This window comes from Pongo pygmaeus, chromosome 10 (assembly GCF_028885625.2).
Source record: "Pongo pygmaeus isolate AG05252 chromosome 10, NHGRI_mPonPyg2-v2.0_pri, whole genome shotgun sequence".
NCBI lineage: Eukaryota > Metazoa > Chordata > Mammalia > Primates > Hominidae > Pongo > Pongo pygmaeus.
The window spans coordinates 45,412,545-45,523,842 of NC_072383.2; the positions used below are offsets into that span (position 1 = coordinate 45,412,545).

The 111,298-nt window shown below is 47.8% G+C and overlaps 1 protein-coding gene across 3 annotated transcripts; it reads right to left on the reverse strand.

Moving 5' to 3' along the window:
- Positions 1 to 619: 619 nt before the first annotated feature.
- Positions 620 to 63,621, reverse strand: VDR (vitamin D receptor). Of its 3 annotated transcripts, none has more exons than XM_054443072.2 (10): positions 63,522 to 63,621; positions 41,187 to 41,267; positions 37,510 to 37,657; positions 24,079 to 24,209; positions 16,612 to 16,796; positions 16,236 to 16,356; positions 14,748 to 14,919; positions 5,769 to 5,920; positions 5,452 to 5,568; positions 620 to 4,104 (listed from the first exon to the last, which is right to left on the reverse strand). In XM_054443072.2, exons 3-10 carry the CDS (start codon positions 37,653 to 37,655, stop codon positions 3,845 to 3,847), a joined length of 1,284 nt encoding a protein of 427 aa, XP_054299047.1. In that variant the 5' UTR covers positions 37,656 to 37,657; positions 41,187 to 41,267; positions 63,522 to 63,621; the 3' UTR covers positions 620 to 3,844. The 3 variants fall into 3 exon arrangements, with proteins under 3 accessions (XP_054299047.1, XP_054299046.1, XP_054299048.1); XM_054443071.2 differs by having other exon boundaries at positions 63,120 to 63,589; XM_054443073.2 differs by lacking the exons at positions 24,079 to 24,209; positions 37,510 to 37,657; positions 41,187 to 41,267; positions 63,522 to 63,621 and adding an exon at positions 17,727 to 19,868.
- Positions 63,622 to 111,298: the final 47,677 nt, after the last annotated feature.

Consider the following 111,298-nt stretch of genomic DNA (forward strand, 5'->3'; position numbering starts at 1 on the left):
GCCAACTTGTCCTAAATCAATACATTAGCTGGCATGATTTCCTTATTTTCAGATCACAATGCTGTTGGTTATTCTTGTTTACTGTGCCTAGCAACGCTATCCTTCATCATAAACCCCACTTCCTTGGGAAGCAGAGTGGAGTGCATCGGCGTAAGTTGGGCCCCTTAGGAGTCCTGTTTCTGCACAGCAGTGATTTGTAATCCTCCAGGTCACTGGCACAGCCGCCATCTGTAATGGCAGACACAGTTTTGCCAATAGCTGTTTGGTTTTCATTTTTGAGGGTCTCACGTAGGTGTCATATTGACTGCACACTTCCTGGGAGTAGAGCACAGTTTGGTCCAGCACCTCTAACTTTCCCAGCTCAGGGCCTGCTTTAGGAATGGGAACCTCTTTTATCTTCTGTCTGTGAGAGAGCTAGCAAGACCATCAGTCATCTGTCAGGTCCCCCAACTCAATGGGAAGCAGGACAATGTAGCAGTTAATTTGTGGCTTCTGAAGCTAGCTGCCAAAGGTTCAAATCCCATCCCTTGCTAGTGTGGCATTACTCAAGCTATCCCTTCTGTCAAATGGGGGTAATAATGATTCATCTCCCATAAGGTCCTTATAAGGATAAGGCAAATTGGTTTGCATAAAGCATTTATTTACAGCAGTACTTGCAACAAAGTAAGTACTATATAAGTATGAGTCATTTTTATTACCATAAGCAAAGCTTTCTACATTGGTTGACTTGACAAACTTCTGGCAAACTTTTTTTCTCTTTGTAAATCATTCAGCAGGCACTGTTTACATCCTTTCACTGCCATATCTCTAGCTTTCATCAAATCTGCCACACATTCCTGCCTTCTCTGTTGGCCTCACTTGGATTCTCCTACATGCTTCCAGTTAGCCAGCCAGAGGATTTTCCTGTCTCTGGGAATCTTGTGGAAAATCTTGCATTTTGGGGCACCTTCTCCTTCAGTTATAATGATATACCTTAGAAGTTTTACATTTACAAATGTCTATTTTCACACTCTCATTCTAAAGTAGAATCGATGATGACCTTTTCTCCCAGTTCAGCCCCATAAAAACTCATTTTCCCTTCTTTTCTTTTCCTCCCAGCTCCTAGACTTCCTTTGGAGGAGTAGCCTAGGTGGTGGGGCCCAGGGCTGAGTAACTGATATTCCCAGGAGTTCCCTGAAGAAGGCAGGGCCAGAGGGAGAGCTGGGAAGGTGGCGACATTACAAAGACAAATGCATGTTATAGATGAGGCAACAGCATTATACAAGGCTGAGGCGGAGAGCCCAGCAGGCCAGGGCCACGTCGTGGTGGGGCAGGGTCTGATTCGCATTGAGGCAGAGGTGAGTCTCCTTCCTTCTCCTTCTGATGGGTTGGTGGAGTTACAAGCCAGGGAAGGAAGGAAAGGGTCCCAGATCCAGACTTGCTCTGTCTGAAATCCAAGGCTTCCCCCAGGGACTGGGTCAGCCACCTGGGGAATGAGAATGGCGGTCTGAGCTCAAACATGGTGTAGTGAAAAGGACACCGGACCATGACTCCAAAGTCTGGTCCTGTCCTGGTCCACTTCTAAGACAGAGTTTCGCTCTTGTTGCCCAGGCTGGAGACTAATGGCATGATCTCAGCTCACTGCAACCTCCACCTCCTGGGTTCAATTCTTCTGCTTCAGCCTCCTGAGTAGCTGGGATTACAGGCATGCGCCACCATGCCCGGCTATTTTTTTTTGTTTTGTTTTTTTTGTATTTTTAATAGAGACAGGGTTTCTCCATGTTGGTCAGGCTGGTCTCGAACTCCCGACCTCAGGTGATCCACCCGCCTCGACCTCCCAAACTGCTGGGATTACAGGCGTGAGCCACCGCGCCCGGCCTGTCCTGGCCCACTTCTAACTAGTTATATATGCTTGGGTGAGTCAGGCCCTCCTCTGTCAGTTTTCCTTAATGAGGGGATTGACTCGTTTAGCAACTTACAAGTGTTTCTCCCACTGAAGAGCAAGCTGGACCAATAAGTTCTGCAGCTAAAATCAAACAAGGGTCTCTCCCTGGACCCTTGTAAAATAACAACAGCAATAATAATTAATGTACAGAAGTTTCACAATGTAAGTTCTCCCCCCATAAATATCTCCAAATCAGTGGTACCTGCTACCCTGTATATTAAAATATAATACAAATGGAGTCTGAGTCTGAAAACAACTCATATCTAATAAATTTAAGATTAAACGATATATATGCTATTCTGCAGTAAGGAAGGTGGCTTTCAGATGTTTTTCCACCTGAAGCATTCTGAGAGACATTGGGCCAGTGGACACCAAGGCTCTTGCAGTGTGAAGTCTGATTCCTCCCTGGGTTTTCAGGGAACTGCAGATGCAGGTGGAAGGACACAGCTTCCAGGAGTTGGGGCGGTCACGTTCCCACTGACTTTAACATTCCTAGTGACGCAGGGAATGCGGCCGCATTCCGCAAACTCAAAGCACTGATCTGAAGAAGCCTCTGTGATCCACGTCGAAGAACGCCCTTCTGTACCGGTCCCGCACACCTACAGCTCACTCTCACAAGGACCTCACCTTGGAGTAAACAGACAGACGCTTCCCACCAGCTGGGCTGGGCTGGCTGCGGAGGAGAGCATGCACTTGAAGTTGTATCATTCCGCCCCTGCCTCACGGGCCCCTTTTGACTTTTGGATGGTGGAGTGAGAATAAGAAGGCACCCTACCCTACCATCATGGAACCCCCAAACGCTCTCTCTGACTAGCCACCCGAGACTGCCCCGCTCTCCCTTCCCACACTCTGGGGTGCGGCAGCGCTAGCTCTTAGCCCTGTGGGTGAACAGCGGCCTTGAAACCACATTGAGGCGGCAGGGAGATCATTACTCAGCCGCTGGGGTCTGAAAATTCTTCTCCTCCATCCCACCCTGCCAGGTGGAGAAGATGCGGCTCACTGCTTCTCCAGACTGGAAGTGGGGAGGGGGTGGGGGGAGCAGACTCTCGGTTACTCTCGGTGATCCGAGGAGGACAGAGAGGGCTGGCTCTCCTGGGCGGGAGGTAAGGCACTGGCAGGGGGAGGACGAGGTCGGCAGGTGCTTTTCTGCAAACTGGGGACAATTCAGTCCTGCTACATGGATCCGTGGAAGGAGGGCTTCCACCTCAACCAACCCCTTAGATCCAGGGCGAGGAACTGTGGGCTTGGTGACAGGGACAGCTGTGGCCACCATCCATATTCTTCTGTGAGGCTGTTTTTGTCTGTTTTTCCTCCTTGGGTCTCTCAGCAGGTGGGTTCATGCCTGGTGCTCCAGTGATGGGAAGAAAACTCACCTCACCACAGCTACTGCCCGTGAGAATATAACCAGGGCAATGGGATATTGGTGGGCACTGAAGGGGGTGGGGTGGGAGCTGTGGGCCGATTATTCATCGTGAGTAGGCAGGAGAGGGAGACCCCACTAGGCTCTGGACACGGGGGGCCTGCAGTGGGGGGAGGTGCAGGTGTCTCTGTCCCTGAGGAATGGATGCATATCTTCTGCCTGTTCCCTCAACATCAGTCAGCAGCCACTTATGCAGTGGTGGGGGCGTCTCTGGGCAAAACCCTGCCTCCAGCCTCTGCCCTCTGCCCCCACTTGGGTTTCTTTGTCAAACAAACAGCAATTCCTCATGGCTGAGGTCTCAAGGGACTGGGGAAAGGCCTGCAGGAAAGGGGTTAGGTTGGACAGGAGAGAGAATGGGCTGGGTGGACAGGGGAGGTGGCAGAGGAGGGGCTGAACCCCAGATGGGGTGAGGAGGGCTGCTGAGTAGCCGCCAGCCCTGGGCCTGGCACGTGGCCCTGGAGGAGCAGCCCCCACCCAGGCACCGCCACAGGCTGTCCTAGTCAGGAGATCTCATTGCCAAACACTTCGAGCACAAGGGGCGTGAGCTTCATGCTGCACTCAGGCTGGAAGGAGAGGCAGCGGTACTGCTTGGAGTGCTCCTCATTGAGGCTGCGCAGGTCGGCTAGCTTCTGGATCATCTTGGCATAGAGCAGGTGGCTGCCCGGGGGCGGGTGGCGGCAGCGGATGTAGGTCTGCAGTGTGTTGGACAGGCGGTCCTGGATGGCCTCAATCAGTGCGGCGTCCTGCACCCCAGGACGATCTGTGGGCACGGGGGCAGAGGAGAAGGCACAGGAGCTCTGAGCTGGGCCCCTCACTGCTCAATCCCACCACCCCCCACCCACACAGACACTCAACGGCAGCACCCCCTAGGCCACCCCTCTATGACTGCTGACCGGTGATACCACTGCCCGGCCCCAAAGCCCTCCAGTGACTTCTCCATGCATTTAGGATCCAGTCCCAGGTCCTTCCATGGGCCCACCTGGCCCTGTCCCTGCCTGGCCTTGCTCCCGGTCCATGCTCTGTCCATCCCTCAGCGTCCCGATGCGCCGTGTTCTCTGGCCACCAGGATTCACATCTGTGCTCCCTCTGCTTGGAACTCTGCTCTGCTATCTTTGCCAGACTCTTACTGATCCTTTGGATAACAGTTTTAAAGGTCTTCCTCCAAAAGGCCATTCCTGGCAACACTCTACCTCCGTGGCCCAGACCACGTCAGCTTCCCTCCTTCTATTCTACCCTTCTGTAGTATCACTTACTTTATTTTTAAAACTCTTGCCTTGTTAGGAATTAGTCATTAAATAACATTTGTTTCATGTTTCCTCCTAAGCTTCATGGGAGAGGAGCCTGTGTCCCGTTTGCTGCTGAACCCCAGTACCTAGCATAGTGCCTGGTACCTAATAGGTGCTCAATAAATTGTTGCTAAGTGGATGAATGAACGAGGGAAGGCTGGCTGGGCAGGGGTAGAGGAGCCCACCTCCATTCCTTGAGCCTCCAGTCCAGGAAAGCATCCCTGGGCAGAGGCCACTAGCTTGTTCCCTAAACACAGCACAGGCTGAGGCAGGGCCGCCCCTCTTTGGACCTCATCACCGACATCATGTCCCCAAGGTCACAATAACTTCCTCTTCGGCCTTTTCTCCCTCTTCTCACCTCTACCCAGCAGAAGAGGTCAAGGGTCACAGCACGCTGCCTCCAAAATCAATCAGGTAAACTATATAGGCAGAACCATCTCTTAGACTCCAAGGTTTTGTACCCTGCCCGCAAGAAACCTCAAATAACAGGAATGTTGAGCCCAGTTCACACAAGAGCAGAGCCTGAGTATTGGGAACGCGCAGGCCTGTGTGTGGCCCGAGGAACCCTGCTTATCTAGTTCCTCAGAATCCCCCCTACGAATCACCTGCAAACTCTGCAAGGCAGAGCCAAGGGCAGTGAGGGGCACCTCAGCGTCCACACACCACTGGGGCTCTGCAAACCAGCAAGGTAGGTATTTCCTTCTCTGCCTCTCCTTTTGCTACATCTCCCTTCAGGTTGCCCAGCTGGCCCTCAGCAGGTCTTTGTCCTTCATACTCCCCGCTCCCCAGGTCCCTGAGCTCCTCCCTGCCTGGCCCCATACCTGGGGAGACGATGCAGATGGCCATGAGCAGGACATGCTCCTCCTCATGCAAGTTCAGCTTCTTCAGTCCCACCTGGAACTTGATGAGGGGCTCAATCAGCTCCAGGCTGTGTCCGGCTGTGAGAGACAATGGCCAGGCACTGTGGGCAGAGCTGAGGAGCCGCCCACCCACCTCCAACCCCATGGGTCTGACCCTCGCCCTTCTCTCCCTGTTGGTGCCTAACTCCCTCCCACGTATCTGATTGAAGCCCAAACCCCAGGACGGGTGGAGCCAGAGTCTGGGAGCTGGAAAAGTTGGAGGTGGAGTCTAGGAATACCTTTGGTCACGTCACTGATGCGGTACTTGTAGTCTTGGTTGCCACAGGTCCAGGACATGTCATCCATGGTGAAGGACTCATTGGAGCGCAACATGATGACCTCAATGGCACTTGACTTCAGCAGTACGATCTGGTCCTCAGAGGTGAGGTCTCTGCAGGGGAGGGAGGGAGGGAGGTCAGGTTACCAGTCAACGCCTTCAAGCCACACAAATCAGTTTAGTGTTTTGACAGGTATACACCTGCTGGGCACCAACATGCACCCTGGGTCTTTCATCGAGGAGCTCGCAGCCTGGCTGGAAGGGACAAGAGTGTTCCTTGAGAGAGAACAGTTCAACACTGTGATCATGTGCCAAGGCCAGAAGTGAAGTAGCTCAGTTACTAAGACAAGAAAAACTCGGAGACCAAGCAGCCAGAGGTATGGGGCACAGGAAACGGAGCGCAGGGAAGCTCCCAGCGTTGAGGCATGAATATGGTGGTCTGCAAAAGGTAGGGCCATGGTATCTTCAACAACACCCAAGTTTTCTCCTCCTCTCCCTTCTCCTGTCCTCCAGTCCTTCTCAGTAGTAAATTCAGCCAACTCTGTCTCCAGGATGTCTCTCGAGCCCGTGATCTTATTCCCACTCCTACCAGGAGTGCTCTGGTTCAGAGCTCCAGGGTCTTTTCCAATAGCCTCTTACAGGAATCCCAGACTTGTGTCTCTCCAGTCTCTCATTCATCTTTCTTACCACTGCTGCAGGTTAATGTCCTCTTTCACTCAGAAATCTTCACTGACTCTCAAACATCCTAGGATCAGGCCCACACTCCCTAACTTGGCTCCAATCTCTCATTCCAACTCCCTTTCCCATGGTAGACTCCACCAACCTTCCATTCTAGCAGCATCATGCCACTCCACATTCAGATGCTGTGTGTTCTCACTGTGCCTTTTTTTTTTTCTTGTGACAGGATCTCACTCTGTTGCTGAGGCTGGAGTGCAGTGTTATGATCATAGCATGCTATAGCCTCAAACTCCTGGGCTCAAGTGAGTCTCCCACCTCAGCCTTCCGAATAGCTAAGACTACAAGCATGCGCCACCATGCTCAGCTAATTTTCTTTTATTAGTATTTTTAGAGACAGTGTCCTGTTCTGTCACACAAGCTGGAGTGCAACAGAATGATTATGGCTTACTGCAGCCTCAAACTCCTGGGCTTGAGCAATCCTCCTGCCTCAGCCTCCTAAGTAGCTGGGACTACAGGTGCACACCACCATGCCTAGCTAATTTTTTTGGAGACGGAGTCTCACTTTGTCGCCCAGGCTGGAGTGCAGTGGCGCGATCTCGGCTCACTGCAAGCTCCGCCTCCTGGGTTCACGCCATTCTCCTGCCTCAGCCTCCCGAGTAGCTGGGACTACAGGTGCCTGCCACCATGCTCGGCTAATTTTTTTTGTATTTTTAGTAGAGACGAGGTTTCACAGTGTTAGCCAGGATGGTCTCAATCTCCTGACCTTGTGATCCGCCTGCCTAGGCCTCCCAAAGTGCTGGGATTGCAGGTGTATGCCTAGCTAACTTTTAAATTTTTTTGTAGAGATGGTGTCTCGCTATGTGGCCCAGGCTGGTCTCAAATTCCTGGCCTCAAGTGATCCTCTCATCTTGGCCTCTCAAAGGACCAGGGTTACAGGTGTGAGCCACTGCACCCAGCCATCACCACGCCTTTGAGCATACTACAGCTCCAGCCAGGAATACCCTTCTAATTCTCCATTTTGTTTTTCTGGTCCTGAATCCACTGTGTTTTCCGTTGGAGCCCCGCACCTTTTGACTCTTCAGCACAGTTAGGGCCATGTCGTTGTGACGCCTTGAACATTGCTGGTGCTCTTATTTTGCCCTTCTCCTCCAGTTCTGCTCTTTACGTGCTTGTTTTCTACTCCTTTTTTTTTTTTTTTTTTTGAGACAGAGTCTTGCTCTGTTGCCCAGACTGGAGTGCAGTGGTGAGATCTTGGCTCACTGCAACCTCCACCTCCCAGGTTCAAGCAATTCTCCTACCTCAGCCTCCTGAGTAGCTGGGATTACAGGCACCCGCCACCACACTCAGCTAATTTTTGTATTTTTAGTAGAGACGGGGTTTTGCCATGTTGGCCAGGCTGGTCTCAAACTCCTGACCTCAGATGATCTGCCTGCCTCAGCCTCCCAAGGAGCTGGGATTATAGCGTGAGCCACTGCGCCCAGCCACTTGTTTTCTACTCTTGTTTGTAAGTTACTTGGGGGCCAGCACCTCCTCTTAATCGCCTTACTGTTGCCCACACACTGACCATTGAGCTGTCAGCACAAGATGATCAATAGAGATGCGTTGATGATTTGAGAGGCCAATGACTAGTTCCACTATTCTGAGTCACGAATGGGCTTGTCTGAACAATGGCGAGGAAAAGGCAGGGCTCACAAATCAGCTTGCTTCTGGCTTTTACTCCCTTTCTCTTCCTGACTGTCTGCTTCCTCCTGGATATCCTGTAGATAGGCTGTCATCCCCTCAAAGGCTGCATGTTTATATAGAAAGACAGGAAGCTGATATTAACTGATGAGAGTGTTGTATCAGTGGGTGACAGATGGTGGGGAATGAGAAGGCTTGCATGATCAGGATGGCCAGCAAAGGATCTGTATTGAAAAAAATCACAACGTGCCAGAGTTGGAGGGCCCCTCTTAGGAACTCTTAGAGATGGCTCCTACATAACCTCTGCAGGACTCTCCTAGGGTCAGGGAGCTCAGGGCCTCTGGACACAGCCATGGGGTTGTTATCGCCGAGATTAATGACGTCTTCTATTGAGCTACAACCCACGTGATGGTACACTCATTTGTGGTTTATAGTTTGTGCTCAATAAACCCAGAACCAGATTTCTCCACTAGCCATGGGACTTCCTTTGAACCATAGCTAATGGAGTTTTTTAAAAAGGAAAACTACCGTGTCCTCCTTCAGATAGTCTAATGACACAATGTCTAAACATCTCACCATCCTTGTCACTTTTCTCTAGATGCTCAATCCACATTTAAAAAACAAAAATGAACACCATTCCCATTTTTGTTTTGACTCATTATACAAGTAAAACATACTCATTATCAAATCTTTGGAAAATACATAAAAATGTAAAAACATTAAATTTGCTCATAACCACACTTCACATTTTGGTGTATTTTCTTCCTGTCTTTTTTTCTTATTTATTTATTTATTTATTTATTTTTGAGACAGTCTTGCTCTGTCACCCAGGCTGGAGTGCAGTGGTGCAATCTCGGCTCACTGCAATCTCTGCTTCCCGGGTTCAGGCAATTCTCCTGTCTCAGCCTGTGGAGAAGCTGGGACTACAGGCATGTGCCACCACATCCGGCTAATTTTTGTACTTTTAGTAGATATGGGGTTTCACCATGTTGGCCAGGCTGCTCTTGAACTCCTGACCTCAAGTGAGTCCTGCCCGCCTTGGCCTCCCAAAGTTCTGGGATTATAGGTGTGAGCCACTGTGCCTGGCACCTTCCTGTCTTTTTTCTGTGCAAATATATATATACCCACAAATATACATAGAGAGAAGGAGTATATGTTTAACATACTGGAGCTTATACTAATTCTTTATCCTACTTCCTATATCACTCAAAATTATTTAGCCCAGTTCTTAGAGGGTTGCATGATGTTACATCATAACAGTATACTCTAAGTTATTGAGCCAGTCTTCCATTTATCTATTTTTGAACATTTTGATTGCTTCCAATTTTTGCTATCATAGGTAATTCTGGGAGGAATATCTTTATACATAGCCTTTTGTTGAGTGCCCCACTCAAACAGATGACCAGCAGTGAACACACCTTCCATGGATGCGGGTCAGAGAGACTTCAGTGGGATCACTGCTTTTGTGATCCAGACATCCTGCTGCTAGGAACACAAACCCAAAACGACCCCAAATGACTGCCCACAGCCTGGAAATACAGGGCCTTTCTAAATACAGCTCACAGCCGGGACCAGGGATGGTGGCGGGGTGTGAGTAGAGGTGGAGTTACAGGGGAAGCCATAAGAGAGCTTGTTCCATGATGATAGGCATCGGCACAGCTCCATTCCCCCTCCCTCACCTGTGTGACATTTGCACCCTCCTCTGTCTTCACGCCTGCAGCCCCTTCTGGGCACCCGAGATGTGCCTGGAATTGTGTTGCTGTTTCATCTTTCCCACCCTCAGAGGCAGAGCCCGGCCCCTCCCCTCCCGCATTCCCACGGTACCTCCAGCAGGCTTGTAGCAGGGCTCTTATCTCCTTGCAGCAATTGTTTACATGTCTATCTCTTTCATCAGACACCAAATCCCTGGATGCCAGGGACTGTCTTCTCAACAACTTTTGTCCCTCACAGTTTATGTAAGAAAGCTATTTGTTGGATGGATGAAGAAATGAATGTGGAGAAAAGGCACAGCACGAAGGAAGCATGATAACCCCCAGGGCTCTTCCCTAGGTATGGAAATGGCAATGAAGGTGAAGGCATTTAGCAGAAGAGGGCAGGGCTGCAGCTTATGAGGCCTGGTCTCTTGTGTACTTTACTTGTCAGTGAAGCCTGGGGGTCCTAAGTCCTCGGATCTAAGGCTGCTCTTGGCCATTTAGATGCTGCTGCTGATGCCGCCTCCTCCATGCATTTCATTTGCAGTGCCAGCAGGGAGGCAGATTTGTGGGGTGAGACTGAGAGGCTAAGGGAGGAGAGATGGGAGGAGAGAGCAGGCCAAGGCCACACTGTAGCGCAGTTCACACCCAGAACAGCCCATCCAGCCCCGCCCCACGTTGGTCTCATGCCCACAATGGAGACTCATCCTGTGCCCCCACACACCCACACAGAAGTCTCATCCTGCCTTCCCCACACCCTCCGCCCCTGCCTGCAGGCAGCAAGATCAAAGCCACCAGGGATGCAGCCACTGTTCTTCTATGTCTTGGAACAATAGAACCCCTAGGTGTGGAAAGCAGCAGAACCAGAGAGCTACTGGGCTGGCCCACCCTGGGCCCAGTTGGAGCCTAGGTTTGGGCTCCAGTCCAGGCTCAGCATTACCTCTGTCCAGTCACAGAGAATGTCCATACCAGTGTCCTTGCAAGCTCTCTTAGCAAGGCCTGCTCCATTTTCGTTGGCATACCTTCTGCTCTGGGACTTCTCAAGTCATACTGAAGACAGAGAAGCCAACCCTAGCATGTTCAGGATCAGTTTAACCCATTTTGCATCAATGGCTGGGCAGCTCCTGTACCTGCCCATATGTACCTCACTTTAGCCATGAGTTGCAAGGACAGACTAGCGGACAGAGGGGAACATGATGAAAGGAAGAGGGCAAACTTCAACTTAACCTCAGGAAGAGAAACTGAGAGTAGTGCTATTTGTGTCAGGGTACATGTGGGAGGGCAATGGATAGGGGCCTTGAGCATGGGAGAAATTGGAGGCTGGGGTTCCTTAGTGAAGGGGGCAGCATTGGAGTAATCTGATTTAATGAGTAACTTTCTTTTTAGGACAGCTTTCCCGTGTGTGCAATCTCAGCCACCATTGGAATCACTGAACCTGGAATCACTGTATCTGGAAAGGGCCGCGGGGGCCCTCTGTCCTACTCCCCACTAGAGCAGGGAAAGATGAAGCCTGTGTAGACGAGGACTGCTGTCTGACATGAGGATGGAAGTCAAGTGCTTCTGTGTTTTTTCCCTAGCCGTTTACACAAAACAAGACTTTGGAATATGTGGAGTTTGCAAACAGTAACGTGAAGCGTGGAGGAGGGAGTTGGAACTTGTGCTCTACGGAATGTGTTGTCAGTTCCAAGGAAAGCCTCTGAGGGTAAACCCCGGGCTCAGAGCAATGCCGGGCTCACACAAGATCTGTCGCTTGCTCCTGCCTGCCTGCCTGCCAGAGGGGCCCTCGCTCCTATCACTACAACCAAAATGTGCAATGCAGTAGGAGTGTCTCAGCACTGTCTGCCAGTTTTCTCTTCTTCACCATTTTCACATTAGTTGCAGGGGAAGAGCATCAAAAAATTTCTGATATTTGGGTTGGTGAGAGGCATAAAATAACACAGAGCCGGTTTTCTCAGGGCAGAAACAAACTGGAAAGTTCTGGGTTTAGTTCTGTGAATGACCATCATCTCACTGGCAAGGCATTAATTTAGGCAATAACTCATGGCTTTTCTACACAGCTAAGAGGGCCATACATCAATATATGGCACCTCATAATCTGTTTCCATCCAGAGCCAGCAATGTTAACTCATTTTCCAGCTCCCCGTATTCCAGCACTGAATCTGAGCATTAGTATCTAGGAAGCATTTTGCCCCTCCTGCCGGAAATACAGCTATTGCTGCTACTTGAAAGACAATAACATTGCTTGAGATTGATTTACTTCTCTTTCTCAACCATATTGTTTATGTATTTTATGGCAATATACCAAATGAACTTTGGGGAAGAATGAAGATACAAATATACATAAATATAGCCATTTCCCAACACATCTATTAAATGTGTCAATACTCTATTGTTTTAAGAATATTGGCCGGCAGTGGCTCATGCCTGTAATCCCAGCACTTTGAGAGGCCGAGACGGGCAGATCACGAGGTCAGGAGACCAAGACCATCTTGGCTAACACGGTGAAACCCTGTCTCTACTAAAAATACAAAAAAATTAGCCGGGCATAGTGGCGGGCGCCTGTTGTCCCAGCTACTCGGGAGGCTGAGGCAGGAGAATGGCGTGAACCCAGGAGGCGGAGCTTGCAGTGAGCCGAGATCGTGCCACTGCACTCCAGCCTAGGCGACAGTGCGAGACTCTGTCTCAAAAAAAAAAAAAAAAAAAAAAAAAAAAGAATATTGGCTGGGCATGGTGGTTCACGCCTGTAATCCCAGCACTTTGGGAAGCTGAGGCCGGCAGATCACCTGAGGTCAGAAGTTCAAGACCAGCCTGGCCAAGATGGTGAAACCCCATCTCTACTACTAAAAATACAAAACTAGCCAGGCGTGGTGGTGCGTGCCTGTAATTTCAGCTACTCAGGAGGCTGAGGCAGGAGAATTGCTTGAACCCAGGAGGCAGAGGTTGCAGTAAGTTGAGATCGCGTCATTGTACTCTGGCCTGGGCAACAAGAGAGAGACTCTGTCTCAAAAAAAAAAAAAACAAAAAATTAACCAGGCATGGTGGCATGCTCCTGTAGTTCCAGCTACTTGGGAGGCTGAGGCAGGAGAATTGCTTGAACCTGGAAGGCAGAGGTTGCAGTGAGCTGAGATCGCGCCATTGCACTCCAGCCTGGGTGAAAAGAGCGAAACTCCGTCTCAAAAAAGAAAAAAAAAAAAGAATATTAACACTGCATGAGTATTTAAATATAAGTATTATATACAGTATTGTTGTTAAAACAATAAAACATAGGAATAAATGAATGAAATTTATATTAATGAATTGATAAAGGAGGATCCTTTCTCCCGTAGAACTCCTTATACTTATATATTTTGGCAAAAATGTATCAGTATGGTTAGGAAATGGTCTTTATTTTTTTCTTTTTTGAGACAGGGTCTTGCTCTGTTGCCCAGGCTGGAGTGCAGTGGTGCAATCATGGATCGCTGCAGCCTTGACCTCCTGGGCTCAAGTGATCCTCCTGCCTCAGCCTCCCTAGTAGGTGGGACTATAGGCATGCGCAACCACACCTGGCTAATTTATAAATTGTTTTTTTTTGTAGAGAAGAGGTCTCACTGTGTTGCTCAGGCTGGTCTGGAACTCCTGGGCTGAAGCAATCCTCCTACCTCAGTCTCTCAAAGTATTGGGATTATAGGCATGTGCCACCGTGCCCAGCCAGGAAATGGTCTTTAAATGTACATTTTGGTGAAGGATGCCAGGGTCATATATGCCAGTAAACCTATCTCTCTCCAGGATTCCTAGACTGTTTCACAAGTCTACATGGCCAAGCCCTTCTCCTCTCTATTACTTCATTCTGCTCTCCGAGTTGGGGTGTGGAGGAATCATATTGTTGAATTTAAAGAGATAATATGAGGATTCCAGTCAAGCCAGCTGGAGTGAACACAGCAGTGAGCTGGGAGTTCTAGGCCCGGCTCTGACATGCTGGCTCCAACACCTGGAAGGGATCCTGGCTGGCCATTGGACCTCTCTGGGTTTCCACACCATCATCCAGAAAGTGCAGAGATGGACTAGCTCTCCAATGCTGGCCTGCAGAGTAACGCACGACAGGCTGCACTTTCTAAATACAGATTTCTGGGCCTACGCCAGAGATTCTGATTTCGCAGGTCTAAGGCAGGGCCTGAATCTCTATTTTAAAGAAGCAACGGAGGCTGGCTGCCGTAGCTCATGCCCGTAATCCCAGCACTTTGGGAGGCTGAGGTGGGTGGATCACTTGAGGTCAGGTGATTGAGAGCAGCCTGGCCAACATGGCAAAACTCCATCTCTACTAAAAATAAAAAAATTAGGGCAGGGCACGATGGCTCATGCCTGTAATCTCAGCACTTTGGGAGGCTGAGGTGGGTGGATCACTTGAGGTCAGGTGATCGAGAGCAGCCTGGCCGACGTGGTAAAACCCTGTCTCTACTAAAAATACAAAAATTAGCTGGGCTTGGTGGCGCACACCTGTAATCCCAGCTACTTAGGAGGTTGAGGCAGGAGAATCACTTGAACCTGGGAGGCGGAGGTTACAGTGAGCCGAGATAGTGCCACTGCACTCCAGCCTGGGCGTAAGAGCAAGACTCTGTCTGGAATAAATAAATAAATAAATAAATAAATAAATAAATTAGCCGGGCATGGTGTCTGGTGCCTGTAGTCCCAGTTACTTGGGAGGCTGAGGCAGGAGAATCGCTTGAACCTAAGAGGCGGAGGTTGCAGTGAGCCGAGATCGCGCCGCTGCACTCCAGCCTGCGTGACAGAGCGAGACTCCGTTTAAAAAATAAAAAAATAAAAAAAAGAAGTGGTGGATGAGTGATCTCCAACCCTTCTTGTAGCTCAGTCTAGGACTCTGACTCTGTTCCCCAGAGATTGCAGAAGTTTCTTACCTGAATCCTGGGATCATCTTAGCAAAGCCAATGACCTTTTGGATGCTGTAACTGACCAGGTCAGCCAGGTGGGGCAGCATGGAGAGCTGGGACAGCTCTAGGGTCACAGAAGGGTCATCTGAATCTTCTTCACTCAGATCCAGATTGGAGAAGCTGGATGAGTCCATCATGTCTGGGGGAGATGACGGAAGAGAAGGAGCTATTTAAGGATACCTGGACAAGGCCCCCTCCTGCCAGACCCTGCAAAGACTTGGTGTGCCCTGGCAGCAGAGCCAGTTGGGAATCCCACAGTGACTCCACAGGTCACCCTTCAGCCCCAGGCTTCCCTCTGGGACTTTCTCTGCCTCTTTCAGCAGCATAAGGCAGTAAAATCAAAGAGCCAGAGACACTCAGAGCAATGAGACTTCCTCAAGCAGACTGTGTGCTGTTCCTACAGATCTCAATCAAAAAAGAATTTGGGACCCATCAAGCCATGGAAAAAAATGTTCAACCTTGCTAATGATCAAAGAACTGCAGTGTAGAACATCTATACTTTTCACCTACAAACCAGAAACAAAAATGTTTAAATATTGATGCCAGTATTTATAAAGATGCAGGAAATTAGGCAATGCTTATGAGGGCTGGGGTGCTAAAGGAGATGCACATTACTGAAGGTACTCTAGAAAGCTATTTTACATTAGTCAAATAATTGTGTGTACTCTTTGACCAGTAATCACACTTCCTGGAATTCATTGTAAGGGAAAATTTCTGATAAGTGTAAATATTTAGCTACAAGTATACTGTTATCTTATTAAAACACTGAGAAATAATCCAGATATCCAATGGTAGGGGATTAGGTACATTATTGTATTCCAGAATACTATGCAGCCTTTAAAAATTATATTCTGGATGCGTACTAACTGGTATGGAAAAACAATGCAATATAAAAAAAAGCAAGTCTTCAGATTGTATACAGCACAATTTCTTTTCTGAATATACATATGTGTTTTTTTTTAAAAAAAAAGGAAGGAAAGCATGATGCCTCCCAGACTCTCAGCTGAGCTGGAGGGGACAGGTCCTCCAGGGCCAGAGTGGTCCCCAGAGCTCAGGTGGAAGGTGGACCTCAATGGGACCAACACATTCATCTTCCCACTCCAAATTTCACCTTCTGAAAGGCCCAGGATTAAAATATCACTTAAAGGAAGCAGGTCACCTCCAGGGAGGGGGCCATGGGCTGAAGCCTGGCTTAGAGGAAACAGCATGGGCCCGGGAGGCCGATGCTACACAGCTGGAATCCCAGCTTGGCCTCTTCCTCAGTGTGGGCCCTTGGGCAAGTCACCTCCTTCTGTAACAGAGGGGCTGTTGTGAGGACACTGCATAGCGCACAGTATTTATGTAAGTTTCCATTAGGGAGCCTTCCACCTCCTTCCATCCAGCAGCCCCAGGGCAGGTCCGGTGGACTCCTCACCCCCGCTCTCTTACTCTATGGAGGACTGAAGTCCTGCTTACCTGGAGAGGTGATACAGTTATCTGAGCAGGAGGAGGAGGAGTCCCCAGAGAAGCTGGGAGTGTGTCTGGAGTTGGGCCTGGAAGGATGGCTCCCTCCACCATCATTCACACGAACTGGAGGCTGGAAGGGAAAGATGGGGTCTCAGACCCACATTTCGGGGTTGCCTTCCTACCTTGGCCCTGATCTCTGATAGGAATGGCTTTGAGGAAGGTCTATGGGAAGGCGAAGCCTCCCAGTGCCAGGGGGCAGAGCAGCCTCCGTCCCTACCCCAGTTCTGTTCAGGATGTCTCCTGCCCTCTGTCCCTACTCACTGGGCCCTGGCTCCACTAGTGCTTCTCCTCTGGACTGGCTCATCCTCCCAGCAGGCAGACATACCCGGAACTGGCAGAAGTCGGAGTAGGTGGGGTCATAGGTCTTATGGTGGGCGTCCAGCAGTATGGCAATGATGCGCTGCTGCTCCTCAGACAGCTTGGGCCGCAGACTGTCCTTCAAGGCCTCCTCCTCCTTCCGCTTCAGGATCATCTCCCGCTTCCTCTGCACTTCCTCATCTGTCAGGATGACTGTGGGGTGGGAAGGGGAGTCAGGAGGGCCGGCCAGCAGCTCCTCCAGGAAACCTTCCTCCTGCGGTTGGGGGTAAAGGTCCAAGATAGGAGGGGCTTTAACACTCGGGGCTCCCTTGGGGGTCCTCCTGCCACGGAAACTCCCACTCCACTGTGTGAAGAAAAATTGGGTTTGGTATGGTGAAAAGGAAGGCACATGCAAGAACAAGAAAAAGAGGATTTGAGAGGGGGGATGGTCTGGGCTTTAGGGAGTCGGGGTTCTCAAGAGCAAGTTGTGGGACCTTGGGCAAACTCTCTGGGCTTTTGTTCTTTTGTTTATAAAATGAGAGATTTGGACCATATAAGTTCTTCCAAGGTTCCTTTCTTGTACCTTCTTCCATAAAGTGTGTGTGTGTGTCTGTGTTGATATGCAGGTGGCGGAAGTAATAACACCTGCCTCAAAGGATGAACTGATTTGAGAACTGGATGCATGCCTGGCCCAGAGCAGATGCTCACTAAATGTTAGTTCCCTTCTCTCCCCTACCCTGATGTTCCATGATCCTGAAGAAGACATCAGGGTGGAGAGAGGATGCCAGAGCTCTCATAGCACTGGAAGTGAGATGTGGAGAGGACTCCTCTACATGGCTGTCTCCACATTCAGGTTTCCAGACATGGGACTGTGGAATATAGAAAGACTAGACCTCTTTGGTTCTCTGCAAAACCACCCCTCCTCCAGCCTGTACAGCCTTGACATTTCTGTCCATGGAAGTTTTCAAGTCCTCTTGAAGGCCCCAAACAGTGAGGCCTTGCAGCTCTAATCTTAGAAGTTCTCTCCAGCCACTAATCAGGGTGTGGGGCCATACAGAGCCCCACCACCACCTGCAGGCTTCTGCCTGCCTCCCTGTGCTGGGGCAGCTGTGGGGGTGGAGGGGATGCTGGGAGCAAAGGTACCTGGCACGGCGGCTGGGCAAACAGACCTCCTGGCTGTGGCTTGCTGAGCACTGACGGCAGGAGTGGGCACCGGGGCCCTCGGCCTGTAGCTACTTGCTCGGTGCTGCTGCTGCCAGGGCATCTGCCCACAGAACTGGGGAGTTTCACAAGAGCAGAGAAAGGAACCAGAAGCCCAGGGTGAGTGAGTTCCAGGCTTCGAGAAAGGTCCATTGGCCCAGGCCCTCAGGTAGGGGGAGGACGAGAGAAGTAGCTGTGGGGTGAGGAAGAGCCTGTGCTGGGAGGGAGTGGACAGCCAATGCCACAGGCATGGCAGGAAAGCGAGCGCTGCTGCAAGAGATGGCACTTCCCTCCACAGGGAGCGGGGGAGTAGACCACACCTAGGTGACTGACTCACCTGCCCAAACAGCTGCCAACTCTCCTCCCACAGTGGGTGTCTGCACAGACCCTACCAGGTCAGGCAGGGTGGGAGAGGAAGGGGCAGGGAGCATCCAGGGAAGGCAATGGGGGTAAGCCCTCGCTTGGGGAGCCCAAGATTAGGTGTCTTGTCTTTCCTGCTCACCTGGGGACCGGAGTTAGGGAGGCCTGTTTCTGCCAGCCACACCATGGTGTCTACAGGCACGTAGCTCAGCCTGACTGGACTTTGCTAACTTTCCAGTGATCTGTGATGCCATTCTCCTGCCCAGATACTTTTCCCAGCCTCTACTGCTGACCACGTCCAAACTAAAGTTGGCTTCTTCCTAACTTTCAGACTTCATGTCTTAGTGCTTCTGGACACAGCCTCTGTTCTGGGCATGCTGGCGTTGCTGCTGACCTGGGAACATGACCTGCTCATGCTTGCCCCGGCATTTCCAGTTGTGCTGGGTGCCTGTCCAGCTGGGTCTCCTCTCCCCCAAACCTGTAGGAGTTCTATCAGTTCTTCAGTGCCTACATCATAGCCATATTTTTCCATGAAGCATTTCTTGATTGCCCTGATCTGCACCAAGCCTTGTTTTTTTCTGCTGAGCCTCATTTCCTATGCCTACTACATATTTAATCTTTCCCACACACACTGATACCCAATTATCTTCTGCTCTGTAAGACTCATGGTTAGCACAGGTTTCAATTCATTACCTATGGAGGGAGCCCAAGAAGTTCAAGGTCTCTTTCTCTAGATTACAAGTTACTTAAGGGCAGGGTCCATGTCTTACAATTCTTTCTTTTCTCTCCCTTCCTTTTCCTTCCTTCCTTCCTTCCTTCCTTCCTTCCTTCCTTCCTTCCTTCCTTTCTTTCTTTCTTTCTTTCTTTCACAGACTACCACTCTATTACCCAGGCTGGAGTGCAGTGGCACCATCTCGGCTCACTGCAACCTCCACCTCCCGGGTTCTAAGCGATTCTCCTGCCTCAGGCTACAGAGTACCTGGGCTTATAGGCACACGCCACCACTCCTGGCCAATTTTTTTGTATTTTTAGTAGAGACGGGGTTTCACCATGTTGGCCAGGCTGGTCTCAAACTCCTGAACTCAGGTGATCCGCCCGCCTCGGCCTCCCAAAGTGCTGGGATTACAGGTGTGAGCTACCATGCCCGGCCTTTGTCTTACAATTCTTATATTTCCCCCATAAAGGCTAGACCGGAGGGGCTACCTGGCTGTGGTGCTTGCTCAGTAGTCTGACACCAAACATCAAATGCATCCACACACATTACACCAACTGTGTGCAAATCATTTTCCTGGTTCAGCAAAGGCTAGTGAGTACTCTAGTGCTGCTTGTCTCCTGCAATGTAGTGAATGGCACCTGGCGCACCAGAGAGCTGAGAAAGCTGACCTCTTTTATTGAAACAATTGTTATGGAAAGATTTTCAAGACAGAAAACCTTGTAACGGAACACTTTTAACGTCATATAACCTTTCCTTGATGATTCAGAGGTATCGTTCTGAATAATTACTGAACATTGCAGGACAAGGTTATGGCCTCAGAGTTGTCGGAGGCTGTCTGCCCCATGTTGCATGGCTCGGCGTGCTGGGCTTTGGAGTTCTTGGGCTGCTTTTCTTGCTTCTGGTGTCCATCTCTTTGTTAAGCTATGCGTTGTCTTCTTATTGGTGTCTGCCTCTGGAAGTGTGCCTTTCTCCACCTTAAGACTTACTTCTGATCTCTTGGGAGCTAGACGTTCTGGTGATCAAGTTTGATGTAATAAAAAGAAAATATTCTTAATGCTGAATAGCACATAAAGAGTTTTTCTATCTATGAGGCACTATTCTAAGAGCCTTTTGTATATTAACTCATATATTTAGCCCTCATGACAACCCTTTAAGGCAGGTGCTATTGTTATTCCCATTTAGCAGATGAGGGAGCTGAGGCCCAGAGAGGCTTTCTACCTTTCTGAAAGTCACACAGCTAACAGTGGTGAAACCGGTATTTAGTCCTGGGCAGTCTGGTTCTGGAGTGGAAGGTCATAACCACTACCCTCTACTGTGTCTGATTACATCTGGTTGTAAGTGGACCTTGGCTTTCAGCCATGGAGTTTTGACACACATTGTGTTCCAATCCATCTGAAGAGTGTGAAAATAAAATTAAGTCACAAAGCTTGTAAATTACCCACTTTAAAGAGACAAAGAAAGTTCAAGTTTAACCCTATAACATGATTCCTCCCAGTCACTTGCATCAAATAGCAACCACCATCTTCTATGGAGGTAATAGAGGAAGAAATGCTGAGATCTACCAGTTTCAAACAGGCCCAATCAATGAGCCTTCTGCAAGGCAACATTGCTTGAGGACTGAATAAGTCTAAAGTCTTTCACATAAGCAAATGCACTGTGATTTATGAAATAATTTGTTTAAAGAGCTTGTTAATTTCATGGGAAATTTCTTATCATTTTTTCAATGGATTGAACCTAAAAAGTCATTACTATCATATAGGAAGACACTATATGATATATGAAGCCATTGACCTAGAATAAGAGTAAACAGGTTCTGAAAGAGTGTTGGGCTGTCTGGTGATTAGGCATCTAAAGTGCATGAGTTTTGGCATGTGGACTTTATAAAACCTATATGGCTGCTCAGAAGCTTTTTTTGACTTCCTTTTAAGCTCCTTGCTGAGTGTGAAATAATTTTGCGCAAGTTATTCCCATGCAAGACATGTTCTCTCCCTAACGAAGCCAAGATCTGCAACATAAACAATTTGAAAACATTTCAAGATGCCAAGGATGGGCTAAGAACAACCACAGGAAGAGGACATAAAATGTTTCCAAATGAACGGCATAGACATAACCAGGTTTGGGAGAATCTTACTGATCTATAGACCTGTGGAAGATATACAGAGAGAAAGAAGCATAATGAGGAGCTAATATTCATTGATTCCACACATTTATTGAGCACCTACTATGTGCCAGGTACTTTGCTAACACCAGGGAGAAAAGACATACATCTGTAAAAACATCAAGCAAGTTACCACAATGTGTGGTTCTGTGCAGGACAGGTATAGTATAAGCAAAAAGCAAGAACTCAGTTATAAAATTTCTTGGGTTCCCAGGGTATAAAGTCAACTAAGAATGGAAAAGAGAGAATATGAGTCTTTGGTGGGACCAAGCTCTCTTCAGTCCATCTCTTAGAGCATGTGAAAGTGCCTGGAAATGCACAATGGAGTGAGCTCCGGCCCACTGGGGCCACGAGAGGCTGCCTCGGGTGTGGCCCACAAGCCTGACCTTTGGAAGCAGGCAGACCTAGATTAGAATGAATGCTGATACTATCATCTTATTAGCTCAGAGCCATGATATTTTAATTCCTTTGAGCTTCCTCAGCTATTGAAAAAATAAAAGTATTTACATATTTAGGGAGTGTTGTGAGAATTTCAGAAGAAAACGCTTGTGCTTGACGTGCTATCTGACACACAGTAGTTGGTCAATACACAGGGTTTCTGTCCTCATCCTTTCCCTTCCTGTGCCTCTTCTATGGAAGGCCCACCTCCCTGCTTGGACAGCAGGAGCCTGGGCTTTTAGCTTTCTTCCTGTGATTTTACAAATATTGAGACACTCAATTGTCTCTGGGATGCTATGCCTTGGGGACAAAACTCAGCTCAGATAAGAAATGTGCAGCTCTCCCAGGGTTCTGAGGCCGGGGAACTTCACACTGGTGAGGCCTCCTGAAGCTGGACTAACCTGAGGCTGGGAATGTCTCTTCCTGGACGATCTTCCCTTAGGGAAAGTAAATAGCATCAGGACGTTTCTATTTTAACTAGATCCCCACTCCACCAACCCATCTAGAACTGAGTACTGCTCCCTGCACTGGGATGAGGAGGTGGTGTGGCGAGAAGCTGCCTTGGGCATACAGCAGGATGGGGACACAGGACTCCACAGGAGAGAATTAGGCTGGGGTGGGGGTGGCTGAGGCATAGTGCTGATTTAGGGATGGGGTGGACATCGCTTCTGGGCTGCTGGGTTCCCACCATGTGGTAGAGTGCTCCTGGGCAGGGCCCCCTGATTTACCCCAGGCTGGTGCTGCTCTTCACCATGGATGCAGCATTGTTTATGGGGACCAGGAGGCAGGTAGGAGGGGACATGAAGTCTGATTCTAGTCCCAGCTTGGCCACCAACTTGCTTTCTGACCCCAGTCCTGAGGTCTTTACCTCTCTGAGTCTCAGAAGTTCTTTGTAGGACATCCTCTTCCTCCTGAGGTAGAAGAGGGGCCTCTTGGGCATCAGTGAGCTTGGCCCTGAGGGGAACTCCTGTGGCAGTGCCTTACAAACCACAGCAGTGGAACCTCATGCCAGTCTTGGTTAGCTGCAGCTTTAGAAACCGGGTTCCCTGCTTTGCAGAGACTGTCTTCTCTGCGGAGATGGGACTATGCTGAGCACACCTTGTTGGTGCCCACCCTAACGCCTCACCCTGAGCAGGGCCCACTGAGAATGTGTGTGAAGCCCCTTAAGGCACCCGGGCCTCCAGCCTCCACTTCTTATTCTCTCCAGGATAAACACAGGAGCCAGGGCGTGGCAGGGACTAGGGTAGGAGCAATCAGCGTGCCCAGGCCTGCACTCTGTGGTGGTGCGGAGAAACCACAGCCCTGGAAACACCTTTCAGGGCTGCCAGTGTTGGCTGGGGAGCCGTCAGATGAGGAGGGAGGAGTCGTGACCCACAGAAGAGAAGCCTAGGTCAAGGCCCAAAGAGGAGGCCCAGGGTCAGGGCCTCAGCTCTGCCTCTGTGTCCCAACTACAGAGAATTTTTTTTTCCCATTAACGGAGAAATTTGCTATCCTCTAAGCCCTGTTCTGTGACTTTTTCTCTGTCCCTGACACATCTTCCTGTTACCTGACCTCTCCCCATCCCCCACCACTCCAAACGGTCCCATAGCCAGGAGGGTCTGCATCTGAGGAACATCCCCACCCCGACTCCGACTCCGACTCCTCAGACCCACAGCTAGAAGGGCCTGGGTTCTGTCCTAGGGTCGGGTGGGGGTCTGGATGCAGATGGCAGACAGGAGTGAGCAAGAGAAGGAGAAAAAGGAATGAGTGTGCAGAGAGCACCCATGCCCAGCTGGCCTTGCTCCAACCCAGAGAGGGCCAGGCTGTCCCCTCCCAGCATCTGCTGAATTCAGTGGCTATTCTAGTTACCAAATAACTGTCCTAGAGCTCCAATGCAAAGTTCAAGTGTTGTTTTCAGTGGTGGGTCAAAATATCCGTGTAAATATGCCATGTTGGTCTTCTCCAACCCCAGAGAGGGACAGGAAGTCCTATAGAATCACTCCTCTTTCTCCATCTGGATTCAGAGGGTCGTCCTAGAACCCAGCGCTTCCCCTGGCAGGCTCTTTCCTCCTGGTCTTTCCCTGGCACAAGCCCTCAGATCTGCTCAAGGTGCCAGAGAGGCTGGGAGGCTGGGGTGGGACAGAACGTGGATGCCAACTATGCTCTGAATACTAATTCTCCCCATCACTCCTGCCCTTTCCAACCCACAGCAGCCCTCTCTTCCCAAGTCCATAGAACCTGGGGGTCCTTGAACCTCATTCTTCCCTCTAGGTCCAGGTAACAGGGAGCTGTGAAAAAAGAATGATGTCCTGGAGGAAGACCCTGACCCAGGAGTAGAAGGGACCCTTGAAGGCAGTGTCCTGCCTCTCCTTCCTCTCAGGCCCCACTCTGGAGGGACCCTTCCAGGGCCTCTGACACCAACACACAGATCCTCGAGAGGTGCACAGGGCCGCTGAGTGCATCTGACCCTGGACTTCCAGCTGCCCTGTCACCAGCTGCTGGTCCCACTGAGGCCCTGGCCCCAGATGCTGGCAACTACAGAGGAAGGGCAGGCAGACCCTCTGCCCAAACTTGCAGGAGAGTGGCCAAGGCCTTTCCCTGACTCCACTTCAGGCCCAAACCCTGCCCAGCCCCTGGACACTCACACTCCTTCATCATGCCGATGTCCACACAGCGTTTGAGCCGGCAGGCCTGGCAGTGGCGCCGGTTGTCCTTGGTGATGCGGCAGTCCCCGTTGAAGGGGCAGGTGAATAGTGCCTTCCGCTTCATGCTTCGCCTGCCAAGAGAGCACACACCCTGCCCTGGGTCACTGAACTTCTGGCTCCTCGCCCTGTGACCACGGAGACCTGTCTTCTGGGCCCCCTGGTCTCTATTTCTCCAACAAAGGACATGGGGCCCACCCCAGCTGCCAGTCACTCTCACCTCTAGGCTGGGCACCAAACGATTCCTACTTCTCCTTTCATTGCCTGCCCAGCTCCAATCATGGCTTGTACTTACCTTTTCTCTTTTAATTTTTGTTTTTTTGCGGGGGACGGGGTGTTGCTTTGTAGCCCAGGCTGGAATGCAGTGGCATGATCTCAGCTCACTGCAGGCTGGACCTCCTGGGTTCAAGTAATCCTCCTGCTTCAGCCTCCGGTGTAGCTGGGACTACAGGTGCATACCACCACCCCGGCTAATTTTTTGATTTTTTGTAAAGATGGGGTCTTACTATGTTGCCCAGGCTAATCTGGAACTCCTGGGCTGAAGCAATCCTCTCTCCTAGGCCTCCCACAGTGCTGGGATTACAGGTGTGAGCCACTGCACCCCGACTCTTTTTTTTTTTTTTTTTTGAGACGGAGTTTCGCTTTGTCACCCAGGCTGGAGTGCAGTGGCTCACTCAGCTCACTGCAAGCACCACCTCCTGGGTTCACACCATTCTCCTGCCTCAGCCTCCAGAGTAGCTGGGACTACAGGCGCCCGCCACCATGCCCGGCTAATTTTTTTTTGTATTTTTAGTAGAGATGGGGTTTCACCGTGTTAGCCAGGATGGTCTCGATCTCCTGACCTCATGATCCGCCTGCCTCGGCCTCCCAAAGTGCTGGGATTACAGGCGTGAGCCACCACACCCGGCCCTTATACTTACTTTTACAGTACTCTGTTCCCCTTCCCATTTAAAAAAATTACACAGGAAATAACACAAGTACATTTCCCTAGAAAAAAACCCCCTTTTTTTTTTTTTGAGATGGAGTCTCACTCTGTCGCCCAGGCTGGAGTGCAGTGGTGCGATCTCAGCTCACTGCAAGCTCCACCTCCTGGGTTCACGCCATTCTCCTGCCTCAGCCTCCCGAGTAGCTGGGACTACAGGCGCCCACCACCGCGCCCGGCTAATTTTTTGTATTTTCAGTAGAGACGGGGTTTCACTGTGGTCTCGATCTCCTGACCTCGTGATCCGCCTGCCTCGGCCTCCCAAAGTGCTGGGATTACAGGTGTGAGCCACTGCGCCCGGCCAAAAAAAACCTTTTTAAATATTGAAATCTACAGAGTAGCCAGCATAATAACATTTAATGAGCCACTATGAGAAATAAGGATGCTAGTCTCAGCATGAAGTCTTCTAGAGTCTAGAGACCTGTGACTGGAATAGCTCCTGTTCCGGGGATAGATGTGTACATGGAACGGAGAAAAGGCCCAAACCATAGCTCTAGACATCCGAGAACCTGCCCAGAAAGAGAAGGGGCCAGACAAGCAGGTGGAAATCCTGAGGCCTGGCCTTGGGTTTTTTGAAAGGAAGAGGAAGCAGGAGCTCTGTAGGAACAGAAAACTAGAGCTGGGCACGGTGGCTCATGCCTGTAATCCTAGCACTTTGAGAGGCTGAGGTGGGCGGATCATCTGAGGTAAGGAGTTTGAGACCAGCCTGGCCAACATGCCAAAACTCCATCTCTACTAAAAATACAAAAGTTAGTTGGCCATGATGGTGCATGCCTGTAGTCCCAGCTACTCGGGGGCTGGGGCCTGAGGCAGGAGAGTCACTTGAACCCAGGAGGTGGAGGTTGCAGTAGGCCAAGATCATGCCACTGCACTCCAGCCTGGGCAACAGAGCAAGACCCTGTCTCAAAAAACAAAACAAAACAAAACAAAAAAACCCCAGAAAACTACTGAAGTGTTCTTAGCTAGAAAGGTGGCACCCTTGAGGCTAGGCATGGTGGCTCAGGCCTGTAATCCCAGCACTTTGGGAGGCTGAGGTGGATGGATCACGAGGTCAGGAGTTCGAGACCAGCCTGACCAACATAATGAAACCCCATGTCTTCTAAAAATACAAAAATTAGCCGGGCACGGTGGCACATGCCTATAGTCCCCGCTACTCAGGAGGCTGAGGCAGGAGAATCGCTTGAACTTGGGAGACGGCGGTTTCACTGAGCCGAGATTGTGCCACTGCATTCCAGCCTAGGCAACAGAACGAGACTCTGTCTCAAAAAAAAAAAAAAAAAAAGAAAAAAAGAAAAAAAAAACAAAAAAGGAAAAGTGGCACCCTTGTAGCCTATGTAAGTTGTGTGTGTGTGTGCACAAGTGTGCACGTTTAAGGGCTCATTTTCCTAATTCGAACATTCTCTCCCACTGCCAGCCACACCACGTGGACTTTGGGAGGCTGCATAAAGGACATCTCCCTGAGGCACCTCCCTAGAGGCTTTTCATCATCCATGTCCTGAGAGTCCTGTCCTCCTCCCAGCCCCAGCAGGAGTAGGTTCCACTTTTCTGACATAGTTAGATGGGGAAAGATGGTGGTGGAATCACCATCTGCATGAGCAGCAGCATCTTCCAAGGAAATGCTGAGTGTGAAGATGCCCAAGCCTTCCAAGCCGAAGCCCAGCCCCAACCATTTCCTTCCTGGAGATGAGCTACTGACATCATCTGCTCAGGGGCCAGGCATTAGTTAGGATTCTTGGTAAAACATGACTCACTGTTCACATTCACTAGAACATACACAGGGTTGAGGGCACTCGCACTCATCAATTGACAAGCTTGCTCTAGCAAATGGACAGCTGGGGACCACACTGACTCGGACCCTGGGATAGAGAAGAGACCAGAGTAGGGCTCTGCTGGCAGTCCCAGGCAGGCCCAGACTCTTAGATCCACAGAGGGCCCAAGAGACCGTCAGTGTAACTCCCTCTCTTTATACGTGGGACCACTGAGGTTAAGAAACTTACGGGTGAGGATATTCAGCAAGAAGTGCAGGCTCCTAGGTCTGGAAGTCTTAGGGATCTAAGGCTTAGCCTTTAGCTTCCTGGATTGTTTTCAACCACAGAAACTTAAAGTGCTCAGTGAAGTTGACGCCCCAAACAGCCCCAGGTGGCTCAATGCCAAGAATGACCCAACAGTCAAGGAAGCAGCTGCTGTTGGTTTTGGGCCTTAGCTCTGGTACCCTGCTGTGACAACCCTCATCACCCAAGGGGCCTACCGCAGAGCCAGGGTTGTCAGGAGGTGGAGCAGCACCAGGCTATCAGGGGCTCCTTAGCTCCAAGTCTGGCATGCCTCAGGCCCAGTCCTAACCCTGCAGTAGCTAACAAGAGAGAAGCTATATGCCAGGCTTTTTTCCATCTTCGTGGAAACAAAAAGCCTTTTGCCTTTCACCTCTATTTGTTTACTGTCATTTTCTGGAGGGACAAGAGAATATGGAAGCACCTTGGGAACTGTTAGGGTTCCCCAGAAACAAGACACAATCATCCCCACAGGGCACATCTGTATATTCCAGGACATGAGATTGGTGTCCCTCCCACCAACCTTGTGGTTCTTGAGGCTTCATCCGTCACCACAAATGCTCAGGCCTCAGAATGCCCGTAATTCTCTAAACTTACTCAAGGACCAGAAGTTTCTATTTCAGAAGAAACTCTCATTTCCTTTTTTTTTTTTTTTTCAACAACCGGGCATTTCGCTCTGGTTGCTGAGGGGCTGCTCTGTCCTCCCACTGGCTGTCTTGTCTGGCTCAGAGCTCTTCCTGTTAAGCCTGCAAGGCCATGGGCACCAAGAAGACAGCACATCATCAGCCTAGCCCAGCCACCACCTACGGTGATGTGAGTCAAAGCCTCTCACCAGACCGGGCCCAGGGCTGAGAGCTTCTTGAGGCCCCAGGGCCTCTCAGAGGCCCCGTCTGTCCTTCCCCAGGCTCCAGGGAGCCTGCCTTTGACCCTCACTTGGGGGCAGCCCCCCCAGCTGCAGGGTTGCCTGAAAAGAGATTCCACTGCTTCGCCATCTTTCTCTCATCTTTCTCATGTCACTTTAAATATGAAGCTCCATCTCAGATGTCTATACACAGGAGGGTTGGAGATTGCCACTCAGCCCCACTTTGCCTGACAACAGGAATGAGGCTAGGAATAGGAAGAGAAGGCCAGGCGCGGTAGCTCACGCCTGTAATCCCAACACTTTGGGAGGCCGAGATAGGCAGATCGCGAGGTCAGAAGATCGAGACCATTGTGGCTAACAAGGTGAAACCCCGTCTCTACTAAAAATACAAAAAATTAGCCAGGGGTGTTGGCGGGCGCCTGTAGTCCCAGCTACTCGGGAGGCTGAGGCAGGAGAATGGCGTGAACCTGGGAGGCGGAGCTTGCAGTGAGCTGAGATCGTGCCACTGCACTTCAGCCTGGGGGACAGAGCGAGACTCCGTCTCAAAAAAAAAAAAAAAGGAATAGGAAGAGAAAATAGTGCAGAGCTGAATTAAGAGAAAGTACTGGGACTGGATGCAGTGGCCTGAGCATGCCTGTAAGCCCAGCACTTTGGGAGGCTGAGGTGGGCAGATAGCTGAGGCTCAGGAGTTTGAGACCAACCTGGCCAACATGGTGAAACCCTGTATCTACAAAAGATAAAAAAAAAATTAGCCAGGCATGGTGGCATGAGCCTGTGGTCTCAGCTACCTGGGAGGCTAAGGTGGAAGGATCGCTTGAGCTGGTGAGGTCAAGGCTGCAGTGAACCAAGATTGCGCCACTGCACTTCAGTGTGGGTGACAAAGTGAGATCCTGTCTCTAGAAATAAAAAATAAAAGAGAAAGTACTGGGGATAAAAAAAAAAGTTTGGTGCCCTTGCTTCTGCTTAAGAGTTGTCATGTGAAGCCCGAGAACACTGAAAAGGAAGAGAACACCATTACGCTCTGGAGCGTGGGGTCAGTGTTCAGGGTACAGAAAGCTTGCTCGCCAGCTCCAACTGCCAGACCCAGAGGCTCCCTGGAACTCAGATCCCAGAGCTGGCCTTTCAGGTGTGTCTGGCCCAACATATCTGTTTGCTGGGCCACAGATCCTCTTGGCTCAGAGGTCCTGTTCTTCCCTGTTCTCCTGCCTTCCAAGGGCACTTCCACATGTGTGGCTGTCATTTACTCTCTGCCCACGAGGAGTCAGGGCAGCCAGACTGCGCAGCCCTGGCTCTGTGCTTTGTCCTGAAGGTCCACACCCTACGCTGCCTTCCTCCCAATACTAATTGCCTGTGAGCTGGTTTGGATTTGAGAAACAAGGGCTTCAGGTTTCCATGAGAGCCCATTGCCTCAGCTGCTCTCTGAGCTTGGACCCTATCATCCTCTGGTTGGTTGGCATTTATACCCCAGCTCAGGAAGGGGGGTAGGGGTGGGGCAACCAAGCTAAATATAGATGCAGTTTCTAGAAAGCCAGGGGTGAGAGAGGACATTGACCGATTCTCATGCCAGAGACCAGTTTATCAAAACAGAAAGAGACAAAAACCTCACAAAAGCATCAAGAGCCTGGGGCCAGGGCCTCAGGCCTGGTACAGTTGGGCCTTTCTCCAGTGGGTGGCCTCTGCCAGCAGAGACGCACGTTGCATAACTCAGGCGTAGGGTCAACCATCCCCTCTGGGCTCCATCTCCACTGCACTGAGTGTCACAGAGATTCCAGCGCCTGCTCAGGATACAGGAACTAGCGAGAGCTCCTGATCTGAAAGAGCTATGTGAGATGCTGGGAATGCTTACTAGTTTGATTATGGCGATCATTTCACAACGTATATGTATAGCAGAACATTGAGTTGTGCACCTGAAATACAGACCATGTCTGTCAATTATACCCCAGTAAATCTAAAGGAATAAAAAGACCTACATCAAATGATGTAGGGGCCTACATGTATGTGAGAGGCAGCATCAGGGGGTTCTCCTCAGGTGGGTTTAAAAAAACATTAAAGGATGGTTAGCACTGTAGAAAAGAGCACAGACTTTTTTTTTTTGGAGGGCAATTGGCAATGTGAAGCATGTTAAACACACAGACATTTTAACGCAGTAAAGCCACTTCCAGGTATTTATCCTGTGGGTAGATCTGTCCATGGGCCCAATGGTGGTTACTGCAGATCTGTCTGGAGAAGCCAAAGACTGAACCTAAATGCCCATGACAGAGGACTGGTTTCTCTTTCTTTCTTTCTTTCCTTCTGTCTTTCTTTCCTTCTTTTCTCTCTTCTTTTTTTTTTTTTTTGACGGAATTTCACTCTGTCACCTACGCTGGAGTGCAGCAGCACGATCTGGGCTCACTGCAACCTCTGCCTCCCAGGTTCAATCAATTCTTTTGCTTCCGCCTCCTGAGTAGCTGGAATTACAGGCATGTGCCACCACGCCTGGCCAATTTTTTGTATTTTTAATAGAGATGGGGTTTCACCATGTTGGCCAGACTGGTCTCGAACTCCTGACCTCAAGTGATCCACCCACCTCGGCCTCCCAAAGTGCTGGGATTACAGCCATGAGCCACCGCGCCCAGCCAGGCACTGGTTTCTTATCTCATAGAACCTCCATATGGTACTCCGTGACTATGAAAAAGAACGAGGAAGAATGCTGAAATGGGAATGAGCTTGAAGAAGTGTTCTTTAGCAGATAAAACCAAGATGCAGAATGGTGATGTGTGTGCACACACATACACACACACACATATGCACTTTTACATAAAGAATCTGGAAGCGAACACGATGAGCTGGCAACAGTGACAGCTTCCAGGAGGAGGTAGGGAACTAAGAATTGGGTTGAATAGGTGATTTACTTTTCATTTACATATCCTCTTAAACTGCTGGCTTTTTAAAAAGCCATATTATGACGTTACATTTAAAAAATCCACTACCCACTACAACTGCCTAAACATTAAAAATGAAATGCAGTCTTTGGTTAGATCGATATGTTTGAGTTTAAATCTTAAAGCACAACCTTGGGCAAGTTACTTAACCCTCCCATGCTTTAGTTTCCACATCTGTAAAATGGGAGCAACATTTCAGAGAGGGTTGTAAGGACTAAATAAAGGAAAAGGGAACAGGACCTGGACAAAGGAAACCCTAAATAAAGGGAAAGAAGAGAAACTAGCAGAAAGAGGCAGTGGGAGGGAGTGCTGAGAGTGGGTAAAAGTAGATTTTAAAGTAGATTTTAACCATCTCATTAAGAATTTGAGACCCTGGAAGCAGACACCATGTCTTAGGCCTGCTCTCTGGGTGCCTAGCATGGGAGCCTGCAGGCAGCAGAGTTTGAAACCATATTGCTGTTTTATAAGCTGTAGCTCCTGATGTCTAGAGCCACAGCCCCTGTGCTAGTTACAGCAACCACTGTCCAGTTCTGTTGAGCACCAGCCAGTTCTACCCAGCCTTTGACTGACATGAAGCTCTCTCAGAGCCCCTGGCCCAGCCCTTCCCTCTTCATACCTGACATTTAGCTCCTTCCGTTTAGGAACCTCTTTTCAGAGACCACTGCCAACACATCACATAGTTATACTTTCCAAGTTCCATGGTAGAGAAAAGGAAGAAAGGATCATCTGTCCTCAAAACTAAGACACTAAAAGGGATAATGATACTAGCTATCACCATTGGAAGCTTTCTAGGTCAGTATTTTACATACTATCTCCAATGCTCTCGACAACCTTTGGGTAGGTATTATCCCTGTTTTACAAGTGACACAAAAAGGCATGGGAAAGTTAAATAACCTGCTTTAAGTCACAGCTAGCAAGTGTGAAAGCTGGAATTAGAATCAAGAACTGTTTGACTCCAAGGAATCTGATTGATATGGTTTGGCTCTGTGTCCCCACCCAAATCCCATCTCGAACTGTAATCCCCATGTGTCGAAGGAGGGGCCTGGTGGGACATGATTGGATCATGGGGACAGATTTCCCCCTTGCTGTTCTTGTGATACTGAGTGAGTTCTCACAAGATCTGATGTTTTTAAAGTGTGGCCCTTCTCCCTTCACTTGCTCTCTGTCTCTCTTGCTGCCATGTAAGACAGGCCTTGCTTCCCCTTTACCTTCCGCCATGATTGTAAGTTTTTGAGGCCTCCCCATCCATGCAGAACCAGGAGTCAATTAAACCTGTTTTCTTTATAAATTACTCCGTCTTGGGTAGTTCTTTATAGCAGTGTGAATATGCACTAATCCACTGATCTTCATATATACTATAGTCCTCATCAGGAATGTACCATCTCTCAATCCAAGCTAGAGCAGCAGTCAAAAACATGCTTTCCCAAAGTCCAGGAGCGTGAAGCAGAGGCTGTTTGAAGGACTCCTCTAGGACAAATCCCTCTAGGGATTCAGGCAGTCTCTAGAAGGATGCTTTGGAAGTGTGGGGTCACATCCGACCATGCTCTCCACTGGCCCTGTATAACCCAAGCACAGGGAAGATCTCAAGTGTGTGCTGAGTGCAAAGTCATGCAAATGAGCCCTGATTAGAGTGCTGAATTTCAAAAGAAATAAAAGAATGACAAAAAGGTAATGTAAAATCCTGTCCTTGCAGCTGTCTTTCTTGATAGCTTCAGTGACCTTCCCTCTCCAAATATTTTGGCCTCCTCTACCCAAGCTTCTGGACATTACTCTTGGACCATCCACAGATAACCCCACTCATTCTCTTTCATTCACATCCTTGAATATCTGTGAATGGAGGTCAGCTGCCAAAGTGGACCTGGACAAAGTCTCTCCAGCAGCACTGACTTCTTGGTCACTCATTTACTTGTGCCCATAGAATACCCCGTGTGACTGTTCCTCCCTTTTTTCTCTATTTTCTCTCCTTTAAGCAGTTTAGGTTTTAAATTCCTGGACATCTGCCCTATTTCTCTGCTTCCTTTCACATCAGGTTGCTAGAAAAGCTACAGATATCAGTGGGGTGACCTTCCTGAATGCCAGAACATTCCTCATCTTCCTGGATCCTCGCCAGCCTACCTTTTGCCCCCTGCACTCCGCATGACCCATAATTAACAAAGTCCTCAAGAACCTTGGAGCTAGGAAGCGAAAACACACTTCTCTGCACTGTCTTTGTTAGCTCGTAGCTTGTAGCACACAGCTGCACAGCGTCCTTATTAAAGCATCCCAACAGGGAGGAAGAAGACAAGATAAGCAGGCAAATGATGACCTGTTTCTCATCTTGCCTTCCAGGATCAGCTCTTAAACCTCACCATCCACCTTCATTCTCTTCATCAAAGGGGTTCCTCTGATTTTCTTCTCTGTCCATTACACCTTTCCCTTTATATCAGACCCTGGACGAAGCCATCCATGACCATATTCATCCACATGCATATACATATATGGATCATCCACTATATATATCATTTGGAGTAGACCTATTCCAAATGTTTTTCCTCCTCTGGCTCTTACTTATGCTTTAGTTGTTAACATATAGCCAAGAGGTGTCTGGCCATCTACAAGCCTGCCTGTGCCAACCTTATATTCACACTGGAGATATCATCTTTCTATGAGGATGTCCCTGTATTCCAGAATAACAGGAAGCACAAGCAACATGAAATAGCTTGCAGGAGGAATTGACCAGCAATGGCCTCTAATGCCCAATCATAGATCAATAGAACTGTGATCCCTCCCTAACCTTCTAACCATCATCACACTTCAGCTAGATTATGAGTCTTAGACTCATTTTGATGATAACAAGTAGCTCCTAGAGCAGTTTAGTTAACTATCGTAGAAGCCAAACCAAATACTAAATGGTCAAATGGGATTGGATTACTGGTTTCCAGGGCTTGGAAAACAGCTAGTGACCCAATATTCAAGCAATGCTGTTTATCAATAACTATCAGGAAATGGTCAAGCAAGCTCCTTGAGAGCAAGGACTTGGTTCCTGTCATCTCTGTGTTCCCGAGGATGCAAGGATGCAGCGCCCACCACAGAGAAAGTACAGACCACTGACATTGTCCTTGCTTCCTAGGATCAGAGTTTCACAAACAGATATAAGTGACCACAGGGTTCTCAAGCAACTATCTGGACCAGACCAAAATGGAAAACTTCCAGATAAAATTTGGATGAAGCAAAGAAGGAGAAGCAGGCATCAGGGGTGGAAGAAGAGGAGAAATGATGTATGTATAGCTGATTCTCATTATTCACAGTAGTTATGATCTATAGTCACTGTGGACACTGGATCAGTGAATATTGAAACATTGTTCCCGGGGGAAATACAGGGTAAGGTTTCTGGTCACAAAATTTTCATCAACTGATGAACACATAACCTTGTCTTTTGTGAGTTTTCTGTTTAAAGATATCTTATTCAATAGATATTGTTGAGTTATTAACATTGAACAAACAGCCAGCAGCACTGTTGTCTGCAGGAAGCTTGTCTAACACACATAGTTTCCCTGTGAGGCACATCATGGCATTGCACTTAGGAACACCAGACAGCAGTGCTGCACTACGCTTGGGAACTGTTTTAAACAGCAAAGTCACCAACAAAAATCAAAAAAAGGCAAAAAACATAGCACTAAATAGATTGTGAAGACCCTGGCTGGGAAGATAGGTGCCAAGCCATGCGAATTTTTCACTGCTCTGCACATGTTCACAAATGACCACAAAGGGGCTGCAAGTATTGATTTTGGTAAATTTTAGCAAGTGGGCAGATTTGCAAATACAGAATCCATGAATAATGAAGATTGACTGTCTGTGTGTGTGTGTGTGTGTATGCACATGTGTGTTTGTTTATGTACATACCAAACAAAATTCAGAACCTTGCAGCTGTCTTTCTTGACAGCTTCAGTGACCTTCCCTCAAGTTTCTGAACATTACTCTTGAACAATCCATAGATAACCCCACTCATTCTCTTTCATCCACATCCTCAAGCAAATGACAGACATGTTGGCTCTTTAGAATGTAGCAGCCTGGCTTAGTCATCAAGACAGGGACAGTAAAGATCTAAGTAAGGTAGACTGAGGACAGGGTAACAAGACAAAACCAGCCTGCAGCCAATAGTGCCAGGCATTGCAGGCAGTGGTTGTGACCAACAGCCAGCAACAGACTCTAAGGGCTCTTGTCAAGGTGGACTAAGAGTGGGTTAAGGTGGCATCATGTGCCCACAAGCAACACAGCCACTCTGTCAGTCTGCAGTGACACAGATTACAAACATATCATCCTTGTTCATTCTGCCATCTTCCACACTCAGCCTGGGGCGTGACAGGACCTGTCCTCCCTCCACCCAGATGACTCACATGCTCCTGTCCTGAGGATTCCCAGCCTAGTGGTGTGTCCAAGGGCAGCAACCACAGATGCATAGCAGTCAGAGCCACTCCAGTGAGGAACTGGCCTCCAATATGTCACCACCCAACCAGCTGCCACCTAAGATTCTCATTTCCCAGAGCTGGATCTCAGGGGGGAGAAGGCCTAGGAGGAGAGAGTGGATTTGGGGGTAGAGACTCCATAACCAAATGTTTTGGTTGCAGACTGACAAGATATGACCTTTGGTGAGAATCTCCATATTGACAGCTCCTAGCCCAATGCCAGATTATAAATGTGGATTCAAGTCTGGTGACGGAATGAGTGAAAGAAACACAAGGCCAGACATGATGGCTCATGCCTATAATCCTAGAAATTTGGGAGGCCAAGATGGAAGGATCGCTTGAGCCCAGGAGTTTGAGACTAGCCTGGGCAACATAAGGAGGCCCCATCACTACAAAAAAATCACACAAACACACACACACGCACACACGCACGAGGAAAGTAGCTGACTGGCTGGCTGCAAGGCTTTTGTTTATTTTATGAGAGCATGGTTCCATGAAGGGCAGCAGTAGTGGCCCATCAGGGTCAAAAATCTCAGCTTTTTTTCATCAGACTGAAAAACTGTTTTTCAAAGCACTTTTTTACATGTCATCTCATTAATCCTTAGATTAACACTATGTAGCAGAGGGGGTGGATATCAATACATGCATGCCATTAGTTGAGTTAACTAAAACCTAGAGATGTCAAAGACATCCATTCGAGCAAAGACATCCCATAAATTATTGCCATGGCCAGCATCCCAGACCACGCCTTTCTGATGGGTTTCATGGTAGTAAGCAGGATCTGAGGTGTGCGTTAGATTCCCCTCTCATTAGCACTCAAGGCAGCCCCCCAAGTCCCAGGGGACACACAACTGGGGCTCTAGAAGGCCCACCCTGCAGGATGTGTGGACCTCAGGCCCAAGGATTAGCAAATGCAGCAACACGACTTAGAGCCAGCGATGCTGCTTGTCTGGTTCCCCGAGCTGGGGAGTAGGCTGCCGGGAAGCCAAGCGGACAGCCAGTGCCAGGCCAAACAGGCAATTAGCACCCACAGAAACCCCGCTGCCCAGCAATTGCTCAAGGCCATGAAACTCTGGGCCTGCTGATTCCTGAGGCAGAGGGCAGGTGAATCAGGAGCTTGTGTTGACAGAGAGCCCCCAAGTCCTTGAGTAAGAGTCCCACACAAGCGCCTGGACTTGAATTCACTGTGCCCCCAAGGCGAGGAGAGCACTCCGGTTTAGACAACAACCAAGCCGACCTCAGCATCCTCCTCTGGACTTGATTTGTGCTTTCCTCATTTGATAGTTAGAGCCCTGCCATACCCACCTCCAGTCTAGACCGCTAGACAGAAGATCTGTTTTGGCTGCCTTCTTTCAGGCTAGTCTCTCTCTGTCTCCAATACATGCCAAATGCTAATTTCTCATGATTCCCAGTTCCTGCCCCAATTCACCCCTTTCCCACCCTCCCACCCCGGCTTTGAATGGGAACCTCCAGTGCTTTTCCCACACCTTTCACATCTGTAATCCTGGGCTCATGTAAGGGGAGTGTGTTGGTAAAGAAACTGGCCCTGATCAAACAGGAATGCAGGTACATTCCTGACACTGCCTGGGTGTTCCAAGGTTGGCTTTCAGACCAGGACAAACAGTCCTTGGGTGAAGATATGGGTACAGATCGTGATGACCCGACAAGAGGTGCCATTTCCCTTGTTCCAAGAAACAGTTTGGATTGAATGGGAAGGCAAGCTCTGAAGCCAAGTTCTTGGGCTTTCCCCAAAGACATGCCTATCTCTTGGGTGAGGAAGCTGTGATCATCAACAGGGAGGAGGTTCACTCTGGAAGGATGGACACATGGGTTGGTGCAGGAGGCTGTGGGTCACAGGTGTAATGGAAAGATAGAGACCCACACAGCAACCTCAGGAAAACGATTTCCAAGTGAGTCAGAGGAACATTTGGAGCTGAGAGGACGGAAAAGAAGATACCACTCACCGAGACCCTCCTGCTCCTGTGGCTGTGAGCGCCGCATGTTCCATGGATATTGTAAGGAAGGAGATGTGAAAAATGCAAGGGCTTCCTTCATGGAAACACCTTGCTTCTTCTCCCTCCCTTTCCCTTGGGGAGAGCCTGGGAGGAAGGCTCACCTGAAGAAGCCTTTGCAGCCTTCACAGGTCATAGCATTGAAGTGAAAGCCGGTGGCTCGGTCTCCACACACCCCACAGATCCGGGGCACATTCCGGTCAAAGTCTCCAGGGTCAGGCAGGGAAGTGCTGGCTGCCATTGCCTCCATCCCTGTAAGAACAGCAAGCAGGCCACGGTCAGAGCCAGAGTCAGTGACAGGGCCAGCTGGCATCCTTGGTGTCACCCACCCCCAGCCTCATCCCACCACCCCCACCCCTCAACACCAGGGAGCTCAGCAAGTGTGGGCATCTCCCCAGGGCCCAGGCCTGAGCACAGTGCCTTCGGAGCCCTCATACATGATTCTCCCTACACAGCTGGCTCAGAGCATGTCTTGGAATCAGCCACCTGGTTTCAGATGTTGCATCTGTCAGGTTAATTTGGGTTTAGTGGTTCACCTCTGCATGCCCTGGCTGTCTGCATTGGAAGAGGTGTTTTACTTCCAGGGTGTAAGGATCATATGCATGAACCCATGCATACTACTGGCACTAGCTCTGCCTCAGGCACAGACCTGAACCAGGTCAGGGGCTTCTATCCTGCCCAATGCCCCCTCCAAGGGAAAATGAGAGTCCTCCCTCAGCCTCAGCACCTACATGTAGAGAGAAACCCTCAGGTCTCCTCCTCTTGAGGGTGAGGGGAATTGAGGATTTAGGTGCTCTGGTCATTCCAGCCCCAGCTCCTCGCAACCATAAAGCTCAGGGCTAATAGGCTTATGCCCCTGGTGTTCCGGCACCAAAACAATCAACGTTTCAAGATACTTCCCCCCCTTTTTTTGTCAATAATACTTAAAACATTATTTTGAATGTCCTTCTGAGTCATGTGAGTCCTATACAATTAATTGCATTTTCAGAGATGGTTTTTATAAACAGGCGTTATCATCTAGAGATGGATTTCATACTTGAGGAAAAGGAGAAGAGACAGAGGGAAGGAAAGGCCACAGCTTTGGGAAGGCCTTCTCAGGAAGCAGTTGGCTTGACTCTTTCGTTAGCCAAAACTGGGCCCTCAGCTTTGCCTGCTCCATCTGATCCCGTCTACTTTCAGGCTCAGAGATGATTCTGGGATACTTCAGACTGCCCTAAAATGCTTTCAGACCTTACTGCATCCCAGTTCTCCCAATTTTATCTGAATCCTCGAAAGGGTCATTACAGGTTTCAGTGACCCCTTTGACCCTAGGCAAAGGGTCCTTCATGTCAGAAGAAAAATAAGAGAGAAAGCCGGGAAAGAAGAGACAAGAACCCACTCCACCCCAGGGTACCATTTCCTCCTGCCCCTGGGTGACAGAGGCAGATTCTGGGGGCCCTTGGGAGGCTCTGAGCTACTTTTCAATGACTAGGCCCATGATCTCTGATCTAGGGTGTGGAATATCAAAGCTCATTAAGTCTTATTTCACCTTCATACCACTCCATGGTGTAGATGCTATTATCATCACGCCCTTTACAAATGAGGCCCAGAGAGGCCCAAACCTTAAGATATGTCTAGAAACTACTACTGCCAAATGAATAAAACAAATACTTTCTAAAAATTCCCCAAACAGCTTCACACCAAGGGAAAGAAGTGGTGCAGATAAGCAAGAATATGTTATCATCAGTCCCAATGGGACAGAGGGAATCCCGGTCACAGACCTCGGAGATTCCCTAACCTCATTTAGCTTTTCTTTTCCTGGAAACCTTAATGTATTAGGTTGGTGCAAAAGTAATTGTGGTTTTGGCCATCAAAAATAATGGCAAAGATCACAATTACTTTTGAACTATCCTAATAGTAATAGTGACACTATTGCTAATTTCTTTCACAGCTAGATTTATACTTGCTAAACTCTAATGTATATATAATATATACATTAAATATATAAATACATATTTAATGTGTATATTAAAGTTTAGCAACTATATACACATTAAAGTTTAGCAAGTATAAATATATACCTATATGTAAAGAGAGAAGCGCTTTCAGAAAAAGAACAAAGATCATTGCAGCGATAGCAAAGACACGGAATCAACCCAGGTGCCCATCAACTCTGGACTAGATAAAGAAAATACAGTATATGTGTGTGTGTGTGTGTGTGTGTATATATATACACACATATACTGTCCTTTTTACACACATATACTGTCCTTTTTACACACATACACTGTCCTTTTTCCTTTGCAGCAACATGGATACAGCTGGAGACCATTATCCTAAGGAAACAAACCCAGAAACAGAAAACAAAATAGCACATGTTCTCACTTATAAGTGGGAACTAAACATCATGTACATATGGACATAAAGATGAGAACAGTGGACACTTGGAATACAAGCGGACAGGGGCAGGGGCTGAAAAACAACCTATTGGGTACTATGCTCGCTACCTGGGAGACAATTAATTCATACTCAAAACCTCAGTATCATGCAATATACCTTTGTAACAAACCTGCACAGGTACCCCTTGAACCTATAAGACAAGTTTAGAAAAAAAGAACAAAAGAATGATTAACAGAAACCTTTGGAGAGATTAGATCGGGGAGGGGTGTGCATTATATAGTGGCAGTATTCTATTTTTTTGAGTAGTGAGCATATGGTATCTTATTCTTCTTATTATTATCAAAACACTACATCTATGTTTTGTACATCTGTGTTTGCATGCCCTTCTGAATACATAAAACGTTTCAAAATTTAAAAACAATTAAAAATAGAAAAAGTGGTTGTGGGTCTATCAACATTGTCCCCAAAGACCATCCCAAGTCCGAGCTGATGCCTGCAGGTTTTAGAACATAGCACACATTCAAGATGTGGCCAGCATCCCGGAGGCCCAATATCATTGTGGGGTAATAGGGGAAACCATCCAGGATGCTTGTGGCTTAACCCTGGGTCAGCTGAGATGCTGCAGCTCCGAGTCATCGTGGTGTTGCTACAGAGTCTGGGTCATCCAGGCTCCCAAGTATCTGGTGGATTTCGTGGAAAACAGAGAAATAAAATGGGGGGTAGAAAGGAATATCTGTTAAATCAGTCAACACATGTTCAGCATCACATGGGCTCATTTGGAGATGCTATGATGCAAGCGAGTTGGAACAACATACTACCACAGCACAGCAACAGAGCAGTCCTGCAATGGGGTGGGGTGCTGCCCTGACATCAGGAAGTCTCCGTGCTGGGGGTGAAGGCTGGAAAGGCTGGATCGAGCAGCCAGAGGCCCACAGTGAATGAGACCATTTCAGGGGAGCTGACAGAAGACCCAACCCTGCTTGAGGTTATTTGCTGTTATCAAGAAGCCAGCGCCCAGGACCAAAGTCCACATGTGGAGAAGACGTCCAAGCCTCTGCAGCTTGAGAGCTGAAAGTCCCAGGAATGACAGGCAGAGACTAAAGAAGGCAGGAAAGAGAAAGAGGAGATGGAGGCTGGACAGGAAACATCAGACGCACAGGAGAGCCCAGCCAGGTTCGTGGCCGGAGCCAGCAAGCCCCAGCTCCTGAGCCCTTCTCTGAACTCCCACCCGCACCCCACACACTCATGCATCTCAGTTGCAGACTCTGCTGGCCCAGGACCCACCTTGCAAAATCCTGGTGGTATCCCTTCCTTCCCCTGCCCACCACCTTTTTATGCCTCCCCAACCCAACCCTTGAAGACAGAAAGCCAGGGAAGTTCTGGCTGATGAGGAAACACCTACCTGAAGGAGCAGGGGGCAGGTAAGTGGAGCCCAGGGGTGCTCTCCTGTGAGGTCTCACAGACACTTCAGACCCAAAGGCTTCTGAAATGAAGAAGGGGAAACATTTTATCTAAGGCGGAGCACTGACCGCCTCCCCAGTCTCTAAGGAAGTGGGCACAAGAAGCTCTTTCCAGGGACTTTAGTCCCCAGATCAGTAACTGCAAACAGAAGTGGCTTGTTGGGGGCAGGCATGCCATGTCATCACTGGCAGGGGTGTGGGGGTGGAGGCTGGGCAGCAGCCAGGATGGCCCTCCCTTGAGGCAGGGAGTAGCAGGAGCAGTGGGAAGGGGTGGTGGCAACCAGCCCCAGGCAGAAGGGAACAGCCTCCCGCCTAGACACTCCTTCTCCTCTCACAGCCCAGGGTGTCAGGAGGGAGGAAGGGCCTTTTCCTTAGGGAGACCCACACTCTCACTACCCCTCCATCTCCAGATTGTAGGCAGCTCAGGAAGCAGAGCAACTGGGCCACGTGGCCCGCTGCTAAGAGCAGGAAGACGGCTGCCCTGCGGGAAGATGGCTGCCCCAGGCAGGGCAGAGGAGGAGCCGCACAGGAGCTGGGAATGGGGCGGGCTTGGATGGCAGCCCACAGCCTTGGTCTCTTGGGACAGCTTCAAAGGCAGGTGTCTGAGATCTGTCTGTGGAGACCGGGTGTAGGCGGAGCAGGTGCTGCAGGGGTTAAATACAGAAAAGCATTGCTTTCAAACAGGATGTTTTCTGCCACTTTTAGCTCTTCCCCAGACACGCTCAACACCCCCAGCTGCAGTAGGGTTGACTCTGCTGCCCAGACTCTGGATCTTAGCAGCTGGCTGCGAGGGCCAGCAAGGAGGGATGGGCAGAATAGTATCCTTTCCACTTCCACTCACACCCAGCCCTGCTTGTCCACCTGCAGATGTAGACAGACACACATACACACACACACAAACACACACTTCTTTCCTTCTCTGATGCCAACAGGAGGTGACCCTGGCAAAGGCCTTTAAGTCAGACCCCAGATGGGGTACGTCTAGACCCCAGCTTTTGTCTTTCTTTGGAGAACTCTGTCTTCCAGTGGCCTAAGCAGGGAAAGGGGAGAGCTCAAGGGGCTTCCAAGACCTGGGCCCAGTCCTAGAACTGTGAGCCGGCTGAGGCCACTTGCCACCCCCTCCAGCACTGCCAGCTCCCAGGGAGCATCTGAGGAAAACACTAGTGGACAATGAGCCAAGATAACCTAAGCTGGGCTGGCCCATCCCCCCAAGAAGCATGGGCAGTGGGAGGTGTCTGCTGAGGACAGGCATGCTGCCACGTACCCCCAACCCAGGCCCTCCTTTGCCCCCTCTGCTCCTACTTCCCAAGTCCTTCCCAGCTGACCACGCTCTGCAGGGTTCCTCCTTTGGCCTTATTGATTCCTCAGGCTCCTTTCCTGGTGCTCAGGAAGGTGAGGTGGGGACCAGGTGGATGCAGAAAGGAACACTGCTTTCCTATCCTCAATCCCTGTGGTTTTCAGAGGTCAGAGGTGACATTCAGGTAGACCACCACCCTGGAACTTAAAAAAAATGTTTCTGGAGTATCTACTACATGCCAGGCCTGCTAAGCTCTGCATACATTATTTCATTTAGCCCTCACAACAGTTCTGTGAGGCAGGGAGCAGTCCTACTTGTAGCAAAGCCAAATTTCAGAGCACTCTGAGTGACTTGCCCAGGGTCCCACAGCTAGGCAAGTGGTGGTTCCTGGGGCCAAACGAGGACAGGCTGATTGCAGTGCCCAACTGGGTCCTTTTCCAATGATAATCATCAGAGCAGATGCCTACTGCTCCGCACTGGGCCCTGCTCCATGGTTTTCCTGTGTCCTCACTCACTTCACTCTCACAAGAGCCTCCTCCAGTGGGTACTTTATTGTTCCTATCTTAGGGGTGGAAACTGAGGCGCAGGGAGGGTGATTGTCTTTGGAGCTGGATTTGAATCTAGGTAGCTTAGTTCTGAGTCATTTCTGCAACCCTAAGCCCTGGACACCTTTCACTTCCACCAAGTCAGGAGCAATGCAGAGAACAATCCCCAGGCCATGAGTGAAGAACCTGGGGATTGTTCTTTTCCTTCCAAGGATCCCCAGGCCAAGGGATGGCAGGCCTCAGCCAGGTTCTATCCACTTTCTATCACCTAGCCCCTCTCATCTGGGAAAATCCCATTCAATAGATGGGCCTCTCCTCCTCACTCAACTTTCCAATACTGGAGGGTCCTTTTAGGGGAGATATCCTAGATTCAGCCTCTAAGTCCAAATGCAAGCCTATAGGAAAGTGGGGCAAAGACACAAGGTGGAAAAGAGGACAGGTGGAAAAACTGCTTAATACCTGCCCTCTGCCACGTCACACGCCCACCCCACCAGCAACTCATGTTCTGAGTACACAGAACATCCCACTGCTTTTGCTGGGACCGTCCCCAGAGCAACCCTCTCCTGACCCTGCTTTAGAAATACCAAACCCCCAGCACTGAGCCTCAGAGAAGCAGAGGGGGAGGAGCTCAACTCTGTAGAAAGCCCCTGGCTTCCATCCCTCCAGGGCCTGCATCCCACATCAAAAACTCTGCCTGACCCTGACCCCAGTCCTGACCTTGCCTTAGCAAGAAATGAGAAGATAACATGTTTCCTTCCAGTCACTGAAGCCACAACCATTGCCTTTCCTACACGTCTGCCTGTCAGCCCACACCACAGGCGGCCCCATCTTGCGGCAGCTTCTGTTAAATGGGCATCCCCGGGGCCGTCTCGCTTACGGCAGTCTTACAGGGTGGCAACTGCCAGGTGTCCTGGGCAGAGCCCTGGGAAGACAAAAATCAAAGTCCCTCATGGCTCAGTTTAACTCCACATTGACTGGACCCTCCTAAGGGTGGTAAAGCTGTGTCTCTGAGAAGGACCATGGAGTGGACAAGAAGTCTGACCACTAATGTCTTTTGTAGCTCTGAGAGCATGCAACTCCAAGACTGGAATTCCCGTCATGAGAAGCACTATTTTTTTTTCTTTTGAAGAGACAAGGTCTCCTCTGTTACCCAGGCTACAGTGCAGTTGCACAATCACAGCTCACTGCAGCCTCTAATTCCTGGGCTCAAGCAATCTTCCACCTCAGCTTCTCAAGTAGCTGGGGTTACAGGTGTGAGCCACGCCAGGCAAGAAGACCTTAAATGAGACGAAGCTTTCTCCCTGATCCCTCATTAGCCAGATGAACCACAACATTCATGCCTCAGTGAGTGAGACTCACTCATCCTCAGATGCCAATGAGCAGGAAGGGCACAAAAGATGTGGCCCCTAATCGACCCCAGGAGAGGGGTCCTCTCTCCACCAGGTTGGGACTGGGGTGATCTAAACTGGGCTTTCTAATTGTTGACATTGTTCTAAAGTTCTCACTCCTTCTAGAAAGAAATGGAAAGCTAAGCTATTTCCCCACAGAGTGGGAGACAATTCTTCTTCTTCCTAAAATTGCCACAAACAGAGGCAACAACGTGTTGGGCTTTTCCAGGAGAAGATATGCCTGTGTGTCCGCCAGCCACAACCGCACATGTACTTGTGCGTACACACCCTTGTCTTGCTATTTTTCATTTCATCATCCATTAAACTCTGTCCCATCGAGTGCTGAGCACTGCGTGACCTACCTGACTTTTTGTCATCTATTTATTCTGGTGCATAACTCAGGCATAACAATATCATGGCCAGCTAAGGTGATACCCTCTCTTCCTTCTCCACCATCCCCAACATGTATCCATTTTCTTTGTCAGAACAGTCTCAGTACCTCCCAGAAGAAGCTGAGAGGGAACAGAGTGATAATAATGGGGAGTGGAGAGGGTTTACTGTATAAATAGAACATATCCAAACTACTTCCTGCCCCAACTGTCTCCCCAGCTCCTTCATACACGCATCTTTTAAATATGGGTAAGAATGGTTGGAAATTATTTTCTACAGACCACAATATCCACAGTAAAACCCAATAGATAACATCCAGCTCAGAAAATCTCAAGATTGGAAGGCAACAGCACCACCTAGTCCAATCATCTTAAATTTCTTCTGTAATATTCTAGCCAAACAGTTTTCTAGCCCATGCTTGAATAGTTTTCCTAGTGGAGAACCACCTCCCACGGCAATCCACTCTCTTTGTATGGCTCTATGCTTAGAAAGCTCTGTATCATGCACAGATGGAATAGCCCCCCATAGCTTTCAATGGCTGCTCCTAGATAGCTCTTTGTAGCCATGTTAGACAAAGCTACTAGGCCATTCACACAGGAGCTCTAGAGGAGGGCTTATAGGGGGCCACCATATGGTACCATATGCACATTAGAAAAAGGAGCCCTGGCTGGGCGCGGTGGCTCATGCCTGTAATCCCAGCACTTCGGGAGGCCAAAGTGGGTGGATCACTTGAGGTCAGGAGTTCGAGACCAGCCTGGCTAACATGGCGAAACCCCGTCTCTACTAAAAAAAAAAAAAAAAAAATACAAAATTTAGCCGGCTTTGGTGGTGGGTGCCTGTGATCCCAGCTACTCAGGAGGCTGAGGCGGAAGAATCTCTTGAACCAGGGAGGCAGAGGTTGCAGTGAGCAGAGAACGCACCATTGCACTCCAGCCTGGGCGACAACAGTAAAACTCCGTCTCAAAAAAAAGAAAAAAAAAAAAAAAAAGGAGAAGAAAAGAAAAATTAAAAAGGATCCCTTTTTCTAAGACTCTTAGACTTTTCTAAGACACTAAGCCCTAAGACACTTCACTTCCATCAGTCAGAAAATTATCATAAAAACAGAACACTCAATAATGCTTATGTTGTGAGTGAAGTTGCAGGGGAGAAGCAGCAGAAGATAGCCTGGGTTACACTTAATTTTGATTTAGACTCAAATCAAATTCCCAGGTTTGATCATGATCCCCACAAGAAGAGTGAGTAAGGTGGTAGCACAGACAGTGTCTGCGTTTGTGGCCTGCACCTGGAGAGAACAGCGCCTGTTCTACGGAAAGGGCCCATGGAGCAGTGTGAGTGCTGGGTGTGCTCCCAGCAGGGCTGCCGCCTCCTCTGTCTGCCACTTGGCTCTTTCCAGAGGAGGCTGAGCCCCAGCAATGCAGCTCTAAGAACCTCTAAGAACATTTAAGAGGCTCACCAGTTATGACTGACTGAACGATGGGAAATTCAGTGGCTGATGACACAGTAGTTGTAGGAAGGAGTTTACCTCTGAAGCTTGTTCTTCATTAACACTTTTGGGACTATGTATCACCTTTGAGAACCTGCTAAAAGCCATGGACTGACACCCCCTGCAGTATCAAGGTGTATTAGTCTGTTTTCACAATGCTGATAAAGACATACCTGAGACTGGGAAGAGAAAGAGGTTTAATTGGAATTACAATTCCACATGGCTGGGCAGGCCTCAGTATCATGGCGGAAGGTGAAAGGTACTTCTTACATGGCAGTGGCAAGGGAAAAATGAGGAAGAAGCAAAAGTGGAAACCCCTGCTAAACCCATCAGATCTCATAAGGCTTATTCACTATCATGAGAATAGCGTGGGAAAAACTGGCTCCTATGATTCAACTACCTCCCCCTGGGTCCCTCCCACAACACGTGGGAATTCCGAGGGATACAATTCAAGTTGAGATTTGGTGGGGACTCAGCCAAACCATATCACAGGGCTAGTGGGTCACTCCATGGTAACCAGGCTACATACTCTCATTCACTAAGGCCACTCTGGGGAGCTCTAGCAGCTTCTTGGAGCGTGCAGGACTCAGAGTGGGGAGCCCATGAGGCCTCAGGCAGTGGGGCAGTAGATACATGGCTTACTTAGATAGATTTCCACTTCTTATCAACAATTTTTCCTGCAAGCTGCTTTTTTCCAATGGAAACTCTGCCCTTAGCTTTGTCAACAAGATTTCTGGGCTGATTACTGCTCTCCAGGTAACAGGCAGGCTATGCCCGTCACTGCTGGAGAGTGGCCAGTGACGCATAGGGGACTGGCCCATTTGGAAGCTGCAGTTCAATCTCTCTGGTTTTACAACTGAAGAAACGGAGGCCGTGAAAGTAGAACCATGGGTATTTAGAGGCTGGGATGTGTAGCAGGGAGGGGAAGATGGGGAGAAGTTGGTTAACAAATACCAAATTAAAGCTGGACAGGAAGAATGGATTCTGGTTTTCTGCAACACTGCAGGGTGACTGTGGTTAACTATAATTTACCTTGTATTCCCCAAAAGCTAGGAAAGAAGATTTTGAATGTTCACAACACAAAGAAATGATAAATGTTTGGGGCAATACATAAGCGAATTGCCCTGATTTGATCACTGCACATTGTGTACCCATATTGAAATATCACTCTGTATTCCATATGTACAATTATTATGTGTCAACTACAAATAAAAAGAAAAAATTCTAAGAAAGTCAATAAAAACAAGAGAAGAGAAGTATACTCCCTTACTGTGTGGCCTTGGACATGTCACTTCCTCTTTGATGGCCTCAGTCTCTTCTCAGTCTCCTCTGAGGTAATCAGAGAGGAAGTGACATATCCAGGGCCACACAGTAAGGAAGTGTACTTTCTCACCTCCAGCCTGGCCAAGTCCGTACCCCCAACCGCCTGCCTGAGCAGCTTCAGGGCGAGGATGTGGTGTGGGGTAGGAATGGGCCATGGAAGCTGGTGTGTACTCTCCCTTTGGGGCTGAGAGTTCCCTGTAGGAGGCCTGATGCAGACTGCAGCAGGTCCTCCCAGCATTGACTACATCCTTACAATCAACACAGAGAAACAAAAATGTCGCTAGGATCACCCACATGCTCCTGCCCTACCAACTCCAGCTCCTGGCTTCAGCTCCCGTGGCCAAAGACATGAACAAGGACTCAAGACAGGGAGTACTTTAGAGGAAAGTGGGATATGCCTGGCCTGAGCTTTCTCTACTCCGGGTGGGTCTTCCTGGGACACTAGCATGGGAGTACTTCCCAAGGATATCTGCTACAGGGAAAGGTTGATGAGACAAGGAGGCTATTTGTTCAGTGACTTGGAGACCAAGAAATAGAAACTAGGGCATCCCCAAAGGGAGAGAGTAGGTCCAGCCCTTCTTTGGGGAGACCCAAACTACTGCTAGTGTTAGTGCAGCTGATGGCTAAATGGGATTTTCTCTAAAAACAAAAACAAAAACAAAAAAGCAGCTCAGGACAGCAGGAGAGAGCTGCTTCCAAGCCATTTCCAAGCCCAGCTTCCAGTGTGCCTGCGTGCCTTCCTCCAGGCTAAGCATCTGTCTTAACGCTGGGACCCTCAGCCCGAGTCCACATAGGACTGAGCCACTGTTTTTGTTTTTTTTTTTAATTGCACATCACTCCTTTATTATACTGATCTGGAAAAAGGGTTTACTACAGTTATGCTCAAATGAACACTGGACCCATGTGGCAGGACCAAGCAACTAGAACATGATTCAAAAAATCAGTGAAAGACACACTTGGACAGGACCAAGAGGCAATTCACTGCCACGAAACAAGGCGGGGAGGGATTCTAAAACACACAGCAGGAAGCACTCCTGCTCCTCAGAGGTCAAGGAGCTTATCCCATACTGGTATGAGGAATGGCTTATTTTCTGACGACCACATGTGGGACTATTTCAACTGCCACGAGAAACCCCAGAAAAGTTATTGTTTTGTATTTTATATATATATATATATAATATATAAAATACATATATATAATGCATATATTATTATATTTATATAATATATAATATATATTATATATTATATATAATAATATATAATACATATATATATATATAAAAATCTAACACAAACTAAATTCAGGATTGATCCCAACCTTCTAGAGCCAGCTCCTCCGGGGTCAGGGAGGAAACAGTTGTCACGTCACCATGCGGGTTACATTCATCTTCCACTGGAATGACTAGAGCCCCCAGGCAGTGGCCTGACTGCAGAAGAGCAGAGGACTGGCTCCTGGGGTCAGACAGGCTGTCTTGCTTCTCCTCACTGGTTATGGCTTAGCACGGTTCCTCCCCACAAGTCCTTACTAAACAAAACACTCACAAAAACCCAAGTCACTATCTTTAAACTCTCTTGGATAAGGGGAGCTTTCCCACGGCTTGGACTGAGAACGTGTGCCCTAGAAGTGCTATTCTGACTAGATTGTATGAAGGGAGTGGGTGCAGGAGACAAAATGGCTAAAATGAAAATGGGAGCCACTGGTCCCCATCTACAGCTACAACTCAAGATGTCTACAGATGTGGTCAGTGTGACATGTGCAGGAGGGAGGGGCAGAGGGACGTGATGGGCAGGGAGGGTGCTCCTGGGGACAGTGGCCTGCCCAGGCCTGAGCCACTCTTGCTCAGGCAAACCTCTTTGAGGCCCAACCACCTACCCCTATCCAGGGTGGCCAGGCTTATTTTCCTTATTTTCCTTCTGGGACCAATGTGATCTCTGAATCACGTAGACTCTTCCGCATTGTGTCAAAGGTCAGTATCCAAACCCCAGGTCCTACCAGTTCTGAGATATTTGGGATCCTTGGGATCAGACCCCTTGCCTTTGTCCAGCCACCTGGGCCAGCCTGATGCCCCTGGCCACCTGGCCACTGTTCAGATGCCCCCAGAGCCCATTCCTGTCTCCTCATCTACAAATAGGGACATGATAATACCTGAGTCTCAGGTCTTGTGTGGGGATCAAACAAGCTGATCTCTGAGTAGCCCTCAGAAGGGTGCCTGGCACACCACAAGCCTTATATGTTAACTATTATTATTGGAACTGTACCTGGCTTTAGTATAATCACTGGAGAATCCAGGAAAATGAGAAGAGCTTCAGGCCCGAGAGAGGTGCTGTGAAGGGCAGGATGCCTGCTTCTCAGTCCCAAAAGCTCCACCCCAAACAAACATTGCCCAGAAAGCCACAATTTTCCTGAGCTGGGAAAAAAAACTGACCACCCCACCCACTGTCTGTGGCTTCTAAAACTCTTTCAAAACTTCTTGGGGTGAGGAGAAATGAGTTGTTCTAATCTCTCCCCTAACAATCAGAGAAGCTGAGCTACAAATCTGGACTTTTCCTCCATGTAAAACATAAAGCCTGTGGCTCCCAAGTTGTCACTGATTACCAACCCTTACAGCCATCGTCCTTCCTGTCCCTTCTCACCCAGTGTCACCTCCGTCCCCCACCTCCCCATCATTAAGTGCTGATCCTGTACCTGCATCTGTTCTCACTCTAGTGGGACCTGAAGCTTGACTACCTCCAGGATGCCCCTCTGTCTGTTACCAGGACAGCGGCGGCACCACCACCCACTCCCACCCACCACCACCTGAAGCAGAAAGCAGAACTCAGGAGAAGGCTGAGGTGGGTGCCGAGGGGCTGGAGTCAGGAGGTGGCAGCGAGAACTGTGGAAGCCCTGGCAGAAGAATGGCCCCGCCATGCCCCTTCACCTAGACACGGGGTGGGCTCTGGCTCAGTGGGCCTGGACTCCTGGCTGCCCCAGCTCTTGAAGGCCTGGGAAGGCCATTCACTTATCCTGGGATAGATTCTGAAGCCTGTGTCAGAATCAGGGAAGGATCCCCAGGGTCCTCTGAGATGGGCAGGGCTGGTCTAGCTCTCCACCAGGCAGCTCCGGTCCCGTACACGGCTGATTTGTCCAAACGTATCCTCTCCATCTTCTGGGTTATTAGTGAGGGTGGACACTTCCCCTGTACCGTGTTCACGCAGCTTCTCGGGACCTGGGCCACGTAGGAGGTTCCCACTCACTTTCAAGGGCAGCAGCAGTCACCCCAAGGTGACATGGGCCGCTCCTCTGTTTCTGATTAGAATGACTTCCCCCTAACGAGCTTTTCCAGAGCTGTTTGGTCAGGCTTCTGGCCATCCTTCTGGGTAGGGTCCCTCTTGGGGACACCCCTGGAGGGCCAGGGATAGGATGTGGCAGCATTTCTTCTTGGCCTCACACTGTGGTGGACATGGATTCTGCCTCTGCTGCCTTACCTCTGATAGGGTCCCTGCCTATATTTAAGTGCCAGCCGCATGGAAAGGCCTGTACTGGAAATGAGAGACACAGTGGTGAGCAAGATGTAGACCCTGTCCTCTAGGAGCTTACAGTCTACTGTGGGTTGGGGGGTGGGGATGGGGGACAAACAGGAACCTCCAATTCAGTACGACACATCCTACGATCCAGGTAAGTGCCAGGTCTAGAGGGAGCACATGCAAGAGCCTCTGCCTCATCTTAGTGAGAAAAGAGAAAAGAAGGCTCTTTGGAGGCAGTCCCCTCTCAACCTCTCCAAGGAGACAGGAAGGAGCAGAGGAGTTTAATGTGGTAGTGGTAAGAGGAGTAAGGAGCACTCTAGGCAGAGGATACTGCACATGCAAAAGCTGAGAACGAAAGGGAAAGAACATGTTTGGGACAGAGAAACTCATTCAATACGGCTGGAGAGAGGGAGAAGGTGCCAGGAAGAGACATAATAACTGGCCACACTCATGTCAAAGGCCTGTAGGAAGTACATTCCACTCTTTTTTCTGTTTCTTCAAGTTAAACCCAGTGAGTCTTGAATATCAGGAATTTTTAATTATTGCCATGATTTATTGAAACTGAAGACTTTCAGACCCCATTCAGATCCCCATTCCAACCTGAATCCACCTTGAGGGTTGTGACAACAGAGCCTCTCTCATTGTTTCATTGAGAGGTTAGCTATGCACAGGCCTCTTCTGCAGCACAGCTGAAGTCCCAGCCTGGGTACACACAACGCCACTGTCCCCCACAGTCCTTCGGGGAGATCCTTAACCCTGAGAAGAATAGGACCATCCGCAGTCGAGCTAGAAGGGAGAGGTAAAGGAGAGACCTAAAAAATTCAGTCTAGCTGAATAGAAAAAAAAAAAGGTTTTGTGGGAGAAAATCAAAAGAAAGAACAAATGATTCAATAAGGGCAGATGGAAGGGAGGTTAGTGAATGACTCAGCTGCCATATCACTAGTGCAATCCTTACTTAATTCCTCAGTCTGTGCAGGGTGGTCAGATATGGTTGATGGGCACAGAGAGAGGTGAGTTGCCCACAGCCGCAGGATCCCCAAACCTGCCTCCACCAGTCTACTCAGCCCACTCAGCCCACTCTGCTCTGGTCAACAAAGTCACTTGCTCATTGCCAGGAATTTGTCTAAGGAAGGGCATCAGGCAAAATACACGATGCTCACAAACAACACGCACCACAGACGTGTGTGGAGCATCTCATATGCAGATAGGCACATGCCAGTCCATATCCTGAGTCTGGCTGTCCAAACTCACTGCTGGCCAACATGACACAAGCCTTGCCTTACCCTCAGAGCTATAATGGAAGATAACCCCCTTGGTTCAACGTTTCAGGCCAAATATCAGAATCTGTCTGGAGTTTTCTTCCCCAGGGCCACAAAGTGATAGGAAACAGCTGTCTCTGTTCTAACCCTTGAATCCTCACCAAGCTATGATTCCCCTTCCCCAGCCCTACCCATTGGTCATCTCCCTCTTCTTTGTTTTTCTTTGGTAGCCAGGGGGCAAAGACAGAACAGATTTAAACCACAGGGTACTTTCCAAAAATGCTGCCCAAGGACAGAGGAAGAACTAAACTCAGGGTCCCTAGAGGAACAACCTCTTTCCCTAGAGGAGCAACTTCTTTCCCTCCTGGTGGTCAGCTGTCTGCAGCCCCCAAGCTGCCCTGAGCCAGGCCTGCTGCCCACCGGACCTCTGAACCAGCTGGCAGAAGTTCCACTCCCTGCACTCAATACTCTTTCTGGCAGAGGCAAACATCTCTCAGGAAGGAATCTGATGGACTAGCTCAGAAACTAGGTTCAATTAAAAGACTTGTGGGTGAAACCCCATTTCCTCTGACTGGGCTGGGCCCCACTAGGTCAGCTGGAGTTGCTTCCAGGTGGGCTGCAGACAGGTAGCATCCTAGGGAGGATGTCAGTGGTCGTGGTCCATCTCCGCCCCTGGGTGAGATGGCTACTGCTTCCCTTCACTCCCCCGCCCTTACTTTTTCCAGAACTCCTCCTGACCTGAAAAATAATTCTGCAGCTAGGCTGGTCAGTAGCCCAGGATTGAAGTTTAACAGAGATGAAAATAATTCCCTCAGTGAGTTAGTTTCTGCCCAGCTTTTGGAACAATAGCTCAGAGTGACAGGCAGGGTTGCGTGGGGGAGGCTGGCCTTGGGCCACTAACTGGAGCCACTATCCATTTAGGGCCCTTCCCATGTCCACTCCCTCACTCTTGCTGGCACCAGATTTTGTAGAGGTGGGACCCTAGTCAAGGGCTCAGACTAACTGCCTGCCACACCTGCCTCCACCTGTGGATCCACATGGGGCATGAGGGCGGCAGGACAGAGAAGGCCTGCGGGAGCCAGGAGTTTCCATCCTCCATGGCTACAACTCTTACAGAATGCAAGGAAGAAGGAGAAAACACTGCTACTTTACCAAGCCTCCAAAAGGAGATTCTATAAGACTGTTGTGTCAGCTGAGATAAATATTTCAAATGTGTTATAAAAATTGTTACACTCTAAAATTACACTCTATAAAAATACTAGCTATTGCATTACTATTATTTTTCCAGGTATTTAAGAATAGGAGAGGAGGAGGAATAAATTCAGGTAAAAAGGGGAAGGCTGTGAAAAAACACCTAGAACAATTGCATGGAGCATGATCCATTCATTTGTTGTCTACCAAGCCCATCCCCAAACTTTCTCCTTTTTTTTTTTTTTTTTTTTTTTTTTTTTTGCCTTAAGACCCTATCCTCTGTTAGTTTCCTTTTGATTTTTCTCACACAACTTTTCTTCTAATACCTATGGGGAAATACCTTCCTGAGAAGACAGAGTATGGGAGGGAGAGAAGGAGGAGGAGAGAAAGGAAAGGAGGGGAATGTATTCTTGGAATATCTTATTCTGAAAGCTTTCTTTCTAACTCACAAGGAAGAAACACTCTGTATTATAAAGCTATTATCACATGCTGGGAGGGGTACCTTCTAGTACTTTAGTAAGGAATTCTACAAGAACAGGGTTTTTCCCATCCCACTCTATAACATTTACCTGTTAAAAAAAACTACCACAGGACGCAGTGGAGCCTGCAGGGCAGACCTGACTGTGATGTGTGCTGTTTGCCACCCGTCCTCCCCCATCACCAACAGTGATTACACATTTCATTTTTTTTTAATTGGCTGTCAATGTTTTAGAAATCAAGAGGTTACATTTTTGAAAAAAAATCTGAATGTCCAGCTTTCTATGAAAAAGTCGGATAATCTGGCCATACCAGGCTGAAGTTCCTGCTGGAAGCCTGCTGGGCCGAGAGGGGCTGCTCCCATCAACAAGCGTGTGCTCTCCAGTCCATCTCACGGGGTCTGCATCCCTCCAGCCTCACTCATGACCCACCTGGCCCTGGCCCCCTGACCAGCGCACACTGACAGAAGAGCTCACGGTTAGAAGTGCAGGCTCTGGAGGCAGCTGGCCTGGGTGTGCCCAACCCTGAATTCTCCCTACCACTAGCTGTGCAACAAGAACTAATGAAATGCATTCTCTAAGCTTCTGCTTCCTCGCCTGTGAAATGAGAAAAATAATACCACCTACTGCATAGTCTGTGAGGAGTCCATGAGAAAATCGCATCAAGTGCTCAGCATAGTGCCTGGCATGTAGTACCTGCTCAGTAAATGTTAGTGCTTATTATTGTGCACAATTACTGCAATGACTAAGGAGAATTCATCTGAGTTGCAGCCCAGTTTTTGAAGATGATTTAACGACACAAAGCAATTGCCCTTCAACCCTCCTTTCTTGCTCAGGCACCCGGTCTACAGACAAAACCATCTAGTGAGTATATCTGTGACATGTTAGTTATTGTGTGGAGCAGGGGCACTTCAGAGACAGGATTCAGATCTGTTCTCGGGGCTCGGAGTAGAGTAGGGGGAATGGACGATGACAGCACTGACAGGTGGAGTTACGCACAGAGCTCTCCCCACAAGCCCTGCCCAGGACCACGCAGGAGCTTGACATTCAGGAGGACCTGGGGGTGAGTCTGACTCTTTTCTCCTTCTCCTTCTAGGCTCCAAACCTTTCGGGGGGCTTTGCTAAAAGACACCCAACCTCGAATTAGTTCCAGTCCATTTCCAGTTTCCCAGGCTGTGCACTTGGTTTCAACAAAGCCGGTCAGACGTCAAATGGAGTTCATTATAAAGGAATTTTACCTGAGGCAGCCCCTCCCCCACTTCTTAACATCATGGCACCCAAGATATGGGTGTGCTTGCCAAAGACGCTGGGCCGAAGTCACTTCCTGCCCCTGGCAGAAGTCCGGAAATTCAGAGCCATTTGGAACAAAGAACTCTGCCCCGAAGGTGTTTTCCAGCTTCTCCCTGGCCAGATTGGAACTGCCCCATTCACCTTCGTACCACCTGCTGTGTTTTTTCCATCCCTCCTAGACAGGAAGGGGAGGAGGGAATGACCAGGACACTGCAGGAAAGGCAGTGCACAAGTAAGGAAGAGAACATGCATTCTGGACTTAAGCCTGAATTTAAATTCTGGTTCTGATTTAGTAGCTTAATGTCTTTGGGCAAGGAATTTAGCCTCTTAATCTCTATGAACCTTGGTTTCCTCTTCTATAAAATGGGTATAATTTTACCAGCCTCACAGGATTATTGAGAGGCATAAATGAGAAAATGCATGAAAAGCACTGAACATAGTACCTGGAACGTAGTGAGTTATAATAACCATTGGTTATTATGATTGTCAGCTATTACATAATATGGTAACCTCACAAGGGTCAAAGGTTGGTATAGAAAGAGACACTGGGTGGAGCTGGGGTGGAGGGATGGCTGGAGAAGGTAGAGCCCTGTCCGTGATCCCAGCACAGGCCTGGGAGCCAAGGTGAGGCCCAGGGCAGAAGCACCTGCCTGCCCGGAGCTGACAGGCACAGACTGGATAGGTAATTACAAAGTTGAGGGCTGAGGTGGCCCATGCAACTGTCCAGCCAGCCACATTCCTTTGTCCCATGGGTGGCTGGGTGGTGAGTATCTGGCTGTTTATGTGGCTACCAGGATGGTGAGTGTAGTTAACACCTCTTTTCCCCAGTAGTCCCAGCAGGCTATTCGACCTTCAAAGGGAAAGGGATTCTCTACAGGCATTTGCCTCCTTTCCCTGTGGCATCGCCTCTGTTCCCTCCACCCCAACCCTCCAGCTACCCCTTGCTTCTCAGGTTAAACAAGTCAAAAGGCCAAAGAACAAGGCCAGACTCTGAAGAGATGGCCAGTAGAGACTAATAAACTTCACCGCATCTCACTGGAGCCCTTAAATGATCAAGAAGCCCAGGACAGACGTGAATCCCTCACTGCCCCAGCCCTGTGTGCTTTGATTAGCCAGCAAACTCGTGGTTCTCATACTTCCATGTCCTTTTCTCAAAACTGATGCCCAAGGAAAATATATATTCCTCCCCAGGTATTAATTGAGCACATAGTATGGGCTCACTGCTGACACCAGGCTTTTGGTTGAACTGAGGAGACCACCAAGTGTTTGGGAGGATGTAGAACCATGGGATCCCTCAAGCACTGCTGGTGGAAGCCCAGAGAGGAAGGGCTGCAACTGTACTTAGAGGCCCAGCACAGAGCTCTCAGAGTCAGGCTTTGGCATGTATGTGCTTACCTGTACACAGTGCAGCAGACAGGCACACACATGAGCCAGAAATTGGGTCCCTAGGTCATGAACAATACAACTATTATAGCTAATCATTATAACTGTAGAAACTCATCTAATACAACTTTTTCATTTAAGAAATGAAGCCTATATCAAGTGTTGAAAAGGATGGAGAACAATGGAAACTTTCATCCACTGCTGGAAGTGTTTTTTGGGACAACCACTGTGGAAAGTTGTCTGGCACCCTATAGCAATGCTGAACATAGAATTCCATGGGAGGCAGCAATTCCAACCCTAGGTATGTGCCCTACAGAAATTCTTGTGAGTTTCTCATGAACCAGAAGACAAGTATAATGTGTACACCCCTAGAAGTACTGTCCTATTGTAATAGCTCAACTGGAAACAACCCAAATGTCCATCAGTGAGAGGAGGATATACAAATCGTGGTGTATTTTTCCAATGGAATACTACACAGTAGTGCAAACCCATGAACTGCAGTGGTGTGCATTGACATGGATGAACCTCAGAAAACTCATTGACTCAAAGAAGAGTACATCAAAGAGAACACACAGGTATGTGAACTTCAAAGCCATGTAAAATGAAACAACATAGTGTTTTGTAAAATCTACATAGATGATAACTTACAAAGAAAAGCAAGGAAACAACTGAAATTCACTTTGGGGTGGGGAGTAAGGAAGGGGAATGCAAATGGGGAGAGGCAGAGGGGGCTTTTAAGGTGCTGTGAATGCTCCACTCTTAACTTAGGTGGTAGGTACAGGGTATAGGATTCTTTAATCTATACATAAACATATAATCTTGTGTATGTGATATATCACAGTTTTTAAAAATGAACAAAAAGGAATTGAAGAACCCAAGTTGTGGAGAAGCTAAGTAACCTTCACAAGCTCCTCAGCTAACAAATGACAGAGAAACCAATTTGCCAAATCGGAGTTTAGTCAGGTGCCAGGACAGCCATTCCTGAGTTCTAAACAGGCCTCTCACAAGGACAGGCTTCTGGGCTAGAAATTTTGAAAAGAAGTGCAAGAGTCTCTTTTTTCCCCACTGTTAAATTCCCAGTGTCTTGACTAGTACCTGGCACACAGTAGGTTCTTGGCCCATATCTACTGAATATACATGCCTTTCAAGGGCCTACTGTGTGCCAGGCACTTGACTTACATCATCTAATCCACACACAGTCCTACAAGGGAGCTATTACTATACCCAATTTACAGGTAAGGACACTGAGATTTGGACAGATTAGAAACTTGCCCAAGGTCACAAGCTACAAAGTGACCTTGCCAAGATTTGAACCCAAGAGTCTAACTCAGACCCTGTGTTTCTCCTGTTCTGCCAAGCCACTAGCTTCTAACAGCACTACCTAAAATTTTAGTCATCTATCAAGGAACCCTGGGACCCACAGGTGGTGGGGCAGGCTGAGCATTTTCTCTTCCTGCAACCTCTGTCTCCAGGCTCTGACAGAGTGGTTTGTATGGCCAGGCCCAGGGCTGGCAAGCCGTGTGAAGCAGTGGTTACAGGCTGACTCTGCAGCCCTGGGCAGGTGACTGCATCTCTTTAGACCTTGGTTTCCCCACTATGCCTGCTAGAGAGAATAACCGTACTTACCCCAAAGAGAAGCTATGAGGATTGAGGGAGACAAGCAAAGCAATCTGCACAGGGCCTGGCATGAGGCTATCAGAGGAAGCTAGAGTCCCTTTCTCCTTCCAGCTGGGCTAGGTTCAGGAGTTCCTTAAGGGATAGCCAGGAGAGGGAAAGGTAGGCAAAGTGAGAATAGCTCCCCATTGGCCAATGGGACAATCAGCACATAGTAGGCTTTCAATAAAGAGGCCTGTTTGAAAGATTGTTTCCTATTTGCCTTCCAGACTGTTAGAGTCATATTTGATTCCATGCAATTTCTCTGCACAATCCTACCTTTCTTGGGTTCTTGTTCTTAACCTGAGTAAGGTGCCCGAGACTGCCAGAGAGTCATGAAGATCTAAAAGTGCTGGCAGAGGGAGCCTCCTTCTGAGAGGCCACTGTCCCCAGAGTAACCTTTGGGCAGTCCAAGCCTGTTCTCAGGTCAACTTGTTCAAACTAGTTAGTACATCTAACCCTGCAGCTCACAAACATTTACTGCAGGTCTGTAATGTGCAAGACAGGGGACTAAGTGCCCTGTGGCCATCCCATGAATGCAGAGGTGGGAGAGTTCCATGCAGGTTAAGAGCATGGGCTTCTCAAAACCTGAGAGGGAGTTGTGGGTTTCCTCCTCACAGGCTATGACAGCTTGGCATGTTGATTAATCTCACGGAGACTCCATTTCCTCATTTGTAAAGGGAACATAACTGGTTCCTACCTCACAAGACCTAGTGATAGGTCTGGGAGGCACGTAGCACAGCACCTGTTAACAAGTGAGTGCTCAGTAAATAGCTGAAGCTACAACTCCAGTACCAGCAGGTGGCACACACTGGATGTGTCACCAGCAAAGCCTTGGGCCTCATGGGTATTCCACAGTGCCTGGAATGTCCCACCTTGCATAACACCTCCAAGCTTCAGGTTGTCATCAGAAGGCCAGTGAGAGCCAGCAGCTTCTCAGGAACCAACTATCGAGTCTGCCCAGACTCCACTTTCCCGTGGGTGCAGCTGCCCACACCCTGCTCAGGACCAGGACTCTCCCCTGTGCAGAATGAGGACTTTGTATGGCATCTGGTTCTGGGAACACTGCTTAGTCTATTCCTTGGCACAGGACCTGCAGGGCAGGTTTGCAAAAGCATGACACACATTCCGACTCACAGAGTACTGACTGCTTTTGCCTTCCACTCCTGCTATTTACCGACCAGACACCCCCATCCTCCTCCAGCCATCCTTGGGGTGGGAGGTCTCACCACCTCCCTTCCCCACAAGTCACTTAAAAGACATGACTTCCCAAGAGATCTTCACTTGCCCTTTTCATTTGTTGGCAATGAGAATGACTTCCTTCCTGGAAGAGTAACTGAGAGTCACTACACGGTCATCGTGGCAGCTCTGCTCCCTCCATGCCTATGCCCGATCACCCACAGGCTGGACCTCTGGGGAGCCCACCCTTTGCATCTGGACCATGAGGATCCAGGACCCAGAAGGCAGGACAGTTTCTCTTCCACATGTTGCCACAGCAGGATGCAGGCACTGCCATCAGTGCCTGTCACTTGGATTGAGCAAGAACAGCCTGTCCCCACCCTGGACCATTTCCCCAATAGTCAGACCAGACCAAAGAGGTAAACTCTAGCGTCTTTCGGAACTGACTCTGTCTCCTGCGACACAGCTTCTCCCTGGCTTTGGCCTCCACTTTGCTTATCATTTCCCCAGAACCCGATTACAAGTGACCTATGTCCTTTATCAGAGTGGGCAAGGTTTGCCTACCCTTGCCTTCCTGGCTGCTTACCTGCTTTACAGCCAGACTTTCTGTGGGATAGTGTGGTCCCCAGAGGTCTGGGAAGCTGGATGAGCAAAATGAGGAGGCTGCAGATACGGAGGAAGAGGGAAGAGGAAACGTGAGGCCCAGTCTTGGCTCCACTATGAACCCCAATTTCCCCAGGGGAAGCTGAAGAGGAGTTGGCAGACCTTCCTGTCCCTGTCTGAGGTTGGGGTGGGGCAGGAAAACCAAAGGTGAGGGCAGTCACAAGTCAAGGGTGAAGGGAAGTCACACGAGTGGTGGGATGGGTCGCAGGACAGGGTGGCCGGGAGCAGTGCTGCCCTCAGGGAAAAGACGAGAATTGGCTGATAACACCAGGGAGCAGGCTAGGGTGTTGGGGGCTGTCCTCAGAATTAAGCTATCCCTGTTTTCCCTTAAGCATTAAGCCTCCCCCAACCTCATCATCCCCTCATCACTGCTGTGACCTCTGCTGAGTTTGGAGTGATGATCACTAGGGTGATTAATATTCCATTTTTCCCTGGAGAGTTTGGGTTTATGACCATTGTCCTGGTATAACCATGCATGGAATCCCGTTTCACTCTCAGAAGTATCCCAGTTTGCAAGATACATTACACAGGCACTCTTTCTAGCATATCCAGGAGGGCACTGACACAGGAAAAGGTTAGGGACAAATCAGAGGGAAGCAAAACAACAAGCAAGGCCTTGGAGGCCCAGAGTGGCAGCCAGGTTGGCTTCAGCCCAGCTGGATCCTCTCAGAACTGGACAATAGTGGAGGGAGAGCCTGAGAACTGCTGCCCACCCTGGGACTCAAACTGTTTTGGAGTCAGGGGCCTGGTCTGGTGGGTTCTGCTTCCTGCTATCCCTCAGAGGGCCTGGAGTCACGCTGGGCACACAAGAGGCTCTTAATCAAATCTGGTCAATTCCTCACTTCCCTCTACCTGCATCCAAAACAGAATTGGACAAATGGAAGCTGGAGCCCTGTCATTCTTTATTCAACAACACACCAAATATCATCTAGGTGGTCCTCCTGTCTCTAGCTCTCTGGCCCCTAGGACCTGACTGCTGCATAGGCAACAGCAAGTTTCTAGCAGAGGTTCCAGATGCCTATCCCAGCCAGGACAGCGGTGCCTCTTTAGGATGTGGGGTAAGGAATGAAACAATGGGAACTCCATTTCCTGTCTTAGATAACCACCTGATGTAGTAGCCACCTGATGTAGCCCACACGGCCCCAGGCCTTTCTCCATTCACAGCCTGGGCTTTGGACACCTGCCATCTGTTCTGGGGGTAGAGTGTAGGGGTCCAGGAGGTCCTCTTGGAGCTTCCTCTGGGGCTTAGTTACAAAAGAGATCAGTTCTGAGGTCAAATAGGGGAAGAATACTGAGAAACCATAAACACAAATTATCAGGGCACCCCAAACAGCACCCGACCTTCCATAATGTTTATACAAACAAAGTCTGATGGCCTCTGCCGAAAGAGGAGCAAAGGGTTGGGAAGGCTTTCTAACTGTCATTTTTTTCCCTCCTTTCTTACCCCATTTTCTAGTTTCTCCTTTAGCTTGGTAAGGGTCCAAGATACAGCTGATCAGGACCAGCCAAACCCAAAGCCATGGGACCCAGCCAGAGCATAGACTGTGAATTCCCCAGCTTTTTGCAGTTTGAGTCAGCCCCGCAGCTGGATTGGCCTCCCAGGACTCTTCTCAAATAGGTCCAGAGAGGCTACTGAGTGGGGGCCACGGACTCTGTAGGGAGGGCTACTTCTGTTCAACGATCTCTAGCACCCAAAACAAAAGCCAGGGAGAAATGTGCAGTTTTACTACCTTCTGGTCTGGCTGCATGACAGCCCTGAGACTGTTTCAGAAAGACTCACAGTTCCCTCCAGCACTTGGACAGGGAAGGGACGGCAGGTCTCTCAACACACAGCACTCTCAGCCCATAGAATTGAGGCTCCAATGTTCAGATAATCCATCTCTACCCCAGCAAATCACCCTCACTCCCTAGCCTGGGTTAAAGCCTTCTTTGCCAACACCATGACTTCTCTGGCCCCAGACTTTCTCAATTTCTTTTGCTCACCCCCTTCACTAGCAGAGATGGGCCGCTAATGAGACCACTAGGCAGAAATGGAAGGAAGCGCTGGAAAAGCCTGCAGTGCTGGGATGCACCTCCTTATCCTAGGAGAAAGATGAAATGTAGATTTATCATAAAGCCACTATCCCTTCACAGTCACCTCCTGCTAGAATCATCCCATAGCCATTCCATAAGCACTGCTGTGTTGGGTATCTGAGCCCCTGCCCATGAGGAAGACCACCTTCCAGCAGGGAGCTGGAGCAGAGCTGAACTCTGCCCAGGAGAGCTTCTGCAATGCTCAGAAAATGCCTGCCCAACTGCTTGCCTGGGCTCTGGCCCCTTTGGCTGCAACTGAGCCCAGACAGGAGGCTGACTCACTCACCGCATGCATAGAGGAGTAGGAGGAACAAGAGGAGGAGGAGGAGGAGGAGGAGGAGGAGGAGGAGGAGGAGGAGAAACTGTGAGAAGGGCCTGGGCTTGGAGACCCAAGGCTCCCCCAGCCCAGGCTAGGTCTCAGACTCTGGTCCCTGGGCGAAGAGAAGGAGGGGCAGTTGTACACTGGCCCTGGAGACCACAGGCTGTTCCCTCCTAGATACTTCTGAATCTTCCTCACCACCACCCACAGATCCAGGGCACCTCACTTTTCAAACAGAAACTACTCCTTGAGCCCCTTCCTCATTTAAATGCTTGCCCCTGAGTTCCTCTGAACATGTATTGACAGGCTCTCCTGAAAAAAATAGGGCCAATCAGGTCTAAACTCATTGGTAGTTCAAAGAAAAGTAAAAAAAAAAAAAATTACTTAAAAGACCCAACTCCACCACCGCAGGTGAGCATACCTGGGTCCTGTAAGATAATGAATAAGGCTACACACCCTCCACTCCAGCAGTTCTGAGCACCATCGACAGCCAATCGCTCCTTTTCTTATTCCTCCACTCCATGCCAAGGCGCCCCGACAGAGGAAGGAAACAAATGCTTCTTGTTGCCCAAGTGCTGAGCACTGTGTTAGCGGAGCATTTCTCCTTTAAGCCGCTTAAGCACCGAGGATGTCGCCGATCCCCTCGCCAGCCTGGCACGAACTTCAGCTTTCTCAAACTTCAGTGCCCCTTAGTGTCCCAGCCTCATGGCACGACAGCCCGGACCTCAGTAGCCAAGTTTACCGCTGCGACTTAGACTCTAATGCTAGCACCCGGGCGCTCAGGCCCCGGTATCCCCGACGCCCCGACCCCGAGTCCCTATCCTGAGACCCCCTTCCCCGCTGCTCCCGGGTCCGCACCTGGTCCGGCCGGCGGGTGGACAAGCTGTTCCGCGCTCCCGGCGCACACGGCTCGGCTGCCGCCTTTTGACAAGCAGAGACAGCCCAGCACCTGGCCCCGCCTCTCGATCAGGCCCCGCCCCGCCCCTCCGCCCCTCCCACAGGTCCAGTCCTCTCTTGCCAGCAGCTCCGTTGGCGCTGCAACCATCTTGACTTGGAATCAACCACCCTATAGGCCACGCTGTAGCCTTAGAGACTACCTCGTGAAACTTTCATCGACCGTCGCACATAGGGCAAGGCACGCTTCTGCCCTCTGTGGGACAGAGTTGTCAATGATTATAGGTGCGGATCCCCGCTTCGGCCTGCGTTAATCGGGGATGCAGCCCCCCACCCTTCCTGCCGTGGTTCTACCCAGCCTGCTGCGGACGCCTGAGCCAGGTGCGTCACCCCCACCTGGGCTGACCAGGCCAGGACTTCGTCGTCCGCGGGACGCTGGGGGGCGCCTGCCGACTGGCACCGGCGGCTAGCTCCGCACGAATGGGAAATCCCGGGCTCCGTTCGCCATCCTGTTACTGCTGCAGAACGCCAGGAAGCTCAGCCTGATCCCACAGATTAGGGTAAAAGATCCCGGGGGGCCGAAGTGGAAACCGGAGTTACATCATCGCTCCCACCCGATATCACCTTGGCAGCGACCGCGGCTGACCACGTTCCCGGCCTGTCGCGAATCTCACCCAAGGGAGCTGAGTCTCAGCTTCCCTGGTCCCTGGTCCCCAGTTCCCCCTTCCCCCCTGTGGCATCGGCGTGAAGGGAAAAGATAAAGAGTACCTCCTGAGACCTGGAATTGTGGATGGCTGCGGAAAATTCACCACAGAAAATTTTGGCTTAAAGTTATTCTCTGCTTTCCTTGACTATGTGATAGCCACAGCTCTATCTGCTAGAGGACAGGTGAAAAAGATGGGGTTCCCTCTTCTTAGAACTCACTGTGCAGTGGGAGAAAGTATAAATAAATAGTAGTTACAACATAATCTTCTGGAATAGAAATGCCCACAAAATCATCCAGCAGTCGATGACCTCCTTTAGCCAGGGAAGATATTGCTATTCGCCTCCTACAGAGGAGGAAACCATTGCTCAGAGGGACAAGGTGAAAGGGTGGGAAATTGAGGCATAGAAAATTTAGGTGATATGCCCAACATGACTCAGCTAATCAATGAAGGACTAGTGCTAGAGCCCAGCAAATCTGCTGGTGCAATGGTCTCTGAACCATTTCTGAGACAGCTATGCTGGACTACATCATAACCAGCCCCTCACAACTCAATAATAGGGTTAAAAGAAATAGACTGAGATTGAACAGAAGGAAGAACCTTCCAACAGTGAAGTTTGTTAAGCACTGAAACAGTTCATTATGGAGGTATCATGGAAACTTTCTGGGAAGACTTAAACAAAAGACAGAAGAGAGGCACAGCGTTTGACTGAACTTGGGAATGGACCATTTATTCTGAGGAGCAGATGAAGTGCCCCTTTAGAGGTCCTGCCAGTTTGATGGATGGATTCTCTACCTGTGATGAAAGTAATAGGAAGAATCCCCTTGCCCAAAGCATCGTGGGAAAGCTAGCGGTGATTCTTGTGGGAAGAAAAGCATAAGAGGAAATTTCCAACCGCCAATATCTTGGGACATTCTCTGGAAGTCTCATGTGCCTCTGAAAGAGGTTGAGCACTCAGAAGTCACTTTTGTGGTGCTTGATTGGCCTGACATCTTGCAAATAAACCTTATCAAAAGATGGTGGAAGATGCATACTAAGTATTCCGTAGTAATTGATAGTTATTCTTTTTTCACAGCTTTTTGTTGGAGGAAAGGTACTTGTAATTCACGTGTGTAAACTGCACTATAGTATAAAATTTCTTTGGAATATCTTACTTGATCTTTATCATAGCCTTTTCAGACATGAAGAATAAAAAATACTGTTCCATTGTATAACTGATGTGCAGAGTTGTCAAGGTTTCTACAGCTGAGGAGTGTCAGAGCTACTGGACCCAGGTCTTCTCTCTGCACATCCCACTGTTTCATGCTGCCTCTAAAAAACAAAAAGAAAATTTCCATGCATGCACTTTTCACAGAGTTGGAGAACTCAGAGGTTCTGCATTTGGCAGATGGGCAAGATTATAGATGTCATCACGGTCCCCAGCACATGCCGTCATCAGCCCCATCACCTTGTCTGTAACCATGTTCTCATATTCCCCCAATACCTGAACTGTTCTCTCTCATCCACCTCTCCAGACCCTCTCCTCTGTCAGGTCCTGCCTATTCCATCAGGATTTTCCAACATCTCCAGGAAAGGAACTGTCAATTCTCTGGGCTTTGTAGCGCATGCATTGTCTATATTGCATGGTTTGGCACCTGCTAATGAACCATCTTGTATTTACGTTGAACAAAGATAGATTTTTTTTGCCTGTTTTATTCTTAGAAGGAAGGTTATTTTGTGAAAGTATAAAAGCAAGTTCATAGGAGATTCACTTCTCCTGTGTTCTGTTGTAATCCCTAATTGTCTCTGGACCCTACTTCTCCCTAGCCAGGTATACAACTGGAAAGGGAGGTTGCTGTCCCACACCGTGTTCTCTTGATGCCTTGATGACAAGCACCATTCCTGCACTACAGAGTTAATAATTTTAAATTCCCCTATCTTGACTTCTCTATAAACCATGTACCAGAACCTCTGCAGAAGACATTAATTTTTCTTTTCCCTGAAGTTAACATTTCTCATATTCTCACTCATCCCTGGGATGGGTAGTGGTCTTTATTGGGATGTACAGATTGTTTTTTGTCAGTACTCGTCTCTGCCAAATTACATCAGGAAATATCTAGTAAGCACTTGCTTGGTTAATATTAGCCAAGTCTGGTGGTGTGCTAGATACTCTGCTATAGTGCTATAGACTCAAAAATCTATATAGAAACAAAAGAGCCCTTCCCGGTGCATCTGACTTTGATGGAAAGATTCCAGAGTTACTAGGCTGAGGATTTCATTTCATTCATTTCATTCCTGTGCATTTCATTCCACAGACTCCAAAGAAAGGCAAGGCCTGATCTCTTGACCTCTCTGCCAGGCTCCAGGTACCTGGGGATGGCCTGGGCAGTTGTGGCTACAGTCAGGTCACAGGACTGCAGCCTGTCCTCATCTCTGGGCTTCCTTTTCTGCAGCCTGGCCGCTGTCCTCGAGGCTGGCTGATGCTCTCTGAACTTCTTGCTGTGGTGTCAGAGCTAGAGTGGGTCACTTTGTCCCTGTGAGTCTCCCAGAGACCCTGTCCCCATAGACAGAGGTTTTTTGAGCTGTCTAAAGGCTGCTCTGCAGGTAAAAATGTGCCCTTTGAGCTCTCTCTGGAACACTCCCATCTAACTGTTTGTTTTTCCCTTTTTAGGACCATTTTTCCCCCTTAAATATTTTATGGTTATGAGCACGGTAGGACTGAAGAGAAGCCTCTCTTCAGTAAACACCCAGAGAACATTCTGAGAGACATGAGTGTGGAGTTAGAAAGACAGAAGGGATCAGGCCATCTTTTCAGTTTGTTCCCTTGCTTTAGAGATTTTTTAAAAAAACACATTAAGTTCAGAAAGATTAATTCATTTATATCTCCTAACCCATGTTAAGACAAAAAAGATCAGGGATGACTCTCCTTATTTATGTTCCAGATGGTCAAAATAGAATGAATAAATGTAAGAAGCTGTAGCAATGAAAGCAAACCAAGGGGTCTTCCCAGGACTGTGTTTTTCAAATGTTTAACTGCAACCGATAATAAGAAATAAGTTTTTATTGTGACCTAGTTTACTCAGGAATATATATGTTTCCTGATACAAAAGATGTTCTACAATGTTTTCTATTATTTTCTCTATCCTCTTTTCCTTCCTTCCTCCCTCCCTCCTTCCCTCTTTCATTCCTTTTTCTTCCTTCCTTTCTTCCTTTCTTTCTTTTTCTTTTTCTCTTTCTTTCTTTCTTTTCTTTCTTCCTTCCTTCCTTCCTTCGTTTCTTTCCTTGCTTTTCCCTTCCTTCCTTCCTTCTTTTCTTTTCTTTTCCTTCCTTCCTTCCTTCCTTTCCTTTCTTTTCCTACCTTCCTTCCTTCCTTTCTTTCCTTTCGGGATCCACCAAATTTATTTCACAGCCCATTAATGGGTTGTGACCCAAAATACAGTATTAAAAATCCTACCCTACACAGTGGCTCAGGCCTGTAATCCCAGTACTTTAGGAGGTTGAGGTGGAAGGATTACTTTGAGGCCAGGAGTTTGAGACCAGCCTGGGCAACATAGTGAGACCCTATCTCTACAAAAAATTTTAAAATTATCCAGGCATTGTAGTGTGTGCTTGTAGTCCAAGCTGCTTGACAGGCTGAAATGGGAGGATCGCTTGAGCCTGGGCGGTCAAGGCTGCAGTTAACTATGCTCATGCCACTATGCTTGAGGCCTGGGAGGCAGAGTGAGACCCCGTCTCAAAAAAAAAAAAAAAAAAAAAAAAATCCTGCCCTAGATCATGGGCTAGGCTGACTTTATTGTTTGAGTAGCCAACTGACAGAAGACTCCATCCAGGGAGTTGATGGAATCTTGCCTTTCTGAATGACAGAACAAGTCCCTCTCACCATAGGACCCCCTCATTTAGAACCTGGAACACGAGATTCACAGAAATACATTTGAGAGACCATCAATGGCTTACACATAGCCCCCTCAGAACCCTGCAGGAGATACATGATGGTTCTGGTGATTCTACCTCCAAGGGTGCATGGTCAGGGTTAGGTCACTGAGGCAGAATGTATCCACCCAAAGTTTGCTTTTGTGGCCTTTACTCAACTGATATATTACCACTCACAAGTATTTTCCAGGTTTGTGGGGTTCTTTTAGCCTCAAGATGCCTATGGCGTCTCAGAAATCTTGACTGCTCCAGAACAGAACAGAACAGCTCCAAGGAGTCCTGTGCAATGTCATGAGAAGTGAATGCACACAGACTCAGCCTGTCCTAGAAAGAGTAGGGCACCACCAGTTATTCACTCCAAATCCATCTGGCTCCAGGGGCTCCATTCCCAGTAGCCCAGCTCATGTCTTCTTCCTCGGGGCTTTTGGCATTTGTCTTTCCTACCTGCTCCCACATCCTCAAGCCCCAGGCTGCCAGCCTGCTGGCCCACACACAGCGTCTGCTGGCATGGTAAAGTAGAGCCTAGAGGCCAAACAGAGAAAGGTTTAAACTCCCACCTGCATCTCCAAGAAAACGCAGCTCAGAACTGTCTCCCAGGCTCCTAGGTATTTGCTGGGCTCCTGTCCAAATCCAAGCAAACAATGATGACTCTTCTCCAAGCCCCAACCCCAACCATTAAGACCAGCAAAATAGACTAGAGGTTCAGGGTCCTTTCCCATCTGTGATTAACTATGGCTGTGGGTTTTGCAACCACCATGATTACTCTTGTAGGGAGATGAAGCAAGCCTCATTCCCAATGCCTTTAGGGAATTCTTATTCTGCTTCTCTAGGGAAGAGTGTCTTGTGGAGGAGCCCAGGGTTGGAGATAAATGGAGGGGCTCCATGGCATGGGAGTCAGTATCTTGGGAGCAGGTGAAAATGGAGTTAGTGTCACATTGCAGCTGAAGAGGTCAGTAGAGAAAAGCTGATTATTTTGAAAGAAGCTCCCCGTCCCCAGAGGAAAGTTTCACGGAAGATGATTGGGCAATGACCTCCTTCATAGCAATGAGCAGAAGCCCCACAAGCCTCATCTTGGGCATGCCTGCTTTTTTCTCCAGAAGAACAGGAAGGACATTCCGTAAGCAGCCCAGGAATGTGTTAAACAACTCTCCCCTGGGGCCCCAACTCCAGAAAGATGTGGCTGTTGACAGCCCTTCTCCTTTGCTTTTGGCCTCTGGCCTGGGACAAACTTACTACCAAGCATGGCTGCCCTTTTGGTTGTGTTTGCCTCATTGTCCTATGTCATTAAAAATCTTGCCATTGTTAAAACTGTTGTTTCTGGTGTCCACCTCCACTTCCAGCTGGATTTGCTCTGGACTGCGTAATAGTGGTGGTGTGTTGCTTTGTTATCATCCATGTGTCCAACAGCCAAGAAGTTGTCTCTAAATGTTTTTAATTTAAAAACCCTATTGCAAAAAAAAAATTGTGATCCCATATATGAATATTATTTTCAAAGTACTATCATGAGTTAACATTTGAAGTCACACTACACAGGGTGAGATTCATCATCAACAGTAATGAGTGGCTTCTATTTCATGGAAACATTCATCTTAGGAACAGGAACTAGACAGACTGGCTCAGAGACACCACATTCCATTCTCTTCCTCTCTGGAAAGTCTCCCTCTAGGAGTTGTAGCTTCTGTGTTTAGTATAGTCTGGCTGGGGGCCTGGTCTTTAGCTGGGCCTATCTACACTTGGGTTTGAAATAACCCCTACCTTTGAAATATAAATGAATAGGATTCGTAATCGCCATGTACCTGACAATGTCCCTGTCCACATTTTTTTTTTTTTTTTTTTTTGAGACAGAGTCTCACTCTGTTTACCAGGCTGGAGTGCAGTGGCATGATCTCGGCTCACGACAACTTCTGTCTCCAGGTTCAAGCAATTCTCCTGCCTCAGCCTCCCCTAGTAGCTGGGGTTACAGGCATGCACCACCACACCCAGGTAATTTTTTTTTTTGTATTTTTAGTAGAGATGGGGTTTCACCATGTTGGCCAGGCTGGTCTCAAACTTCTGACCTCAAATGATCCACCTGCCTCAGCCTCCCAAAGTGCTGGGATTACAGGTGTGAGCCACCACATCCAGCCTTCCCTATCGCATTTCTACAAGGCTCCAGGGATTTAAACTACAGGGAGAGTGGGGGCAGCAAGTCAAGTTTATAGTGTAGTGGTAAAGAGGCTGGGCTTGGACTGCTTCTGATTGGTCAAATGACTTTGGGCAAATTATTTGATCTCTCTGAACATCAGTTTTGCCATCAGCAAAATGGGGATAAAAATAGTCATAGAGTTGTTGACTTCATGGGGTTGTTGAGATTAAGTAAAATAACCTATATAAAGCCTTTAGCACTGTCCCTGGCACATAGTAAGTATTCAATAAATATTAACTTAATAGTTAATATTTATTAACTTAATAGTTAATATTTATTCATTGTAGTAATTAGCAAAGCCCCTTAAAACTCTCACGGCCCCCGGAGTTTCAACAAGATATTACTTCACATCTCTCTGATTAGGGTGGAAGGAGGGAGCAAAAGAAGGGGATATGAGAGGTAAAAGGAAAGGGAGTGCTTGGCCTGACTGTGATGTTTTTAAATATCTGTAGGTCTATCAGCTATACTGTCACCTATTCTTAAAATGGCTTTGCCTCTGATACACAAAGTCAATTTATTTTTGCCCTTTGCCTAAAATATTTTAGACGTAGCCTAATTTCTTGGAGGTCCTTGACTTGAGGTGGGCGGCTCTGATCAGCTGAGAGAACTGGTGGCCTCCAGACCCTGGGGTCTTATGAGATATTGGCATCATGAAGCCTTTACTGATTGCCTCCAATAGGCCACTTCCTCTTTGTGATAAGTAGGAGAAGGGAGGCAAATCCATCTCACAAGACCTAGAAGAGAATTAACTGGAAAAAATTGCCAAGGGTGTAGCTACTGTGTATCTCAGGAGGTCTGCAAACCCTCTGAGATCTGGGCTGCCCATTGCTGTGTGGGGGCACAGAGTCAGACCCAACAACGGGAGCTGTTTGCACCAGGGCATTTGAAATTTTTAGAGTAAAGCATTTAAGATAATGTTTTGTGCTTTATGCCAACTGTATTCCACATCCAGGAAGAACTCTGTCCTTTGGGGGCCTTATCTCTTGATTACAAGAGGTGAATGGCATTTTTCTTGTTGTTTTTTTTGTTGTTGTTTAGAGAGATGGAGTCTCACTATGTTGCACAGGCTGGTTCCGAACTCCTGGGCTCAAGCAATCCATCTGCCTCAGCCTCCCAAAGTCCTGGGATTACCGGCATGACCACCATGCCTGGCTATGCATGGGATTTATATTCCCTTTTTGTAGGTGAAGACGAAGGTTAACTGAAGGCTCTAGGATATGTGAAATGTGGTTTGTACTGCAGAAAAATTGTGTCTTATTTCAGCTAAAGATTGTGTTCAGATTGCTTTTTGAAAGCTATTTATAAGTATCAGTTGGTACTTTAAAAGCCATGTAGGGAGGCTGCTAGGATCAGTGCAGTTAGCAAAGGTCCAGGCTGCTTCCTTCTTAAGAAGGCCCCTCTCAGGCAGCAGGAGTCCTTCTATTTGGTACCAGGGCCAGTTTGCTGGCCAGTTTGCCGGCCAGTTTGCTGTAGCCTACACCTATCAAGTGAAGACTTCTATACTTCTATTGTCCACTTCCACTGAAAGGTACATCAAATCTTTAAGCAGCTCCATGCAGCAAGCTAATGAGCACACCAGGGACATGAGGAGGGCCTGATGATGCCCTGGTGGTGTGAACAGACCCAGGTGGCATTTGTGGATTATCGTGGAAGGCAGGATGCTGATATCCACAATGCCGTAGACCTGGATTACCTCTCCACGCTGCAGTCTGGCCTTCTGGCTCTTGAGATAGATGCTCAAATTATTTGGGAGAATGCCTCACAACTTCCCAAAGTGCTCCCAGAAGCATCTGCTGTGGATCTGCAGCCCCAGAATAAAGAGGATCTCAGGAAATTAGAATCACAATGCCCTGTGACGGTGCCCTGCTTGGCATCTACCAACTCATATTATTTTGTAGGTTATTCAGTTTAAAATCTAGTCTCTGAATCTCTGGGGTTAGAAGCCAGAACAGCGCTTACTTCTGGGAGGGAGGCCGGAGATAATGACTAGGAGAGAGTAGGAGGGGAGTTCCATGGCAGTGGTCACGTTCTACCATGTTCCATTTGTTGACCTGTAGTGGACACCTATGTGTGTTCACTTTATGATAATTCACCACCGTGTTCTGCACTTAGCATTTGTGCACTTTTCTCTATGTGTGTGAGAGTTCCACTAAAAGCTCACTTAAAATAATCTAGTCTATGAAGCATTCTCGAGAGACTGACTCCACAATGTGGAGAGGACTTTTATTTCTCTCATTTTACAGAATGGGGAAAGAGATGTTCAGAGTGACCCTCCCCACAGGGGCAGCATGAGGAGCTGGGCTGCCCCCTGCAAAGATGACCCCTGGGTGATGGATGGCACAGCGACAGCTGGATCAGAAGCTCCTTTAGGGTGAGCACCATGTCTTTGTATCTGCCAGTGCCTAAGTCACTGCTGTATGTGTAACAAGGGCTCCATACACTATTTGGTGGTCAAGATCCTCTTCAGGACAGCTGAAGAAACTGAAGCCTGAGAAGATAAATTCTTTGACCTGCCTGGCTTATTTAAGCAGAATCTAAGACAGGCTCCCAGTAGAATTCAAATGGTGTTCTGGGTCTGGGATTGCCAAGGGTCTGATGCCATGGGTCTTTGACCAGATTAAACCGGACATGTAAACAGGACAGGCTCTCCCGGCAATGGCTATCTGCAGGAGACGGTGTGGTAGCCACTTTTGGGTCATTAGGAGAGTAGCCTTTCACTTCTTCACTTGGCCACCACCATGGACCTCCCGTCAACCCCTATTCTCCAGGAGAGCTGCCCCTCAGTTGTGGTTCCTGGAACCTCAGCAGGCAGAACTCTGAGTGGCCACTACCAGGTCCAGAAAGAATGTGGTGATGAGGCCAAAGAATGTGGTGAAGAGGGTTTCCATTCCTTCTTCACGGGCCTCACCTCAGTTGACCATTTTACCCTTTTAACTCCCTCTCCCCACCCTTCTGCTCTATGCAGACAAGCCAAGTTCTCCCTCTTAGAGCCTTCCTCCATCTTCTCTCTGCTCCCCAGTTCACCTCCTGTACCTGTGCTCCTTATTCACCACCAGGATCCTCGTCTGTTGAGTGGTGGAGCTTAAAGGCCATGGAGAGCTGATGGTCAGTGAATCTATGACTTGGACCTGCTCAGGTAAGAGGTCAACATCCCAGTTTCCAGTACTTTCCCTGACATTCTTCCTTCCTTTCCCTGCAGTGAAACCTAAAACCTAGGTGAAGAGGGGTGAGAGGGAACATTTAAACAAGTAGTTCCGGTGCCCAGCCATGAAAACACCCACTGTCGGTTCCTGGCAGGGCTAGGATGAAGGTTCTGGGTAGCATGCTGGACCTAGAACAATGCATCACAATAACTGAATCTTTTCTCTTTCTTTTCGAGACAGGGTCCCACTCTGTCTGCCAGGCTGAGCACAGTGGTGTGATCTCGGCTCACTGCAGCCTCGACCTCCCAGACTCAAGCAATCCTCCCACCTCATCCTCCCGAGTAGCTGGGACTACAGGTGTGCATCACCACACTCAGCTAACTTTTTGTATTTAATTGTAGAGACAGAGTTTCACCATGTTGCCCAGGTTGGTCTCAAACTCCTGAGCTCAAGCGATCCTCTTGCCTTGGTCATCCAAAGTGCTGGGATTACAGGCATAAGCCACCGCGCCTGGCCTCTGAATCTTTTCTCTATATCCTTGAAGTAATCTCAACAATATCCCAGTTCCCTGTCCTCTTTTCCTCTTCCCAGGAATCTTATGCTTAATCTTGATAGGAATTACAAGTGAATCCCAGAGGCAATGTCAAAATTCCCACTGTTGCTTCTTGGAGACAATTGAAGAAATTCAATCATTTCTGCCATACTGAGGGCTGAAGCCCTAGAGAATCAAGAGTCTTGACATCACCTTTCCCTTACCAATCTTTCCCCCTATTCCAGGAGTCTTAAACTTTGGACTGATATGTTCTACTCTTTCGGTTGTAGCAGTGCAATCTGGGCCAATAGAGAGGCTGATTTGGTGCCTACAGCTGGTTTACTTCCTTATCAAAGCTCTGAATGTGGGGAGATACAATTCTTGCTTTGTGGTTAATAGTAGTCTCCCTCTAATCTCTTATTATCTTACTACATTAGATGATCCGTTGACATTTAATCTGTAGTAATTAAGGATTTATTGCTATGTTTCTTTCTCCCAAACAGTATACGCCCTTTAAGTAGAGGGCATTTAGAGTCAAGTGGTGTTGGAACCAGAACAACTGACAAAGATGTGTCAAGATAGCATTACCTTCATCTTAAACTCAGCCTTGAGAAAGACGTTTCATTTCTAATAGAGTGGATTAGGCACCCTGAATGAGCCTCCCAATTGAAGCAATAATTTTCTAAAATCTTAAATTTATCACCAGGCTGGCACCAAAGAAAGAAATCTGCAGAACTCAAAATGAAGCGAAAATAGGAACACAGGTTGGTAAGCCAGGACAAAAGCTCACCTTAACTTGGAGAGTTCCTGCAGAACCCTGGGAACCTTGAGCTTTCTTTCACTTTAATGGCTTCGCAGGGCATGGGGATGGGAGATAAAGCCAAGGGATCAATCTGCATAAGCTGGGTTCCAGGACTCTCTGTGTAAAGAGAATGAGAAATAAACCCGCACAAAGAAGAGGACAGCAGGGAAACTGGCCTGGGCAATTCTGGATGGTTGGAGAACTAATAAATGTCCCCTTAAAATTCGCAACGACAAGCTAGTGTCTATCTGGATTTGCAGTCCAAATTTATATGCTATGTGATTAAAGAAAAAAAATTCTCAAACATAAAATGTAATTTAAAATGATCCCAGGCTATTACTACTCAGATAACTAGTGGAATCAAATATAAATCTTCTCTGGCCAGGCACAGTAGCTCATGCCTGTAGTTCCAGCACTTTAGGAGGCTGAGGTGGGAGGATTGCTTGAGCCTAGGAGTTCAAGACCAGCCTGGGAAATAACGTGAGACTCCGTCTCTACAAAATAAATACAAAAATAAATCTCTGCAGGACATCACCCCAGTATTCAAAGATTTGACACAGAAGAAATTTCACATATAATTACAGCTCACAGTCAAAGTCACAAAACACATGAAAATAAAGCATAATGAGTAAGAGTCAGCAGAAACAAGCCCACAAAGGATTCAGATATTTAAATTCTCAGATATAATATAAAGTAACTAATTTTAATAGGTTTAAGGAAATAAAAGAGAAGTTCCAAAAATGGGCAGGTAGCAAGAGACTATATAGATCACCAAGAAGATTCAGAAAAGAACCAGAAGGGATTTCTAGAAATAAAAAGTAATAAGGGTTGAATCTTTTTTTATTTTATTTTATTTTTTTGAGATGGAGGGTCGCTCTGTCGCCCAGGCTGGAGTGCAGTGGCAGGATCTCAGCTCACTGCAACCTCCACCTCCTGGGTTCATGCCATTCTCCTGCCTCAGCCTCCCGAGTAGCTGGGACTACAGGCTCCCACCACCACGCCTGGCTAATTTTTTTGTATTTTTAGTAGAGACTGGGTTTCACCATTTAGCCAGGATGGTCTCGATCTCCTGATCTTGTGATCTGCCTGTCTCAGCCTCCCAAAGTGCTAGGATTACAGGTGTGAGCCACTGTGCCTGGCCAGGGTTGAATCTGAAAACTCAGTGGGTAGATTAAACAGCAGATTAGACATAGCTGAGGAAAAAAATAGTAAGCTGGAAGCTAGAGCAGAAAAAATTGTCTAGAATGTAGACCAAAAAGACAAAGCCATGGAAATATGAAAGGTTAAGGAGTACAGAGGAGAAAGTAAGAAAATTGAATTGTTCATAAATAGAGTTCTAGAAGGAAATAGAAAAATAGGGAAGAGGTAATATTCAAAAAAACAATAACTCAGATATTTCCAAAACTGTGGAAAACACGAATCTTGAGCTGCAGGAAGCACAGTGAATCCAACAAAATGAATAAAGAGAAATTCAAATCTAGGAACATCATGAGAAACAAAACACCAAAGAAAAAAGAGAAGACTGAAAGCTACTAAGGAGAGCCAGGCGTGGTGGCTCACGCCTGTAATCCCAGCACTTTGGGAGACTGAGGTGGGTGGATCACAAGGTCAAGGGATCGAGGCCATCCTGGCCAAAATGGTGAAACCCCGTTTCTACTAAAAATACAAAAATTAGCTGGGCATGGTGGTGTGCGCCTGTAGTCCCAGCTACTGGGGAGACTGAGGCAGGAGAATCGCTTGAACCTGGGAAGCGGAGGTTGCAGTGAGCCGAGATAACGCCACTGCACTCCAGCCTGGTGGGAGAGTGAGACTCCGTCTCAAAAAAACAAAGCTACTAAGGAGAAAGATCACCTACGAAGGAATGGTGAATAGACTATGGTTGACTTCTCGACAGCAATAATGGGGCCACATGAGAGAAGGATATAGCAGTATCTTCAAGGTGCTAAAAGAAAATGACTGTGAACCTAGAATTTTGTATCTAGTGCGACTATATTTCAATAATGAGAGCATAACAAAAATATGTTCTAATAAAAATTGAGAGCATTTACAACTAACAGATATTAAAGAAAATTCTCAAGAATTTTTGGAATTTTTATTAAAGAAAATTTTAAATAATTTAAGCAGAAGGAAAATGATCTTAGATTGGCCATCTGACATGCAAGAAGCAATGATGAATATCTTTATTCTAAGATCATCTTCCTTCTGCTTAAAAATAATAATTACTGTTTTAAACAGTTAATATTGGTTAGCATTTACCAAACCAATATTTATGTGTGGTAAGGAAAGGCTAGAACTAAAAGAATAGATATTAAAATCATCTGGGTTGTACAGATTGGTGTTAAAGTATTCTAAAATTTTTGTATTGTTTAGGAGGCAGGTGCAGGTATAGATTAATTACAGACTTTATTAGGGTAAGAATGAATATAAAAATAGCTAGGAAAATAATCACAAATAGATATAGATGCCAGACATGATGGCTAACGCCTATAATCCCAGCAGTTTGGGAGGCCGAGGCAGGTGGATTACTTGAGGCCAGGAGTTTGAGACCAGCCTGGCCAATATGGCAAAACCCCATCTCTACTAAAAAATACAAAAATTAGCCAGGTTTGGTGGTGCGCACCTGTAATCCCAACTACTTGGGAGACTGAGGTGGAGGTTGCGATGAGCCAAGATCATGCCACTGCACTCCAGCCTGCGGGACAAAGCAAGACTCAGTCTCAAAAAAAAAAAAAAAACAAACCACATGTAGACTATATAATTTCAAACCAAGTAAAGGAGAACAAAAGAGGTCAATAAAGGTATATTTAAAGAAAAATAGAAAAATAGGACACAGCACTTAAGATGGTGGTAGCAATATATCAAAATATGTCAATAAATTGTAATTAAGTAAATGTTCTATTAAAGAATGAAGATAGGGTTTTTAAAATTTCAGATACATGTTATTAACTCAATTAACCAGGAAGCTAAAATAATTCTAAATTTGTATACATTTAATAACACAGTCTTAAAAGTATGGGGCAAAGTGACAGTGTGATAAGAGGAGAAATTCAATATTATAGTGAGCGATTTTAACACACAACTCTAGAGAAGTGACAGATTAAGGGAACGAAAAATGAATGAGGATAGAAAAGACAATTAACAAGCTTGATTTAATATTCATGTAAGGAACATAACATACGACAATTAGAGAATACTCTTTTCAAACCCTAAATGGAATGTTTGTAAATGTTTATGAAAATTGGCCACAGGTTCGGCCATAAAGCTAGTTTCAACAAATTTAAAGGATTGCTTTCATCCTGATTGTATCCTTAGACCCCAATTTACCTAAAAAGAAATAATGTCAAACAGGATAGGCTAGGTGATGCTGTGGTAATAAAATCAAAACTTGAGTAGCTTGATTGACACAACAGAGGTTTATACGTTGCTCAACATGCAGACAGCCCTCCAGGGCAGCGGCTCTCCACCTGGGTCTCAGTGTTGTAGCCTAGTCTGAACTGCTGGCACTTGCATGTCAACATGTATTTCCCCAATCCCTGTGGAAAGGGAAAGAGCATGGAAGATCGCATGCTGCAGTAAAAGCATTTAATTGTATGTATTTAATTGATCAGAGTAAGTCACTTAGCCATAACTAACTTCAGGGGTCAGTGAGTAACCCTTTCATAGGTCCAGGAAGGGAGGAGAACTGGAAATACTGAACACCACAATAGTCAATAATAAAGAGTCCAGGAAAAACCTTTTCCAACCAGAAATTTTAAATGTATTTCTGAAGAATAAACCATAGAGTAAAAGAGAAAATACTCAGAACATAATAATAACAATGCTGTATATTGAAATTTATGGATGCAACTAAAATGGTACTTAGAGGGATGTGTATAATACTAATACTTGCTTAGCATTTACTATGTGGAGGACATTGTTTTATGTACTCTACATGTTTTACTCATTTCAGTTTTCTGTTTTGAAATGGGGTCTCGCTCTGTTACCTGGGCTGGAGTGCAGTGATCATAGCTCATAGCAAACTCAATCTCCCGGGCTCAAATGATCTTCACACCTCAGCCTCTACAGTCATGTGCCACCATGCCTGGCTAATTTTTGTATTTTTGTAGGGACAGAGTTTCTCCATGTTGCCCAGGCTGGTCTTGAGCTTCTGAGCTCAAGTGATCCACCCACCTAAGCCTCCAAAAGCGCTGGGACCACTGGCATGAGCCACCGCACCCAGCCTTAATTTTCATAACAACCCTTGAGGCAGGTACAAATGAGGAAACTGAAGCACAAAAAAAAAAAAAAAAAAAAACTAACTGAAGTCACACAGCTAGAAGTAGCAGAGCTAGGAATTGGACTCAGGAAATCAGGCTTTAGAGTCCATGTGCTATAGTTGCGAATGTTTACATTAATTTTTTTTTAAAGCTCAAAATTAATGTGTTAAGCATCCTATTTAAAAAGTTAGGGCCAGGTGCAGTGGCCCATGCCTATAAACCTAGCACTTTGGGAGGCTGAGGCAGGTGGATCACTTGAGCCCAGGATTTTGAGACCAGCCTGGGCAACATGGTGAAACTCCATCTTTATAAAACATACAAAAATTAGCCAGGTGTGGTGGTGCATGCCTGTGGTCCCAGCTACTTGGGAGGCTGAGGTGGGAGGATAACTTGAGCTTGGGAGGTTGAGGCTGCAGTGAGCCAAAATCATGCCACTGCACTACAGCTTGCACAACAGCGTGAGACTCTGTCTCAGAAAAAAAGAAAAAGTTAAAGGGTTGTGCTTCGTGCCTCGTACCTGTAATCCCAGCACTTTGGGAGGCAAAAGTGGAAGGATCGTTTGAACTCAGGATTTTGAGACCAACCTGGGCAACATAGTTCATGAGTTCATATTAATGTTTTTAACTGTCATCCAGAACTCCAAGGTTCATTCTAGCCTTGTTTTCTTGCTTTTCTGTAACCTCCCTCTCCAATAGTGAAAACTTGCTTCTACCACCCATGTTTCATAAATCAATATTCATGATAAACAAATAAATATCAGTTAGTGACTGAATGAGTAAATGAGTAGGGGAGATTAGATAAATCCCCTCTATAGGAGAATTCCAAATAGCTTACATAGATACCACCCACTCAAGGAGGTGAAGCATTATTCCCTACTCATTCAGTGTGGTGTGCATGTTATTATTTCCTTTTACAAGCACAGTATGGAAAAGGGTGAGAAATGTAACTTTACAGTGAGGAGAACTAGCAAACACTACCTCAGCCAGGTGGTCAAGGTGGACATTATTGGTGATAAGTTAATATTAATAGCATATATCTTTGATAGGGTATGATGAAAATGACAGTTTACCTCTGTGGTCTTCTTCCCTAAAACACATACTTCCTGTGTAACTGTGAAAAAAAGAGATCAGACAAACCCAAGTGGAAGGACATTCTAAAAAAATACCTGACCAGTCCTCCTCAAAACTGTCAAGATCATCAAAAACTTGGGAAGTTTGAGAAACCATCATAGTCTAGAGGAGCCAAAGGAGACATGATGGCTAATGTAATGTGGTGTCCTGGATGGGATCCTAAAACAGGAAAGCTAAATAAATGCAAATAAAGCAGGGACTTCAGATAATAATCATATAGCAATATTTGGTCATTAGTTGTCACAAATGCACCATTATAATGTAAGATGTTAACAATAGGGGAAATTAGGTGTGAAGTGTATATAAGAACTCTCTTTCATACTCTTGCAACATTTCTTTTTTTTTAGAAACAGTGTCTTTCTATGTTGCCCAGGCTGATCTCAAACTCCTGGGCTCACACAGTCCACCCACTTCGGCCTCCCAAAGTGCTGGGATTCCAGGCATGAGCCAGCAGTTGAGGCATGGCCTCAACTTTTCTATAAATCTTAAACTATTCTAAAATGAAAATTTATTGTATGTTTTAAAAGGGGGATTTCTTAAGCAAGAAAGAAAAGGGGTAAACTAAAAGACTAACCAATTTGACTATGTCACAGTGGAGAATCTCTGCTATAAAAAGACAATGGCCAGGTGCAGTGGCTCACACCTATAATCCCAAGAGTTTGGGAGGTCTGGGCAGGCGACCTGATCACTCGAGGTCAGGAGTTTGAGACCAGCCTTGCCAACACGGTGAAATCCTATCTTTATTAAAAATACAAAAATAAGCCTGGCATGGTAGCAGGCACCTGTAAATCCCAGCTATTCACAAGGCTGAGGCAGGAGAATCGTTTGAACCGGGAGGCAGAGGTTTCAGTGAGCTGAGATCGTGACCACAACACTGCACTCCAGCCTGGGTGACAGAGGGAGTGAGACTTCGTCTCAAAAAAAAAGACAACAACATAGTGAAAAGACAAGCCAAAGAGTGGAACAAAATAATTGCCGCATGGTTAGCCAACAACAGATCAATATCAAGATATATAAAGGATGGCTATGAGTCAATCATAAAAATGTAAACTATTACATAAAAAGATGAGCAGAAGATTTGAGTAGGCATTTCACAGTAAAGGAAACACAAATGGTCCGTAAACATATGAGGGGAAAAAGTCCTCATTAGTAATCAGGGAAATGCAAATTAAAACCACAATAAGATATCATTTCACATCTCCCAAGTTGAAAGGTCAGTCAACTCAAGTTTTAGCAGAGACGTGGGGCAGTTGTAACTCTCATCTGGTGGGTCAGTTGGACCCACGATAAAGAACAGCTGCTCTCTACCTAGTGAAGTTTAATGTGCTCAGACCTTATAATCCAGCAATTTCACTCTGAGTTATGTACTCCAGAGAAACTGTTGTTCACATGCACCAAGAGACAGGTGCAAAACATTCACTTAAAAATTGTTTATAATAGCCAAAAAACTTAAAAATATATTCATCAATGGAATAAAGAATAGACAAATTGTGGCATGTTCCAAAATGGAATACTATATGGCAGTAGAAAATGAAATAACTACAACTCATATCCACATGGGTGAGTCTCACAAACATAAAACTGAGAAAAGAGGTAAGTGATGGACTATATACAGAATGGTTTCATTTATTTAATGTTTAAAACAGGCCAGATTAGAGAGTCTAGCATTTAGGGATACAAATATATCATTATCTCCTGAGCCAAAATGGTGTTCAGTGCTATAAGAAAGTAATGATTTCCAAATATTCTTAAACATGATTTTGCTATTCTTCACATGCATCCCCAGAGACCATAGACAGTTTTAGGGCTGGATAAGTACAAGTTCAAAGACACCGAGGAAATTTACTAGTCTAAAACTCAATCACACAGATGGCAAAAGTATAAAAAGGATGATTAACACAAAGCTTAGGATAATGGTGAGCTGTTGGAGGAGAAAATGCAGGGCGCTTCTGATGTAATGGTGTGCATCTTAATCTAGGTACATGGGTTTTCATTGTAGTATTCGTACTCATATTTAACTGTGTGTGCAATCATAGTATACCTGTTTGTGTATCATGTGTGTGACTCAATATTCAATGATAACAAACTTGCTAAATAAATGTTATATTGAGGAGCCAGCCATATAGACAGCTGATGGCAGGTGTGAACTGGGAACAATTAATATGCAGTATCCCTTTCCCATTTCTTCTCACTAAGGTTGACTTGATTATCCAGTCCACTCAATTTATTGTTTTAAATTTTTATTTAAAGGTCTTTTCACTTTTTATCTGGTTATTCCAGGTAATTGTCCACATGGGCCTCTGTGTTGTCGTGCTCTGGCCTTCCCGGCCATTCCTAGATTCGTGCTTCCTCCAGAGGCTGCACAATCAGATCTGCTCTGCTGTGTTCCCACCCGGACTGCATTTGCTGATGCCTGGACCTCTCTCTGGGTTCCCAGGCCTCGGGCTCTACTTTTCAAATCTGTCCTGTCATCCAAGGCTGAAGCTCTCCGTGTTTCATGTGAACTCCTGGTCGCCTCCTCTCGTGGGAATCTTGCCCACTCACAAGCACCCGAGTCTTCTTATTGCTCTGCTGTTTGTGTTCTTTTCATCTCAAGACAAGAAAAAAATTCAGTTCAGAAGTCTACTTCCAGACCTAGGATAAAAAGATTCCTTTTCCCTACATTACCTTCAAATTCAACAAGTTAAGTATCAATGTTTTGCCTCCACATTTTTGGCAGTATAAGGTAATAATGAAGATCTATGATTCTGGACTCAAACTGACCTAGGTTTAAATCTCAGGCCTGCCATTTAACAACTATAGAACTTGAGCTAGTTATTAAGCCACTTGAATCTCCAACTTTACCTCTGTATAATAGAGATAATTTTTTTCTACCTCATAGAGGTGTCATAAAGATTACATTAAATAATGCACAAAAAGCACTTAGAAGTTTGCCTGAAGCATAGAAAGCACTCAATACGTTACTTATTACTTTTTAAAATCTTAATTATTACGAATTTGCTTCAGGAGCTGAGTTCTCCCTCATAGTGAAATGATTTCTTGTTAACTTTCCTAGCCTGAAATGGTCCTTTACCCAGATTTCTTACCCTCATACTGTCACTTCCACTGGTTTGAATAAAAAATGAGAGTCCAGGAAGTTAACCTAAAATCTACTGAGGCAGATGAGAAGCCCGTCCAGGTGCTGAAAGGCTGCTGAAGAGTCAGAATATTCGATACCCCTTTTCAGTGATTCCTCACAGTCCCACATTCTTCTGCTAGTCCTGAGGGTCTTCCCAATTGCTTATTTCAATTCCTTTTAGGAGGCCCACGCCCATTCACTTAGGTCCTTCAGTGAGCATAAGGAATGACTGGCCTTTATCTTTAACTCCGTGATAATGGCTGAAAACTCTCAGTCTCCCTTGCTCTTCTCTTACCCACACAGAGGACTCTTAATTTGTTTGTCCTCCTTCCTCTTTTTCTGTCATTCAGTCATACTGACTAGGGAACTTATGTAATAAAAAAGCCAATAGTCAAGAAGCAGATTGGAATTAAAATATTTAAAACTTACAAAAACAGTTATCTACGTAAATAGCCTTTTATAAAGTTTTAAAATAACCTTTGACCACCCAGGCATGTTTTGTGATTCAAAATTTAAAAAAAATCAAAAAAGAAAAAAAAAGACAATACTCTCCTGTCTGCTAGATGAAGTCTGCAATTTGGCTTCAGAGCTTTACTCTGTTAGAACACAAATTCCTTCAAGAGGATATGAGCATTTGGAGAGGGATAATACTGCTGACCCTGGTTTGGCAAACTGTGTTCCATAGCATACTAGCTCTATGGGATGTTAATAAATATTTTTATAACAGAAAAAAAAGTTATATGATCAAAAAGATTGGGAAATGTTATTATAGAGAAAGTAAATACCTTGCGGTAGCCCATGAGGTCCTGTTTGATTCCGCCCCTTCCTACCTCTCAGATCTCACCGAACATGCAAAAGTTTTCTTGAGCTTCAGCACCTTTGCATATGCCAGTCCCGTCGTCCGGGATGCTCTTCCCAGATCTTCACATAAATGGCCTCCTCGTCGTTCAGGTTTCTGCTCAAATGTCGCATCCCAGAGAGGGTCTTTCCTCCCCACTCCATCTAAGGTAAACACTGCTACCACATCACTCTTTATGGCAGTCTTTATCGCTATTTGAAACTGTGAGTTTTAATTGTGCATTATCTGCTCTTCCAATTAAAATTAAAAACTAGGTCGATCTCATTTATTGCCATCGGTCTAGTGTCTAGAATAACCCCAGCACACTGTAGGAACTCCATAAATATTTGAATGAATGGATGAACCAATATCAAGTAGATTTCTTCAATACAGGACTTCTCAGGGTCTTCCATGAGCAAATCTGTATTGGAACTCTTCAAGTAAGAGACATAGTATGTGGGGTTTTCCAAACCTATTGGAATTATTCCTTGAAGCATCAAGTGGGAAATTTTTCCATTGCTCATACTTTTGGAGACTCTGCTTTAGGTTTTATACATGACTTTGTACCTAAATGAATTTTAGATTCTGTCTGAGAGCTAGTTTAGAGAATTAGAGAGTTGGGAGGACCCATGAGGCTATAAACAGAGCAAAGATGTATAGATAATGAGAGTGGGAATGGAAAAGATCCTATAAGTAAGTAGTAATAAGTAGATGGAGACTTTTACCCAAGATTGCCCCAATATCCAGATGAGTAGATCTCTCTTAGGATGTGTCTCTGAGGCTGGACACAGTAGCTCACACCTGTAGCCCCAGGACTTTGGGAGGCCAAGGCAGGTGGGTTGCTTGAACTCAGGAGTTCGAGACCAGCCTGGACAATATAGTGGGACCCTAACTCTATGAAAAATACAGAAATTAGCCGGGCATGGTGGTGCATACCTGAAGTCCCAGCTACCCAGGAGGCTGAGGTGGGAGGATCGCTTGAGCCCAAGGGGTAGAGGTTGCAGTGAGCTGTATTCACACCACTGTACACCAGCCTGGGCAACAGAGCAAGACCCTGTCTCAAAAAGGATATGTCTTTGAATTAAGGTCTCTCTCAGTCCAGTTGTACCTAGCATTAGACCCACTTGCTTCTGCTGAAGTTTTATTTATAAACAGAAAAGTTACCACCCTCAACAAGGGCTTAAATCAGGACAGACTGAGAACGTGCTAAGGAGGTTGTTTTGTCCACTTTACCTTCTGTGGGGGAGTTACTGATATGTCTTTGCAAATATGTCTTTTTAAATGTCTTAACTGCTTTTACCTGGGCAGGAGAAAGGTGAACTGGGAATTGAGAAAGGCTCGTGGGCTGGAGGGAGAGGAAGCTGCTATCTTGGGGAAGTTAAAATAACATTTCATCTTTGTCTTGGATGAACTGTAAACAGGTTCAATACTTTAATTTGCTTGAAAAATAGTTTTTCTAAATGCTTCTAAATTGACTTAATAGTTCAGAGGAGAGAACATGATCTTTGCGGAAATAAGGCTCCAATTAAACCATGTACTAGCTGCGGAGGTATTATGATTGAGTTTAAAATGCAGGCACCATATTTTTTTTTTTTTTAGAGAAAGTTGTAAGAAACTATCAACACTGACAGGCTTTAGAGAGAGAAACTTGGGTCAGGTGAGAGATGTGTTGAGGGAGATTTTCACTTTTCATCTTATCTTTCTGTTTCATTTGGCTTTTTACCATATACACATATTACTTTTTAAAAAATGTTAATGCATGAAAAGAAGGTACTTCCCTATGTAGGTCACCCATCTCCATTTTCGCACCTGGGTCTGGGGTAGGAAGAAGCAGAAACTGGAAACATGAGAAAAGAACCAGCAAGGGTCAGCTCGGAACTCCTCCAAGAGGGGCTATACATGGGGCCCAGTTGGGCCACTGGGTTGGTGCTACTTGCCTTATCTGAAGGAATGTGTCTAGCCATGCCTTATTACTAAAGAAAGAGAAGGATTGTATTAATGGGATCAATGCCCCTACTCCTCAGTTGATGGCATAAAGGCAAGAAATCTAATAACCTATTATCAAAATGTATGATTTTTCCAAATAGAAAAGGGTTGGACTTTTCTCATCCCCCTCAAAACCTTGGTGCTAAACTCAGGGATCTTGCCTGGTTCATATCTGTCTGAAACTGAAAACACTCCCACACCTCCAGAATTTGTCGTTTGTGGCCTGTCCTATTGTCATCTGCCCTGCGAGAGAAGGAATGACCACTGGGCTTACCTATTGAGGACAAACCTCTTGAATTGGCTCTTTTGAATCGATCATGCACTTTGCTGGGAAACAAAGGTATAAAACATTGGTTCCTGGGAGTAGTACTACCTCTGGGAGTGGTGAGTAATAAGTGCAGAGTCTGAAACTTTTTCAAATCAAGTTTGAAGAGGAAGAAAGAGGAGGAGGAGGAGGAGGAGGAAGGAGCTTAAGAAAATGGACTGAGGCCGGGCACAGTGGCTCACACCTGTAATCCCAACACTTTGGGAGGCCAAGGCGGGTAATCACCTGAGGTGAGGAGTTCGAGACCAGCCTGGCCAACATGGTGAAACCCTGTCTCCACTAAATACAAAAAATTAGCCAGGCATGGTGGTGGGTGCCTGTAATCCCAGCTTGGGAGGCTGAGGCAGGAGAATTGCTTGAACTCGGGAGGTGGAGGTTGCAGCGAGCTGAGACTGTACCATTGCACTCCAGCCTGAGTGACAAAGAGAGACTCTGTCTCAAAAAAAAAAAAAAAAGAAAGAAAGAAAGAAAGAAAGAGAAAGAAAATGGATTGACCCCAAGTACCCTCAATATCTTTACAGAAATGTGACCCTTCAAACCAGATGACCTTTCAGGTCCTTATCATTATGTCTTGGTAGCCTCTTCCTCTTCCGTTCCTTTCTTGACTCCTTCCTTGACTCCTTCCTTCCTTCCTTCCCTCTTTCCTTCCTTTCTTTCAATAGATGTTTATTGAATACCTACTAAGTGATGGGCATTGGTGCAATAGAAGATACAAAGATGAGTAACATACAGTTCCTACTCTCAAATACCTCATTAATACATCATAAGAGGTCTAGTCAAGAGTTAGTAAAGCTCTAGGACAGCTGTTGATTTGGAGTGAAGAGACCAAGATGGCGTCATGGAGGGGTTAACATTTGAACTAAGGAGAGAAAGTGAGATAAGTGGATTTTAGGATGGCCCCATGACCTTCACTCCCTGGTCTTACTCCCATGATTATATGGTAAATGGAGATTATCCAGGTGGGTCTGATCTAATCACATGAGCCCTATAACCAGGGCATTGTATCTGGCTGGTGATAGAAGAATAAGTGAGAGACTTGAGGCATGAGAAGGGCTTGATATGCCATTGCTGACTCGAAGATGGAGGGACCACAGGAGAAGCAATGCAGATGGCTTTATAGACTCGAGAGAGACCCCAGTGACAGCTAGCCAAGAAACAGGAACCTCAGTCCTGCAGCCACTGGAACTGAATTCTGCCAACAGCCTGAATGAACTTGGAAGCAGATTCTTCCCCAGAGCCTCCAGAAAGAGGCTACCCAGGCGACACATGAATTTTGGCCTTATGAGACTCCAAACAGATAACCTAGCAGGGGCCATCTGGACTTCTGGCCTACAGAGCAGTGACTAATACATGGATGTTATTTATCATTAGGCTGTGGTACTTATTATATGGCACTAGAAAACTAATGCAAACGGTTTTCTATTCAGAGGGAAGAGCATGAGCATGACGATATGGAGCACTCAGAGACTTTAGGGGAGAACAAGGGGCTCAGTATCTTCAGGTATATCAGTGGGAAAGGAGTGGCATGGAGAGTCTGCAAAGCTGTTTGAGCCTGAATGGGAAGTCATTTATTTTCATGTGTGTCAGGGAGTTTGGGCTTTATCCTTGAGCACCATGTTCTACCTCCCCTTCCCCTTGGAAGCTACATCACCTCCTACCTGGCATGGAAATATCATCTGTCTTTCTTTTCTCTTTTTTTCCTTTCTGTTTATATCTACCTGTATCATCTTGCCTTTCACTCTTTGCACTGTTCCTCTTGAGGTAAGAGAATCCCCAGGAGCCCTACCTGCTGATGTGGCAAGACATAGCTATGGTGGGAAGACAGCTGTGCAGTCACAGCAAATGTCCTCCTGCCCAAGTCCACCAGCATCCACCACCAGCTCTCCTCTCCACAGAGGGACTGGCTGATGAGGAGAGAGAGTGGAATCAATGTCTACAAATGGGAGGAATGGAGTGGACCAGAGCCTGGATGTCTCATTTAGACAGTAATGGTAGTGAAGCTCTGAGCACTGACACAAGGATCCCAGCAAGTGCTGTTTGGAAAGTGAAGGAGGTGAGACATATCCATCAGGACCCTAGCAGAAAACACAATTCACCCCAGAGGGGTCAAATGAAGAGACCTTGAAGAAAAGTCAATTGACAGAGGTGTAGGCAAGGTTAAGGGAATGAAAATAGACTGTAGGAATATTAGGAAATCATTACCACCTCGATCTCAATGGCCCAAGGGATAAGGAAAGAAATAGCAACCAGAGCCCACAGAGAGCTGAAAACATGGAGAATGGGATGCCTGGCAGGAACTGCAGTCACTGCACAGAGACTTGGCCCTGGAGCAAGGAGAAGGAGGGAGAAATACTTGGCCTCCCTCTCCTCTGGCCCTCGGACCCCCTGAAAGTGCCTCCCCTGCTGGACCCTGTCTGAAGCCCTTTGGTGAGGGAGTCCATGGGGGCGTAGTCCAGAGAGCCAGCCTTCTGGGACACAGAACAGGATAGGGAAAGGTGAGAATGGATCCGAGTGGGAGGTGGGAGTGAGGAACAGAGAATAACCCGAGGTAAGGGAACCAAGAGGCTCATTGGCTTTGCCATGATGTTGACTTTGCCATGACCTGGGCCATGTATGAACTCAATCAAGACCACTTTTGACCCTGGCACTGTTGCTATGGCTATACCCTTGCCAGTGGCACCCAAAAAAGGAATGATCTGAAAGAGGAAAGGCTCCCGTGACAGCGAAGCTCATATCTTGGCCCTTTAGTTCAGGGATGCTCTATGAGTACAGCCACCTCCCATGACAGGAGAAGGTTTGGAGGAATAAACAAGGGTATCATATGTCATTGTGGGAGCTTCTGGCTAAGGGACATTAGGGGCTTCCCAGAGATTGGAGTCTGAACTATTCAGGATGTATATGTTCAGAGTGGTGGGAAACCATGCTTGGAATTGTGGGCTGGACTGACCATTTCTGCCCAGTCTGTAAGGCTGTGTTTTGGAAAGAGAAGGGCAGCAAAGAGATCACAAAAGGGAAGGATGTGGTTAAGCCCTTCTTTACGAGCACAGCTTGTTATCTTTGGGGTCAAGAAAATTATAGGGGATTGATAAATTTACTAGAACAGCAAGAATCACACTGGGTTTTTTCCAGCTTTAAATAAGGACATTCTTTTCTCAAAATATCTTCCTTAGGCTTAGAAGAATCCTAGGAAAGTTTCTGACCAACCCAGACGTAGTCCAGAGAGCCAGCCTCCTGGGACACAGAACAGGACAGAGAAAGGTGAGAATGGATCCGAGTGGGAGATGGGAGTGAGGAACAGAGAATAACCTGAGGTAAGGGAACCAAGAGGCTCAGTGGCCTTGCCATGATGTTGACTTTGCCACGACCTGGACCACATATGGACTCAACCAAGACCACCTTTGACCCTGGCACCAGGTCAAAAGTGGTCTTGGTTGAGTCCATACATGGACACTTAAAAATTAATTTTGGTGAAGAGCTTCAGTTAGTGCTATTAGGGCAGATGGAGCCCTTCAGTGACCCAAATCCTGCTACAGACACCATGAGGCTTCCTCGTCCAATTTGGACAACCCCCTGCCTCCTCTTAACCTTTTGGCTCTAAAAGGTTGCGTATTATCTCTCATCTCTTGCTCAACCCCAGAGCTAGACCCAGCCACTGGGCTCACTGAGGTGAAGTTTCTCCAGCCCTGTGGGACATTAAGGACCAGGTCTATGACTGGGGGCAGAGATGAAGCAGACTGAAGTCCTCAATAAAGAGCCAGAGGATGTGTTAGCCACAAAAGGGGGACATATCCTATGGCGAAAGTGCAGTCTCTGCTTCCTGCAGATGATTCTATGTGGCCTGGCCCAGGACAATGGGAGCTTTCCTTCAACCTCAAACAGCTGGTTCAGGGCACTTCTTCCCAGGAACTCAGCTTGTTTACCCTGTGGCCCAAATTCCCTCTTGAGCCCAAAGAAACCCCCGCAATAGAAGTCTGGCCCCAAACTTTCACAATCAGACCATCTTCATTGGGTCTCCAAACACAGGGACACTAGAACCAAGATGGGATTGGGAGGCCCAGGTCAGCGTGGCCAGCAGGGAGGGGGGAGCTCAGCCCAAGACCATGCTGCCCTGTGGCCTCTGCAGCCTGCCTGAGACCACAGGTGAGACGCACACACAGGCATCATTGCCCAGGCCATCCACTTTCTCCATGGCTCCCAAGGGCTCTCAGACCTCTGAGCTTGGCATAAAGCCTGCAGCGAGACCTCTGGACCGGTTAGTAAAGGCAGGAGAGGTGGGTAGGGGCCTGGGGCCTGAATGACGATGGGCAGCCATCATCAGAGCCTCCTAGGTTTGATGTCCAAAGACAAACCAAGGGCCAGATGTGACTTAGAGTTTATTAGCATCATTGTCAGCAAGACAAAGCACTGTGTACAGGCGACGGAAAGCTGAGGATCTCTGCCCACCATCAGCCCCTCCATCCTTGCCCTAACTCCCAACTGCAAGCCCCAAGGTGTTCCCTGGAGCAGATTCCGCCTCCTGGAGGCGCCAGGTGCAGGAGCTTTCCCTATCAACAAGCCAGCTTTCAATTTCCTAAACCCACTTCATTAGGTTCAGGTGTGCCCACCCACCACCCGCCCCCCCCCCACCCCCCCACCCCAAGTCCAATTACAATCTCACCTGCCATGGTGGTAATCAGTAATTGTGCCAATTACTCTAACCGCCGGGTGCTGAGGATGAAAGGACCCACCCGCACACTGCTGCTGAGATGCTTTCTTCCGGAGCTCTGTTTGCCTACTCCGAGTGGGACTGATATCTAGGTGCTCTCCGAGAACTCAATGTACCTTCTGCTCCCGACAACTTGCCTTTCCACCCCCACCAGAGGAGATAGGGCCCGAGGCAAGTCAAGGGGGACAGAAAGCACTTCCACATCTCCAAGATGCTGCAGACAAACCTCGAGTCGGTTCTCAGCCGAGCAAGTGGGTGACACAAGAGTGATGTCGGCACAGAGTCCATCAGGAGATCTGGGTTTGTGTTCTAGGTGCCTGGGGGAAACCTGAGATCCAGGGGGATAAAAGGATCCTGGAATTAAGACACATGCCACTCTGTGCTGTGGGCTGCTGCCCCCGGCCTGGAGTTCTTGTTGCCCTGCTCCCAGGGCCAAGAATGCTATCCTTATCTGGTTCTGTCCAACCTGGCCAGCCTTAGCCAGGTAGTACTAGGTGGCTTGGTTATATCACAGCATGCTTGGGGATGAATCAAAGTGAAGGAAGACGTTACCAAGTGAAAAGATGCCTCAGTTCCCGTTTTAGGTGAGAAGGCTAAAGAGCTCCTGCTCCAGGTAACAGCACATGTGGAAGCTTTGCTCTCTTAGCTTAAGCAGTGGAATGTGCTGTACAGATGCACCCACCCACACTGGTACTGCCTTTTACCCTATCCTTGAGTACTGAAAACTAGGATTATTGGCCACAGAGCATTGTTTAGAAATTGTGGCAGGGTATCATTTTCAGTCAATGATTTGTGAACATATATTTTTAATGGGGTTGTCTGGTTCCTAAGCACAGGTTATAGTTTCTGAGAACCCTCTCGTTATCAAGTAAATCTGATCCTTTCTATCATTTCTCACCAACAGAAAGGCTTTCAAAGAATGGAAACCAACCATGGTCCCAAGGAGAGTCTCTGATGAGCTGGTCTTTGGAGTCTACCAGTTCAATGGAGATTGGGTGATGGCAATGGCCCTAATGATACTAAAAAGTCCCCTTCATCATACCCTTCAAATCACTCCCACACCCAGGCTCTGTCACTCCTGTTTCCCTGGGTCCCTGCACTTCACCTGGCATCTGATTAGGCCCTAAGAGAGCTCTTGCTGGGTCAACAGGTAGTACAGCATTGACAACAGGTGTGTGCTCTTGTGTTCCCAAGGTCTCTCGGGCCTCCGTTGATGTGTCTGTATTGTACTCCCTGCAGACTCCTCAGGTGCTGCACAAACGCCAGGGCCCTTGCCTCCTAATCATTCAGGGCTTTCAGCCTCAACCTTCCCCAGACCACAGACTCTTACGCCTCCTCCACAGTTTCAAGCTCCTAAGCCACTAAGATAGGAATGTGAGAAATGATACCACCTCCCCAGTCAAGCCCAAGCTTACCCTTCTGAGGTCTAAGCTCAGGCTGGATGGGAAGAGAGCTGGAGACTCTAAACCCAACCCTGCTATGGGCAGGAAACATAGGGCTCACTACGGAGTAACTATGGTGCTGCTTAAATCTCCCCCACTCATGCCATTTGCTCACCTGATCAGGGTATCTACCTACACTTCACCTTTCCCCACTTCTACTCCCCAAACAAAAATGTCTGCTTTTCTGACTTCAAAGAAAAGCAAAGACATTCCTGCCAATGAGACTCTTCAAAGCAAATTCCTTCCTAGCCAGTTATACCGAAGCCAGCATAGGAATCTGCATATGTGTGTGTATGCTTGCCTGTGCGTGCAAGGAGGGAGGGTTGTGGAGGGAACTATGGGATGGGAGAAACCACAGCAACTCAGGGAGAAGAGGACAGAGGAAGATTCAGGTGGACAAAGCCTGGAGAGCAAAGGGTTGGCTCAGACTTGTAGATGCCAAGAGGGCTCACTTTTGCTTACTGAACTAAGTGGGGTTCAGTAACCAGTGGGGTGTTGACTACTGAACTGAGTCAACTCCTTTATCCATCCCTCCCACATGCTGAAGGACATGGGCACCCCAAGTAAATTATCCTCCTATAGCTGTGTGCAGTGGCTCACACCTGTAATCCCAACAGTTTGGGAGGCCAAGGTGGGCAGATTACTTGAGGCCAGGAGTTCAAGACCAGCCTGGTCAACACAGTGAAACCCCATCTCTACTAAAATTACAAAAATTAGCCGGGCATGGCAGTGCATGCCTGTAATCCCAGCAACTCGGGAGGCTAAGGTATGAGAATCGCTTGAACCTAGGAGGCAGAGGTTGCAGTGAGCCGAGATCGTGCCACTATACTTCGGCCTGGGCAATGGAGCAAGACTCTGTCTCAAAAAAAAAAAAAAAAAAAAAAAAAAATCCTTCTTTGGATTGTGTGAGCCAAACAGTGGGGGATAGAGGTACACGAGACACATCTAGGGCTAATAGATGCTGGTGGCAGACTGGATGACTGCACTTGAAGTAGAAGAGAAAGGTAAAATAAGCACAAGATGAGGTCATTTCCAGGGCCAGGGAATTTGACAATTCCCAGGCAATTCTCTCAGGAGAACTATGAGAGAACAATTCATGTTCATTTTCCTGGGAATGGCAATGACATCTTCAGTTCCTCTGGATACTTCTGGCTTAAAACCTGGGCAAACTAAGAGAGTCACTGTGTATAATGTTACTGGATATAACGTATCTGCTAAAGGATGGAGATTCTCAGACTGGATTTCAGAAGTTCATCTATTTTGTTCATAATCCGTAACAACATAAAAATGTTTTTAGGGGAAATGATATTAAAAAAAGTTTGCTGTAGCAATATTAATATCAGAACAGAGTCTAAAGCAAAACAAAAAAACCTCACAAGCATTATAGGGATAAAGAAGGTCATTACTTAAAGATATTATATCAGGAAGATATAATAAGACTAAATCTGCACACATTTAGCAATATAGGCTTGAAATACATTAAGCAAAAATTGAGACAATTACAAGGAGAAATTAACAAATACACAGAGTAGGAGATTTCTATTCATCATTTTTAGAAACATGAAGCTTAAGAAACCAAAAATCGAATAAAAATAGAAATCATTTGAACAAAACTTATTAAGTCCTGAGTTGATAGACGTATATAAAATCTTACTTCCCAAAATCGACAAGACGCACTTTTTTAAGAACACATGACAAAATATTTATAAAAGTAAATCCTAAAGCACCTCTCAAAAAATGCCCAAAAAAGTTTATATGTTCTGTGACCATAATAAAGTGAAATAAAAATTCAATTTCAAGAAGATAAATAAAATATTTATTTGGAAAACTTCTAGTGCTCCCCTAAATGATTTAAACCAAAGAAATATAATTATGGTTATGAAATTGTTACAACCAAATAATAATGAAAACAATACATATCAAAATTTGTGGAGGCAGTGAAAATAGTTTTTTTTTTTTTTTTTTGAGATGGACTCTCACTCTGTCACCCAGGCTGGAGTGCAGTGGTGCGATCTCGGCTCACTGCAACCTCTGCCTCCCAGGTTCAAGTGATTCTCCTGCCTCAGCCTCCCAAGTAGCTGGGACTACAGGCGTGCATCACCACGCCCGGCTAATTTTTTAGTAGAGACGGGGTTTCACTGTGTTAGCCAGGATGATCTGGATCTCCTGACCACATGATCCGCCCGTCTCGGCCTCCCAAGGTGCTAGGATTACAGGCATGAGCCACCACACCTGGCTGAAAACAGTTTTTATAGGAAAATGTATGGTTTTAAATATGATTAGAAAATAAGATTGAATGTTAGTGAGCTACATATTCAATTCAAAAACTAAGAACGTTCAAAGAAAGTAGAAAGAAACAAAAAAGCAAAAATTAATGAATCAGGAAACAATAATGACAAACTCGAAAGCTGAGAGAATTAATAAACCTGACAAACTTTAAAAAAAACAAAAAGCAAGATTTATCTAGGAAGGAAAAAGAATGAAAGAGGGGCAGAAAGAGCTTTAAAGGCAAGTAGAGGTACTATTTTTCTGTTCTGTTTTTTGAGACAGGATCTTGCTTTGTCACCCAGGCTGGAGTGCAGTGGTGTAATCATGGCTTGCTGTAGCCTCAACCTCCTGGGCTCAATCAATGATCCTGCCTCAGCCTCCAGAGTAGCTGAGACCACAGGCACAGGCCACCATATCTGGCTAATTTTTAAATTTTTTGTAGAGACAGGGTCTCACTATGCTGCCTAGGCTGGTCTCAAATTCCTGTGCTCAAGCAATCCTCCTGCCTTGGCCTCCCAAAGTGCTGGGATTATAGGCATGAGCCACTGTGCCTGGCCTAGAGGTACTGTTGATAGGATGAAAGCCTAGAGGATATTATGTCCATAGGAGACAAGTCCCCCTCTCCCTTTTCTGTTGGCGATGTGGTGTCCATGTCTTAATTATCTTTGTATCTTCAAAGGTTGGCAGCCTGGTACATAATAGGTATTCAATGGGTTTGATGTATAGAATCAAATCCCCTTCTTGAGTAGGTTGTCTATGGCTCCGATATTGGAGTGAACAGAGTCAAGAATTAAATGCTGCTATTTGTTACTGACGTTAAGAAAAGAACAAAAGTTGGCTGGGTGTGGTAGCTCACACCTGTAATCCCAGGACTTTGAGAGGCTGAGGTGGGCGGATCACCTGAGGTCAGGAGTTCCAGACCAGCCTGGCCAACATGGCAAAACCCCATCTCTACCAACAATACAAAGAAAAGAATTAGCTGGGCATGGTGGCACATGACTGTAATCCCAACTACTGGAGAGGCTGAGGCATGAGAATCGCTTGAACCCAGGAGGCTTGAACCCAGGAGGCAGAGGTTGCAGTAAGCTGAGGTCTCACCACTGAACTCCAGCTTGGGTGACAGATTGAGACTCTGTCTCAAAAAAAAGAAAAGGACCAAAGTTTAAGAAAACTTAAAAAATAATAATCAGAGCAAATCAATTTTATCCTTATAATAATATTCTCATTTACTTAGATGAAATTCACTTGAACAAGAAAGGAAGGGGTAGTGTTATAGCTGCCAGGGAGGGTGTTCATTACCAGGACACACACGTCCCACACATGAGCTTCAGCTGCCATGACTGTCACACGCAGGAAGCAGATCAATCTTGGTAGCTGTGCCCAAGCATCTTTACGGCTAAGAAAGTCAGACCTGCCAGATTCTCACATCAGTCTACAAAATCAAAGGAGTTAATCTTGGCTTTCACAGACACACTCATACGAGTCAGGAGCAAGATCAGGAACACAGCAAAGTTTGAGCATTTCTGGCTGGGAATGGAAAATGGTAAGGCATACAGATCCAGGACACTGAAGACTAGAATTTCCAAAAATGTGACCCTTTCCAGGCACCTATCCCTGAGCCATTCCCTTGTGATTCTGACTGCCATCTTGACTTCATCGCCTATGGAGAGGTCACCCCAAGCCTTATCAGGCATTGCTAACTCGATGTGAATTCATATATCAGATGATTTCCTGACATGAGCATTTGATGGGGGCAGGTTGGGTGGAGTGAGCTGAGGGCACAGGGGCAGGAGGGCATGAGGGCACTGGCTGCCTGAGGGGAAAAACTGGCAGGGAAAACTGCCTAATGCAGAGTCCCACCCAGGGCCAGCCCTGAGTGTGTGGTCAGCTGAAGGGAGAGCCCACAAGCCGGGAGAGACAGGAATGCATTCTGGATGCCCCAGCACAGCTGGAAGCCATGTGGCCTCTCTGGGTCAGGGCCAGGAGCACAAGCAGACTAGCAATCAGAGGGTGGAGGGAGAGACACATAGCATCTGGCTCAGTAAATAACAGCTTCCAGGAAAACAGCTTCACGTGAGTGCACCATGGAACGGATGCAAGGTTGTGAGCTGCTATCACTCCATCAGCCCCACTCGCCATGTCAGCAGCACCCAGCTACCAGAAGGCTTTGAAGGCAAAGCCCAGCAACCTCAGAACAATCCTAACAAACATTTGTAAGGCATTTTACAATGTAGAGGTCTTTCAAATGTGTTATCTCCCATGAGTCTCACAACATCCTCCAGAAAGTATGTATATAAGACTGGTTTTTTTTTTTTATTTTGCAAAAGAGGAAACTGAGGCTCAACAAAGATAAGAAACTAGGGACAGGCCTGGGACTTCTAACTCCAGACCTAATATGTTTCATGCCTTTGCTTTTCAATGTGTAGTCCACAGACCAGCAGCATTGGCTCACCCTAGGAGCTTGTTTGAAATATGGAATCGCAAACCTGGACCTCGTGAATCAGAGTCTACATTTCAACAAGATCCCCTGGCGATTCACATTTTACATACACACTAAAGCTTGAGAAGCATTATTTCTACCATATCAGACCACTCCTCATAAGCACCGGATGATCTGCCTGAGTCATACACTCTTAGGGCATCTTAGCATTATTTAGAGCTGGAAGGCAATTCTCAAAAGCTCTTAGGCCCACCCTGTCGTAGGACAAATAATGACACTGACACATTTGCAAAGCAAGTCCCTAGCAGCACGAAGGTAAAATCCAAAATCTCTCTTTTGACTCAAAAAGCTTCCATTGTAACTGTCCTCTTCCTATTTCTTTGTGTCTTTATTTTCATATTTGGTGCTTTCTATTTGAGATTGTGTTTTTTTTTTCTGTAACTAGCAGGCCAGTTACATACAATTTAGGCTAATAGTAAATTTCATTGCATTTTCTGAGCACACATTAATAAAGAATGAAACAACAACAAGAAGAGAAGCAATAATGGCCTTTTCTAGCATGACCTCCTTTTTAGGGTCAGTCACATGATAGGTAGCTGCAGAAAACCAGCCTAGTATGAAAGATCAGTCCTAGATAATCTAGGACAATCATGGAGTTGCTTACAAATATACATTAGATGTAATAATATGTGGAGAGATCTACTTAATAATAACGTGTGGAGAGGTATCTATGTATCTGCAAGGATTTAGGCCACCCTATTAAAAGTGCACCTGGCAAGCACAAGTGCAGGACTTTGGCACTTTTCTGGTTAACATGCTAAATATAGATGGCCAAACCAGATCATTCAGGCCAGTGGCGATTTTTGAACCTAAATATTCTGGTTTGGCTGTTTTCCTTTGTAAAATTAACCTGATACTTGCCAAATCACTGCTTCATTCATGCTCTATGAAGAGAAAAGTAATGCTCATGTGAGTGTGAACACACATGTGATTTAATATGTGTATTTACATGTAACTCAGCTTTGTTGAAATGAGATGATATGTACTCAGACATTCATCCCACAACTGGTGGGAAATCCAGATATCTAATCCTAGTATCTCTAGGAAGGTTTGAGGTGGGAATGGAGTTGGGCTTATGTTTCTTTCAGCAGTCACTTCTGGCTCTAAGTTCCTGCTTCTATGGAATTTTATCTCTTTTTTTAACGTCTTGCCTCTTGTGGACATTTCCACCTCCACTTCCATTGATTCAAACATGTAATTCAGCCCATATTTCTTAATTTCTCTAAGATGTTACCACAAAGGCCAGGCAGTGTCTACTGTGTGTGGACTACTGTAGAGCTGAAAGTAACTGAGGGGCAGTTCTTTGCTGCATAACAGAATCAGTAGTAATGTTGATCATTAGAATCTTTGTCCTTAAAAGTCTTTCAGTTCTTTCCTTTCCACATATTCCCACCATGGGGAATTGTCTTCTACTTGGACTCAAGCCTCCTACCATGTTGCGGCTCCTTCCTCATCCAGTCTCCTTCTAAACTAACCAACCCTCACCCACAAATTCCTATGTTGGTTATCTCTGTCTCAGTCAAAGCCCACTCCATGCGTGGACTGCCTTCCACAACCCAAGTGGCCCATCATGGTGTTTGTTCAACAAAGTTCTTGAGGAAGAATTTTCCCTGTCAGTGACAGAGGCCCCTTTCCCAACACACCAACACACCAACACCTTGTGTTATAGACAGCAGTCCTTGTGCTAGTGTGTACATGTGAATGCGTGTGCAAGCATGGGTGAGAGCATATGTATGTACAAGTATGTGTATGTGTGACTGTGTGTGTGCACATGCAGGGACAGCCCTAAGAATTAGATCAAATGTTATTGGGAAAAGGCACAAAGTAGATGTTTAGACTCACTCGTTAGGTGTTGGATCCAGAGCTAGCAAATCCCACATGTCAGTCTTATGAGGGCCCCAAGGAGGGGATTCCCTATACCCAGACTCCATCTGCTTGAAAATTAATTAATGAATTGTGAAATGACATAGAGATGATGCAAAGGAAAATAAAGGGATAGAGCCATGGGGAACTGGAAAGACAGAAAAAGAATCCATTGAACAGCAAGTTCCAAGGTCATCTTGATTCTCAGAGACCTGGGCTACAGTGATTTGCCACACATGCCACTGGGAGGGACAAAGTTAGGTAGGAGCTTCTACTTCTTGGGCATGAAAGACCGTGGGGAGGGGGCAAGATGAGCTATATAGCCTCCCCATCCCCAGAGATCTCTGAGGCCCAAGATAGCCCACCTGTAAAAATGGAGCCAGGTCCTGGCCTTCCTGGAGGGAGAAGGAGGGCAAGGATGAGCTCTAAAAGCGAAACCTAGTTTAAGAGATTTCCAAGCAAAGGAACATGAGCCCAGCTACATCCCCAGAGTTAGAAGGAATGGCTTCTTGAGGGTTGGGGAAACAGGATGTGGTTAGGATTTCTTATTTATTTATTTATTTATTTAGAGACAGATTCTTGCTCTGTCACCCAGGTAGGAGTGGAGTGGCACAATTACGACTCACTGCAGTCTCAACCAGCTGGGCTCAAGAAATCCTCCTGCCTTACCCTCCCAAATAACTGGGACTACAGGCAGCACTCCCCAACATGCTTGGCTATTTTTTTTTTTTTTATGTTTTGTTGAGACAGGGTCTCCTTCCATTGCCCAGGCTGGTCTCAAACTCCTGGGATTAAATGATTCTCCTGCCTCGACCTCTCAAAATGCTGGGATTACAAGTGCAAGCCACTGTACCTGCTGGGGTTAGCATTTCACCAGCTCCTTCTCTCACACTGCTTATGTTCCTCAGGGTTTAGAGCCTCCAGAGGAGTGAGGGCTGTAGACAATATGTTCAATGTCACACATGTCACAGGGAGATGCAGGCAAGACCAGGACGCCAGTGGACGTGTGCTAATGGCCTTCCCTATTGCGTGTCCAGGCAGCCCCACTGGGCCCCGGCATAAAGAGGCCCTTGAAGCCTGTGCTCTGCCCTTGTTGCAGGGCAGCACTGCCAAGCCCAAGAGAATCCTCTCTCTACTTACCTTCTCCAGCCCCACTAGATCCTGACCTGGCTTGAACAACCGTGCCCCTCCAACTGGGATGAGTTCTTCAAGGAACGAGAAATGGAGACTGCATCCCAGCTCTATCCCTGACTTCCTGTGTAACCTTTGCTAAGTTGCAGAATCACCTGAGCACCCATTTCCTTGTTTAGGGAATGGCAGTAATAATGACTACTTTGTGGGGTTGTTTTAGGATGTAATGGAGGGTACCCGACTTTGGTCTGGGGGACAGTGGAACTGGTCTGGCTTCCTCCAGGGCCACATCATGTTGTCCAGTGCTCAAGCACTGAGCACTTGAGGGCAGGGATAAGTCTCACTTATCTCTGTGCCCTCAGTACCTGGCACAGTGCGCAGTTCATTCTATGGTATCCAATAAGCATGTGTTGAGCTAAATTTGGCAAGTCAGAAGGTCATGGAGAAGGACGCATCTGACAGGTTCTGTCTGTCACCTTCAAAGGGCAAGGATCTCAGTCCCCATCCCCACCCCAGGACCCACCTCCCCCAAGCCCCACCCAGCTCTCAGTGTCTCTCAGCACTTCCTCTTTGCCTCGTTTCTTTCTTGGGCCAAGGATCACCCTGGGAGTGTCCCATACGGGTGCGCTGTGATGACGTGCCCTGCTCTTGCCTAAGATTAGGTTCCATAACTGCTCCACCTGAACCCAAGGCTCTGCACACTCCCTGGGTCCCATTACTCCATCAGGCCTGGACCCCCTCCCGCCACACCGTCCTCACTCACCTAGTCCAGATAAAATATAGGATACCCAATTAAATTTGAATGTCAGATGTGCCTATACTAAAAGAAACTATTGTTTATCTGATATTCAAATTTAACTGGGCATCTTGTAGTTTTATTTGCGAAGTCTGGAAAGCCTACCTAGGTAGTGCCTTTCTACCAACCATGGTCTTCCATTCCTCCATACCTGTCTTCCAGTCCCACCGGAACCTAAATGACCTTAGCAACTGGGATCATTCATTCATTTATTCATTCACTCATCCAACACATTTTTATTGCACATCTACCAAGTGCCAAGCCGTCTGCTAAGCATTGGGGTTACAATGATGGAAACATCAGACGTAGCCCCTGTCCTGTGGAGTTTACATTCTGGAGTGAACAGCAAAGGTGAAGGTGAAGAAACAAATAAATAAAATTATTACAAAGTACAATCCATGCTATTATGAAAAGAAATTAAATAGAGGACTGAAATAGAAATTAGAAGAGGAGGGCTGGTTTGGACAGGGCAGTAAGGAAAACTCTGCAGAGACAACACTCAGGTGGATGTGAAGAATGAAAATGGGGCCAGCTCAGTGTGTGTGTGTGTGTGTGTGTGTGTGTGTATGCATGCACGCACACGCTGGGGGAGGATGGGTTTCTAGGCCCTATGGTAGGAAAAGAAGTTTGACTAGTGGGAGCTGAAAGACTTAAGCACCTGGCCAAGGATAAGGGGTATGAGATAAGGCTGGGAAAATGGGAAAAGTGCGGAATTACTCAGGGCCTCACAGGCTATGGTAACATTCCAAACACACACACACATGCATGTGCGCATATGCACACACACAGCACACATGCATGGGCACACTGAAAGCTTCAGGAGAAAAGATATCATGAACTGAATGCTATTAAAAGACAGTTCTGGTTGTTTGTTTGTTTGTTTGTTTGAGACAGAGGGTCTTACTCTGTCACCCAGGCTGGATTGCAGTGGTGCAATCTCAGCTCACTGCAGCCTGGACCTCCCAGGCTTAAGTGATCCACCCACCTCAGCCTCCTGAGTAGCTGAGATGACAGGTGCATGCCACCACACCTGGCTGATTTTTTTTTTTTTTTAATAGGTGAGGTCAAGCTATGTTGCCCAGGCTGGTCTCAAAGTCCTGGCCTCACGTGATCCTCTCAAAAAGACAATTCTTCATACTTCCTGGAGATTGAAATGGAGGAGGTGAGGGTTGGCAGCAGGCAGGCCAGTCATGAGGCCACTGTGGAGTCCAGGTAAGAGAGGACGGTGGCTTAGAAAAACCAGGGCCATGGTGGCCATTGAGAAGAATGATGGAAAAGCAAGTGCATTTTGTGTGGGATCTGGTGGACTGGACGGTATATTGGATGTGAAAGGTAAGGCAGTGCCGAAGACCGCAGTCTTCAGCAACTAGAAAGATAAAGGTGAGGCAGGCTAGATTGGGGGTGACAGGGGGAAATCAAGGTTGTCATCTGGATGCATTAAGTTGAAATGTCCGCGAGGCCTCCAACAGAAGTGTCCAAGGGAACTGCTTCTGGGGGTCAGAACTCAGAGGAAGAATGGGGTTTGCCACCATACAGATGGTGTCTAAACCACAGAAACACAGCAGAGGGGATGGCAGGACCAAGTCCACGCGGCACTAGCTTTCCAGTCACTTTGAAGAGAAACCTGCCAAGAGGCCTGAGAAGGAATTACAGACAAGGCAAGAAGGAATCACAGACAAGGCAAGAAGGAACCAGAAGGACAACGCCGCATGGGGAAGCAGAAGGGAGAAGAGAGGGCCTCCGGAGGGGAGTCAGCTGAGTCCGGGCTGCTGGGAGAGGACGTGGGAGGCACAGAAGCTCTCCTCAGGCCGAGTTTCATACGAACAGCTGCAGTGAAGCAGTGGCTGGGGCTGGGGGAGGAAGTGGAGGCAGCAAGTGGCCCTGCTCTTGTGAGGAGGCGGCTGTGGAAGGGTCAGCGCGATGGACTGGCAAAGACGGATCCTGGAGAGGGATACTTTTAGAGAAGAGAGGTAGAGCATGCTGATGGGAATGGTCCAGGAGAAAGCAGGGTAGGGTTAGGGGTCAGGGGAAGATATGAAAGACAGCTGAGGCACCCTCTCCCTCAGGTGCCCCCGTCTTCCTCCACAAAGGCGAGGGAGACGCGGCCGTGGGACCTGGACCCAGGCTTGGATGGAAGGCAGAGGCCCAGCCCCCGCTCGGGTGGAGAAAGCCGCGGAGGGGAGGACCTGCCTTTGCTCTGGAAATAGAAAACCAACACTGGTAACTGAGTAACTCCCGGAGGGGGGTGCAAAGGCACTGGCAAAATCTGAAGGAACAAAAATAACCTGTTCCGCTTGGGCAGCGAGGTGGATCGGATGTAGGGGGTGCAGCGGCCTGACCTGCAGGGTCACGGGGGCTCTTCCCAGTCCTGCTTGGCCACAGCCAGGAGCGATGGTTCCTGGGAGACAGAGCATCGCCAAGAAAAGGTCAGGCGCTCAGCCTCAGACCGGCAAAGTCCCATTTCCTCTACCCACCGCCACTGCCTGCTCCGACTGCAGCCTGGCGCACCACCCGGACGGACAGACAGACAGACAGACACACAGACAGAAGCGAGCCTCGCAGCCCCGGCGAGCAGAGAAGTCCTGCGCACGGGATCCAGCAAGGCCGCTGCCCTGCCTCCCTCCGCCCACCGTCCACCCTTCTCTGACCGCGCCAGCTGCGGGTCCCAGCTCCCCTCCCACACCCCTCCCGCCTGGAGGGGGCAGCCTTGACTGCCAGCCTCTCTCAGACCTCCCTCTCCTGCGGCCCCAAAGCGCGGGCTACACACCTGCGTACCCCACACAACTGCGTACCTGAGCACCCCACACATCTGTGCACCCCACACACCTGTGCACCCCCACACACTTGTGCACCCCCTCACACCCGCGCACCCCATACACCTGTTCGCCCCTACACACCTGCGCACCCCCATACACCTGTGCACCCACACACACCTACGCACCCCCTCACACCTGCGCACCCCCACACACTTTCGCACCCACACACACCTGCGCACCCCTACACACCTGCGCACCCCCATACACCTGCTCACCCACACACACCTGCGCACCCCGCACACCTGCTCACCCCCTCACACCTGCGCACCCCCCACACTTGCTCACCTCCACACACCTGCACGCACGACTGGATGGCAGGCTCCTCGGAGGAACTTTCTACCAGCCTCTAGGAGTTGCTGAGTGATGGATTGGGCTGCGGGTGAACACACCGCCCTCTTCCTTTCTGCCTCAGAGCCGCTGTTCTCCCTCGCCTTGGGCCGGGCCCCTGCCTCCGTCCGTCTCTGGCCTCACCCCTGTCCCCAGGCTCACCGCCAAGGTCGCAGGAAGCAGAGGCGTGGCTCCCCTTGCTTAGACCACCCCGGCCCTGCTGCTGTCCAGCCCCCAGGCCTACCCTCCTCCCCACTGCGCCAGGACAGCAGGGCCTTCAGGGAACGGAGGGGCCAGGCTGCAGGGAGCGGGGCTGGGCCCGCCCTCCTGAGGAGGAAAGGAAGGTGAGAGTCAGTGACCTGAGAAGTTTCCATGAACTCTGGCCATGAGGGAGCAGGGGGGCACCAGAAGGCTGGGCCCCACACAGCAGGAGGGAGCCACCTGGCAAAGTGGTTTCCCTACCATCAATTTCTAATTGGATCCTGAGGTAAACAGACACACCGGACCTGCCCTGAGGAAGGAGGCGGGCTGCGAACTGCTTGCCACCATGGGTATTAGAGGAACCAGAGGTATCTGGAGCAGGGGGGTCATGGCTGTGGACAGCCCGGCAGTCCATCCTGGGCAAGGGGAGATGGCTTGCCCAGGGATGATGGTGAAGGCTGTTCCCATCCCCACTCCCACTGGTGCTGTTAAAGTACGGTCCGTTGATGGGTAAACTGAGTGCATGTGAGTGAGAGAGAAGGGGTCATGGTTGATCTGAGGAAGCAACCAGTTCAACACCTCCAGCTGCTGACTCAGCTGCCTCCTGTCCCCAGCCCTCAACATCTCCTTCCTAAGCCGATGGGAACAAAGACACCGCCAGTTTCCAGTTGTAAAAGTCTGAGGAACAATCAAGAACAAAGATCAAGGCTTCGCATTTTCCATGACATTGGTGCAGGGGCGGGGGCACCATGCCTACCTGGCACAGTCCCCATTCCCCATGCCCTCTGGGAAGCAGGAAACTGCCATCTGGGCATGGGCAGTGTGTGCCAGCCTCTCCATTAGCATGGCGCCTCCCCTGGGTCGGCCTGGGTGGCTGTCTTGGCCAGGCCAGGCTGTCTCGGCAGAGCCTCCTGAACTCAGGGTCCCTCAAGCCCCAGTTCCTCCCAGTTCTGGGAGATCAGCCAGCCTCAGAGGCCAGGAGCTGGGAAGCAGGGAGCCCACCCGGGAGACCCCCAAACCCGCAGCACTATACAGAGGTCAAGGGTCAGAGGGAGAAGGGCAGGGGGACAGCAGACAGAGGACTGGAGAAGGAGGTATGGACTTGGGGGTGGGTGGGGTTGTAGAGGTGGTGAAGGAGCAGAGTTCTGGAATCCATTTGCAAGATGTCAAAGGGCAGCTGAGACTGGGCTGCTTCCCAGGGTATGGCTGACATTGACTAGTCTCCTTGTCCTCACCCCATCCCTCTGGCACCCTACTCTCGCAGCCTCTAGGGGAGCTAGGCACAGAGTGATGAGTTCACCCTGCTAAACAGATGATGATACGTCTGTTTAATGGAGTACTCTTCAGCTGTTGAAAGTGACATAAACCCATTGATACTGGCAGAGAAAATGACCAAGGTTTATTAAGTGGGAAAAAAAGGTGAAAAATGATATATAGATTCTGATACCATTTTGTTAAAAATAAACCTAATACTACTACATTTGGATATGTGTATCTAAATCATGTAAATAACTATATATTTGAATGTACTTGAAAGAAGTATAAAAAGATAAATATGGAATAGTTAAAAGAAATTATATCTAAGATAATTTAGACATTTGTATATGAACTTTTATAATAAGCATGTACAATCTTATAATAAAGAAAAAAGGTGAGGGCAGAGAAAAGGGTTCAGAACAATCCAAGTCTGTGGATAGATGTGGACATGCCAGGTACACATGCACACACACACATGAACACACACGCACACACACATTCACACCCACATGCACACACATGCACATATGCGCACACATGCACACACATGCGCACACACAGGCACACCTCCCACATCCACACACACATGCACACCCACACAGGCACACACACACACACCGAGCACACCTGGCCCACCAAGGAGGGCACACCTGGTGAATCTGGCAAAACTTGGGTAGCACTTGGCTCAGGCACATACCCACAATCCTGGGTTCCCTTGGCATGTGTCAGGAAGGGCCCAAGGCTCTCTCAAGTCACTGATCCTATCTCAGGTCAGCTCAGCTCCTCTTGCTTCCCCAGCCTCCAACTCATCTCCCTGGGAGCCTTGCCATTTCTTGCCAGGTACTCAGAAACCAGGATCCTATTGATAAAGCCAGGAGAGTCAACAATTCCTGGTGAGCAGCACCCCTCCTGGCTGTGAAGATGCCCTCCCTCTTCTCTAGGGCACTGGGGTGCTATCTACAATGCTGGGCTGTCCCAGAGTTTCCTGTGGATTCTAGTTTGACCAAGGAACACCCCGGGAAACACCCAGCCAATCCAAAACATGATCCTGGTTCTGCCACTTATTTCTTCTCTAGTGTTGGACTAGTTATTTAACCTTCCTGAGCCTCAGTTTCCTCATCAGTAAAATGGGAATAATAAGGTGATTGTGAAACTCAAAGATGATAATATCTGAGAAATTCTATAGTCTTTGGAAGACAAACAAGGAAATGATGACACAAACATCAGGATCCCAGTTCCCTCAGGGTGGGGCAGGGTTTGTGATCAGGGAAGAACACAGGGCTTCTAGAGTGCTAGCAGTATTCTATGTCTTGACCTAGGCAGTGGAAACCTAGGTGTTTGATTTATAATTATTTATTAATCTGTACATATATATTTAATATACGTATGTTATGTTTCACAATGAGAAAAGAAAAATTAAATACTTTGGACATTTTCCTGCTCAGTATAAATGTAAAAGTAGTACTAGGAAGTGCAAATTCCCATCTTCATACCCTCAGAGGAACCTCTGGGACTCTAAATTTCGCCTGGTTTCCCAGGGAATTGAAAGCAGGTAGAGAGTGGTAGGGCTGTGGCTGAGTTTGCTGGATGGCAAGGATCAGCTAATGAGTAGAGATTCCGGTTATAAATTCAGACCAATGTCGTTTTCCTTGCTGGGGGGTGCCCAGGAGAGCAGACGACTTTCTGGGAGGCTGTCAGTCCACTCCAAACAGCCCTCCCTCCCGTGGTCTCTCTCCCCTGCAGACTGCTGAGGACAGCGGGCACATCTCCCCACTCTTGAATTCCTGCCCGGGGTGGTCCTGACCCCTGCAAAGCTCCCTAGACCCCAGACAGGCCCCTTTCCACACCTACCCACTGCCCCTACTCTTCAACACAGCCCCTTCCTTGGGCCTGGGCACCCCACCTTGCTGGCCCCAGACAAGGACTCCTGCCTTCCCCAGTCCCCCAAACCCCCAACATCCCCAGCCCTTCCTCCCCTGCTATGGGTTCCCCTAGACTTTGAGGAACACTCTGACACTGAGCACAGCCATCACGCCCTTTCATCAGCGCACTGACTTGGCAATCTCCCAAGGTGAAGGTGGAGGGAGCTCTCAGAAGCCAGGACAGAGGCGGGGCCTCCTGCCCACCCAAGCCCTGGACCCCGGGCATCGGGCAGCCCTCAGGGCTGAGCCCACCCTGCCATCGGAGGCCACAGGAATGTCCATGAGGGCCTGGCCAGGGAGTTGCCCAGTGGTCATCAGTGCCCTCCCTCCACATCTGACTCGCTCCCTGTCCCTCTGACTCAGCTTCTGTTTGACTCTGATTTAGTTTCTCTCCCATCATTGATTTTCTGTGGGTCTCTGTCTTCACAGTCCCCAGACTGCACAAGGGCAGCATGAGCCTTTCCTCCGACTGCATGTGGGGTGACCCTGGGCCTCTAGGCCTGGCTGTCCACCTGCGCCACGGCCCGCTCTGTCCAGGAGGTCTCCCCGCCCCCACCGAGGGAGGTGGCTGAGGTGAAGAAAGAAGCCCGAGGGCCTCGGTGGTAGAGCCGGGCTGAAAGGAAAGAAGAAGCTGATGAAACCAGGGCGCTGGAGGACGGGGCCGTGGAAGGGCAAAAGGGAAATGTGCTGTTAGGTGAATGGGGCGCATTGGAGGCAGGTGGGAGTGGCCGAGGCGTTACATAACCAGAGCTGAAAAGGAGTTGAGTTCTGGAGAAAAACAAGGTCTTAGGGGAAATAAAGGTGGATTATAGGGATGGGCTCTGACACTAAGAAGTTCTTTTCAGTGTCTAACTTCAATCCCGCCTGCGGCAGAACTAGCTTTCTCCACGTGTAGTTCTTGCATCCTGGAAACTCACGCAGGGCATAATGTGAAAGGAAGCGTGAGAAGTGCTTGTGAGGGGCAGAGAGTCTTTCTCCTTGGCCTGCAAAGCCAGCACAGTGTCTCGTCCCCACCGCCAACCACCTGATAGCTCCCCAGTCCTTGGCATGGCCCAGAGACCAAGCTGTTGGCAGTGGCAGCTCCTAGCTGTTTAGACAATCTTCCTTTCACAAGTTTATTTATTATTCTTTTCCCACCTCTCCACCCCTTCCCCACCAGCTGCTTAAAATATTTTTCAAACAGAAAAATCCAACCACAGCTGGAAACCAACCCTAAAGTTAGTCCAGAACGTGGGAGCTGCCAGGGAAAATTGCTGGGGCTCAGGCTGTGGGAGGAAGGGCCTGAGCCGCGGAGACAGGCTTGCTCTGCAGGGGTTTGCAGCAGGGACACAGATGCAGGGAGAGGGCACTGGGCCTCATCATCATTCCACAAACCATCAGCGAGAACCGGCTATGAACAGGCCCTGCGCCAGGACCGTAAGGGACACAAATTGCCTTAAGTAAAAGGGGCTGACCCCATTCTCAAGAAGTTACAGGCTTAATAAGGAGGTTAGGCACAGACACAAACACTCCAGTGGCAATCATAGCATGCACTTAAAGGGTGTTTGCCATGTACAAGGTCCTGACCTAAGCACTTTATATGTAGTAATTCATTAAAAACCCTCATCAGCCCTGTAAGAAAGGTACTCTTATTATTCCCATCTTATAGAGGAGGAAACTGAGGCACACAGAAGGTAAGAAGCTCTTTAAAAAAAAAAAAGAAAAAAAGACAGAGTTGCACTCTGTTGCCCAGGTTGAAGTGCAGTGGCATAATCATGGCTCATTGCAGCCTCAACCTCCTGGGTTCAGGTGATCCTCCCACCTCAGCCTCCCAAGTAGCTGGGACTACAGGCGAACATCACCACGCCTGGCTAATTTTTACTTATGTTTTATTTTTGTACAGGCAGAGTTTAACCATGTTGTTCAGGCTGGTCTTGAACACTGGGTTCAAATGACCTGCCCACATCAGCCTCCCAAAGTGCTGGGATTACAGGCGTGAGCCACTGCACCCAGCCAAGAGACTCTCACACCACAGTACAACTAGTAAGCAGTGGAGTCAGGATCTGGGCCCAGGGAGTCTGTCCTGAATCCATCTTAGCAGCTATGCTATGCCACTTTTGTACAGTCATGCAAGTGGAGAGGTAAAGCCCCATGAAAGAAGCATAAAAAAATTAACATGAGAACTCAAAGAAAGGAGAGATTGTCCCCGGCAGAGGGTCAGAATCAAGGAGTGCTCCCTGGAGGAAGTAACATAGAGCAGGCTCTGGAAGGATAGTGGGGCTTCTGAGCCTATACTCAGGGGCAGAGACAGAAGCTCTACAGCAGAGATCGCTAAAGCAGGAGCAGAGACAGCACCCAAGAGGTCAGCTGCTGGTGTACAGCACCACCCAAAAGCCGATCCTCATGGCAGCCCAGTGCCCAGAAGGGACACTGGCCAGAGGAAGATGTCCAGGCAGGCCAGGCTCAGCCACAGTGGAACAGCAATTCAGACTCATGCTCCAGCTTTCCAGCACCCTCGGCCTGTATCGTCTCCCTGCACCTCCTACCTGCTCCATTCTCTCACTCTCACCGCTAATCCAGGTCCCCTTGCAAATCAGTTCATGGGGGGAGTGAAAGACAAAACTACAACACTTGAAAAACTCTTTATAATACAAATATTTGGTGGCATCTAATTTAGACAAAAATCACCCAGCTGTCTTGTTTGGACAGTTGGGCCCAGTAGAGTGGCCACAGAGCTATGTGGCCTGAAGCCTCAGGAGATAGGCTGGTGGGTGTGTGGGCAGACCCCGCCTCTCCCTGTCAGGCCTGTACTTGGCTGAGATGCCAGGTTGTTTGACATCTCTGGGCCTCAGTTCTCTCAGATGTGACGATGAAGAAATATGAGCCCTTTCCCGGCTCTAGACCGACAGCTCCAGTCATAGCCTCCAACTGCAAGCATCTACCTGTTCCAAGGTGCATCCCGATCCCTTCCTGTCCCACCAGGCAAGAGCAGGTCAGGCCAAACCCCAGCCCACTGTTTTGGGTAATCCAGCCTTGGGTGGGCTCCTTCCCTTTGATCCTGGCTGCCTCCTGATCCCTTCAGTGGAGGCAAGCAACCTCCAACCTCTTGTGGATTTGTTTTTTGTTTTGTTTTGTTTTTCAGAGATGGGGTTTTGCTGTGTTGCCCAGGCCAGGAAACGCAGTGGCTATGCGTGGGTACGATCACAGTGCACTGCAGCCTCGAACTCCTGGGCTCAAGCCATCCTCCTGCCTCAGCCTGCCAAGTAGCTGGGACGACAGGCGCGCCTGGATCCTCTTGTGGGTTTTAAGAAAGGAAGGAATTTCTGGAGTCTGGAGGCCCGGCCCAGGCCTCCCACGCCCCCTGGCGGAAGGAACAGAGCTGTGTCCAGACCTGTACTGGAATCTGTGGCCAACCTTCCCACCACTCTCCTCCCACCTGTCCTGTCTTTTCCTCTGACCTTATTCATTCACTCTTAACTGCACATGCACTGGGTGCCAGGCACATGCCACGAGATGGGGCGTGGAAGTGACTGAAATTGTCCCTGTCCCAGGGTGCTCTCTGTTCACTCAACTCTGTTCAATTCATTCAATAAATATTTACGGAGC

Coding starts and splice junctions, on each gene's coding strand:
- VDR (XM_054443071.2), bottom strand. CDS start 63,186: ATGGAGTGGAGGAATAAGAAAAGGAGCGATTGGCTGTCGATGGTGCTC. Junction 24,210..37,509: donor GGCTGCAAAGGCTTCTTCAG/GTGAGCCTTCCT, acceptor CTCTCTTGGCAG/GCGAAGCATGAAGCGGAAGG. Junction 5,921..14,747: donor AAGATGATCCCAGGATTCAG/GTAAGAAACTTC, acceptor CCTCCCCTGCAG/AGACCTCACCTCTGAGGACC.